The sequence below is a fragment of the Rhineura floridana genome, chromosome 15 (assembly GCF_030035675.1).
Source record: "Rhineura floridana isolate rRhiFlo1 chromosome 15, rRhiFlo1.hap2, whole genome shotgun sequence".
NCBI classification, from domain to species: Eukaryota; Metazoa; Chordata; class Lepidosauria; order Squamata; family Rhineuridae; genus Rhineura; species Rhineura floridana.
In genome coordinates, this window is record NC_084494.1 from 29,905,189 (window position 1) to 30,047,725 (window position 142,537).

The 142,537-nt window shown below is 45.2% G+C and overlaps 5 protein-coding genes and 1 non-coding gene across 9 annotated transcripts; 3 read left to right on the top strand and 3 right to left on the bottom strand.

Annotated features, from left to right (window-relative positions):
- Positions 1-573: 573 nt before the first annotated feature.
- Positions 574-14,364, bottom strand: ETHE1 (ETHE1 persulfide dioxygenase). 2 transcript variants are annotated; one of them, XM_061597187.1, is made up of 7 exons: positions 14,137-14,364; positions 8,870-9,014; positions 7,969-8,117; positions 6,128-6,257; positions 3,317-3,406; positions 2,126-2,242; positions 574-1,119 (listed from the first exon to the last, which is right to left on the bottom strand). In XM_061597187.1, exons 1-7 carry the CDS (start codon positions 14,284-14,286, stop codon positions 1,067-1,069), a joined length of 834 nt encoding a protein of 277 aa, XP_061453171.1. In that variant the 5' UTR covers positions 14,287-14,364; the 3' UTR covers positions 574-1,066. The 2 variants fall into 2 exon arrangements, with proteins under 2 accessions (XP_061453171.1, XP_061453172.1); XM_061597188.1 differs by lacking the exon at positions 8,870-9,014 and having other exon boundaries at positions 14,137-14,361.
- A 6,629-nt stretch (positions 14,365-20,993) lies between these two features.
- ZNF575 (zinc finger protein 575) lies at positions 20,994-31,943 on the top strand. Of its 3 annotated transcripts, none has more exons than XM_061597185.1 (3): positions 20,994-21,330; positions 28,575-28,688; positions 29,374-31,940. In XM_061597185.1, the coding sequence occupies exons 2-3, from the start codon at positions 28,607-28,609 to the stop codon at positions 30,069-30,071; spliced, it is 780 nt and encodes a 259-aa protein (XP_061453169.1). In that variant the 5' UTR covers positions 20,994-21,330; positions 28,575-28,606; the 3' UTR covers positions 30,072-31,940. The 3 variants fall into 3 exon arrangements, with proteins under 3 accessions (XP_061453169.1, XP_061453168.1, XP_061453170.1); XM_061597184.1 differs by lacking the exon at positions 20,994-21,330 and adding an exon at positions 23,423-23,600 and having other exon boundaries at positions 29,374-31,943; XM_061597186.1 differs by lacking the exon at positions 20,994-21,330 and adding an exon at positions 26,715-26,810.
- A 1,026-nt stretch (positions 31,944-32,969) lies between these two features.
- Positions 32,970-56,575, bottom strand: XRCC1 (X-ray repair cross complementing 1). Its single transcript, XM_061597155.1, has 17 exons — positions 56,323-56,575; positions 55,656-55,748; positions 54,369-54,476; positions 53,553-53,711; positions 52,360-52,440; positions 52,131-52,248; positions 50,148-50,269; positions 48,984-49,107; positions 47,405-47,630; positions 46,113-46,229; positions 45,792-45,888; positions 43,313-43,505; positions 41,686-41,740; positions 40,768-40,928; positions 38,955-39,045; positions 38,120-38,195; positions 32,970-35,719 (listed from the first exon to the last, which is right to left on the bottom strand). Exons 1-17 carry the CDS (start codon positions 56,371-56,373, stop codon positions 35,606-35,608), a joined length of 1,986 nt encoding a protein of 661 aa, XP_061453139.1. The 5' UTR covers positions 56,374-56,575; the 3' UTR covers positions 32,970-35,605.
- Positions 56,576-64,499: 7,924 nt separating this feature from the next.
- On the top strand, positions 64,500-72,021 carry PINLYP (phospholipase A2 inhibitor and LY6/PLAUR domain containing). Its single transcript, XM_061597195.1, has 5 exons — positions 64,500-64,578; positions 67,237-67,353; positions 68,266-68,418; positions 70,565-70,708; positions 71,758-72,021. Exons 1-5 carry the CDS (start codon positions 64,527-64,529, stop codon positions 71,904-71,906), a joined length of 615 nt encoding a protein of 204 aa, XP_061453179.1. The 5' UTR covers positions 64,500-64,526; the 3' UTR covers positions 71,907-72,021.
- A 5,189-nt stretch (positions 72,022-77,210) lies between these two features.
- Positions 77,211-89,035, top strand: LOC133370621 (phospholipase A2 inhibitor and Ly6/PLAUR domain-containing protein-like). The gene is made up of 6 exons (XM_061597196.1): positions 77,211-77,245; positions 77,369-77,489; positions 79,699-79,806; positions 81,254-81,406; positions 82,480-82,623; positions 88,690-89,035. The coding sequence occupies exons 2-6, from the start codon at positions 77,444-77,446 to the stop codon at positions 88,839-88,841; spliced, it is 603 nt and encodes a 200-aa protein (XP_061453180.1). The 5' UTR covers positions 77,211-77,245; positions 77,369-77,443; the 3' UTR covers positions 88,842-89,035.
- A 7,291-nt stretch (positions 89,036-96,326) lies between these two features.
- LOC133371027 (5S ribosomal RNA) lies at positions 96,327-96,445 on the bottom strand. The gene has a single exon (XR_009759236.1). It is a non-coding gene; the product is annotated as a 5S ribosomal RNA (ribosomal RNA).
- Between the last annotated feature and the right edge of the window lie 46,092 nt (positions 96,446-142,537).

Consider the following 142,537-nt stretch of genomic DNA (forward strand, 5'->3'; position numbering starts at 1 on the left):
CTACCAGCCATGATGGTTGTGTTCTGCATCTATTGTCAAATGCAGTATGCCTTTGAATGCCAGTTGCTGCAAATCACAAGTCAGGAGTGCGCTGCTTGCGGGCTTCTTAGAGAGATGAGGTTGGCCACTGTGGGAATAGGATGCCGGACTAGATGAGCTCATGTTCTTGGACTACAACTCCCATCAGCAGGGATGATGGGAATTGTATAGTGTGGATGGTGACCTACATTTAAAACACACTGCTTCCCCCCAAAGAACCCTGGGAACTAAAGCTTACCCCGTCACAGAGGTAAGTTCCCAGCATCTTAAACTACAGTTCCCAGGATTCTTTGGAGGCAGTTGTGTGGCTTAGTCAGCAACTGGATCTTTTAGGGGGATGTAACTACAATTCCCAGCACTTTAATAAACTACAGTTCCTAAGATTTGGGGGGAGAAGCCATGTACTTCAAATGTACGGCGTGGATACAACTTCTGGAAGGCCACAGGTTTCCCACCCCTTCAGCTCTAGAGCGTACTTTGCTTTCCCATTAATCCTGCCCTGATCAGAGAGTCACAGCCCAAACCAGCCAGGTAGCCAGCTAACAGCAGCATTTTATTTAATCAGCAACAAGAGTTTTCATGCCCACTCATCCCCCTCCCACCTACCCTGAGTTTCAAAACATTCCCAGTGCAAGGGGCTCCCTCTGCCTTCTGATTCAGGGAAGGAGTCTCAAGGCCCGAGAGAAATCTCAACACAGTGCAAATTTGAAAGGGCATCAGGGGGATCCAGGTTGGGCTGGAAATGTCCAGCCAGTGCAAACTGATAAAGAAAACAGGGTCAACGAGGGTGCAGAGTTGGGAGTCAGAGGTTGATGCTTCTTCATAACATCTACCAGGGCAGGAAGGGCAGGAACTGAAGTGAGTTTACGGTGATCAAGTACTCCCGCATCTTTCCAAGGAACCGACTGCCACTTTCTTTCAGAGAGTTGTAAGAGGGGTTGTTTGTACACCATGGAGCAATCACATTGCTGCAGGGGACCCCTCAGAGACTCTGTAAGTACGATCTTGGTGTGGAGAGAGGGCGTACCTAGGCAGCTACATCTTGGACCCCACACTTGAGATTAGCAGGAACTGCAAAATCTGCAGCAGATGAGAGTGAGAGAAAGAGAGGATATATTATATCTGGAGTCTTATAGGAATCGCCTTCCCTCTGTGCCTGAACACAGAACGCAAGAAGTCAAGGCTACCCACCCTTCAGACCAGCCAGCCACCTAGAACTGCAAACCTATGCTGGCTTACTCAGAAGCCAGAGTGGAGGACCTTAGCCCCTCCAGATGTTGCTGAACTACATTAGCCCTAGCAAGCATAGCCAATGACCACGGATGGGAGCTGTAGTTCAGCAACATCTGGAGGGCCAAAGGTTCCCTACCCCTGCTCTGATACCAGTCCTAACTGAATTTGCTTGCAAGTGAAAGTGTCAAAGAATTTGGGCAGGGGTGGGGAACCTGTAGCCCTTCAGTGTTTGATGGACTCCAACCCACATCCGACCTAGCCAGCATGGTTCATGTTCATGGATGATGGGAGTTGTAGCCTAGCAACATCTAGAGGGCCATGGGTTCCCCAACCTGGATTACAGCCTTGGGGTATAGCCAATCATAGGCATTGCTTAATCAGAAGTAAACTGCTTACTCCCTAGTACGTGTGTTTGGGATTGCAGACTGAGTAGTTTAAAAGTCCAGCACAGGAATAGCCAACCCCCTGGGTATTCCCTTAAGGGAATGGTGGTACCTCAGTGACAGAGCACCTACTTTGTATACAGAAGACTCCAGGTTCAATCCCTGGCATCTCCAGATAGGGCTGAGAGAGACTCCAGCATGTAAAATGGCAGAGCTGCTGCTAGTCAGGGTAGACAACACTGAGCTATGATCTGACTCAAAGGTATAGCTGCTTACCACGTCCCTTGCCCCAACAAGGGTTAGTGCTATGACGGCAGCTAGGAAATCAGAGAATTTCCAGAACCCTCTCTCCAAACTACAATTCCCAGGATCCTTTGGAGGAAGCCATGACCATCACACAGATATCAGCTCGTAGTTGAGAGGGGATCTCCGACTCTACCCTTCTCCCCTGAACCAGAAGCCAGCCTCACCGATCTGTTTGGGCTTGGGCAGATTCAGATTGTTCATCAGTTCAACAAAGGCCTCCCTGGACAAGGTGAGACGAGGGTTCAGAGTCCTTTCCTCCTCCACCGTGGACACAGTCTGGCCTGCAAGGAAGACAAGGGGTGAAGAGGCATCAGAGAACGAGCACAGCAACAGAGTCTTGCGCCACCATAAAATGGGGTGGGGAAACTGGATCCGGCTGGTGGGCCAAATTCTTATCTCCTGCACTCCCCCCCTGCAGGCCCAGTTTCACAGGTGGGGGGGCACCTGTCAATCACCTGACATCATAATGAGATCACATTTGACACTCGCCAATGCTCAAAGCAGATTGCTGTAACCACCAATCAGTGGTCATAGCAACCTCTTTTGAAGACACGCTTTCAGAGCTAGGCAGTTGATCGACACTGGGACGTTCCCTGCAACCACCAATCAGCTGACTCAGTTAAAGGGATCCCTCTGAAATCTCTGCAGAGGGGAAAATGCCTCCAAACTGCTTCCTCTGGAAAGGGGGGGGGGAAAGCTCCTTTATAAATAAGCACTTTTTCTTTCCACAGAAAGCAGTTTGTATTCAAAGCACTTCTCAGCTATGGCTTTACTTGCCTGACACCTGTTATCGTATATGATGTTAGGTGTGGGCAGAGCTTGGAAAAGTTACTTTTTTGAACTACAGCTCCCATCAGCCTAATCCAGTGGCCATGTTGCCTAGGGCTGATGGGAGTTGTAGTTCAAAAAAGTAACTTTTCCAAGCTCTGGTGTGGGGCAGGTTGGCTTGACTTGGCCAAAATGGCCTGGTGTGCCTAATTAGACTCACCGGTGAAGGTTCCTCATCCCTGCGGTAAAGAGTCACAGATTTATCGTGGTGAAGCTCTCGTGGACCAGAGATGCAGAATTTGTCTTCCTCCATCAGGAGGCAGACATTCTGAACTTAACATATAAGTGTCACAGACTTCAGTCCTGTTCAGGTGTTCTGCTATGCCTGAACAGAGAATTAGCAAATCATCTACATACAAAACTCACTCCCATGCATTCCCACCAACCATGTAGATAACACAGCTAATCGCAAACCAACCATTTATTACAAATCAAGCATCTGGCCAACTGTTTTAAGGAAAATGAAGCATGTCCTTTTTCATCCACCATCAGCTGTGCTCCAGCATTGCACGAGGACCCCAACTTACCAGTATAGTCATGGGCAGGGTAGACTAGGCAGTGGCCAGGGAGCGTGAAGATCTTCTCATGGACTGACCGATATAGGGCCTCTGGGTTGCCTAGGATGACAGATGGAGCCCGGCTGAGCTAAATTCCTGCAACCTCTATTCTGTTTGCAAACTGGCTCTCTAGGGCCACATCTGCATCATACATTTAAAGCACTATCATGCCATTTTAACAGTAATGGCTTCCCCCAAAGAATCCCGGAAACTACCGTTTGTTAAGAATCCCGGGAACTGCAGTTTGTCTGTTACAGAGGTACAATTCACAGAGTTCCCTGGGAAGAGGGACTGATAATAATAATAAATTTTATTTGTTGGTCGCCTATCTGTCCAGGTTAGTGGACACTCTAGGCGACTTACAATGATAAAAACAATACATAGTATACAGCATAATAAACCAATAACATAATCATAATCAATTTAAAACAATTCCAGTTAAAACCACATAAAAATCAATCCTCCCCCATTCCATAGGCCCGCCTGAATAGCCAGGTCTTTAAGCCTTTGCGAAAACCTGTCAGGGAGGGAGCATGTCGGAGATCGAGAGGAAGGGAATTCCAGAGGGTGGGGGCCACGATCGAAAAGGCCCTCTCTCTGGTCCGCACCAGTTTAGCTGTTTTAACTGGTGGGACCGAGAGAAGGTCTTGCGAGGCTGATCTTGTCAGGCGGCATAATTGGTGATTCTGGAGGCGCTCCTTCAGATAGACTGGGCCGAAACCGTAGAGGGCTTTAAAGGTCAACACCAACACCTTGAATTGGGCCCGGTAAACAACTGGTAACCAGTGAAGGTCTATTAATACTGGCGTGACATGGTCACAACGACGACCATGCTTAATCAAGCGCGCCGCCGCATTTTGTACCAGCTGTAATTTCCGGACCATTTTCAAGGGTAACCCCACGTAGAGCGCATTACAGTAGTCTAGGTGAGAGGAGACAAGGACATATATCACCTGTGGGAGAAGATGAACAGGGAGGTAGGGTTGCAGCCTCCATATCAGATGTAATTGATACCAGGCTGCCCGACTCACCGCCGAGACCTGAGCCTCCATGGACAGCCTGGAGTCCAAAATGACCCCGAGGCTGCGGACCTGGTCCTGCAGCGGCAGTCTCACCCCATTAAGCATCAGGTCCGTAATGCCCAACCTCCCTCTGTCTCCCACAAGCAACACCTCGGTCTTATCAGGATTCAGCTTCAGCCTGTTCTCTCTCATCCATCCACTTACGGCCTCCAGGCACTTGGACATGGTATTCACAGCCAACTCTGGTGAGGACTTAAATGAGAGATAGAGCTGAGTGTCATCCACATATTGGTGACACTTCAGCCCAAAACTCCTGATGATAGCCCCCAGCGGTTTCACATAGATGTTAAACAGCATGGGAGAGAGGATGGAACCCTGTGGCACCCCACAATTAAGAGGCCAAGGGTCCAAAACCTCATCTCCCAAAGCCACCCGCTGGTGTCTACCTGAGAGATAGGAATGGAACCACTGTAAAACAGTGCCCCCCATTCCCAATTCCCCCAGGCGGTCCAACAGGATACCGTGGTCAACGGTGTCAAAAGCCGCTGAGAGATCTAGGAGGACGAAGAAGGTATATTCTCCCCTATCCAACGCCCTCCTCATATCATCCACCAGAGTGACCAAGGCTGTTTCAGTTTCATGCCCAGTCCTAAAGCCCGATTGGAATGGATCTAAATAATCCGTTTCCTCCAAATGTGTCTGTAACTGTTTGGCCACCACTCGCTCAATCACCTTGCCCAAGAATGGTAAGTTAGAGACTGGGCGGAAGTTATTCAACTCTTGGGGATCCAAGGAGGGTTTTTTCAAGATGGGCTTTATCACCGCCTCCTTGAGGGCTGATGGCATAGCACCCTCTTTCAAGGATGCATTTACCACTGCCTTGATCCCTTCGCTCAGTCTCTCTTTGCAACTTATAATAAGCCACGAAGGGCAAGGATCAAGCAGGCAGGTGGTTGGCTTCACAGTACTGAGCACCTTGTTCACTTCCTCAGAGGGAAGAGGCCGGAACTGATCCCACCGGACCGGAATGCAACTGGCCGACCCTGGCCCACTTCCTGTATCCACGGCGAACGGAATCGTGTTCAGGCGCTCGATTTTATCAGCAAAGTGTTTAGCAAAAATGTCACAGGAGATTTTGGATTGCTCCATGGGTTCCTGCGCAACTGGACCGACCAGGCTTCGGACCACTTGGAACAATCTCCTGGGACAACACTCTGCTGACGCAATAGAGGCAGCAAAGAACTCCCTCTTGGTTGCCTTTGTTGCCACTTGGTAGGCTGCTATTGCTGCTCTAACCAGTGTCCGGTCGTCTTCAGTGCGAGATTTCCGCCACCGGCGCTCAAGTCGTCTCACCTCCTGTCTCAGACCCTGCAACCGTGGTGTGTACCAGGGTGCTGTCTGAGTTCTATTCAGGGGGAGACGATGTTTCGGAGCCACCCGATCCAAAGCTCCAGTAATCTCCCTGTTCCACTCCGTCACCAGAGCTTCGACCGGGCGTCCTTCAGCAGGCTCCAAATCACCCAGCGCATTCAGGAAACCCTGCGGTTCCATCAGGCATCTGGGGCGGACCATCCTAATAGGTCCTTGTCCCCTGCGGAGGGTGTGTGGTAAACCACTCTGGAAATTGTAGATCTGTGGAGGGAACAGGGGTCTGGCCCAAATTCCATGGATCCCCCCAACAGATCAGAGCCCACACAAGAAATCCCACCCTGCATCACCAGTCTCCCGGGCACTGCAGAGGTCCACAACCAGTCCATACCTTGCTGGAAGTCTGTCCGGCCACAGCCCCGGATCAGCAAGGCATCACCAGTGAAAGCCATGCCCTTGTCATTCAGCACATAAGTCAGGCAGCCATCTGTGTGCCCAGGGGTGGCGCGAGCTTCCAGGGCCTACAGCAACAGCAAGATGGCATGCCATGAGACTTAAAGCCTTGGAACCGACAGTGTGGTACAGGCATACCCCACTTAACGTTGCTTCACTTAACGTCGCCTCGCTATAATGTACATGCTCCATACGTCCCCATACCCCGCTTAACGTTCGCGCGCTTCACAACGTACACTTTATAGGCATGACGCCACTGCCATCTAGTGGTGATTGCATGCAGTACAAGTGAAGACAATTGCTTCACTTAAAGTTTATTTTCGCTTAAAGTATACTCTCCGGTCCCATTGCGAACATTAAAGCAGGGTATGCCTGTATAGTGGCTAGAGTGCTGGACCTGGGAGGCCAGGGTTCAAATCCCCACTCAGCCATAAAGCTCACTTGGGCCAGTCACTGTCTCTCTTCCCCTAACCTATCACAGGGTTGTTGTGAAGATAAAATTGGGGGAGGGGGAAATGTATGCCATCATGAGCTCCATTTGCTCATTCAGTCACGCATTCATTCCTTCAAATTCATTTTTTCATTCATTTACCTCGAGCTCCTTGGAAGAAGGGCGGGATATAAATGAACTAAATAAACCAACCAACCAAATGGGCCATGCATCTGCATCAAAATTGTGCTTAACCAATGTGCTTACCGCCCTGCGCTCCTTCAGAAGGAAGGGTGGGATATAAATATATCATCATCATCCACCTAGCATTGAAAAGTAGGCTTCCCCGCTACAGAAGAAAGCCTGCTTAAATAAAGCATCCGCAGTAATTGCCACCTGTTTCTACTAGAAGGCATATTCCCAGCTGCAACTCCACTCCTGACCAACCACAGCCCTGCAAGACAGATCACCCACTGTACCGACAAGAACTGCAGAGGTGACTTGCATGCAGCTGCACACTGAACACGTGGCCAACAGGAGCCTCGAGTCCAAGCCCCAGAAAGTTTTCTGCTGAGTTGCACTGGCTCTCGCAGAGACACAACTGATGCAGTGGGGGAATGCAGAGAGGTGGGCAGGCAAGAGAACTCTTCGCCTCCCTTAATAGCAAACTCAGGAGGTAGGTGCCCAACAGGATTGCAGCCAAAACAAGAAGCAAGAGGGAGGTATCGGCATGCATTTCAGAACACATGGAGTGGGGGAGCCCAGTGAGGGCTGAGCATGCTCAGTAGCCCTGGGCACGTTAACTATCTCTTGCAAAAGAAAATGGAAGTGTGTGGGGAGGGAATAAATGCCCTGCTTTGGAGGGAAAGGCTGGCGGGACCCCTGAACAAGAGTGTTCCTGTTAGGTGGGAGGCAAAGGGCCATAACTCAACGGAAGAGCATCTGCTATGCACGGAGAAGGCCCCGGGTTCGAGCCCTGGCATCCCCAAGTAGGGCTGGGAATGCCCTCTGTCTGAAATGCTAGAGAGCTGCTGCCAGTCAGTGTAGACAATACTGAGGTAGATGGACTAATGGTCTGTCTTGGTATAAGGCAGCTTCCTGTGTCCCTGTCCTTTCGTCGCCGGCATCCTTGTCAGCAGACTCTGAAGAATCCAAGCTGGGGGCACAGCTCAGTGGTAGAGCACCTGCTCTACACGCCAAAGGTCCCCAGTTCAATCCCCAGCACCTCCAGGTAGGGCTGGGAAGGTCCCACGTCCTATGGTACGGTGCTACGTTTCGTTCCAGGTCCCCCTTGTACTGTTAGCTGTCTGTTATCCCAGATTCCCCGGTGCACTGAATATGTCACTTACAAAAGCGCCAAATTTGAGGGCATGTCCTTCCTGGATGAGGATATCAGCAGAGGCACCACTGTCCTTGGAGATGACACTCCGACAGCCTGGCAGCAGCTTCTTCAGAAGTCCAGTGCCTGTGATGTGATCGGCATGGCAGTGGGTGTTGACTGAGAAGGAGGAAAAGATCACGAGGGTTATCGCAAGACACCCAGGCAAGAGCCTATGACCCAAGGGTGGGGAGCCTGTGGCCCTCCCAGTGCTGTTGGACTACAACTCATCAGCCCCAGCCAGTATCACCGATGGTCAAGGATGAAAGGAATTGCCCCCTAGATGCGTCTAGCCTACAGCAGGTTCCCCTCCATTGATCTAACCCCAAGGCCAGCCCAAGGCATTTTGGTGAAGGACAAGATGGCACTCTCTCCCAGTTCCACCAGCCAGCCTTACTTCAACATTATCAACTAGATAGCATCCTCTGCCACATCTGCAGATACCAGGCTAGTTTAGGGGGTGCAGGATAGATCATGTATGGCACACAGACTGTGTCTTCCAACAGCTCGCCACCACTCTCCCCACCACACAGCATCTGCCTCATTCTGCCTAGTGGTAGGGCTGGCCCTGTCTAACCCAGCCTCTCTCTTCTTTTCAACCAGGAAGCCTTCGCTCTCACCGTCCCGTGTTTAGACTTGAACAGGGCTGAGGAACCTGTCGCCCTCCTGATGTTGTTGGACTTCAGCTCCCATCATCCCCAGACAGCATGGCCAATGGGCAGAGATGATGGGAGTTGTTGTCAAGCAACAGCTGGAGGGCCACACTCCCCAGCCCTGGATGAAAAATAGGCTCGGGAATTATCGCCTTGGGAGCATTTCATGTTACTCCAACTACCTAGATCTATCCAGGGCTAAACAGAACCCTGTCTCACCTGCATATAGCAAATTAAGACCTAGTTGCTTCACCAGCGTTGAATCTCGCTTGGCAGTCTCCAGAACTGGGTCTATCAGAACCGCCTCCTTGGTCTTCATATCTGCCAGCAAGTAGGTGTACGTGAAGCTTTCAGATTCAAAGAGCTTGTAGGAGGGAAAAGATCTCTGGTTAGCCCATGAAAGGGATAGGTGGGAAGGTCAAATGACCCCCTATCCCCAAAATAGGCCCTTCCTCCCGTGCCAATTAGACTTTGAGGGAAAATGCTCATTTACACAAATGGAATATTTCCCCCCCGTAGTAACAGCACCTGTATATGTATGCGTGCGCACGCAGGCTCACACAGAGAAGGTGGCAGACCAGATATAAAGGCCCCATGCGCTGCATCACAGATTGCTGCAGGCCAGAGATTCCCTGCTCCTGATCTAGCAGTTACTGTCAGAACTGAAGTTCTCATCCCTGGCCCCAGGGCACCTTTTGATTAAAGGACTTCAGAAACGTCACAAATATACTTCCAGTATAGAAAAAATATCTTATGTGCATCAATATGTAAGGAGTCCATATTCTAGTCTAGTAGCACCCGTCCTCTGGAATCCCCTGCCTATTAACATCCTCGCTCTGTTGTTTTAGGGACCTGCTAAAAGCTTTCTGTTTGTTTTGGCAAGCCTACCTAGATCTGTGATTTTTATTATGCACCCTTGTTTTTAACTCTGTTGATTTCATCTGTAATATTAGTAATTTAATAACGTATATTTGCTTTTAAATTTCAACTGTGTAAAATACTCATAAAGACTTTTATGTAAACTGCTTAGATTTAAAAAAAATTAAGCTGTTTATAAAACGTGTTAGCTAACTAAAACAATCCAAATTATATTTGGAATTTTCTGCTACGGGGGTTCCCAAACAGTCTTCATTCAGGTCATCTGCGGTATGTCTGTTAAGAACAATTTGAATTCTGTAGAATTCTATGGAAAAGAAGCAGTAGAGATACAGTTAAAAATCATACAGCACCACTGCATTACAATTGCTACAACATTCAGGGAGGAAAAAAAAACGTTTAAATGATCCACCAAGACTCTCAGCAACGTTTAAGTGATCCATGGAGAAAAAAGGTTTGGGAACCGCTACTCTATTGTCAGAGCTTGGAAAAGTTACTTTTTTGAACTACAACTCCCATCAGCCCAATCCAGTGGCCATGCTGGCTGGGGCTGATGGGAGTTGTAGTTCAAAAAAGTAACTTTTCCAAGCTCTGTTATTGTATGGAAAGTTGTTTGCCTGTTCTCCATGCATTTGGGCACCTCTTAATAGATCATCACCAAATTGTGCGTGACAGTTCCTGTGATGGAGGAGCTGGTTTTTGTCAACGCTTGGATACAACTGGACGCCATCTTGAATCACGATGGCAGTCTGAACCTTTCAAAACTGCACTGACTTTCAAGTTCCTGAGAATTCCAGAGCAACACTTGCTACGAGGCTGCTGGTACAAAATAAAGAGATAGCTGTGATCTTTGAAATGGGTCCAGTTACTCCCTGTGTCTCTCAGGGGTACATAACTGGTCACTTTTGCCAATTTGGCAAGTCTCCAGATCTTCGTAAGGGATTCTTTATCTTAGTCCTGCTTGGTCCCTATCACTAATTCTGCTGTAGCTCATAAATCCCAGATCAACTGATAGGACTCACTTCACAGCATTCCATATATCCAAGCAAGATGGTGCATGAGTTAAGAAGCTGCAGTTAATCATCAAACTGATTATAGCCTCAAAAATCTAGCCGCTGTGTAATGGTGACAATAATCGCCCAAGGTAATTCCTCCAAGCAGGGGCAGAAAAGGGAACCGTGAACTTAAACAGGCTTCAACAGTACCAGAGATCAACAACACACTCTCCTGTTATGTTTAATCTGGAATAGGTTCACTTGTTTTATAATAGCAGCAATTTTTATAATTGTATATTATATTGTTATAACCCGTGGTGTAGTGGTTAAGGTGCTGGACTATGACCTGGGAGACCAGAGGTCAAATCCCCACATAGCCATGAAGCTCACTGGGTGACCTTGGGCCAGTCACTGCCTCTCAGCCTCATGAAAACCCTATCCATAGGGTTGCTATAAGTCGGAATCGACTTGAAGGCAGTACATAACCCGCCCTGGGACCTCATGGTGAACGGTGGGTAAGAAATCTTACAATAAATAAATATTTATGTCACACACTTGTAAACTAACTTTATTTATTTTAAAATCAAGATGGGCCACGATACAAGTGAAACAATTATACAACTAGCTAAAACATGAAAATTGCAACCTTCAAAAAGAGTGTGCAGTCCAATTTAAAAGAACACCACACAACAGCAGCCTAACATGGTATTAAGAAGCGGCACCATCTGGGAAAGACGCCTTTTTAACTGCCTGCCAAAAAGGTAAGTAGGAATGTGGTCAGTGCACTTCCCTTGGAAAAGCATTCTGCAGACTTGGCACCACAGCAGAAAAGGCCCTGCTGACAATTTCCTATACTTCTGATGGTGGTGGCTGGGGGAGGTGGAGGCAAGGAACAGGGACTTGGAAGTCAGCCTTGCTGTTGGGGCAAGCTTATTTCATTTATTTTATCATTTATCCTTGCAATTTTTAAGTTGATTTTCAGCAAAGTCTGCAACGCAACATTCACTAAATTACCATTAAGAACACAAGAAGAGACTGGCTGCTGGATCAGGCCAAAGGCCCATCTGGGTCAGCATCCTGTTCTCACAGTGGCCTCACGCAGAACCGCACTCTCTCCACTTGCAATTCCCAGGAACTTTACAGCAGGGATGGCCCTGCAATTCCCATCATCCCTGACCACTGACCATGCTGGCTGGGGCTGATGGGAGCTATAGTCCAACCTCATCTGAAGGACTGCAGCTTTCCCATCCCTGCTTAATAGTTAATAGCAACAGCAACAACAAACAATAACAACAAATTCCTACCACTAATAGCAAATATTTATTTATTTAGAAAATGTCTTAATTGCTTTTTGTCCAGAGAATCTCAAAGCAACCTAGGCTCCTACTGGATCTACTACATATATATCCCGCCCTTCCTCCCAGTAGCAGCCCAGGGCGCTTTGAGATCCTCTGGACAGAAAGCAATTAAGACATTTTCTAAATAAATAAATATTTGCTATTATTAATAACATTATTATATATATATAAAGTGATGTACATGGAGAGCCTATAACCTTACTGGATGTGGCTGGACTATGTATATCCCAGCATTCCGGATCAGCTTCCTTGAGCCATCTCTGGGGCAGTGACATCAGGCGTGCCAGGCTTCGAGGAAAGGAACAGTTTCCCCACTAGAGCACAAACTGCTAAGGCCAGATCCTCATCTTGAACCTACTACCCTCAACCCCACATCCTGAGGCAGAGTTCATAGAATCATAGAATAGTAGAGTTGGAAGGGGCCTATAAGGCCATCAAGTCCAACCCCCTGCTCAATGCAAGAATTGGTCACTGCCGCCATTATTCAGGCATTAGGAAGATCTGAAGAAGTGAAAGTGACCACGCCTAGGGCTGGCCCAGGATACTTTGCTACCTGGGGCAAAGGCACCCTCCACATACTGCGTACAAAAGTTGACTAGGCCGGCAATTGACTCTTACTTCAACCTGGCGACCAGACAGAATCCTCCACTGTCCCTGCGGCAGTAGGCAGTCTTAGGGGATGGAGGCTACATGGCACACACACCTCTGTCATCCAAGACCTCACCATTGCTCCCCAGCTTCCACATCTGACACACTCCCCTCTCACACTATCTAATGTAAGGACCGGCTCTGGCTACATAAAGGTAGCCATCAAGCACCCATGTGCTTACTCAGGGTGCGTTAGAGGGAAAAAAGAGGAATTTAGGATGCAACTCCATGGGCAGTTACTTCTTCAGCTTGTTAATTCAGGAACTTCCACCCCACTTTTCAAAGCAAACGAAAGCCTTCCTGAAACGGCTACTTGGAATTTACTTGGAAAGAAGGTGCCCCATGGAAGTTAGCAGGCTGGACTTTCAAGCAGATGCACAAAAGCAGGCAACTAGACGGAAGATTTAGACATCCAGGAAATGGGAACGAAAGAGTCCCAAATGCCCCAAGTTAATCTGCTAAACTATCAAGGGGGGGGGGGAGAGAGAGAAAAGCCATTTGTTTTTGCCTTTAAGAAGCAAAAACAAACACTGGAAACAGAATCAAAACAAAACCCACACTATAACCAGGAGTGCTTCCAGACAGGGGCTTAGAATTGCAAAGTGGTCATTCAGCTATCACAAACGTGTGGGTGACAAGAATGTTGACTCCGTTGGTGAACCACTTCCGATAGTGTCGCAAGGTGATTTCACAATAAAAACAGCCACAGTAAAATCAGTTAAATACCATTCCATTGGTAAAAACAATTAAGAACAATTGCATATGTAAATGCAATTTTTTATAAAAAAAACTTCCGGTTTGCTCCTCCCTCCAAAGGGATTCAATTGGCAGGGGGGAGAATATGGACTGGCATTTTCAAGCCAATGGCACCATGTGGACAGGACACTGGGAAAACCTTGCATGCATGTAGAGCACTGATCCCACAATAAAAAACCTCCACCTTGAAGCATGTAGGAGTTGCGTACACACCATACATTTAAAAGCACTTTACTTCCCCCAGAGAATCTTAGGAACTATAGTTCACCCTTTACAGAGCTGCAATTGCCAGCTCTCTTGCAAAATACAGTGCCCAGTATTCGGGAAGGGGGAGGCTTGAATGTGCTCGAGAATTACCTGTGGTTCCCAGTCATCTTGAACAGCGAGCAACCAAACCCAGTCCTCTCTCACACTGCCTAATGTAAGGGCCGACTCTGGCTACATCAAGACAGCAATCAAGCACACATGTACTTGCACAGGATGCGTTAGCGGAAAGAAAAAGGAATTTGGGATCCAAATGCAAAGCCTTTTCCCATCGTGGCATGTAAGTGCAAGGACAGAAGCGCCTTACACCAGTTCAAATTCTGCTCGCCGTGCAGCCGTTAAAAAAAGAGAGGCAGAGGAGCCCTAGCAGTAGGGAAACGTTGGCAACCCACGCCGAGGGCCGAACGAGGGTCAAAACGAATCAAAACCAGAATTTAAAGAAGGAAGGAGAGGAGTGACCACAGGAGTGCTTCCTTGAACTTTTACCAACCCGGGCTTCTAAACCGCCGCTCCCTCTTAAAAGCAAGGGTGTGGGGTGTAATCTTGCACACCCCGGGCCACCCTGGGGTTGGAGACAGGGGCGTCTCACCTGTCGGAAGAGCAGCCCCCGGAGCTGGGCGGCGCGGACACAGTAGCATCGCCGCGGGAGGCTGGCCCGGCTGACGGCGCCGCGCTGCCAGCCCAGGAGCCGCAGAGCCGCGGCAGCAGCAGCAGGAGGGCATCTGCAGGGCAGCGACATGCGGCGTGTCAGACTTCGAGGAAAAGAAAACAGCGGAGCGACGCCCTTTAAGAGTTCTCTGGCTGGAACGAGCGGGCGGGGACTGGGCGCTGGGCCTCCTTAAAAGGGCAGGCACAGAGAGCTAGGAAAAGGATAGAGGGGCAGAGCCGCTCTCGTTAGTTGCTGCAGGAACTAGGCTTGCAGGACCCGTAAAGGCGGATGATTGTGGCATCGTTTTGTTTCTTTATGAAGAGAGTTGCTGTGCCGCCCTTTGCACAAGCCACAGGGCGGCAAGGCAAAGTTAGATAAGATCATTATTGTTTTATTGTTGTTTATTGGATTCATATCCAAGGGTGTAGTCGGCCAGAGTCTCTTAAAGTCCATACTTTTTGGGTAGCAGGGTCGGTCCCTACGTCTCCAGGATCCTATCAGCATGAAACGGGAATTTTTTATCCTCTGAAAAGAGTCTTCTGACATGCTTCCTTGTCCTTTCCTGCTGATTGGAGCCAGTCAGAGCGAAAGGAGGTGAGTCAGCCACTGAGAAGACACTTCTCAGTAGCCGCCCCTTTCATGCTTATTGGCTCCTAGGGATGTCTGTTGTTGTGGGAGAAGATATTAACAAGGATCTCATTCTCAAACCAGCAGGGAAAAAAATGGAGGGGGGCTGTGATTATGACTATCAAGAAGGGAGTCCCTACAGTCCCAGATTCAATCTCTGTGCTTATCCATACAGGAGCATTACTTTGTAATGAAGATGCTGTTTTTACCTCTGTTTTCTATTTGCACCGTTAGGCTGGTGCCAGAGGGCAACCCAGCCCAGAGGGCCCCTCTCAGCCCAGAGGGCCCCTCTCAGGGTGGGAGGGTGGCACTCCTGTTCCATGAACCGTGGCAGCATCAGGTCCTGCAACCTGACCCTGCTGCGGATTGTGGAGAGGGAGCTCCCAGCCTCCCCAATACAGACAGCACAGGCTTCAATAAGCCCAAATGCACTCCCTACCTAACTGTCCTGTCAGTGTGAATGCCGTGCATGCTGTGTGTGTATGCCTGCCATCACCTGATGGTGGTGGGGGCTTCCCTAAGGGGTTGATGCCCCTGCTGCCATCTTGGTTGATGGCAGCCATGTGCGCTATGCATGCACATCATTCACATGGCATGAGAGGTAGGTGGGGCAAGTGGGCAGGCTTATTAGCCCTATGCTGCCTGTATGGGGTGTGTGTGTTGGGCTATTGCATTGCAGGCCCATGGCAGGCTGGTGTCCAAGGGCCAAACATGCCTGGTGCCAGCCCTGTACATCGTTCACAGTAAGAACTCAATGCCAGCTGCAAACATATCATTTTCTATTCACACTGAGGGGATCAATCATGCAGTTTCCTAAAGACCACACCCTCTAATTTAACATTTCCACTCCCTCTAATACAAATCTTTCTTTGAGCAGTGTTACGCTTTTGCATACAAGTTAGGGGGAAAAGAAAACTTAACGGCACCATTTGCAGCACCGTAAAAAAGGTCAGCAGAACAAATGAGAGCAGCTGGAAGTTGCTTGATAGCCCACAGGAAATGAAATGCAAGAAGGGAGGAGGAGGGAGTGGGCGTGGAGAGGGGAGCAAGTAACGCACTACCTAAAACCATCAGAGCAAAGCGTCTGCAAGCACTAGAAATACTTGGTGAAGACATTTTTTCTTCCCTTTTTGTATGATCAGTGGATTGCGGTAGTACGGATTTACAGGGGGGAAAATACATGATAGCTTCTTTTTGCCAAGTAACATCATGTGAACCATGCAAATTAAAAGGAGATTTAAGTAGCACCAAACACACAGTAAACCACCATGTAGAGGAGCCCTTTGACATTTCAAGTTAAAAAGGAATCAGGTAGCAGCTGAGGGAGAAAAGCCCTTCTGCCTGGCTGTCCTGCATAGTCACTGTTGGCCAGGCTAGATGATACATCTCTGTATAACACATCTTGAGATATTCATATATATGCCTAACTGTTCTTACACACAGCTAACAACCAACTTCAGCCTCATGCTGAATCTGTTGCAGCAAAAACATTAAAGAATCCTATGATCTTAAAACAGATCTATTATGGCAGAAGCTTTTGTGGACAAGAGCCCACTTTTTCTGATATACAAAGGGAATGGTAACGAGTTGCGTTCCTGAAAATCAGAAATGTTTCAGAGGTACATAAAGTGGCCAGATTGAGGGCTACTGCACCTTTAATGATAGCATGTGGCAACCTTTTCGATGCAGCTACTAAAGGTGCAGGAACCCTGTTCTCTTTTCCACCTGTCCCCACTAAATGTATTGCCCCCCAAGCAGAGAACCATTTTTATGAATGCAAGGCTTGGCACTGTGCCAGGGAGCCCTGTTTAATTCTGCTGTAACCATAAAGTTTACCAACAACAAGCTGTAACCTTGGCTTTGGTCCCAAGGACAAACCATCAGCCATAAAGTCCTTGCCATGAGTCACGTAAATGGCGAGAGAACTACATTGTCTGGGTAAACATATTCTAGATATGGGATTTCTGATGCACACAGATTGAAACCACCACATGGTTGACTGGACAGTGAAGTTCCCAAATATGTAATTGGCTGAGTGTAGCTCCTTCAGTGCTAGGGATCGAAAGATCTGTCTGTTTAGCTTATTTCCATTTCTCATTTTTTCAATCTGAAATTCAGTTCTCCGCATTTCTGCAGCAATTTCAAAGTTTTTTTAAAAACCCTCGTGCAAATTCTCCCGCATTTTGGTGCAAATTTCTCCAAATAAACACATTTTTGTATGTAATTTTGACTAATGTACACATTTTTGCAAGCAGTTTCTCCTAATATAATGTAAATTTGTGTTATTTTACAAAATATATTAATTTATATTAACAGTATATATTATATTATAAATATATTAATTTATATTATATTAATAATATATATTAACAGTTTCCCCCTAATAAATGTGAATTTGATAGTTTTGGTTTTAAATGCAAACAAAATTGAATTTCTCCCTCACCCCTATAATCAGCACACACAGAGTCATGCATACCATGAACACATTCATACATATGAGTGAGAATCAAGAACCTTCTGTGACGTGCTTTGCAGGATGATATGTCTTGCTGCTAGCTATGATTTATTCAGTCTCCTTCCTGCCTGATAGCAACATCTTTGGAATCTTGACCAGCCTATCCAGCTGCAGGTGAATTTGTTCCAGTGTTATGATGGTGCTGATCTGTTGGAAGGGGTCACCTTGCTTTTCCCCCTGCCTTCTGTCCCCACTGATCAGTACTGTCTCAGGGACAGGGGCATTGCTGGTTATTAAATGACTCAGGGCACAGGGCCAAGACACAATGTTGTATTATAATTGCATATGCTAATTTATATATATAGATGCATATTTAGGCCTCTGAGCAAATCAAGTTGTTGGCTGGCTGAGGTTCCACCAGCACCGTGCTTTGCTGCATGCCTAGTCATTCTGTAATCAAATTAAATTAAATTTTATTTAAAAAAAAAAAAAACATGCGGGAAGGGAGGAAGAGCCAGAGCCAGCGATTTGGGGCTCCAGCCTCTGGGTCACCACATTAAAATGTAGCTGTCCCAGGATAAATATAGTTAAGCCTGTATATTCTTCCACTCATGAAGTAGGCTACTCTAACCCGCTTTCACAATATGGGCACATCACAATAACACTTTAAAAATATATATACATAGTCAAGGACACTTGGCTAGTTCAAAGGAGAGTTGATCCAACAGGCTTTAAATTCCGTGTGCAAAGATGTTCCCGTAAATAAGAAGCTTATGGGCAGGAAATGTGAGTTACTGCTGCATGTTATAGTGAACCTTTGTACAAAGAGCAACTTTGTGTTTCTGTTTTACAAGGCAAAAAACAAGTGTGTACTTCATCTAGGTAGATGTTATTGAAGTTTTCCTTGTGGCTCAGGGACACTGTGCGAGCACCAGAGGGTAGGGCTGGTGTTTGTGAAAGGTGAGGCCCTGGGACAGGTTGGTGCAATGGCTAATCATAGCCTGAGCACATATTTATCATTATAGTGGGGAGCTGCAAATCTGTAACTACAGAAATTGCACCAATTGCATTTTTATGTGTAAGGCTGTTGTTTTCTACAACCCTGAGAACTAAAAGACATTTTTTTTAAAAAATGTGCTTTTCTTGCATTATTTGGATGGATGCTTTTAATGGAGGAAGAGAGTGTGATTGCACATTAGACCACACATAGGTCTTACACTCAGTACAACAGACGGTCACAGTAGAAAAAGTGATTTAGGAAGCAATCTAAACCCAAGATCCGCTACTAGGATGAGCAAGTTAGGATCTGGCAGATCTCTGGCTCAGCTGGATGAAGTAAGACCCCAATTCTGGATCAGCCGGAGATATGGCAGTGTAAGTCCCTCATACTTCCTGGCTGAAGTTCAGCCAAGGCCCAAGACCCAGCAGATGCTTGCATAAGTCCCCCTCAAAAGGGGTGGGACCGGAAAGGGGGTACTTAAACTGGATCTTAACTCCATTCAGCTCAGTCATATGACCTGGCGACGCAGCAGAAGTTACACTTGCAAAACTCTATTTTAAAGGCTTGTTTCCTCTCTGGCTGGCTTGGGCCAGCACTACTGGCAGTAGCCTCACTCCTGAACAGGGTTTGGATCTGGTGTATTTTACACCTGCTTAATTTAATCCGGGATAAATTATGCTGCTTTTCCTTATTTAGGATTGTTCCCTGAGGCTGCAATCCTATACACACTTTACCTGGTAATCATTGAACTCAATTGGGCTTACATCTGAGTAGACATACAGAGCTTGGAAAAGTTACTTTTTTGAACTACAACTCCCATCAGCCCAATCCAGTGGCCATGCTGGCTGGGGCTGATGGGAGTTGTAGTTTAAAGAAGTAACTTTTCCAAGCTCTGGACATATATAGGAATATACTTAGCCTTTTTATTTTTGCATGTAGCACCCCCTGTTTTTATTTCCAAACAAGAAATGGATTGATTCCATAAAGGAAGCCACTGACCTGAATTTACAAGATCTTAATAGGGTGGTTCAGGACAGATGCTATTGGTCACTGATTCATAGGGTTGCTGTAAGTTGTAATTGACTTGAAGGCACACAACAACAACAACAATTTTTATGTAATTAATTAAAAATAAGGCAATCAGAAATTCCCTATTTTATTCAGGGAAATGTCTGCATGTGAGGCAGAACAGGATCTGGCCAATGTCAGCACGTAGTTTAAAATGCCTAGCTGTCATCCCTGCTAAAAATTGGCTTCACTTATTGGTTTGAGAGATGCAAAGGACTGGAAAAAATATTTTGGGGGGAGACCTGTTTTTCCCCTTCTCCTCAAAGCTTTTTCCCCCTGAAATTTTTGAAAAAATGAAAAATTTTGGACTATGTCATATGAAAGTGCATAGAAGCTTGTTTCAATCTGGGCAAGCCTTAAATGTTTAATCCATGATATGATGACAAATATGAAGAAGCAGAAACTGATAGTGATAGCTCAGAAAATGAAACTAATTAAATTTCCTGTAGTATTCAATGGGTCTTGTTGGTGGCTTGTCCTGTTATTGTTTTTTGCCTGCTCCTCATAAACTGGCAAAACAAAAGAGATGCTAAGTTCTGTACAGTTCAGCAGCCTGTAGCTCAGTGTGTAACTTTAAAAAAAAATCAAATTTGTAATTATTGTTTGAATAAACTGTACTTTTAATATACCAAACATAACAACTGAAAGGAAAAACCAAGTTATACATAATGTTCCTAAAATAACAAAGTGACTTTTGGCCAGTAAAAAGTGCTAAAAATGTATTGCATATTTTCTAAAATTTGTTTTTTTCCTGAAACACCCCCCCCCTGAATTTTTTACCCCATGACTTCAAAATTTCTGGAAATTTTATATCTCTAGTTTGAAACTGTTCTGAAGCATGAAGACAATACTTTGATTTCCCAGAGCTGATCTTTATGGTACATGGGATGCATCCAGTACTGCATCAGTGAATGGCTGCCACCTCCAGGTAGAGCTGGTAGAGATAGAAGTCTGAAATCCTGGAGAGCCGTTGCCAGTCAGTGTTGACAATACTGAGCTAAATGCTCCACTGGTTTGACTCAGTATAAGGCAGCTTTCTATGCCAGGGAAAAGCTTCACTTCCTACATTTCGGTTTGTCAGATGGCTGTTAAAGCACACGGGGGGCTGTGGTGATACAGAAAGCATGCACAAGGCAAAGCAAATCCCAACGAAAAACTCAAAACCCGAGCTCGTGGGCAAAAAAAAAAAAGCGATTAATTTTGTCCTTCACTAGCCACCGTTACAACGTCGTTCTTTTATACCCTCTTCATTGGACGAAACCATACTGCGGAGAGGAGCGGGTGGAATCGTCCCTGAATGTGGTTCTGACTGGGCGTGCTCATTTTGTCGGCAAGGCTTGCTCAGTTGATTCTGCAGCAGGTAGTTTCACTCGTTCGATGGATTGCTTCTCTGTGTGGTTTTCCTTTTCCCCTGCGCTGCCTTACCCCGCTTGTGATTTTTTTTTTGTTTGCATTTTCCTTTGTATGTGTTTTTCGTTGTAGACAGGGTAGGCTGTTGCATTTGGATGTTACTTTCACATAACCAGACCAAACTGAATAGTTGCGCTTTTCCCCTTCGTGGTCTGTGCGGTCTTAACGGGATTCGCGCGGTGCGTTCCGTGAACAGCGCAAATCGTTTTGCATTGAAAGCAAAAGAGGGAGGACGAGGGAGGGGGAAGAATTGGTATTTTGAGCCGTGTTGATACCTTAGCTATATAGTTCTTGTGAAGTCTTCTGTAGACATAGATTCAAAAACCATGACAAGAAACACTATGAAAACTAAACTCTTTCCTTTTGGCAATTTGATGTCGAATCTTGCCCTACTTCTGAGCCTCTCAGAAAATCTGGCCTGCTGACCTCTGCAGTGCCTCCTTCGAATTATCCCAGGGCACGGCCCGAAGAGATTTTGTTCCAACAGCCTTGCAGGGCCGGGCCTGGTCAGTGGCAAGGGGAGGAACGCTTAGGAACGTCATACCCCCTTCCCCTTAATTTCCATGGAAGAAAGGTAGGGTATAAGCATCATAAATTTCCTTCCCTTAACACCCGCCGCCGCCGGAGAATGCCTTTCAGTCCCATGGGTGGGGTAACCTCTGGCCCGCGGTGGCCTAATTTGGCCCGCGAGGCACAAGGCCACGCCTATCGCCTCCGCAATACATCCCATACCACATTTTGACTGTAAACCGCGAAGCACAGGAAGAACTTTTTAAAGCGTTTGTTTGCACTTAAAAATAGCCACGTAAACTGCTAAGAAATACAGTACAGCGCAGTCCTCTAGATGGGTGCTCAATAGCATGGCTGCCTTCATAATAGTGAAATAAGGTGTGTGGGGGGGAGATGCAGTGCTTAATTGGAGTCATGGTTTATTGGGGTTTGGGTTCTTCCCTCCCCCCCATTCCATATTTGCGATATTAGGGCTCATCCCATAGAACATATGTAGAGAAAGAGTGCATCTGAGCGCTTACAGAGTGCACTGCCCCCAAACTCAACAGGGCTGGCGTACCACTTTTTGAAGGGAGTGAAGTCATACAGATTACCGTCTAAAGGAGCTGTGTGTGAGACAGTTAAATCCATATTCTAAAATTACCTGACTGCACCATGATTTAACCGCTATGTAAACCTTTACTAAGTTTACTTGGGAGTAGACCCATTGAAAATAACGGACCAAGCTTTTTCATGCAAATTGAGAGAGGCGGGTGTTTGCGTTCAAGGATGAGATGAGCGCACTCTGTAGAGACTCAGATGCATTTTTGGTGGGTCTCCTCTGAGTTGGACTCACATTGGCTACAACCCCTGGTTCGGATAAGGCCTTGCACTGAGGGGAGGCAACGTAGCTTTATCTAGGGCTGCAATCCTATGGATGTGTACTTGGCAGTATGGCCTAGTATTCTTTCTAAATGAGCATGCAAATACACCCTGGGCTGCAATTGGGTAATATAGCGTTTTAGGAGTAAGAGCCATTGAATTCAGATGGCCTTACTTCCAATTACCCTTGTATTGGCTTGGGCTGATAGGCTGCAATTGTGTACTTGGGTGGAAGAGGGTTTAATTCAGTGGGGCTTACTAACCAGTAACCATGCATGCACAAGATCTGGCAGTTAGGCTACAGTCATAGATTCATAGTATTGTAGAGTTGGAAAGGGCCTATAAGGCCATCAAGTCCAACCCCCTGCTCAATGCAGGAATCCAAGTGAAGACATACTCTGGTCCTAAGCATGCTGCTTCGGAAGAGTTTCATTTCAAATAAACTTTGTTAATAGGAGATGGGTTTTCTCCACCCGCGTCAGTAGTGTGGTGAGGTGATTAAGAGTGTTGTACTATGACCTGGGAGACCAGGGTACAAATCCCCACTCAGCCAAGAAGCTCACTGGGTGACCTTGGTTGGGTCAGTCACTCCCTCTCAGCCTAACCTACCTCATAGGGTTGTTGTAAGGAGAAAAGGAAGAAGGGAAGAACCATATATGTCTCCTTAGAGGTAGGCTAGAAATGCAAATAATAAATAAAAATTATGAGTTGTAGCCAAAACTAGCCCTACTCATTGTTGACCCATTGGGTGCTATTCAGCTAAGTCCTACTTGGAGTAGACCCACGGAAATGAATGAACCTAAATTCCAGTGCAATCCCATGCATGTCTGCTTAGAAGTAAGCTCCATAGGATTCAATGGGATTTCCTCCCCGGTAGGTGTGTATTGGATTGCAGCCTTTGTCATGTCCATTCACTTCATTGGGACGTCTCTGAGTAGGACTAGGATTTTTATTTTATTCATTTATACTCTGCCTTTCCTCCCGAACTGGGACTCGAGGCAGCTGACAAAAATGAAAACAAATGCAGTGGGTTGAATAGCACCCACTGAGATGAATGGACATGACTGATTTAGGTCCATTCATTGCAATGGCTCTGCTATTGAGTTTAAACCTCCTTGCATACAATCTCACGCCTGCGTATTGGGAAGGGGGTCTGCAATTGAGGAGCCCCACCGACGTCGTTTCCGTCATGGCGCACACATCATTCTCTCCCCCCCCCCGGTTAATCCCCCCCCAAAAAACCTGGAAATGCGCCGATTGGCTGAGCGAGCTGCGAGCAAGTAAGACCCTCCTTCGCCTTCCAGCCAGCCCGGCTGCTGCTGTTACGCCCGCTTCTCGCTGGGGACTGGCTTGGGAAGGGATGCGGTGGGGCGCCCCACCTGGCCCCCCGCGGGGACAGCATGACCCGGCGCGATCGGCTCATGAAGGGGAAACCCCAGAGGCAGCCTGAGGCCGGGGGAGGCTCCCGGGTCGGTGAGTGGTGCCTGGGCGGCGGGAGGAGGAGGAAGGCCCGGCACAGCTGGATAAATCGATGGGGTCCAAACGGGAGGGATGCCCAATGGGGGGGGGAGGAGGAGAATTGAGCTGCATTCGGATTGGAGCGCACCACCGTGGTGCTTTGCATTTCCTCTTGGCCTGGTACAGGCCGAGGGGGGCGGGTGATTAAGGGGCATATTTTTTTCTGACCCCCCCCCCCGATGTTTGCAAACCGATTTAGGCATGCTCGTTGCCTGCGCATGGGATGCCGCTGTATTGAGCTTGACTGCTGGGATGGCCCTGATGGGATGCCAGTGATTTATCATGGGCACACATTAACTACCAGAATCAAGTTTTCTGATGTCCTAGCTACCATCAAGGAGCATGCTTTTGTAACCTCTGAATTATTCTGCATTTTGAGAGCTATGTTACATACTGTACTCCTTTTCTAATCTTGCCAAGGGTGTAAGACCTATGCAGGACAGTGAAACTCTGCCTCCAACTAATGGAAGTCTTACTCTACAACTCCTTTGGCATGGAAAATCTCGATTCAGATGTTTCAGCAGGTGTTGCTAGTGCCCTTTCAGCTATTTTTTTCATAACTACAAGGACTATGAACTTTAACTTTAAAAAAAAATTAAGCTGAGATTTCAAGGAGCTGAATTCACTCATTCTGCTCTGTGCTCCCATAGAGTTGCTGAATATACACAGCCTTGATCATATACAGAAATGAGTGTCTCCTGAATTACCATACAATCTTTGTTTTTACTGCTTTGTTCTGTTTTTTTTTGTATTTTGTTTTGCTGACTGTTACGTTATGATGCGGGAATCACCTTATTTTATAGTTAGTTACTGCAAATGTTATTTGTTATTTAATTTTGAGAACTGTATTATTTTATTGATGTATTATGTTTTATTGATGTATTATGTTCGTGTTTTTTTGTAAGCCGCCTTGAGGGCCTTTGGGCCATAAGGCGGGGTATAAATTTAATAAATAAATAATAAATAATAATGAGACACACACCAATATGGTGTAAACCGGGGGCACTGCACCAAATCCAGATTTCCCTCGATGGTATATAAATAACCTCTCTCTCTCATGCACACACACACAATTTCAATCTAGACTATTACCTGGTATGGAGATGGTGGAGAAAGTCAAGTCTTGATTTCCTTTGGAGGGGGAAGGGGGGAATGACCAGCGGCAAGGGAAGAGGGGCTCTGCAGGTACAGACCAGTCCTCTGACTGTTTACTCTGAAGTAAGTGCCACTCTGCTCCATGGGGTTTACTCCCAGGTAAGTGTGCATAGGATGGCTGCTGTAGCAATTTTAAAAAATGCTTTACTGAAAACCGTGTGGGTCAGGCTCCCTAGCTGGTGCAAACTGTAGGCACACACCCCCTTCCTGATAAACTAGGTCATGCGGTTTGTGTTCAGATGGGTTGGGGCCAAACACTCCACCCATCATACTTCACACACAAACACAAAAAACAACACCTTGCCAGAATATATCACCAAACCCATCAATTCCACCACAATCCTATGCATGTTTATTCAGAAGTCCCACTGTTTTCAGTGATGCTTACATATGAGTAAGTGTGCCTAGGATTGCAGACTAAGCCTGCAACCCAATATATGTCTGCTCAGAAGTAAACTCCATTGGGTTCAGTGGGGACTTACTCTCACTGGTTTGAAAATGTGTCCTGGATCACAGCCTAAGAAACCAAACTTCCTTGCATTTTTGACAACTTAATGTATACTGTTTTGTAATTGTTGTGTATGCAAACATTTGCTTTGCTAGGTCCTGAGGCATGACTGCTCTCTCCCCCTGAAAGCCAGTTATTGAAAGAGACGCCTGTCCAAGGCACTGGGTATATTCAATGCAAAATTATGCGGTGCTGGGGGTTACTGTTGGCCTCATATTTAACAGGCATGTACTAGATCTTCTCTTCAGTGGAGTAAGACAGCCACTTTCCATTACCCCGGTGATGGGCAACATCTGTGTCCTTCCAAGATCTATTATTATTAAAATGTATATTCTGCCCTTCCTCCCAAACGGAGCCCAGGGTGGCAAACAGATGATAAAGCACTAAAATGGACTGCCTTCAAGTAGATTCTGACTTATGGCAACCCTGTGAATATGGTTTTCATGGTAAGCAGTATTCAGAGGTGGTTGACCATTGCCTTCCTCTGAGGCTGAGAGGTAGGGCCTGGCCCATGGTCACCCAGTGAGCATCATGGCTCTGTGGGGATTCGAACCCTGGTCTCCCAGGTCATAGTCCAACAACACTAACCACTACTCCACACTGGCACTAAACACATCTTAAAAACAAAACATCTTAAAAACATTAAAAAAAAATCAAGATGTTGGCCTCCAAATTCCATCAGCACCAGCCAGCATGGCCAGCAGTCAGAGATGATTGGAGTTGTTTCCAGCAGTATCTCAAGGGCCACAGGTTCCTCGCCTTAGCAGTCTCTGACAATGAAGGATATTGGGCATCGAGTCTCTTTGCAGATGCCCATCTGATCTGAAAACCTTTCTGTGGAATCTTGGATGTGGGAAGGCTGTAATTTTGAGGGGCTCTTTCATCTGTTCTCACATGATGGCATTTCAGGTTCTAGAAGTGGCCCTGAATATTGATATTGAAGCCGAAACCTAGCATAAGTAATTCCTGTTCTCTTCAAGGTTATCATTGGCTACTAGCCATGATGGCTGTGCTCTGCCACCATAGTCAGAGGCAGCGTGCTTCTGAAAACCAGCTACTGGAAGCCACAGGAGGGGAGAGTACTCTTGCGCTCAGGTCCTGCTTGCAGGCTTCCCATGGGCATCTGGTTGGCCACTGTGAGAACAGGATGCTGGACTAGATGGGCTACTGGCCTGATCCAGCAGTGCTTTCTTACGTTCTTAAGGTTTTTGACCCTGAGTCATCTTTTTGATGACTACTGGCCCTTGTTTATGAGGCTTCGAGCTCCTCTGTTCTTTGGACCAGCACACAACCCTGTGCTTAATTCATATGGCATCCCTCTCTCTTTTCCTTGCTGTCTATCCACCAACTCTTCCTCTCTGGCCTGTATTCCGAGCAAGTTGCCATAGCAACTCCACACTTACGCCAAGTTGAGCAAGAGCAGAATCGAGCGGTAATTGGATCCTAGGGGCTTGCGGGAGAGGAGAAGCCACGAGGGAACTGTGCTGTTGAAGTAGCATTAGGTAATCCCGGTCTAATCTGTATGTTGCCTGCCTGACCCGTGCCAGTGAGTCCAAACCAGCAAATGAGGGCGCAAAAATGACTAGCCCACTTCTTCACACATCCCTATAATGGTTATGTGAAGTCTAGAAAGGAAGAAAGACACAATTGGCCTCCCTAGTCACCTGGAGCCACTTCTCACTCACCATAGGCGACCAGACAAGGGACTGTTTACAAGACTGTCTCAGGGTTGAAATGTGATGTAAGGGATTGGATTTCTCTATTTTATTTTTTAAATTAACAGTGGCTGTGAGGGAAAGGGATGCTGTGTGTGTGTGTGTGTATTTTCCCATTGCTATATTTTCCATATCAATATATCTATTCCATTAAGATTAATTAGCAACATAACGATTGGAATACCAGTACAATATCAGTTGAATTGGGCAGCTTCAAAAACATACAATAAACATGCTGAAATGAGTTTAACAGATTTTCAGTACCTTCATCTTTTAAAGGGAAGTGTGTGCAATTGAATTGCCATATTTTAAAATACATGTATCTCAACAAAATAATTTCCAAGTAACTCTGAATTGGTTTAATGGTAACATTTCCCTATATTAAGTATGTATTGTGTTTTCCCCCTAAATCAAACATTTTAGCTCAAATACTATGTTTTGGCTATTAGAAAAACATTTGAGGTATGTGTACAGCATGCAAAATGAACATGGCATGTATACTTTTTTGGGGGGGGTGTTATAGACTAAATATAATGTGCCAAGTCAGATCCCAATTGCTTTAGGGTATCAGGACAGTTTCCAGTTCCCAAATTCCCAGAAGAGCCACGCCCCTGGAAGGAAGTCAGCCTCCAGTTTGTATCGGAGTCACAGTACCAGGGATAGGGAGTGTTTAAACCTTTATTCCCTGCTGTCTTTCCCAGTCAAAACCATTGCTACTGTTGGTATTCCGCTAGCTCACCCCTTTCAAGCAGGGCCAATCTTAATGGGTGGTGGTGGAAGGGAAATGTTCAACACACCCTGTATCAGCACTGCTGCTCCATTCAAAACTGCTTTTTAAGATTGTTTTTGTTTACTTAAGGAGACCTATCAATTCCTGTTTGGCGCAGACATGCTTTCCCTGCTGGCCCACACCTAGAGTCCTACCGAAGCAGCAGACCTGCATGAAATCTGTTCAGAGTTTATCAGAGGCTGCTGGCAGAGAAATAAATAAAAACTGTTTCCTTTTTTTAAAAAACACCAAGTTCCTAGTTCCTTAGGCCTAGGTAAATAGGCTTAAAAGTGCGTAAGAAACCTCACATGCCAGAGAGGAGCTCTGTAGCATTTCTAGCAGCCAGAGAGCAAGGTTTCAGGCCCTCTTTGCCCCCACAAGCAACATGCACCGAGTTTCTTAACTTCCAGGGAAATGCATACAAGCCACAAAGTGAATTTACCTTTTCTCAGTGCAAGTATTTTGGACAATTACACACAGCTTGTGGGGAAGGGATGAAGCTCAACAGTAGAGGATCTGCATGCAGAAGGTCCCGGGTTCAGTCCCCTGTATTTGTAGGCAGGGCTGGGAGAGACCAGACTGAAACCCTGGAGAGCTGCTGCCTATCAGTGTCGACAATACTGAGCTAAAAAGTCCAATGGTCAGGCTGGCTATAAGGCAGCTTCCTATGTTCTTATCTCTTAAAAGCATACTGAATCCTCCCTCTCCTGTCTTACCATCATCATCGATTGCCGTGTATGGTGAAGAAATCATTCTATTCTCCCACCCCTCCATTTGTGCAGGTTACATTCTTGCCCGCCCGAGCCTGGTCCTGATGCTGGAAAGGGGGGAACAGCCCTGCATGAGCAACAGCAAGAACGGCGTGGCCAGCAACCCTCTGAACAGCAGCATTGGGGGTAAGGGATGTCAGGAAACCCATCTAGGAGCATCTTGACTGATCTGCCCTTGGGCTAGGTGGTGTCCTGCCAGCCATGTGTTCTAGCACAAGCCTGTTTTTTTCTGCCCTCAGGGCATGGGCTGGATGTGGTTCACTGTGGGCCATGGCAGCGGATCATAGGGCTGAGCGACGCAGGCAGGCATCTTCCGCGTACGAAGCAGCCTTCTCTTGCGTCAAGCTGATGGTCCATCTAGTTCAGTACTGTCTGCACCCAGGATGGGGAGCCTGCGGCCCTCCAGATGTTGCTGGGCTACAGCGCCTTTGATCGCTGACCATTGGCCATGCTTGCTGGGGATGATGGAGTTGGGAGTCCAGAAACATCTGGAAGGTCAAAGGCTCCCCACGACTGCTCTTGTCCTCCAGGTGTTTTGGACTACAATGGGAGTTACAGTCGAAAACCTCTGGAGGATACCTGTTTGGATCCTACACAGCTGGGTGCTCTGTTTGGGAAGACTTCCCATAGGGTAAGAGGTGTAGAATTGGAGGGGGGCCCATTTAGTGCACATGTAGGTGAAATGACAGGGTTTAGAGAAGTAGGACAAATAAATTGCTGGGACGTGAGGGAATGATCTTCAGGTTGACAAAGGAAGAGAATAGGATGTGCAGTGGTTGGTGTGAGCTTCTGATTTCCTCTTCTCTTCCAGAACCGCAGGCCCTGAAAGTGAACGCCAAGTCTCCTTCGCCCACGGCCCTGTCTTCCCCGCCCACCACGGAGTCCCCCAAGCCAGCTCGTCCCCGCCGCCCACGGCCTCCAGCTGTGTTGCCCTCTGAGCGCCCCTATCAGTGCAAAGACTGTGGCAAGCGCTTTGTGTACCGCTCCAAGCTGGCCACACACCAATGGACCCACTGCGCCGAGCGCCCATACAAATGCCCCGATTGCCCCAAGAGCTTCAGTTACCCGTCCAAACTGGCCGCCCACCGCCGCACGCACACCGGCGAGCGCCCTTACCCCTGCACTCTCTGCCCCAAGCGCTTTGGACACCGCTCCAAGCTGGCTGCCCACCAATGGATCCACACGCCGGAGCGCCCCTACAAATGCGCCGATTGCCCCAAGAGCTTCTGCTACCCTTCCAAGTTGGCAGCCCACCGCCGCACGCACACAGGGCAACGTCCGTACCCCTGCAACCGCTGCGGGAAGAGCTTTTGTTATCCATCCAAGTTGGCTGCCCATCAGCAGATCCACGTGGCAGCTGCGGCGGGGCGCCCCTACCCGTGCATGCGCTGCAGCAAGAGCTTCCGCCAGCTCCGCAACCTGACACTTCACCAGCGGGTGCACGAGGATGGGGAAGTGGGGGATGACTTATCCCAAAACAAGGGCCACAGCAATGGAGAGAGGCCCTAAGGCTGAGCTCACAAGAGTCCGGACAACATGGGGGCAAAGGGAGGAAATTAGCTAATTTGGATACTTGGTGAGTGCAGTGGAATCATTGTAAATAATAAGGGAGGGATGTTTGGATTACACAAAGATGCCCTTTGATGACCCATGGTTTCACAGCACTTGTGCTTAGGGTCTTGCCACGGCTTTCCGCTCTGCCAAGTTGATCACCACCACCCCATAGCCCAAGCTGTTTATACCATGCTAAAAAAAAAAAAAAGCCAAAATGTGTGGTAAGAGAAGCCCAGTTCCACACTAAGCAATGGCATATTCTGCAACCCTAACAAGTTCTGCAAAGTTGTGCATCGGTGAGCCGTGAACCTAGAGTGCCATGGTCTGCTGCCTCACCACTGCACAGATACCACAAACAAACAAACCACCCAAGCAAACCAAACCTCTGATTGCCAGTTTCAAAAGAAGCTCACATAACATCATGGAAAGTGAATGGATATGCACAAATCTTTCGTAGCCTCACGGAAAGCAGAAGTTTGCATTTTCTTTGTATGGAGGGGAAAAACCCCAACCATTGCCAAGGCTGTATGTTTTCTGTGCTCAGCTGATGCATGCTTGCATTGAAATGTAGAAATCATCATCCCTACAACTGAAGGCTCCACTTAAATTAGAATCTGCAAATCTGCTGTTTCTGGGATGTACACTGGTTGTATACTGTGGCCTAGCAAACCCTGTTTTTGCATCCAAGCTGTGGCTTAAAAGAAAGGGGGGGGGAGGTTTCTCACACACACTGGCATACCACAGTCTCAAGCTGGCATCATGGGTGCAGTTTAAGAAAACACGTTTCTAGGCCTTATGAAGCCAGAGATAAGTCTGAAACCATGGTTGCAATTCCTGTGAAATAGTCAAAAGGGGGCAGCTTAAGTTGGAAGAATCAGCAAGTTGGGGGAAGGGTTGTGCACTCTGTACAGTTGTGGGCCCTCCCACTGAGAAGCAGTAGAATAATTTTGCAAATGTGTGCTTTGTATTCAGGCTGCCAATTGTTTTACTGCCTTTTTTTTGTTTTGTTTTTTTTGCTTTTCTTGGCCTAGAATCTGACCCGAGCCAGCTACTGTTGCGGGCAGCTAGTCGCACATAAAAATTGGTGGGACCGGAAAATTGTTCCTAATTGCATCAAGAGATGGCCCTGGCCACTTTGACAGAGGAGCCTGCCTGTGGCTGAAAGCTGCTTATGCACACAGGTTTCTGTTTCTGGATGAGGATGTACTAATTTTGTTTTTCATCATGTGGTATACACAACTTTTTACAGCCTGATTCCTTTGCTTCTGCTGTGTGGCCATTTCACCACATATGCCTAGAGAGGCAGAACCACCCTCCTGTCCTGTCCTATCTCCTCACCCCAGTCTTCTGGGGTTACTATCTTGGTTGAAATGTTGGATTTCTCTTGACACACACCAGTCCTGTCTCCATTTTCTAGACACAAGTCTACCTTCTACCTATATTTTTGGATGAATTCTGTACAAACGCTTCCTTCCTTGTGACATTTGCCAAAGTACCTTTTACCTCCCCCCCCCTAAACAAAATTGATTCCCCACTCTTTGGGGTAAGCATTTGTTCAGATTGTTGCGGGGGGGGGGTTGATTGATCCATGGTCTGTTTGTAGTCGATACTAAAAATAGAACTCTGCTGGGAGCCTGGAGGGTTTTTTTGTCTTATTTTTCTTGAAAAAAATTAATAAAACATATGAAAGCTAACAGATTTGAGGTTCAGCTGAACTTGGAATATAGGATAAATGTAGTCTTTAGACAAAACCTGCAGAGGATGGGTCTAGCACCAGTTTGCAACTGCTATGGTTGGAGGCAGCCTACTTCTGTGTATCAGATGATGGGAATAGGGGAAGGTACATATTTCTGTAAGTTTCCAAAGCATTTGGCTGCTGGAAACAGGCGGCTAGATGAATTGGACGTCAGCAGATCCAAAAAGGCAGTTCTTAACAATCATTGCTGGTGTGTATCAAAGTACTTGTGCCTAAATATTCCAAATTCACTAAGTATTTTTTTTTAAAAAAAAAACCTTAGAGTCTAATAAGATCTCTATTCCTCATGGTGAATGAGACAGATAATTGACAAATCAGCTATCCCAGGGGTTCTAAACTGGGCCATGGAGCACTGGTCTGAGCTTTATTCAGGTGGTCTACGGCCTGTCTGCTTAAAGCAGGGGGTTGGACTCAATGGCCTTCAAGGCGTCTTCCAACTCTACTGTTCTATGATTCTATAAAATATCTTTTATTTCTTACTTTGCATTACAATTTATCACATTACAGCTTGCATGCCACTGGGCAGCATATAGTGCCCTCCATTACAATTGCTATAAGAGGCAGAAAAGACAAACCATTAAGCAGTCCAACAAGGCCATCAGCAATTTGCAAGTGGTCCAGGGGATGGGTGGGGGAGTTTGGGAATGACTGATCTAAACACTCGTTAGCCCTAGGAGTCCTTGCCTCTTACTTACTTTTAAATTGTTTGTGCAAATAGTTTGTAGGGTTTTTTTTAAAAAAAATCATGTCAGAAACAAAGGAAACATGGGGCTGTATGAGCAGGATGGGGAAGGGGGGGAGTGAACGACAGACGAGTTGCAAAGTCAAGGCAAAGGATCTAATAGTTTTACCATGGGCTGTTCAACTACTTCTGCCATCTCTTGTTGCCACATTTGAACAAAAACTGCCACCATGAGCACTAGAAACTTTTTGAAAAGCTTAAATACATGACTTTCTGTACAGACCTGTTGGAATCCTATTAGAGGTCATATATGAATACCCCAATTCCCATTTCCTCTTACTAAGATCATGGGAGATAGTTGCAATTGTTCTGTTCCATGACGTAGAAACAGAAGAGCAACCCAAGACTTAAAAGATTGCGTTTGGTTTTTTTATTTTTTAAAAACACAATAAACCAGATTTTTTTGGGGGGGGAGGAAAGACATAGGTACACCCTCAAAGAGATTTGTCACAATTTCTGGAACCTCATGCACACTGCAATGAATCATGGGTTTAATTTATATATTTTTTAAAAAAACCAGAAGCCCTTAATCTTCTTTCACATAAGCTGCATTACAAACTTGATCCAGTTTAACTGCCATGCTTTCCCTTCTAACAGCAATCCTGAATGTGGTAGTTTTGGGAAGTGGCATATGTGAATTCTCACTGCACTCACAAAGCTAGTTCCTTTGGTGACAAGCTAAGATAACTTACTTAAAGACACCATCGCCCTCCAGATCAGTTTCAACATCCCACCCTCCCACTAGGCTTCGGATGTGCAGGTACCTGAAAGTCATCACCAGCTCCCACAGAATCCCCACAACTGAGCAAACTCATTAAAAGGGTGCATTTCAAAGCTCCGAACAATGGCTAATGATATAAATGCTCCTCATCTGGAGGTTAATCCTTCCAAAGAAGCATCAGAGTAAACGCAGGAGTAGCTAATATGGTACCTCCAGATGTTGTTGGGATCACAGCTTTCATCATCACTGACTAGTGGTCATGCTGCCTGGGGATGATGGTGTTGGGAGTCCATCTAGGGGGCACCCTCACTGGCTAGGAGACAAAGCAGCTTCTCCTGGTGACTTCCCCCCCCATCCCTGTGATCTCAAGGATTCCAGGTGTGCCTCACAGCAGGACTGGGTAAAAAAGAGATGGTGGCTGATCTCCCACTTCAGCATCAAAGGGTTCAGGGGCCATCGCTGTGCTAGGGAGACATTATATGCACTGGGACTGAAAAGAAGCCTCCAGAGAGGTGGGATGCAGCTAATGGTTGCAGCCCCTTCCCAAAGCTGGAAAGGTCCCAACAAGCAATTTATTTTACTGTAGTTAATACATGAACATAAGGTGAGAGAGAAGAGCTGCTGGCTTGATCCCCAGTGCTGAGGGCAGCACCAATGAGGCAAGGGAAGAAATTGGCTGTAAAAACGAGGTAGATAATTCAAGGCCTCTCAGTCCAGTTCACAGCCAGTGAAAAGCAAGAAGGAGCGTACACTTTGGGGGCTGGGATGGTACCCTGAAAAGAGCTAATCGCTGAGCTGGAAAGTGGCCTGTTGTACTGTTTCCTTCTAGTGAAATCAAGAGTTCTTTGCCCAGACAGAAAAAATGTGTGAAACTGACAACACCCTGCTGAAGTTAATCTATAATACAATTAACTAGAGCTGTTCTTTCCTTTTCCTATAGAAGTCTACTTCACACTAGAAAACTCACTATTTTTGTGATTAGTCCCCCCCTTCCTCCCAAAAATTCAAGCTGTTGAGATTTGGGCCATAGGAGATGCAATATAAATTGAGTTTAACAGTCTTGGTTTCTCCCAATAGCAATCCTAAACACTTGAGAGCAGTTGTCTGCGAGAATTCTCGGTATTAAGAGAACTTGGCATCAGGGCCAATCACTCCAATTAGAATGTTTGGTCAGTGTACAGTGTCCATTCCAACTACTACATGCTTAAAATGGAGATGGGTAAAAGCTGCAGAACAAGTATACTTGGCTTAAAGAGGAATGTGAATGGAAAGAACTAAAGGTGTGAACAAAAAAATTCAGGGATTCAAGGACTAGATGTTAGCTATGGGCCTGGTTTGGACATCATTTTCCAGAGGGGACTGTAGAAATGGAGGGAGGCAGAATGTACAAACAGGTAATGCACACCTGTGACAAGTGAACTTCTGAATTCTAAAATGGGCCTGGATTTACCCTAATATGTCAGAACAGTATATTACTGCTTCTTCATATGCTCAAGTTTACCGATGTATATATAGATGAAGGAACAAATTCCATCTGCAAAAATGGTAATTTGTGATTGGGTGCCTAAAAATTAAAATGGATCAAGGGGCAGGGGGCTAGCATCTCTCCTATAAAACTGAGCAAGGCACAGCTTGTACAATGGGACAAGATCCCCTGCTCAAGGGCAACATTTGTTTCAAATATTCAAAAACAGATTTATACCTTGAAATGGCCATTCTCCTCATCATCATCCTCTTCCAAAAAAAGAAAGTATCAGCAAGTGAACTGATTAGAACACACACAGCCTCTTAGGAAATATCAAGGGCATGGAGAACAGAAATAAAAAAAGTGGCATGAGCGCAAGAGTTCAGAGAGGGTCCCAAAAATAAAAGTTGGGGTTTTGGGAGGGTGCATCTCCCTTTCTCAGTTCAGTCCTCGCCCCTTAGTCCAAGCCCTTGGAAACTGACACTGGCCCCAATCCAGAGCAGCCCACAAGGCTGTAGTGTGCCGTGGGGCTTTTAACACTGATTTCTTGAGAGCAGCAGTTATTTCCCAAACTGAATTTGTTTCTGATGTAAGCTGTGGTAGCTGCTGCTGGAATAGTAATAATAAAGACCCTCAAAAACTCTGCTACGCCTGCGTATGGGTGTGGAAAGGGGGCTGCTGGACCAGACCCTCAAGTAGCAAACTGGGACAGCATTGTGTCAAGTGGCCCCAAAAGGAAAGGAGGACAGTTGCTCCAGAGGGAGCACATAGGAGACACAGACAAAATGCCTGCACGAAGGACAGCCTACACTTGCGGCACCACAACGTATGGCTGGTGGGGGATCAGCTTCTGCCGCTCGTTGCAGTTGTAGATCCAGCGAGGGCGCACAAAGGACAGGTTGGCATTCTCGTTCAGAGCCTGCAACAGAAATGAGAAAAAAAGCCGGTGCTTTAATGGTCCCGAGAGCCAGTGTGGTGAAGTGGTTAAGGTGCTGTACTCCGACCTGGGAGACCAGGGTTCAAATCCCCACACAGTCATGAAGCTCCCTGGGTGACCTTGGGCCAGTCACTGCCTCTCAGCCTCAGAGGAAGGCAATGGTAAACCACCTCTGAATACTGCTTACCATGAAAACCTTATTCATAGGATTGCCATAAGTCAGAATCAAAGGCAATCCATTATTTATATTTTAATGGTCCCCTGGCCCCTCTCCAAAACGTGGAGCTAGTCCACCCAAATGTGATGCGTTTCTACTAGCACTAGCATTTAAATGAAGCTGCCCCAGTTAAAATTTAATCTTGGTTGCAAACTGACAGCCAGTGCGGTGTAGTGGATAGAGTCTCAGAACAGGACTGGAGAGAATTAGGTTCAACCCTGCCTCCCCCTGAAACATGATGCTTACTGGTGACTTTGGGCTAGCCACATCTGCCTTATTCGCTCATTCTCCCCTTGCACCATTACTATTGCACTAGGGGAAGAGTGGAGCCCACACCTGCAGGGCCCATCCCCTGCCCTCCACCCGCTGGAGAAGGTTGAAGAAGGGAGCCTGATCTCTATGTGCAGTCTTCCTGCATGATTTCCAGCCCTGATGGTGGAGGGCTCTAAACTCATGCGAGGTGTTTATGGAGAAGGGCTATGGCTCAGTGGTTAGAGGCATCTGTTTGGCATCCAAAAGGTCCCAGGTTGCATCCCCGAGTAGGGCTGAGGTCCCCTACCTGAAACCCTGGAGAGCTGCTGCCAGCTAGTGTAGCCAATACTGAGCTAGGTGGACCAATGTTATGACTTCATATAAGGCAGATTCCTATGTTTCACAGGAGCACGCAAACACACTCCAATGCATAGACAGCGGGAGGCAGGGCGGGCAGATGATCCCGTCAGGAGAGGAGTGAACAGCAGCCTCCCCCAGCCTGGTGCCTTCAAGATCCAACTCCTATCAACCCCAGGCAGCATGGGCCATAGCCAGAAATGTCAGGAGGGCATCTGGAGGGCACTAGGTTGGGGAAGGTTTGAATAGGCGATTATGTCTCAGCATAACCTACCTCACTGGGTTGTTGAGAAGATAGCTCAATCCAGACAAGACTGAGATGCTGTTGGTGGACGGGTTCTCTGATCGGATGGTGGATATATACCCTGTCCTGGACGGGGTTACACTCCCCCTAAAGGACCGGGTTCGTAGTCTGGGAGTCTTTTTAGACTCTTCCCTCTCACTTGAGGCTCAAGTAGCCTCGGTGGTTAGGAATACGTTTTACCAACTTCGGTTGGTAGCCCAGCTACGTCCCTATTTGAGTAAAGAGGACCTTACATCAGTGGTACATGCTCTGGTAACCTCACGTTTGGATTACTGTAATGCGCTTTACGTAGGGCTACCTTTGAAGACAATTCGGAAGCTACAACTAGTGCAAAATGCGGCGGCCAGATTGCTGACAAGGACCAAGCGGTCCGAGCATATAACACCTGTTCTGGCCAGCTTGCACTGGTTGCCAATATGTTTCCGGGCTAGATTCAAAGTGTTGGTATTAACCTATAAAGCCTTATACGGTGCGGGACCACGATACCTTGCGGAACGCCTCTTCCGATATGAACCGGCCCGTGCACTACGTTCTGCTACGAAGGCTCTCCTCCGGGTTCCAACTCACAGGGAGGCCCGGAGGGTGATGACAAGATCTAGGGCCTTCTCAGTGGTGGCCCCCGAACTATGGAACAGTCTCCCCGAGGAAGTACGCCTGGCGCCGACTCTGCTCTCCTTCCGGCGCCAGGTCAAAACCTTCCTATTCTCTGAAGCATTTTAAGTTACACTGATTTACTTTTAAAAATGTTTATTGTATTGGATTGATGATTGTATTTTAGTATTGTTTTGTTATTCATTGTATTTTTATGCTATTTTATGTTCACCGCCCAGAGAGCTATTGCTAGTCAGGCGGTATATAAATTTAATAAATAATAATAATAATAGTAACTTGAAGTAGAATATAGCAGTGTAATAAATACATAAATACAGACACATATAAGCTCAGCAAGGGACCTTAAGCAAGCCACTATTCCATTCATCCCAAGTCCACACTGCTACAGCAATGCAAAAATAAAAATGTGGGACTACCTTACTGGGTTTTTTTGTAACGATCATGAAAAGCTTTAGACACTGAGAAAGCATGCTAAGAATTATCACTCTGCCAATCTGTATTTACCACAGTTGCCTCTGAAACAGTCTTTCTGTACTTATCTTCGATAATGGTCTACGGGGCCACCTGAAAAGTGCACCACAGCTTACGAATGGCTGGGGTAGACCAATACAGTCTTACAAGGCTGGCAAGATGAGCTCACCTCCTCAAACGTGTCATCCCACTCTTGGGCTGTGATCACATAATTCACCCGTTCGTTCATATAGTCCTCCACTTCCCTGCAAACAGAACAGAAGCATTTCCTTATAATGTTTTGCAAAGACGGTTTTCTCTCCTCTAAGAACAGGGCTGATCTTAAAATACATCAAAGTGCAGAAAAACGGCCTACTAAGCCATACTTTGTGTGAGTGTGAGGGTTCCGAAAGAAGACCTTGCAGCCACTTTGCTCCTCCCTGGTCCTCTTCGCAGCCACACTAAGCTAAGCAAGGTTGGCTCAGCATGTCCTCCGAACCAGGACTCGGGGCTAAACTCTCCCTTGACCGGCCACAAGGTGTAGCCAAGGTTTGTTGTAAATGTGACATCTTATGGGCATCCTCTTAACATCATCAACAACAAAAAGAAGTGTTTTCGATATGTTTGTACATCATTCCCTTGTGCTAAATGTTGTATTATATTGTTTGAATCATACTTCTAAATTGCTTTATTTCAGCAGGCTCCCACGAAGTGAGTATGATATATCTGAAACATGTTAGGCATGAATGGAACTCCTGGTAGTTGCAGGAGTGGACACTCAGGGTTCTGCATACCTTCTGGATCTCTTTGTCTAGAGATAACGATAGAAAAATTGGGAAGTACACTGCAAAACTGGGGTGCTATCCTTGCCTTTCTGTGGCGCAAAATTTGGATTTTCCACCTTCTTTGGTCTTTCCTATAGACACCTTCTTCTTTTTTTGCCATCTCTAATGATAACACAATGCTATCAGCACTCCACTTGGGCCACAGCGGGCGCATTTTACAACACCATAACGAAAACTCACCCATTAAAGGCTGTGATGTAACGGTTCAAGAGGCGCCGCTCCTGAGAAGGGAATTCTCCATAAAGGAAGAAGTGTTTGCCCCCAAATAAGTCTGGCAAGGATAGTAGAGAAACTGAATGAAGACTCGGCACTTCAATCATGCTCCATAAATTAACCATGGGATCTCCAAGCATTAAGCTCATAAAGGCAGATCAAAACTAGAGGGTTGCATCCAAGGTTAGTCATCCTTGGAACACACCCAGTGAAACTAATGGATATGACTAACATAGGTCTATTGATTTCAATGGGTCTGCTCTGAATATAGCTAACAGTGGATGCAAACCAGAAGCTCTCAGGTTCCAGTCCAGTTCTGCCTTTACTAGCAAGAGACCATACAGTTGCATCCCATCTCCCAACCTCATTTTCCCAGCCGTGCCCTGCCTTAGAGCCCATGAGCCGGAAAGCTGGGGCTGCCCACCGCTAAATTATTCTTCAATGACTTATCATTAAGTCAGGTGTGGGGAACCTTTGGACTTCCAGATGTCGCTGAACTACAACTCCTATCAGCCCCAGGAAGCATGGCCAATGGCTACGGATAATGGGAGTTGTAGTTCAGCAACACCCGGAGGGCCCCATACCTGCATTAAATAATTTGCATTAAATAAGCCTCGATATATCTTTGAGATATATCACGCTGTTAGTGAGTGCCTTCTCTGCCCAGATGGTGGATGTTCACCCTGTTCTGGACGGGGTTACACTCCCCTTGAAAGAACAGGTTCGTAGCTTGGGAGTTCTTATCGACTCTTCCTTGTCTCTTGAGGCTCAGGTAGCCTCAGTGGCAAGGAATGCTTTCTACCATCTCCGATTGGTAGCCCAGCTACGTCCCTATCTGGACAGTGACGACCTCGCCTCAGTCGTTCATGCTCTGGTAACTTCTAGATTGGACTACTGCAATGCGCTCTACGTTGGGCTGCCCTTGAAGACAGTTCGGAAACTACAGTTAGTCCAGAATGCAGCGGCCAGATTGTTGACGCGGACAAGAAGGTCCGCTCATATTACACCCGTTCTGGCTCGTCTGCACTGGGTTCCTATTTGTTTCCAGGCTAAATTCAAAGTGCTGGTTTTGACCTATAAAGCCTTACACGGCATGGGACCGCAATACCTGGTGGAGCGCCTCTCCCAATATGAAACTACCCGTACACTGCGCTCAACATCTAAGGCCCTCCTCCGAGTACCATCCCATCGAGAAGCTCGGAGGGTGGTGACTAGAAATAGGGCCTTTTCGGTTGTGGCTCCCGAACTATGGAATGGTCTCCCCGATGAGGTGCGCCTGGCGCCGACGCTGCTATCTTTTCGGCACCAGGTGAAAACCTTTTTATATTCCCAGGCATTTTAATGCGTTTTATTATATGTATTGTTGTATTTTGCTGCTGTTTGATTATTTTTGTTTACCTTTGTTGGCTTGATTTTATTGTATTATTGTATTTATATATTCCTGACTGTTTTATTCTATGTACACCGCCCAGAGAGCCCTTGGGCTTAGGGCGGTATATAAATTAAATTAAATTAAATAAATAAATAAATAAATAAAAAAGAGCAAAGTTAACCTACAGCTCAACAAAAGCTACCACTCACTGTGAAAAACAAAAGGTCATCTTAAACATTTTCTTCTTCATTCCCTTTTACACTCAAGAACCAAAACAGCCAGACAAGTGTGCCTTTGATTCCCAGCCCCAGCGAGTAATATGCATTCCCATGGGTTAATCAACTAAGGCTCTAGCTGATTGATTAGAGCTACGCTTGTAGTCCTCATATCCCATCAGTCCTGACATACCTGGTAGCTCTGGGATCGGCTGATCTGGCTCCTCCTTTTCTGGCTCCCCCTTTTCCTCAACATCTGTGTTCTCATCTGTGGAACCTCCATATGGATCATCATCTGGCGCTGGGGCTGTCCTCCGTCCAGCTTGCTGCTTTTTCCGGTGCTCCTCTTCCACTCTAAAGACAAAGTGAAACAGAATCTGTTGACACAAGGGACCTGCTACCCCCTCACTACAAGCAGGCGGCGGCTCCTCCTCCTCCTAGAAGTTATTACCCACCCTTCACCCAGAGGTCCTAGGGCAGGTTACAACAACTTCACAACATAATTAAAACACTTAAAAACAACCTAAGCAACTTCACAGAAAATAGGGTGGATCCTAAAAATATACATCTCAGGTGTTGAAGGCTAGGGTGAAGAAGTCCATCTTCAGCATTCACTAAAAGTTGTACTGTGAAGTTGCCAGCCACGCTTTGGTGGGGAGGGAGTTCCACACCATTCCACAGTGAGACAAGAGCCTCAACAAGAGCACCAGCAGTGCCAGTAGGAAAATCCCCCAGAGCATTCAGGAATCCATCAGATTCCATAGGTCTGAGGGCAGACCATCTCAGTGCGGCCCCCACCCTTGCAGAGTAGAGCAGCTGCATTCTAGACCTCAGAAACTAACATGTGCATTGCCCATTTCTGCTGAAGGCTTAGAAACCATGAAACATCTATGTGAAGGACTTCCATTGAAGGGGTGGAGCTTCTCCTTTACACACAACAGCTTCCTTTCCCCCAATCCCTAACCACCTTCTCCTCGACTCGCTTACCTGCTGACCTTCATGGTACCCAGTCACTATTCCAACCCCTTTAGAATACAAAATCTTTCTTCCATCTCTGAGGGAAGTCACGGTTTACAAGTGAACCAACCACAACAACCTTCACTTGACCCACCTCCTCAGCTCGTCATCAGTGTCACCAGAGCCCTCGTCTCCATTGTCTCCAACACCTGAGATTGGGGGGGAGGAGGAGAGATGAAATTAGCACAAACAACTACTACTGTGTCATGACATTTGAATGGGGGGGGGGGCTTGCCCAGTCCAGGGCCTGCAACCCAGGAGCCACTGCCCGTTCCTTCCACTTGCTGTTCAGGGTAGATGCCAAGGATTTCTGTGTTACTTTCCAGTACCGTCCCCAAACCTGGCAGGTACAAATGGTGATACGAAAGGAAGACTCAGAGCCTCACGTGGCTTAGTGAGGGGATGCTCAGAAGGCCTGCTGGGGCCCAGAGACTATTCCGTCAAAAATGACTGGGAGAGTGAGTGGACATCAGGTGCTGCTTGCAAAGCTCATTACTAAACTATACGGAACAGAGGTAGGGAACCTGCAGCCCTCCAAATGATGTTCGGCTACATCATTCCTGATCATTGGGCCATGCTGGTTGGGGCCTATGGGAGCTGGGAGTCCCAACACCACCAGGAGGGTCACAGGTTCTCCATCCCTGATATTTATTGTATTTATTATTCGCTTGTCCTAAGTTGCCCTGCATCCTGAAGGATCTCAGGGCTGTACACAGAATACCATAAAAACAGAGCAACTCTTAAAAGAATCCAACTGTTAAAACACATCAGGTGCAGTTTATCCAGCCTATAGTCCTCACCTAAAAGCCAAGATGAAGACCTATCGTTGGTGAGTGGCATTGCTGCGCCTATAAAGCAGGAAGAGCCAATGTGGTGCCCTCTAGATGTTGTTGGATGACAACTCCAGTCAGCCAAGCCAGCATAGCCAATGGTCAGGGATGGGGGGGGGGGTTAGAGTCCAGCAACATCGGGGAGGCATCACGTTGGCAATCCTTGCTGTAACAGAAGGGAGCACCGCTAATCGGGGCACCACCACAGAGAAGCCACATCTTACATCACCACTGATTCCGTGACTGTGAGAAAGGGTCTCCTCTGCAGAGTGCTGGGCCCAGTTTTGGTACATATGGGCGGAGGAGGCCCTTCAAATATTTGAGAGCTCAAGTCATCACCTTGCATGAGGCCCGGTATACACAGATTTATAAAATTACCCTTTGTTTGTGTAGAGACACACACACACTTTTCTCCTTTTCTAATAATACTATAACTTGAGGTTTATGTCAATGGAATTGATCAGAGGAAGACTGAAGACGACTTCTTCATTCAATGCGTAATCACTTGACAGTTTTCACTACCTTAAGATGTAGCGATGGACAGTCACTTGCTCAGATGGCTTTTAAAGAAAAAAAAAGTTCCAACAATTTCATGGGGAATAGCTGTACCAATGGTTTTTGGCCAGAAAAACTAAATGGAACCTCCATGTACAGAGGTGCTATACCCCTCCCACAATATCAGATACTGGACAAAAAAAAGTGGGTGGGGGACAGTATTCATGCCCTATTTGGGAACTTTCCAAGAAGCATCTGGTGAAAATAGGATGCTCAACAAGACAAATCTTTAGTCTTGACAAGGCAGTTCTTATGGGAAGATGGAACAGAAGCGGGAGGCTAAAACAACAGCTCTCTCCCCAACATGCTAGTGGAACTAGGGCTTCACAGCCCTACCTCTGAGATCCTCATCATTGCTGGATGCTGCAGAGTCAGCGGCTGGGCCCCGTGAGTTGTTATGGATGCCACTGCTCCGAGAGGTGTTGGGGTCCTCCTCCTCTTCAGAGGATGCCCTCCTTGGTGCCATTTGTACAACTTTGGGGCTGGCAGGCATCTTGGGCTTATGGTTGGAGCTGGGCACATCAGTTCTCTGTCAAATAAAAGTAGGACTCAAGTTACAGCAGGGGTGGGGAACCATTATCGACTGAGGGCCATATTCTCGCATGGGCAACGTTCTGGGGGCCACACACCAGCAGCAGGCAGAGCCAGAGGCAGGAAGTGGGCACAGCAACCAATGGACTAACATTTGTACAGTGGGCCACATTTCAGCCAGAGGTTTACACAAATACGCCCCCTTCTCTCCATCCTGGCAAGCAGGAGGCTTTATTTATTTATTTATCACAGTTGAAGGACACAGTCCAGTCAAGCAAAGGCATTCAAGGAGGGTGCAGAGCAGGACTATCGAGGGATGTCGCCTGGGGAGTCCCATGGGTCACAGTTGGTCCCAGGGCCCAAGTTTTCCCACCCAAACGTTACAGAGAGGGCCTATTTGCCTTTGGATATTTGGAGGAAAGTTCCTCCTTTCTGCCCAAAGGAATCGTAAGAGGATTCTTTTTCCTGAACTGTTAACTGATACTTTTTTTATGCTGTACTTTTATATTTCTGTATTTTAACTATTTTGATGCTGTAGTGATCATTTTACTTGAATGGGTCTGTGACCGTATACTAATAAACAAACTTTGGATATTGCGCGGGGGGGAGGAGGCACGATCTAGCAAAAGTTAGGGGAGACGGGGTGGGGCTTATGGATTTTATAAAGCCCCTCCATAATTGAAGCACTGAATAAAAGGCACTGTGAATTAGGCTGTGTCTACACCTTTGCATAACCACTGACAGCAGAATAAGCTCTATCAAATATGCGAAACTGCACAAGTGACACAAGCTGAAAAATCCAGTTTTTCCCTTCACACAGGATCCGGCAGATGCGCAATTTCTTTTTAACAGGGCTGTCACCCAATTTTAAAAAGCCAATTAATCAAACCAAAGCTAGTCACATGTACACTAACTGAGCAATTAACACAATAGTTTTCTTGGGGGTTAACATGTGAGAGGTGCTGTCTGAACCCCTTTGATAACTGGCAGGAGGAAGTTCAGCTGATTCCACTGAAAAGATCTGATGAAAACCTTTTGTGGTGTTGTACCTGTGACCACAATGGCCCCTTCACATATGGAAGCCCTCACTGGATGTTGCAGTCCAGAGAGGGATGAACATCCTACAGGTGAAATTAGGTTTTGTAAGTCCCCTTGGGAGAGTTTCCCCTTGAAAGACGGCACAGAAATCCCTCAAACTGAATTCAGGAGGAGGAAGAGACACTGCCTTTGTTTTTAACAGGCACCATTTTTATTTTATTTTATTTATTTATTAAATTTATATCCCGCTCTTCTTCCCAAAAGGAGCCCAGGGAAGGAAGCAACAAGCAAAAAAACAATAGAAACGTCTTAAAAACAATTCCAGTTCAGATGCAGACTGGGATAAGGTCACTACTTAAAAGGCTAGTTGGAAGAGGAAAGTCTTCAGCAGGTACCGAAAAGACAACAGAGACGGGGCCCGTTTAATACTTAAGGGGAGGAAATTCCAAAGGATAGGTGCCACTACACTAAAGGCCTGATTCTTGCATCAGTATCTGCAGGAGGCCCTCAGGAGTGAGCGACAGGGTACATAAGGGGTGAGACAATTTTGGAAGAGGCATTCTCTCCTTCAATATCGCACAGGAGGGAATGCCTCTAAGATGGCACCTGTCATCTTATTTTTTAAATACTTGTATTAAAAACATTATATAGTGTGCAACATTTTAATATATTTTGAATACATTGCCCAGTTAACCAGAAGAAAGCTTTTTGCTTAAAAATCCTTTTGAACAACTGAAACAACTGACCAGCTTCAACTTGAACAAAGTAACTGGCATGACACTTTTTTGGGACATTGTATTCCCCAAAGCTGTGCCCTGGACCAGTTTTGTTTGAAAAACCACATGGGACATTTTTTTAAAAAAACTCAAATATGTTTACACCGGCTGGGACAAAAAAAAAAAAGCACTCCAATAGCAAAAGTGAATAGACGTCTAGAAATAGTTGTTGTCCCAGGTGCAAACCTATACATATGCATTGACTCAAATCTCAGGACATTGCTTACTACTATGCAGGTGACAGTATCTTACAAAGGCACCGTGTAAATTATGCAACGAGAAGTTATGCAGCTGGGGTTGATTTTACCCCATTTCATTGGAAGAACCTTGCAGCCCTACTTTTCAATCAGAGAGCGAATGTGCATGCACACAGAGAGAGAGGAAGGTCCGCTCTACCAGTTCCAGTGCAGCAATAGCAACTCTCCCCAAAACAAGGCAAGTCTCCACAGCAAACAGAGGTACTCCATTACCTGCAGATGAGCAAGGGGCTTGTGTCGGGCAGGGGTCTCTTTGTCGCTCTCTTCCTCCTGCTCGCTGCTGGAGGATTCTGGGCTTCCCATCAGGTAGCTGGGAAAGGGAATCCGCCAGTTTCAAACCCAGTTGTAGCCGAAACCAAACCTCCCATCCCAATACGACACGGGTGGGGAAAACTAGTGCCCTCCAGAGTCAGTGATAATGGGAGACTGGAGTGTTACAACACCTAGAGGGCTACAGGTTCCTTATCTCTATAATACAATAATCCTCGGCAGAGGAGCCCTTTTGGACTATTCTCTCCACGTCCCCCGACTCACCGCTTGCAGGAAAGGCGCCGCCGTGTGCGGTGACAGTCCAGTATCCACTCCTTGCGCACGATAGTGCCCCCAAGCCCTTTCACTTGGCTGTACTTAGGTGTGTTGGCAAAGGCACAGCTAGGAGGAGAGAGAGCAGAGCAAAGGGCACTCAGTGGAGGGCAGCACATCACCACCTACCAACCAGCGACAAGAGCAGAAGAGCCGACAGGAACCACAACCGTTAAAAACCAATCAGTTCAACAGGCAGATGGTTAAGGTGGCATGACTTGGGAACTGAACTCAGTTGTAATTTAGCTCTCGAGAAGACCTGCCCCACTGAACTCAGCCGCAACTTCACTCATGAGCGGACATGCAGAGGATCAGGCTGCACATCAACTCTAGTTTGTCGGACCAGCAGCCGTTTCCCACAGCTGTCCTGAAATGATGTACAGCAATCTGCGTCAACCTGGTGGCCTTCCGATATTTCGGACTGCAAGTCCCATCAGCTCCAGCCAGCAGGGCTCTGCTGCCTGATGTGGATTGTAGGCCAACACATCTAGAGGGCACCAGATCGGTGCAGGCTGGAGTATAGCTGCCCACTGCCTGTGTGTATTGCAGGGACAGGGTCCCAGGGTATGGCCTGGAGGCACATGAGGCCCCACTTTGCTGAAGCTAAGCAGGTCTGGGGGTCTAGTCAGTGCCTGGATGAGAGACCACTTGGCAACCACATGTATATTGCCTTGGGTTCCTTGATGAAAGTATGGCAGGATATGAATGTAAGAAAAATTAAAAGAATTAAAAAATTAGCAGCTAGAGTGATAGCTTTTTAATCTGCTGGGACTAATATTATTTTGCTACTTATTTTAACTGGATTGATCTGAAAATTGTTTTTGTACTGCCACTTTATAAATTGTCTTATTGCTGTTGCTTTTTCAGGCTATGCAAGCTGCCTTGTGTAGGCTATGCTCAAAAAGGCAGCAGCCTCTGAGAATATTAATAATAGGTAGATAGCAGGTGATAAAGGAACTCTCTCCTGACATCCCACCTCCCCAGACCTGGCAAAATCTGATGGGTTTTTGGGGGTGGGGTGGAGTAGAGAGACGGAAGTGGTGGAATGATTCCATTTAGTTTTGGGACCAAAGTTTTTGGAGTTATTTATGTTTCTGGTAAAACAGCCAGTCAACAAGATACAAACTAATGTCTTGGCTTGCCTGGGTGGACCCTCTGGGATTGTGCAGGCTTAAAATCTAGGGGTGGGGACAAACGGTGCTTTAGGAAGGATAGCAAGGTCCAGCGGTTTGCAGGGCACCTACATGAGGTGAGTGCTGTCAGGGGTCCAGTCTGGTCGGTACTTGGCCCCCATCTCTAGGGCCTTGTCCCGCAGCTCAGAGCGAAAAGGATTCTGGAAGCCACTCAACACAAACACAGTTCCCTGCAGGAGACGCTGGAAAGACCCATCTCCTGTCCCCTCCGAAGACTGCGTTGGTGGAAGCTTTTTGGAAGGCGGCATCTTTTGGGAAGGCGGCACTGGGGGAGAAGCTGTGAATAGGGAAACAAAAAGAACCAACAGAAATTATTTAGGATGAGGAGAGAAGGTACAGCTCATTAGCCATTCTTCCATCTGAACCAATCAAAAATGTGATGCAGAACAAGCTGCATTTAGAATCCCTGTATAAATAGTTGCTGGAACTTGGTAACATGCAAGGAAATCAGAAAGAGTCCATGCCCTGGGCTCCTTAATCCATACTTCTGACATCACATTGCATAAGATTTTAAACTACATGCACCATATGACATCCTGAGAATCTCAACTTTCATTTCTTTAAAGAACCAAGCTTCTAGCCCTTATGAATGCATACGTTTGAAAGCATCTGAACAGTGGCTGGTACTGCCAGAAGTCAGAAAAAGGTGGTAGCGGGGGAAGGAGAGAATGAGAAGGACTTCCAGGGGTTAAGCTCTGCAAACCTTTCCACAGCTTTGAGATCATGTGCAGAAGTCTAGCTCTATGTGCCCTCACTCTCAGAGATCAGGCGGTTGGCTATCAGGGACCAGGTGTTTTCTGTTATAATGACTTGATTGCAGAATGCCCACTCCCAAAACATGTTTGCCTGGCACCTATCTTGATTTCTTACAGATGACTGCTAAAAAATGTTTGCTCACTAAAGCCCTTGCCAGATTTTAAGTATGAACGGTACAGTACTGGATCTGGGACTTCAGTTCAATGTCTGAAAAGCATCTTAATTGCCATGGCCTACTCCAGCTTGGCATATAACTTTACAAAAGCTAATCTAATTTGCCTGTCCATGAATACTAAGTTAGTCATTACATTGTTATTCATTTTTGATTTATAACCCCCTTATAACCCCCTGTCCCTAAAGTGCACCCCGGGTAGCTAGCAATAAAACTACATAAAAACAATGCCTTAATATATTGATTTATATATTACAAACAGCAATTCATTCCAGCAGCGTCAAACCTTCATGGAACTATCTTTCAAAAGCCTGAACAACAACAAAAAGTCTTAACATTTCTCCAGAAGGCAGTTAAAGAGGGAGACCATCTAATTTTTCCCAAGAAGGAGTTCTACAGCTGGGGTGATGTCGCTAAGAATGCCCTGTTTCACAACCCTATTCTTCTTCATGCTACTTCTACTGATGGGACCGCAAGCATGGCCTCTCCTTGCCATCACAAATTAAAAAGTCAGGATGCAAGCCCACGCATACTTACTAAGAAGTAAGGTGGAAGGACTTAGGTGCTGAGTGAATGTGTTTAGATCCGCCCTACACAGTTACTTATCAATGCAAGCAACTTAACAGTAACTGGAACATCTCCCTGAATCAGGGAGATGACCCCAAAGTCCCATTTTCAAAATGTTCCCCTTTCCTCACACACCTTTGTGTTTCTTGGAGGGTGGTTGGGCAGGGCGGGGAGTTTCGGAATCAGGCTTCTTGGCCGCAGACGAGAGACCAGGATTTTCCTTGCTGAATTCAAACTTCCTCTTGACTGGCGTGGGCTCCTGCAAGCAGAAGGAAACGTGCAGTACAAGCCTGTGCAGGCGCAATGAGAAGGAGGACGTACTGATGTGGCATGGATTTAATCCCAGATGAAGTGTGGAGAACAACCTGTGGCTCTCCAGATGGTGTTGGGCTCCCAGCTCCTATCAGCCCCAGCCAACAACATCAGGACAGCGACAGCTTTCCTGCTCCTGGTGTATACGACTGCAACCTAAGTGCCCCTCTTAGCCAGGGCATAGCGATTTCCAGCAGTCGTACCACTACTTTCGATACGTGAGTGCCTTCAGTGTCATGCCTACCAAGGGGACAACTTTTAAAGATACAGAAGACCTCTTGGTTGCCAGGCCCAGCCTCCAAGTCTTCTGTATCTTTAAGAGTTGTGCAGGGGGAAGGGAGAATTCCACCTTGTGGTTTTTCCCATTACAGTGTTGCAAGAACACCTGCGCTTGGCTGACTTTCTTTTCTCCTAAAGATACAGGATCAGTCTCAGGCCATGAACCTGGCAACCCTACATCACAGTAAGGAATCTGTGTGAGCAGTCTGAAAAAAACATTTTTTAATTTTTTTTTAAAAAAAAACAGGGAAACGTTTTTGAGGGTCTTGAGAGCCCACAAACACCTCTTGGGGGCTAGCACCCCCCCCTTGTTCTAAGCCTTAGTGTCTCAACTGCAGTGTGAGGGATGATGATACCAACTTACCTTACAGGAAGTGTGCAGAGCTGTGCCCTCCATATGCTGTTGGAACTCCAACTCCTATCATCTCCAAGCACTGGGCCAAACTGGCTGAAGCGGATGGAAGTTGTAATCCAACAACATCTAGAGGGCCACGAGTTCCCCATCTCTGCCTCAAAGGGTTGCTGTCGGGATTACAACTAGAGAATGCATGTGAAGCACGCTGAACACTCAAAAGTGCTATAAACTGTTAAAGTAGTCAAAGTAGGGCCAGAGTTGGTTTGTTTTTAATCCCTAGCAGCTCTACTCAAGGCAAACACACATGGGTAAGGCTCAGCATCCAATCCATCCACATGGCAATGCGTTTTTACCTTAGGAGACGGTTTGGAGGTGGGTTTTTCTGCAGCTGATGGCGACGGTTCAGGGGAGCCCAACATGCTGGTTTGCAAGGAGGCAGCGGCATAACTGGGCGAGGGCTGGTCGTTCTGGGAGGCTGGAAGGACAATTAATGTAAGTACATAAGAAGAGCCTGCTGGATCAGGCCAGTGGCCCATCTAGGCCAGCATCCTGTTCTCACAGTGGCCAACCAGATGCTCATGGGAAGCCCACAAACAGAACCTGAGTACAAGAGCACTCTCCCCTCCTGCGACTTCCGGCAACTGGTTTTCAGAAACATACTGTTTCTGATTATTTATTTATTGCATTTGTATACAGCCCCATAGCCGAAGCTCTCTGAGTGGTTTACAACCATTAAAAACATTAAAAACAATTATACAAATTTAAAAACACATTTTTAAAAAGCAATTTAAAACACATTGGCTCCCATCCTTTTACCAGCTGCTCTAGAGCTGAGGGGTTTAAGGGTTTTCAGAAGGGGAAAAAGCCCGGATCTGGAGGGCAGCCTTTAGGTAAGGGGTCCCACCCTGATTAATATTCATGGGTTTTGCCTTTGCTCCATCGATTATGGTGGCAGAGCACAGCCATCATGGGTAGTAGCTACTGATAGCTTTATCTTCCATGAATTTGTCTAATCCTCCTTTGAATTTGTCTAATCCTCCAAGTTGGTGAGCCATCACTGCCTCTTGTGGGAGCGAATTCCGTGGCGATTCATTATTCTCAGCATGACAGATCTGCATTCAGAAACGCAGTGCTGACGCTACAGAACACACAGAAGTCTTTAAAAAAGGGGGGGTTTTAAGAGGGGGGTACATCCATTGAACACACACACAGGAGTTGATGCTTTGCATTTGAAGGTCTCCGGTTCAGCCCAAGGAAGCCAACAGATCCCACCACTGATGCCAACTCATTTCGACTCAGCTTAATAACAGCCATTAGTTACGATGGCTAAATAGAACCTCCATGCTCAGTGGCAGGATGGCATTCAGCATCAATTGCAGGAAGCTGTGGTGGGAAAAAGGAGGGGCATTCACGCCCTCCTTGCTGGCATCCTGGTGGCAGCTTGCTGGCCATGGAGGAGCAGCTCCATCAGGCCTCCTCTCCCTCAGCTGTCACCTGGCAGCAGCCAACCCCGCAGGGAGAGCTGGGAAGCAGGGCTCGCTCCATCCATCAGCTCTACTGAAAGACAAGCTCCAACGGGCACCTCCCTCCCCTGAGCTGTTTCTAGGCCAGCTGCTCATTATAAGAACTACAGTTTCAGAACTGGTGCCCGAGTTGGCTTTTTTCCCTCTTCCCTCCCTGTCCCTTTCCCCTTGAGCGCTGTGCGTTTTAGATGGTAAACCTGCGGGCAGGGACTGCCTTAAGAACATAAGAAGAGCCTGCTGGATCAGGCCAGTGGCACATCTAGCCCAGCATCCTGTTCTCACAGTGGCCAACCAGGTGCCTTCTTTTAACTGGTGGTAGGTAAGCCGCTCTTTGGCTGATAAGTGGGATACAAATGCTCTACAATCAATAAATAAAACAAAACAGAATACTGGACTGGAGGACCTTTGGCCTGATCCAATAAGGCTCTATGTAATCAGACAGCTGGAAGCACTACAACAGGAGTGGGGAACCTCCTGGCCCTCAAAACCCTCTCCTGGCCACCAACATGTCTCCCCAGGCCCTGCCCCTCACTGACCCTGCTTCACACCCTGAGAGTTTTTGCCCGGCTGGAATGTGTCCTTGACTTCTGATAACATCTCCTCCTTCATCTGGATGGAGGGTAGAGAGGGGTGGGTGAGCACGTGCAGGAACTAGCCGGCTGGACACAGTTAAAATTGACATACGTTGTTCTGTCCACTTTTGCCTCTTGCCCTGCCTGCCACTGGCCCCTGGCCCCCAGGAGGTTTCCAAGAAGGGAATGAGGTTCTTGAGTTGAAAAAGGTTCCCTGGCCCCGGAGCTAGACTATAGTTACCCTTAGGTGGGGAGACCAGGGGCTTGCTGGCCCGGCTGAAGAAGAGCGCGCCAGGCCTCAAGGAGCTGGAGTTGCTGTCGTCATCCTTCACCTTGAACTGGCCCAGCTTGGTGACCTTCTGTGGCATGCAGAGCAGGAAGAGAAGAGAATGGGAGTTTCAAATCAGCCAAGGAATGACAGGAAAGAAGAAGAAGAAAAAGGGAAACATCCAGGTCACAGGGAAACTCACCGGCGAAGCGGTTTTGGAATGAATCTCATCGTTTTCTGGAGGAGAGTGGAACCTCACAAAGGACAGGCCATACGCCAAGGACTGAGAAAAGAAGCCAGAAACCCAAGCGGAGGATTCAGGTTTATCAATCAGAGGCAGTCCCAAGCACTTGTCGGCCCCCTCCTCCCCCCAGGCTGCACCTTTCTTATCATCATCACACACTCCTTTCAAAGCTAGGGACCAAAGCCAGCTCAACTAACAGAACCCGCTTACACCCAAGACTGGGATGTTATTCATATATCAGGCTAACACCACCTGCTCAAACGGACCAGAAACTGTTCCCCTGATAAACAATCATCTTGATAAATAGTTGCTAATATGCTTCCTTTTCGGATCTAGACTACGTTAATCTCTGCGCTTGCATGCACTTTTGCTGGAAGTTAGCCCCATGAACGCTGCACCCTTCTACATGCTTACTTGGGAGCAACTCCCACAACTCAGTGGGACTTCTGCGTAAACCCAAGTAGGATTATGCTCAAAGTAGTATCATTTTACTAGAATTTAGTCATTTCAGGCAGCATCCCATATTTATGTTCACATCTCTGCCCTCGCCTCATCCCTGGATTGGGAACCCACATAGATGTGAGGCACTCCTTAAAGGAGTTATAAAGGTCCACGCGCTCTGTTCACCAGACAGAGCCATAATGAAGCCTTCCAAGCTAGAAGAGATGCTGTTCTTCAGTTTTCTTGCAGCATTATTATTATTATTATTATTATTATTATTATTGACATTTGTATGCCAGCCCAGGACATAAATGTGCTCTGGGCAGTTGACAATAAAGTGCTGTCATAACACATTCTGCTTCAGTATACACAATACTTTAACCTCAAGTTGCTCCTGAAATACAGGCCAGAAAGAAACCCATTTCACAGATGGGGTACAGAGAGAGATGGTAACTAACCCACCTGGCTAGCACAGCCTTCACCAACCTGGTACCATCCAGATACATTGGACTACAGCTTCCATCAACTCCAACATAGCTATGCTGGCTGGAACCAATTAGGGTTGCAGTCCAACACATCTGGAGGGGACCAGAATGAGAAAGATAGACCTAGCAAGTCTCGTAGTGAAGAGCGAAATCAATGCAGGAGTCCAGATTTGACAATGGTCAGCATCCCTTATATCCTGTCACTGTTTGCACTACCATACAAACCTTGGTGTAGGGCTGGGTACAGACGATTTTAACCCGGTCCCACTTCCTCTCAGCTGTGGCTTTCACCAGCTTATCTGGTCCAAACATACGGACCCTGTTCAGGTTGGTGCCACTCTTGCTCTCCGAGGGGGACATGAACGAGGATGTGACCAACAGCACCTGAAGTGGGAGAGAAAGGACTATGGTGGAGATCACCGTGTACCACAAGTTTAAAAAGATTACATCCTACCGTGACTTCAAGTTGCAGCTTCTAACTCAACAGATGCCAACCTAATGGGCTTGAAGGATGGGTTCAGTCATAGAGGTGCTGGTGGTAGCGGTGAAAAATCTAGAGAAGAACACTGAGATATATTTCTGGCTTCTGATGGAAACTATTAAATTCAAGGAAGAAGCACAATACACACACTGGGGGGGGCACTCTACCCACCAGTTCCTCTTGGATCTCTATAATTAGTCACATTCCACAAGGTTGCATTCAACTGACAGCTAGCTTATACTGCTGAGGTGCTGCTCATCTGTTCCCCACCCCCATTTCTATGGGTTCAAGCTTTCTTCAGTTGGGTTTAACTGCCACTTCCAGTTGGCTTTCTAAGCCTCTGTGAAATGGACCCACACCAGTAGCCTGTTTCCATAACACAGACTAACAAAACACAAAGGGATGTATTCTTTGCCAAAGAAACCGTCCTGGACAAATTACAAGACAGAGATAACTCTGATCCTGCAAAACCAAAAAACATCAGACTTTTCAGAAGAGCCTGCTTTCAAGTTAGGGGAGGAATGAGGCCTTGCAACATCCACCTACACATACAAACTCACCTCGTAGTTCTGCTCACTGGAGGAAGCAGAGCTGCCAGCCAGCACTTCGACAAATGCGGAGCCTTCATTGCCAATGTCGATGCTGTGAATCTGCTCCTCTTTCTCAAACTGTAGGGAGATAGAATAGCCTCAGCCAAAGATTAGCGAACACGCAGAAGGGCCGAACATCTGACAGGCCAAACTGAATGCAGTGCCCCAATCCTGTATGATGGTCTATCACTCATCTATGTATTGTGTGTTGTGGTGTGTGTTAGTATATTCTATATATAGGGAAGTCTGCCTTGTTACCAGAGTATTATTCACTCTGACTGGGAATGGCTCTCCCAAGGTCTCAGACAGATGTCTTTTTTCCCCAGCCCTGGTTCACAAGATCCTTCTAACTAGAGATGACAGTGATTGAACTTGGTATCTTCTGCACGCAAGCATGCGCTCTCCCAGTGAGCTATGGCTCTTTCACTGAAGGCCTATCCGACAGTCTATTTTTGCTGTGGAAAACACAGGGATTGTCGACCACCGGAAGGTCACAATGCACAGCTGCTGGGCTGCATTCAGCTTGGCGGATCACTTGCAGTTGAAGGTTTGTTACATCAAGACAACTTGCAAAGCCACTGTTTGGTTTGGAAGACGAAGATCCCGGCTCACAGGCAGCTGCTTGCATAACTTTCCAAAGCATAGTTTCTTTTTTACAAAGGGACAAGAGCAATGGGAAAAGCAGATGAATGGGGAATGTGGACATGAGCGCCCTGGCAACCCAGAGGCCACACCTAGGCCAACACGGTACCATTTTTGAAGTAGCATAACGACCTTAAGCCAGAATGCCAATAGGAAACCTGGCCAAACTTGCAAATCAAGTTATAACTATATATATGCATGTATACATGTGAGATGTTATTTGTCAATACTACAAAGATTGTCAGTTCACCCATTATGTTTTCCCCTCCACAGCCATGTATGTACCTGTAATCACATAGAGAAACGTTAGCACTAATCAGGCTGTACATACATACGACCACCACCAACCTCCATCATTGTACCAGTGTTCTATCCAGTTGTCACTGCCCACAAAATCAAGACAACCGTTGCCTTTGCCTACAGTTTTGGTTCAGTTTTGCTTCTTTCCAAGCAAGATGGGGCCATAGGCCTTCACATGCATGTAAAACTAACTGCACAGGCCAGTCCTAGGGAATATAGCCACAAAGGAAGCACATCACACCTCTCACCTCATTTACCCTCCCAACAAGCCTGTCGGGAGAACTGTGGCCAGTTTGAAGACTGTCAAAAACTCACCTGTAATATGACAGAGATGTGCTTCTCCCCAGCCTGGGCAGCCTTCCACTTGCGGTAGGTGTCGGCCTTGAGCAGGTTTTCAGCACAGTGAGTCTTGTGGGGTAGAGAAGGGAGGGGAGGTGAGAAGGGGGGAAAGAAGGGGTAGGGCAGAATCCCTCCAACTCAGAACAGCAATTACCCATCATGCTCTCCACAGCTTCCAATGCAGCATGCATTTAAAGCACACATATGCGTGCACACACACACACCCCAAAATCCTGGAAGCTAGTTTACCACACACAGAACTACAATTCTCAACATATTTAACAAACTACAGTTCCCAGGATTCTTTGGGGAAGGGATGCACTTTAAATGTATGGTGTGTACGCAGTTGGTCTCCCCATCACTCCTCCTCACCCCCTCATTTAAAGCCAGCTTATCTTCTCTGGTCTGATAGCCCTTCGTTACCACCGTTTTTTCTGCCCCCCACACACACATACACCGAATGAGCTCTTCCAGATTCCAACAATCAAAAATTAATCCCTCCCACCGCCCCGACTACGAATGGTTGCTTCCAACCGCGAAGAGGAAAGAATGGGATCTCCCTCCGTCCCTCCCTCGCCAGCCAGCCAGGGAACAGCCTCCCCAGAAAGCCGCCGCGGACTCGTTTCCACACGCTCGTCCGCACCGTGTCGGAGCTGCTCGCAGAGACCACATGTCGAATTACGATCTCCGGCATCTCCCCGCCACTTTCTGTCACCACCGTGACCCGGTAGCAAAACTCCACAAGCCACCAGGAAGTAATAGGCCACCTTGGCCGCTCATGTCTATGGTTTCCCCCTGCCCCCGCTTGACGGTCCTTCCGGAGCTTCTGCGCAGGCGTTTACGGAAACGTCGCCCGGCGCAGAAGTCACACTCGAGTCTTCCAAATGCGGGGCACGAGCGCCCCCTTGAGCCGTTTCTCTGCAAGCGCCAACAGCGGGAGTTCCTTCTCCCTCCGCCCGCTCCCGACGTTTTGGTTTTTTTTTAAATGAGCGCATGCGTTCTGTTTCACTCGCTCTCGGAGAGAAAAAGTGAAATTGAACTGTATTGGGGAGATGCAGGATTTCATTAAAGGTGAAAATAGCAAAGTACAGTCCTGGAATAAAATAAAATAAAATAAATACGACAATTTATAGCTATGAATCAATGTATTTCATATTCATTTATTGAAATCTATTAATTATGAATGCATTTATTTAAATAGCATATTAAATAATCATTAATTTTATGTAATTATTCATTTTATATATAAATAAAAAACCATTGTCTTTAAAAATATGACAGAAAACAGCTTTATGATTCATTAAAGCAAGCCACTGCTGTATAGCAGCACTATCTTCAACCTTTAAAATCTGGTACAAAGCCCTATGAGGAGAGACTGAAAGAACTGGGCACGTTTAGCATCGAGGGGAGAAGACTGAGGGGAGATGTGATGGCACTACTCAAGTACTTGAAAGGTTATCACACAGAGGAGGACCAGGATCTCTTCTCAATCATCCCAGAGTGGAGGACACAGAATAATGGGCTCAAGTTACAGGAAGCCAGATTTTGGCTGAACATCAGGATGCGCTACCTAGTTGTTCAAGCGGTACGACAATGGAACCAATGACCTAGAGCCAATTGGTGGGCACTCCAACACTGGAGGCGTTCAAGAGGCAGGTTGCCAGCCACCTGTTGGATATGCTTTAAGTTGGATTCCTGCATTGAGCAAGGAGTTGGACTCAGGCCCCTTCAAACTCTGTGCTTCTATGATTCTATGAGCCACCATTAGCATGTACATTTAGGGACTTTCTTTCTTTCTTTCTTTCTTTCTTTCTTTCTTTCTTTCTTTCTTTCTTTCTTTCTTTCTTTCTTTCTTAACCATATTTGTTGGGAGCACAACCACTGATAAGGCTTTGTCATTGATCCCATCCTAGTCCAGATCTGCAGTTGGCAGCAACTGGAGAACAGGGCCTCCAATGCAGATGGGCAACTTGATATGGGAGTAAGCGGTCCAATAACACGAAAGCTTTTTTTGATAGCAGCTACATTGCGCATGTACCAGATGGATCAGAGCTAACAAACCCCCTCTTTGTCTTCTGTCCCAAAATGCATGTGCACATTCTCTACCCAACCCACAACCCGGTTAAGTGCTCCTGGCTCATCTGCTTCTACTGTTACCTGATTCCTTTTGGAACGAGCTTCAGCTCAATTACTCCCTCAGAGTCTCTGCCCAAGCACTCAACCCCTTTCAGTGTATGGTTTCAGGTTTGTCCCCTGGAAATAGCATCCCAGTGTTTGTCTCTTTTGGCCATTACCTCCCTTATTGAAGAATGAAAATGGTAACCCAACTTTCTCCAACCTGTTGCCCTCCAGACGTTTTGGGCTAGAAGTCCCATCAGCCCCAGCCATGGAGGCCACCAGTTTGGGGAATGCTGTTATAAGCACTCATGGTAGCTTGCATTCAAGGAATTTCATGAAAGAAAGCGTCACTTCCAAAGACGTTGCTCAGATGCAAAGAAGGTCAGGGCCTCTGTTCCTTGAATAGGTTTGCAGAAGAGGGAATTTCATGAAAAGCAAGGAGGAAGGTCAGTTTGGCAGGTGCAACCTAATCATGTACAGCAGAGAAAAACTGCATCTGCCAAAATCTGTGCTCTCCATCTGACCATCCTGCCTCACATCAGAATCTGGAATCAACTTATTAATTTGAAATTTGGAACAGATGTCCTAGCTCTCCCATCATGACAAAGGACAGGGCCTTTGGGGTTGTGGCTCCCCATTTGGGGAATGCTCTCCCCAGCGAGGTCCACCTGGCACCTTCATTGACATCTTTTCAGTGCCAGGTAAAAATTTACCTTTCCCCCCAGCTTTTGATGGACAGTGATGATGTATGCTTTTAGTTATGCTGCCAAAGCTTTCTCCTGCTGTCGTGTGTGTGTGTATTACTTTGTGCATTGTTTTTAGATGAATAGCATATCTTTGTGTGTGGAAGTGTTTTATGGTAGCTTTTTTATGTAATAATATACATCTGTTTTAAAATACGTTGCAAGTCGCTTGGAGACCTCTTTGTGTAACAAGTGACTAACAAGTTTAATAAATCACCGTCATCATTTGAATGATTGTTAATTCAAAATGATTATTTTGTATTGTTTTTATGGCATTTTATGGCTTACCATTTATGATACGAAAAAGGAAAATGGACAAGAAGGAAAGAGGATAATCAGCAGATGCAGGTGCTGTGGCCAGTTGGTCCCAGCCAGACCAAAGGAGGGGACATAGCTCCTTCACCTCTCCCTCTGATGCCACTCTCCAGCTCCTTCTAGAACAGTAGTTCCCCACATGCTGTCCTCTAGCACAAATTTCTTACCTGTATCCTTCACTCCTTATCAAATAGACACCCTCCCCCCCACTTACACATACACTGGATCAAATATGCAGAGTCCTTATAGGCAATGACCTATTTACCACTATCCAGGTAGCAAAATTTGCTCTGGCTGTAAAAAAAAAAAAAAGTCAGGCACAAAAAACAACAACCCAAAACCAGCAGGGTGAGTGGGACGTGGTTTTGTCCCATCCTATTTGTAGCATCCATGTAATTTGTGTGGAGGGTCAGTGTGTGCGTTGGCTTTTGGAGGGGAAGTGTTGTTTTTTACTCCTTTTTTGTATGTGTGTGTGTTTGCTGTTAAAATGACTTGTATTCCTATCCGCACTGAATTGTGGCGGCCTGTGGCCGAACAATAGGGCAACTGTGAGGGAACTAGAAAAGGTCCTCAAATGCAAAGATGTATCACTGAACACCAAAGTCAGGATCATTCAGTCCATGGTATTCCCCATCTCTATGTAAGGATGTGAACGTTGGACAGTGAAAAAAGCGGATAAGAGAAAAATCAACGCATTTGAAATGTGGTGTTAGAGGAGAGCTTTGTGCATACCATGGACCACGAAAAAGACAAATAATTGGGTGTTAGAACAAATCAAACCAGAACTATCACTAGAAGCTAAAATGATGAAACTGAGGTTATCATACTTTGGACACATCATGAGAAGGCCTGATTCACTAGAAAAGACAATAATGCTGGGAAGAACAGAAGGGAGTAGAAAAAGAGGAAGGCCAAAGAAGAGATGGATTGATTCCATAAAGGAAGCCACAGACCTGAACTTTCAGGATCTGAACAGGGTGGTTTGTAACAGATGCTCTTGGAGGTCACTGATTCATAGGGTCGTTGTAAATCAAAATCGACTTGAAGACACATAACAACAACAAAGCACAACTAAACAGATAAAATTTCCAAGTTCAATTGAAAACTATATCAATTAAAAGTCATTCATGACCCTAATTTTGATGCCAGGAGATGTGACTCCAGTGGCAGAGAATCTGCCTTGCATGCAGAAGGTCCCAGGTTCAATTTTCAATGGCATCTCCTGTCAGTGCTGGTTGGGAGAGGCTTCCTGCCTGAAAGCCTGGAGAGTGGCTGGCAGGCAGTGTAGATACTGTAATACTGAACTAGATTGGACCAGTGGTCCAACTAAGGCAACTTCCTATGTACCATTCTGCCACAGTTGTGAACAGGTGCCAGGATTCCAATGATTGGAACAATGCACCTTATGAAAGGAATCTCATGAGAAGCTCCTCCATGTGACCCACTTTCTGCTTTTTGTCCAACCACAAGGCACATTAAATCAGATCATATTAGATCATCCTTTCTTTTAGGAGAGCCAAAGAACTGAACAAGCTTACAAAGGACAAACATTGTGGTATGGCCTGTTCCTTCACCCTCTCAAAGTCTCTTCCTGGTAGTCACTTGAGAGAGAATTGGATGTTGTTTTCAGGACCATTTCATCCTGTTCCACCACCTAAAGTGGCCTGCTAGGAAGTTTTCTTGCTAGAGATGCCCACAAGTAGCTTCTTAAATAATATTGGGATCAATAAACTCTTCCTGCACACACACACACACACCACCACCACCATCACAATCATGCGTAGGCTGTACATCAGCAACTACAATGACCTGCCACAAAGTTCTCTTGCTGAAGAAGCCATTTTTTCACTCACTTTCCTTCCTAGGCCTGAACACACGGCATACATTTAAAGTACATGACTTCCCCCAGAGAATCCTGGGAAATGTGGTTTACCCCTTCACAGAGCTACAGTTCCCAGCACCCTTAACAAAACACAATTCCCAGGGTTCTTTGGTCATGTGCCTTAGTTGGCAATTGGAACCTCTTAAGTTGCTGATCCCACTGCAGGTTCAGATCAGTTTTTTAGGGCCCCTTGCCCAGCAAAACTATTTTTGGTGGGGCCCCTCCTAATTCATGCCTGTCTTGGTGGGTTTAAGTTGCTGGTAGCAATGGACAACAGCTCAGCATTTGAGGCAGGCAGCTACAAGCCAACCATCATTTTAATGATCTGTAATGCTTCTGCTGTAGCATTGCCCCAGGGCATTGTGGGTGATTAAAATGCTTATAGAGCTGACTGGAGTCAGTGGTGGGCCCAGTTGCAGAGGCGTTCTGGTAGCTCTCCAAGGATATCCAGTGCTGATGCCAATGTTACCCCCCTGTAAAATTTATGATTTTTTTCAGGTGTTTGGGGTCTCCTTCATCATCAGGTTCAAATTAATGCTCAGCTAACATTCATATTTGAAAAGATCCAGTTTGGTTTGAAAGAACTCCCCTTCTTCTCTTGGGGACGGCCTGCACTGATGGGTCATCGCTATCATTGTTCTTAAAACAAGCAACACTGGTCCATTGAACCACTCAAATTGCAAGTAAGCCACTGGAATCTCTCCAGCTTCAATGACTGCCTAACAATTGGGTCTGTGTTCTTTTACTTGAGTGCACACATTTGCTGCTCCTGGGCCATCTCAAGGTCAATCAACATGCCAAGATTTTACATCAGAGATGGGAAACGTGTGGTCTTCCAGATGTTGCTGGATAGCAACTCCTTTCATGTCTGACCATGGCTATTCTGATCAGGACTGATGGGTGTCAGAGTCCAGCAATATCTGGAGGGTCGCAGGTGCCCCCATTCCTTTTTTAAATCAGTGGTGGGCAACCTGTGCTTATGGTAGGAAAGTATCACCCAGAGAGCATTATTCATTGCAGAGACGCAGAAAGAAAAATCTCTTTATTTTACAGCCTCATAGTATTTATTTATTTAATTGATATCCCACTCTTCATCTCAGAAAAAAACCCAGGGCGGCAAACAAAAACATTAAAAGCACTTGAAAACATCTGAAAAACAAAATACTTTAAATATATTTTTAAAAAGCATCTTTAAAAGTCTTTTTAAAAGCGTAACTTTAAAAACATCTTAAAAAGCAATTTCAGCACAGACACAGATGGGGTTAAGGTTCTCTACCTATAAGGCTTGTTGAAAGTGAAAGATCTTCAGTAGGCACCAAAAAGGTAACAGAGATGGCACCAGTATAATATTTAAGGGAAGGGAATTCCAAAGGGCTGGTGCCACGACACTAAAGGTCTGTTTCCTATATTGTGCGGAACGGATCTCCTGATAAGATGGTATCTGCAGGAGGCCCTCACTGCAGGAGGTGCAGTGATCGACTGGGTATATAAGGGGTAAGACAGTCTTTCAGGTATCCTGGTCACAAGCTTCATAGGGCTTTGTAGACCAAAACCAGCAGCTTGAACTTGGCCCCATACCTACTTTTCTTGAAACTCTTTTTAGTTTGGGTTTACAGAACAAGGTTTTTTGAGGTCTGAGAAATCTGAAAACATTTACAACTCCCGATGAAGGAGTTTTAACTCTGAAATGAGTAGAGCAAAATAAACATCTTATTCTAGGAAGCATCAGAGACCGCCTCCTCTACATTCTACTTATCGTGGTGCTTTCCCTTTAGTTCCTGTGTGCTTTGGCCGCTGCAAGAACAAGTTATTAGACTAGATAGGCCTTTGGTCTGCTCAAGCACGGCTCATATTCTATAATCTGACCTGAAGCTGTGGGATAGGGATACCGTGGGATGTGAATTAAAAAATAAATTACAGAGTTGACTTTCCCTCGTGATTTTTAGTAGGATAAAGCTGTCTTGTGAATGCAACAGGGCATTTTATTTATTTATTTATTTGTTAGATTTATATCCTGCCTTTCCTCCAAGGCTCAAGGTGGTGAACATCTTTCTTCTCATTTCATCCGCACAACAACCTAGTGAGGTAGCTTAGAGTGAGAGATAGTGACTGGCCCAAGGTCACCCAATGGGCTTCATGCCCAAGTGAGGATTTGAATTCTGGTCTTCCAGGTCCAAATCCAACACTCTAACCACTGCGCCACACTGGCTTCCCTAACTCATGAAACCATAACTCATCTTAGATATGAAACCACAGCTCATTATTCAAGAAAGAAAGAAAGAAAGGAAGAAAGAAAGAAAGAAAGAAAGAAAGAAAGAAAGAAAGAAAGAAAGAAAGAAAGAAAGAAAGAAAGAAAGAAAGAAAGAAAGAAAGAAAGACAGACAGACAGACGTCAAGTTAGTATGGAGTGAATTGCCAAGCTGAGCCAAAATTTCTCAGAAGTGATGTTTCTGAGGGAAGAATTTTCTTTTTCTCAACCCTCCTAGAAAAAGAGGGCTGTTTTGCCAAATATTCTTCATAATGTGTGTGTGTGAGACGGTGGTGGTGACCGCCATTTCCCAACCTCCACACGATACCCCAGAACGAGGCTAGGTCCAGGGCATTGTGGAGGATGTGAAATGGTGATCATACTACCATCACGGTTGCTGCGCTTACATCAGCAGCAAAACATAAAAATGAACCCTCTGAAAAAAAAGAAAGCCTTAGGGAATGGCTGTATAGCTCAGTGGTAGAGCATGTGCCTTGAATGCAGAAGGTCCAAGGTTCAATCCCCAGCATCTCCAGGTAGGAATGGGAATGTCCCTTCCTGAAAGCCTGGAGAGGTGCTGCCCTTCAAATGTAGACTACAGGGACCAGGGGCCTGACTCGGTATAAGGCAGCTAGCTATGTTTCTACGTTCCCAAAAGAAAGAGGTCGCTCTGCTTCCACAGGTAATGTTGAACTCCATCTCTGAGAAACTGCTGGCAACCCTCCTTGGAGAATATTTGGAGAAAATGAACCCCCTCCCATTTCATTGTCTGGGAACAGGGAGGACATTTTCAGTTCCACCCAGCTCTTTCTGCATCCATAAGCAATTCCTTGTGGGGAAAAGCTGCAACTCGGTGGTAAAGCATCTGATTTGCACTCAGAAGGTCCCAAGTTCAATCCAGGTATCTCAGTAAGGCTAAGACAGACCCCATGCCTGGAAAACCCCTGCCGGTGAATGTAGACAATCAAATATACATCAGATACAATAGCCTGACTCTATTAGGCGCCCCCTATGTTCCATATCAAAAGGCTGCTTCACCATCCCATGGTTGGGATGAAAGATCAAAGCACTGGGACTTGATTCTATGGAAAATGGCAGCAAGCATTAGAAGACCCATCCATATATCTACATATATTGCAAGATGGCCTTTCGATAGGGAAGCATTCCTTTCTCCCTTGATTAACTTTGTATTGCACAAGTTGAAACTCAAAGCTCCTTGCTTCATTGCCAGGAGCAGAAGAGGTTGGGGGGAGGAATGAAGGTACCTGTGTGCTCCGTCGGCTGTGGGAGAGCGAGCGAGACCCAGCTGGTGCACAAAAGAACTCCTTGAAGCAGTCAATAGACAAAGAGAATCAGCTGTCACAGGAGCTCAGGGGCTCCCAGGAGTTTGAAGGGCCTCTCATCTGAAGCCACAAGCCTGACGCCAAGCTCATATTTACTCACAAGCCCTTATGTAACTGGTCCAGCTTATATACCCCCACCTGGCCTGTTTGCTGCCTGAGAGGCAACGGCTCTGCGGACAGATCTTGCCTCCCATTACCATGAAGACTCTGGTCCGTCTTGGCCTCCTCCTGGCTGCGCTCCTGGATGGAAGTGAGTCCACCCTGAGCATTTACCGGTCAACCTTTTTAGGGAAGGGCCATAACTCAGCAACAGAGCATTTGCCTTGCCTGCAGAAGGTCCCAGGTTCAATCCCCAGCATCTCTAGGTAGGACTAGGAGAGAATCCTGTCTGAAATCCTGGAGAGCAGCAGCTAGTCATTGTAGGCAATAATGAGCTAGATGGACGAATGGTCTGACTCAGTAGAAGGCAGCTTCGTAATGCTGTTTCCCCTCTTACCTTCTTTGTAAGAGATGCTAGAGTTAAGTAGGTTGTAGCTTGGATTCAAAGGCCGGTCCTTGGTGCCATCTTGATCTCTCTGTAGGCATCAGGCAAAGACCTTCCTGTTTACCCAGGCATTTGGCTCTCAGTGTGTGACATCCCAGCTATTCCGGCTTCTGTTACTGGGGCAGGACCAGCAGATGTCTCCATCAGACTTCTGTTTGTATTTGATGTGTTTTAAAGGTTTGTATCAATTGATTGTGTGTGCTTTTAAGGTACAGATGTGTTCTGAGGTCTTCTTGAATATGTTTGTTCTTTATCTGGTTTTAATGTCTCTTTGGGTCATTCCAGGAAGAAAAGCAATTAACAAATATAATAAAAAACAATACTTGTGTATTTGGAGGGGGGTGTGTTGGGCAGGGTCCATTGATGCAAAGGAAAGAAGCTGCTTTTGGTCCATCTACTCCGTGTTGCCTACACTGACTGGCAGCAGCTCTGCAGGGTTTCAGGCATGGGACATTCCCAGCTCTACCGAGCGATACTGGGGATTGAACCTGGGGGCTGGTGCTTGCAAAACAGATGTTCTGCCACAGAGCTACAGCCCTTCCCCAACATCTACTTTGTTACAGATACCAGAGGTTGTTTCAGAGGCTATTGACTCAGGGTTATTGCCCTGCATCAGTAACCCTCTCGTACAGGGACAAGGAACTGGTTTGGCCAGCTGCATCTTTTTGTTCTAGTGTAATCTTCTCCAACTATCTGGATGTTTCGGATGACAATCCTCCATTGGCCATGATGGTTGAAAATGTACTGCCTTCAACTCGATTCCAACTTATGATGACCCTATGAATAGGGTTTTCATGAGGCTGAGAGGCAGTGACTGGCCCAAGATCACCCAGTGAGCTTCATGACTATGTGGGGATTCGAACCCTGGTCTCCCAGGCCGTAGTCCAACACCGTAACCACTTAGGGATGATGATGATGATGATGATTTGTGGTTAAGGTGCTGGACTACAACTTGGGAGACCAGGGTTCAAATCCCCACACAGCCATGAAGCTCACTGGGTGACCTTGGGCCAGTCATACCTCTCAACCTCAGAGGAAGGCAATGGTAAACCCCCTCTGAATACCGCTTACTATGAAAACCCTATTCATAGGGTTGCCATAAGTCGAAATCGACTTGAAGGCAGTGCATTGCCATTTTTCATTATTATTATTATTAGAATTAGAATTAGAATTAGAATTAGAATTTATTACCCACCCTTCACCCAGAAGTCCCAGGGTGGGTCACAACCATTTTAATTAAAACAGATAATTAAAACAGTTAAAAAAACCTAAACAACATCACAGAAAATAAGGTGGGTCCTAAAAATATACATCTGAGGCGTGGAAGGCCAGGGTTAAGAGGTATGTCTCCAGCATTCATCAAAAGTTGTACAATGAAGTTGCCAGAATCACCTCGGTGGGGAGGGAGTTCCACAGCTTAGCAGCTGCTACAGGAAAGGCCCTCTCCCGGGCCACCTCCCGAACCTCCAAGGGTGATGGAACTACCAAAAGAGCTCCCTCTGCTGATCTCATGCAAGTTGTAGTTCAAAACAAGCGGAGGGCACCAGGTTGGGGAAAGGGTGCACTAAAACATAACACTGTCAGAATGACAATATACACAAATGTAATCCAAAGCAAAAGCATCTAACACTCTATGAAAACAGCAAGAAGGAGAAAATCAATGGGTCAGATGCAGATGGACAGTGCAATCCTATGCATGTCTACCCAGGAAGTCCCATTAAGTTCAGTGGTACTTAATCCCGGAAAAGTGGGTATAGGAGTGCTGGATTCAGCATGCCACAGTGGCTACAGAAGAAGGTCAGAGGATCCCCCAAATCTCAAGCTGGGCTTGCACCGACAGGGTGAAAGGTGTGTGGGAGGCAGCATTTCTCTGTTTCCCCTTCTTTTTTTTCCAGTTTTTGTCTTTTGGATTTTCCTGTTGGTCCCCAGAGGAAGTAAAATCAGCAGGCCAGGTCCAGGGGATCGAAAGTCTCCCCTAATCTGCTCCCCAAACGCCCTTAGAATGCCTCCTTTTTGCCCTCTCTGCCATCAGAGCACCATGGTCAGGAGAAGCTCTGTGGCTGTAACGAAGAGCCCCCCATGGGTGGACCTCCTGCTCTACCTTCAGTGAAGGAGATCTGCAAAATCCTACAGCCCCTAGGACAGCCTCCCAAGGACCTTACAATTGTGTCAAAGTTAACCCCCACTGATTTCACTGGGAACTATTTCTTGATTAACATCGCCCTTTGATTTCAACGACCTTTGTCTGGATCTAATCCAGTGCATTGGATGCAAATGTCAATATCCTGTTAATGTCCTCTTCATATAAGGTTGCCTCATTCATATGAGCTTGTCTTCTTCTGTTCTCTCTGCTGCTTTCCCCAGGTTCCTGCCTGATCTGTGAGACCTGCATCAGCCCTGGTGAAAGCTGCACAGGTCTGGCTCATCCCTGCAGAATGAATGAAGACACCTGCCTAACCATCATTGGAATGAACTCTTTGGGTGAGTGATGCAAAGATGAACGCGCAAATCCCGTCTTTCTTGGCCCAGTAGAGTGAGGAAGGGATTCCCATAGATCTTAGGCTTTAACGCAGATTGATTGTTGTTTTTTCTTTGCACATAGAAAATATAAAATACTTCTGCAGTGTGTCTTCCCTTAAGGTTACAAACTTGCAAATATATTGCCTTTTCCAAGCACTGTGCCTAATTAGATGTTCACTGAAAACAGGCAGCTTATATATTTAGTCTTTGTCTTAACTAATTACAGGGACAGGGAAGCTTGTTTCTCACTGTGAAGTAGGGATGGGTGAGAATTTTGATTCATTTTTTGCATTTCAAGCCAAATCCATCAAACGTGCACTTTCCGAAACAATATGAGAACCGAAACATAGCTATCCTTCACAATTTGCACTTATTCAAATGTTGCAATGCAGTTCGCCAGCTAATATTCAGTGGCACAGTACTCCTGGAGGCAATATAGAACCTGGTAGTCATGGATAGCTCCCACCAAGGTCCTCTGAGGAAGACAGTAGGGCTGAGCAACTGGAACTCACACCCCCTGAGATGGGAGCAATCTTCTCTTGTTGGCAGTTTGGGAAACGTTTTCAAATTCCTGTTTACCCCGGCATTTGATGGCTGAAGGGGACTGTTCTTGGCAACAATCACTGATGAAAGAATGTTTTAGAATACATCTAAGTGTATTTTAGAATGTAATTGTGTCTTGGAATGTTTTAACTGTTTTTAATAGGCTTTTTCTTTTCCTTGTTAAATTGTTTTGTTTATGTTTGCCGCCCAGGGCTCAGGACGGGATATTTATTCTAATACAACAACAACAATTTTCAGCCTTGCACTGGGTGTACCTCTTTAAATCGACCGTGAACCACCTCTGTTAATGATTTTTTTCTTCTTCTTGAGGTGGTGGAGATACCACAGAGACCCTCAAGACCTGCATTGCTGCTGACAACTGCTATGCTGGTTCCATCAGCGTCACCACCAACGCTGGGCTCCACCTACAGAGCATCTCCAGCTGCTGCCAGGATGACCTCTGCAACCGTTGGGAACTGAGCTGTATGGAACTACCTCTTTCTTTCCCTTGAGCCATTCATTGATAGGGATGGGGGAGATATTTGACTCCGTTTGTATTTAAAGGGCAACCCACCTAATTCACATTTTCCAAAACAATATGCGCCCTGAGATAAGGCCATCGTTTGAAATTCGCTCTTCTCCGAATTGTTCAGGGCAGTTCTCCAGCTAAGCAAGGTGTACAAAAATACATGGGGTGTAAAACTGCATAATTAGTAAATATAACGTACAAAATGCATTATATTAGGGAAAAATGGCTTTGTAAAAACCTGCAATGTTAGGCAAAATTATGTACAAAAGCACTGACCAGTTTTCATGAGAACTTTAACAACAACAAAAAGCAAACATGGAAATGCGGAGAACTGAATAAGACTGGGAAAATAAGAAATTGAGATAAATTGTCAGATTTGCCCTTCCCTATTCATTCACTCACTCACTCACCACCTGCTTCTCTTCCCTGAGGCATTCATTCATTCATTCACCACTGATTGTCCCAGAAGGTTTTACACCCCACTCTTCACTTCCTCACATTTCTCACTCTCCACCTAACTTTGCATATCCAATTTGGGACAGCAGATGGGGCCCAACATTGTCCAGACTTTGAGTAGCATACATTTTCCTTCTGGAAACTCTAAAATCTGACCCAGTCCTAATAGAACAGTGTGCCTGTAGAGCAGCATTCACTAACCTGGTGCCCTCCAGATGTTGTGGACTACAATTCCCATCAGCCCCAGCAAGCTGTATGGACCAGTTCACACCGGCATGCTCATCACTTGTTGGATGCAACATGTGGTAACCTGCACGCGCAAATGGGATATCGCAGATCTCACCCGCCACATGTCACCTCAAATGCAAAGATTTTGAGTGAAGTCAGTCCATGCAGTTAGGGGCCGGTTATCAAATGTGCATGTATGTATCTGCAGCAATCCATGGTAAAAGAAGTGAAGGGATCTGTGTACATGTGTGAACTACCTTAGATTCATAATGCTGATAACTTGGCTAGCAACACTCCTAGAAACGTTCTGGGAGAAAGTACAAGTCTAGGAATTATGCCACTCTCAACATCCTCATTTGAACTACAACAAGCCACCTCCCTAGTTCCTCTTTCTGGCTCCCCATCAAACATCAATATGTCATAATGCTGAATATTTAGCTCCCAGTCTGCCCATCCTGTGGCCTATAAAAGTCAAATTGTTACTTGTGAGGTCTTGACACCCTTCCCTCTTTTTATGGTCCCAGACAAGCAGCAAAAACAGGCGGTTTATCAAGCCCCTAGCAGGCTTGTTTGGTTGTAATTAATTTGGTAGGTCCTAAACTCTTTGTTTCGAGTGATACCTTTGATTAGAGCTCCTCCTGCAGGTGACGACGAGAACGTGCCTTTCTTGCTATCAGGCTATGCTAATGAACAGTGTTTCCCTAATACTTGATAATTAAAGAGACACTGTTCTGATTCCGTCAGTGGGTGATTTGATTTATATATAGTGGCACAGAGTTTAGGAGTAACCAGACTAGGGATAGAAGGATCTGTTAATTTTGGTTCTCTCAGTTTCTCATTTTCCCAGTCGTAAATTTAGTTCTCCAAATTTCTGCAGCAAAGATCCTCATGAAAATTCTTCATAATTTTAGTGTGAATTTATCCTAATAAACAAATTTTGCAAGCAATTTTTCCTAATATAATGCATTTTTAATGTTATTTTTCACCAATATATTTATTTCTATGCACGCTTTCCTCTACACATATAAAAAATTTCTGGTGCACTTTGTGTACAAAATTTAAAATATATTAATGTATTTTAAACTATGAATAAAAATAAACTATAGAAAACTATTACTTACCCTATACAAATGGGTTTCTTCTCATTTTCAAAATATAATTTCATAATATTTGAGGCACACCTAGCCACCTCTTAGGGCGCACCAGTGTGCCTGGGCGCACCATTTGAGAATCACTGCTCTAATGTATGTATTTTTGTAAGCACTAGTTGGAGAACCAAATCACAAAATTCGGACAAGTGCGAATTTCAAAGGATGGCTATGTTTTCATTCTCATGCTGTTTAAATGCAGATTGAATCAGATTTCTCCCCCATCCCTAGAATGAACAAAGGGCTTTGCATGGATTTCTCTCCACAGTGCCGCCAATGAACCTCACCTTCAATGGACTGCAGTGCCCAGTTTGTTCCATGTTTGGTTCCAATCACTGCAAGGGAACTGAGATGCTGAATTGCACAGGAATGGACAATCACTGCATCATAGTATCTGGGACACTGAATGCTGGTACGGTTCACCCTTAGTTATGAGGAAAAAATATTTTACACTGTCCTTTATCAATTGATTTCAGGTTGGTCACAATCACATAAAGTACAATACCAAAGAGCCACTAAAATGACAATTTCCAGAGGACAAGCCATGTTTGTTTTTTACAGTGATAAAACAGCATAGGGCAGAATCAGGCAATATAGCTAAAAAGCATGGATGAACAGAAAGGTCTTAGCCATGTACCTAAATGATTCGTTCCATGGAGGCTGGTGCCCATTGGGACTGGTCGGGAGGAAGGCAAAGAGGGCCAGCAGGTGGTGAAGCTAGAGCCAACGAAAGACGGAGCCAACTCATTCTGGTTTTGTCCTTGCCTTCCTCCCTGCTGAACCCCACAAAGGCAACAGAGAGAATACGGAGCAGGAGTCAGTGCCATTCTACGGGCTGGATGCAAGTAAGTAGGCAGGCAGGTGAGGGCACATTGAGCTTGGTGGAATAGTGCCCCGCGCGCCCTGATGCAACACCGTCCACTGGATTACTTGCTCTCTGCTGCTCCAGAGGGCAGGACTAGAGCCAATGGGTGGAAAGTGCAAGGGAATTGCTCAACAGTAGGGTAAACGTCCTAATGATAAGTGACTGTGGAACAGAGGTGGTGGATTCTCCTTTACTGGAGGTATTTAAGCAGAGCAGCCTTCACCAACCTGGTGCCTCCCAGATCATCTGGACTACAACTCCCATCAGCCCCAGCCAGCACAGCTGATGAAGGCTGAGGCAGAGGATGGACATAGCCGTCTGCCAGGGAGGCCACAGTCACATTCTGCCTTGTAGTTCCTGCATTGGGTAGGGGATTGGAGTAGACGATCCCCATGGGTCCTTCTGGTCCTGCAGTGTCAGGTCCCAGATGTTCATGATCAGTTCTATTGCTATTTATATATTACATTTATCCTCCCCATCCTTCAAAGCTGGAGATTGACACTTGGACCTTCTGCATGCAAAGCAGTTGCTTTGTCACTAGGCTATGGCCCTTTCCCTAGACTTATGTGCTAACCGACTTCATCTTCTCCCTGCAGGTGGTCTTCCCTCCATATTCACGGCAAGAGGCTGCAGCACAGAGACGGCCTGCTCTTTGCCCCTGGGGACGGCTCTTTACTCTGCGGGAGCGGTCTTCAACCTCGACAGGGTTGCGTGCAACCCAGCACCGAAAGCCAGCAGTGACTAAGAGAGAAGGCGGCTGGGGGGACAAGGAACCCTCTTGCAGCCCTCTCCTTTCACTGCTCTGCCAGCTTTGCCGAACGTCAGCTTCTCTTTCTGTGGTGCCGTTTGGCCAGGATTCTTTTTCTTAACCTTCAGTGTTTTCCTTGAATAAACTGGCAGGAAAAACCAGCAAAAGTCATGCACATCATTCTCGCCTCTGCCTCTCGAGGCCTGACTGGGGACTTGGGAGACCGGGTTTCAACCTAGTCCAGGAAGCTGCCGTTTGGAACCTGACATGTAGCAGCCTGTTAGGTTGTCTTCTGCTGAGCAGAGAAAAGCACTCCAGTAGAAAGGAACACAGGGATGCTGCCTTATGCCAGGTCAGACCATTGCCTCATCTAGGTCAGGTCTGGGGAACAGGGTACCTTGAATACCAGCTGCTGGGGATCACAGTGTTGCTGGGCTCGTGTTCTTTCAAGCAGGGATCTTTCTTTGCAGCCCGGCTTGAGTTCAAACCAGGCTGCAAAAGCAGAAAGGAGTGTACTCCCAATTCTTTCCTTTGAAGTTGGGCCTGAGAACTGAAACACAGCCACCCTTGTCATTCACACTTCTCTGAATTTTGCCGCTCATTTCTCCAGCCAAATAAGGTGAACAAAAACGCATTGTGGTAGGGGGAATTGCTTTGCAATGACGTGTCTGTTTGCAGACTGGTGTGGGAAAGTGAAGAACTGAATTTCAGATTGGGGGGGAAATGAGTAACTGAGAGAAATCGTAACGGATCGTCCGTAATCCTACCCAACAAAATTCACTCTCAGTAAAGCTAAACAGTCAGTGGTTTAGTAGTAGCTGTGGGGAAAAGAATACCCAGTTTGGAAGCGTCTGCAATATACAAAACGAACAAGTGACATGAAAAGATACAAAGCTTGCTCTTGGGGCACAGTCTCTGGCCAGGAAGAACCACAAAGCTCCTTCCTCCTCAACCGTCCCACTTCCTTTGCCCTTTTAAATATGGCCCTCCCAACAATGGCCATTTCCTGTTTTCCTCACCTTGCTCACAATCAGCCTATTTATAAGAAGGCTCCTCTCACGCTCAAGGGAGCCAACTGAGGAGGGGAAATGGGTGCTTCTTCTCAAGCGTGGCTCCCTCTCTGCTCACCTTTCTGCCTTTTTACCCCTCCCCACTCAGTCACAGATCTGTCATCACAAAGTTGTGATGCCTCCATACTCCCACAGTTGTTTTGCTGTGAGGAAAGATCTAGGCCAGGGATAAGGAACTTGTGGACCTCCAGATATACATCTCATCAACCCTTGACCATAGGCCATACTAGCTGGGGCTGATGGGAGTTGGAGTCCAACAACATCTGGTGAGGTACCAGGTCCCCTACTGCTGATCTAGGCCACAGACGGAAGATAAATCTAGGCTGACGTGTTAGGTGTTTTGACAAAACATTCTTGGGGCCACCTCAGAGAGTTGATTTGGGTGTCATGAAAGGGCAACAAATTGTTAGTGAGGAGACCTCATGGGCTTCCCATGGGCATCTGGTTGGCCCCTGTGAGAACAGGATCCTGGCCTTAATGGGCCATTGGCCTGATCTATCAGGGATCTTTTTATATTCTTATGATACTGATGCAAAGTTGCCTGATGGAGAGGCAGGGCTATTGGTCAGTCTGGCCCAAAAAGAGGTCTTCTAGCATCTGCTGCTTCACCCTTTCAAGTAGAGATATACTGAACCAGGGACATTCAGCATGCAAAGTACATGTCCTACCACACAGCAAAGGCTCTCACTTCAAGCAACCCACCCCTGTTTTGTCAAAGAAAGGCCACAAGGCAAAAAGAACATCAAAGAACAACATGTATTTTTGACTCATAATCTCCTTGCAATCACCCTGGAAAGCTGAACAACAAACAAATAGCAGAATAGAGCCATTGTCCAGCCAAATGTACATGTGGCTCTTTTATTTGATAACAATACCTCCTTGGGAAACTCCCAGAGTCTGTTTCCCCTTCCCTGACACCTCGTGAGTCTGAAGTGCAAAGGAGAAAGACTGGAGACAGACCTGCAAGGTCCAAGATTTGAGTAGGATGGATATGCGCCAAAAGAGAGTAAACACATCACAGAAAAGAGGACACAGAAATGCATAATGTTTGCAGGTGCTAATGGACATATCTAGATGCAAATTTAAAATGAATAATAAACAGAAATATAATAGATCCCACCATGGTGGGGAGGACTGTGACCAGGTGATTTGTGTATCAGTGGGCAGAGCAATCCAACTTTCCAGATGCCAGTGCGAAATGTGTAGTCATCCAGGGTTTTGGGGGGTCTTAGACCTCTTACTTTTTTGGGGAGCAGGGTCCCAGCAGGGTCCCTCTGTCTCCTGCATCATGTGAGCCAACCAGGATGAAAAGAAGACTGAGAAGTCTTCTAACATGCTTCCTTACCCTTTCCTGCTATTTGGAGCCAATCAGAGTGAAAGGAGGTGAGTCAGACATTATTCTCAGTAGCGAATACTCTCCCTTTAAAAGCTCCTAGGCATGTCTGTTGTTGCAAGAGAAGGCATTAACAAGGATCTCCTTCTCAACCCAGCAGCGAAAAAAGGTGTGGGATGGATGTGACCATCATGAAGGGACCCTGAACTTCTGCATTTGCCGCTACACCACTGGCCAGCAAAAGCAAAGCCAGCGGTGGTAGAGCTGGCAGAAGGGGGCACCACATTCAGCTGCCGCTTGGAGGCCTCGTGGAGGGGAGGACACTGGCTGTGCCAGCAGAGCACAGCACAAGGAAACAAAATACATGTTTCCTTCTGCCGCCCCTTTTCCTGGTGTAGCAGCTCCTGCGATGGCCACAAGGAGCCAAACGGGACCTGGAGATCAGGTAAGTTCCCCCTGTGGTCCCTCCTCCAACACACCCCTGGATCGCCCCTTCTGCAGGCCTTCCACTGGCTTCCTTTACACTGAGCTGCGTTTCTCCAGCAGACCACCATCTGAGTCGGGATGAGAGACTTATGCTGGCATAGCCTGGCTGAGCTGGGACCCAGCCAGCTCAGCCAGAGGCCCTCCATATCCAACTTTCCTCAGCCCGGCATAGATGCAAGTTGGATTGTGCCCTTAATCTCCTAACTTGTTTATGGCAACTGCCTTCCTATCACAGGGTTCTTTATCTTTAAACTGGACTTGGAACGGACAATCCATCAAATATAAAGTGCCTTCAAATACAGAACAGGCTTTATAGAATGCTCTCCCCAAAGAAGGCCCACTTGGCACCAACCTTGTCATTGTTTTGGTGCCAGGCAAAGGCATTTTTGTTTTCCTGGACATCTGGGTAACACCGATGATACGATACTGCACTGTTAAATCTGTTTTAATCATGCCCATGTGATTTTTGTTAGATTTCTTAAAACCTTTCCAGGAAGGGAGATCCTTATTAACCATAGAGAGGCTGACAAGACACTGGCAGACTTCTGTTAGATATTATTATTATTATTGTTATTATTGTTGTTATTATTGTTGTTGTTATTATTATTATTATTATTATTATTATTATTATTATTATTATTATTAAATTTGTATCCCACCCTTCCTCCCAGCAGGAGCCCAGGGCAGCAAATAAAGCGCTAAAAACACTTTAAAACATAATAAAAACAGATCTTAAAATACATTAAACAAAACAGCTTTAAAAACATTTTTAAAAAACAACTTTAAAAAAGGGTTAAAAACATTATTTAAAAGCATATTAAGCAATTCTAACAAAGACACAGACTGGGATAGGTCTCAACTTAAAAGGCTTGTTGAAAGGGGAAGGTCCTCAGTAGGCACCAAAAAGATAACAGAGATGGCACCAGTATAATATTTAAGGGTAGGGAATTCCAAAGGGGAGGTGCCACCACACTAAAGGTCCATTTCCTATGTTGTGCAGAACGGACCTCCTGATAAGATGGTATCTGCAGGAGGCCCTCACGTGCAGAGCGCAGTGCTCGACTGGGTATATAAGGAGTAAGATGATCTTTCAGGTATCCTGGTTACAAGCTGTATAGGGCTTTGTACACCAAAACTAGAACCTTGAACTTGGCCCAGTTGTTGTTATGTGCATTCAAGTCGATTACGACTTATGCCGCCCCTATGAATCAGCAACCTCCAGTAGCATCTGTTATAAACCACCCTGTTCAGATTCTTGGATGTCGGTACAGGAACTGAACAGGACCCTGAGAGGGTAGCACACGTGACCAGGCAGACACACAGGAACTGAAATGAACTAAATAACTTTATTACAATACAAGATGTTAAATAGTACAGTATATCGATGTATGGTCCCTACCTATCCCTCTCTAACTAATCCTTAATCCACCCTTTTCCACCCAGCTCACTCCCACAACACAGCCACTCCACATCCCAACAGCAACAAAAACTCCTGACTGTCAAAACCAACTGTCTTTTTATTCAAACCTCCTTTAAGACTCTCACTCACACACCCCCTTCCACCTGGTATTATTTCAATTTTTATTGTGTGCTGCCCTAGGACCTTTGAATAAAGAGCAGGTTGCAAGTGCCTGAACGAAAATAAATTTAACTATGTATTTTAGCTCGGTGTAAACAGGCGATACAGAACCATATGCATACTGGACCCAGAAAAAACACCTTCTCTCTCACAGAACCCGCTGTAGAGATGGGCAAATCTGGCAGTTTCGGTTTCTTAGTTTCTCATTTTTCCAATATAAAGTTCAGTTTTTTACTTTTCCACATCAGTTTCTGATTTAAAAAGTCCTCCTGAAAATTCACCAGCATTTTAGTGCAGTTTTTTCCTAACATAAACGTTGTATGCAATTTTGCCTCATATACTCATTTTTGCAAAGCAATTTCCCCTACAATAATGCATTGCAGTATGCCATTTTCTCTGAGGTATACATTTTTATGTACATTTTAGTCCAGTATGTGTATTTTTGTATGAACACTTGGCTGGACAACCGAACGGCAAAACTCGGGAAAATGCGACTGTCAAAGGATGATTGTGTTTTGGTTTGCATGTTGTTTCCAAAAGTGTGAATTATGTAAGTTCGCATTTAAATGTGAAACAAATTGAATCCACCCCGCCCCCAGCCCTACCCTCGTAAAGGCAGACAAGACTGAGAAGGGAACAACTCATTCCTGGCATGGACCTGCTGCAGCCTGTGCTGCTTCTGCATCCATAAATTATTGTTAGGAAAATGTCAAAGAGCCAAAGAATCCTTTGAAGTTTCCTGTACATGCCAAACAGCCAGCCCATATTCCAGATTAAATTTTAAACAGCTGGGTAAATGCAGATCCTCAGTGTACTCAGTGCACACAATTCCACAGGATCCCAGCTGCAAAGGATGGGGACTCCAGGGGTATAAGAACGAATTTTCTCCAGTCTCACTTGCTGTATTTTTTAAAGTCTGTTGTGCTTCTCTGCCAGGTTGATTTTCTCTTGCTGGTTTAATTTATCCCTTCATCCCTTCCCCTCATTTCAGTCCTGAGACTGCAGAAACCACCTAGCAGAGGCATTTGGCCATCGTTCAAGCCAATGTTTTTTGGTTCTCAGAGTCATGAAGCTGCTTCTGCACTACTTTTTTGCTGCTCTAGTCGCTACAGGTGAGTCCAGCAGAACAGCTAAGTATGAGATGGTCCCAGGGCATGCTGTGAAGGCAAATGAAGCCACCGCTTTGCTGAAGCTAGGCAGGTCTGAGTCTGGTCAGTGCCTGGATGGATGACCAGCAGAGTTGGCAAAAGAAAGGCAAGATATCAATGTGAGGATATAGAAATTAAATAAAAATGATGGCTGGATGGTATAAAACTAGGGATGGATAGATCAGTTTATTTCCGGTCTGTGTCAATTTCACCTGTCTGTTTCACCTGTCTGTTCTGTTTCCACTTTGATCTGAGGGTTTCAGAAAAATCTGCACAAACACACAGAAATGATATTTGAACATTCGTATTTACTTTTATGGCGCTGCTTGGTTTACTTTGTTTTAAATGTTTATTGTTAAGTGTTATTTTAATATTACTTTGTGCTGACCTGGGACATTTGAGTGAAGGGCCGGTTGCAAGTGCCTCATATAAACATTTAATCACAAAACACATATTTAAACATGGGGTGGTATTCAGTACTAATCCTATTCAGAGTAGACCCATTGAAATTAATAGACATGGGCAGTGCTTTATTTGTGACAGTGCTCACTGGTACAGAGTACCGGTACCTCTTTTTTTTTGCTGCCCATGGCAACCATTGTGTGCTAGCACTCACAACATGTTTTATCTAGATATGAGTATGGCACTTCATTTTTTACCAAACAAGCACTGGATGCAACTAACTTAGGTTCATAATTTCAGTGGGTCTACTATGAATTGGACTTAGCTGAATACAATACATGCATTTTATCTCAGTGTAAACCAGCAGTGATGTCTGGTGTGGGGCAGGCAAATATACAGCTGGGCCAAAATGGAGTCTGTAGGCATCACTGATCAGCTGATCTCCAGTACTTGCAAAGCACTGTTCCTTTGGACATGCAACTTGATTTCAGATCATGGGAGCAAAATCTGATCACCTGTTGAAAAACACAGAATATACATGCTACTACAGAAAAAGACGAGTCCAGCAGCATTTGGAGGGCCGCAGGTTCATCACCCTTGTGCTAGATGTTGGGGGAAAGGCTGAACCCCTTCCCATCATAACAAAATGGGAAGCAAAAATGTGTGAATAATATGCAGTTGTAGCAAAGCTTTTGAGCTATTTAAGGGCAAAAGAAGGATGGCACAAGCTTAATATGCTCAAGCAGAATTGGAACACGCTTACTGGATATTGGCACGTTCTTCATAGGATCCAAAGAATTGTATCCGTTGCTAGTCCTTCTTAGTGTAGACCCATTGAAATGAATGAACATTACTCCATTTGATCCATTCGTTTCAGTGGGTCTACTCTGAGTACAACTTGGTTGCAACCCAAGATGTTTGTCTGAGATGATATAATGTAGAAGTGAGCAACCTTTTTTTTTGTCTAGGGCCACATTCCTTGTGGGCAATCTGTCAAGGGCCACATACCAGCAGTGGGACAGGACTGGAGCCATAGCTTTTCTCTCTCTTTCTGCAGTCCCCTTTCTCCCTCTCTTCTACTCCTCTCTCTCTCTCTTTCTTTCTGCCACCCCCTCCATTTTTCCCTCTCCTTTTCACTCACTTGAAATTAGGTGCAGGTGATTTTATTGTTGTTATTATTATTATATCTCACCCTTCCTCCCAGTAGGAGCCCAGGGCAGCAAGTCATAAAGCTGAAGGTTGCATACTTCTGATATAATATCATCTGAAATTATGACTGGAATATTTCTGATTTTTCTGTTTCTCTTTAAACATTTACATTTGTTTTATAATCATGAATAAATATATACATGCATGCACATAAAATAGCTAAGCATGGTGCAATAGAAGCACTTGCCTTAGCTACAGTGTAGATGGGGGAATAAACCTATTATGTATTGACAAAAATGAGATGTAGGGTGGTGTGGCAGATAGTGGGTTGTATCCAGTGCTCACCCAACTCACAGTAGACACATTGAAGTTAATACACGTGGCTAACTTAGGTTCATTCATTTCAGTGGGTCTATTCTCAGTAGAACTTAGTTGGATACCACCCAGAGTGCCTAGGATTGGCGAGGTTTGTGAGGAGAACATGAGCAGGGAGGGAATCCACATACTCTACCCAGAAATTCTCTTTGGCCAACTCTGTTTAAAAAAAAAACACTTTTAAACAAATGAAATAAAATAATGAAACAATTTTGATTCCTTCCCCACTCCTTTCTTTACCTTTTAGGAGACTCCCTGATTTGTAACTGTACTCTAAGTCCAGGCTGCAATGCTGATGGTATCTGTTCAGTTCCGACAGGTGTCTGCGTGGCTTTGGCCCAAGAGGATAATATGGGTTGGTAAACGTGATTTTCTTCAGAGATAATTTTGTGGCAGCTGTAAGTGCTCTTGCAGTCCCTGTAGCCTGGCTCACACCTGGGCTGCATCCACAGGAGAAACTTACTAGACCAGAGAGATCCCAGGAAACCTGAACTTGCAGGCCTGGCCCTATCATTGGGTAGATGGGCCTGTGCTGAGGCTTTCAAAGGAGGCTCTCTGTCTCACTTCCCTGCCTCCTGAAGTCAGGCAGGCTCCCATAAAGAATGGGCCTTCTCAATAGGGATGGGCAAATCAGCCTGTTTCCAATAGTACACATTAAATTACATGAAAGGTTGTCACATAGAGGAGGGCCAGGATCACTTCTCGATCATCTCAGAGTGCAGGGCACGGAATAATGGGCTCAAGGTGCAGGAAGCCAGATTTCAGCTGGACATCAGAAAAAACCTCCTAACTGTTAGAGCCATATGACAATGGAATCAATTATCTGGAGAGGTAGTGGGGTCTCCAACACTAGAGGCATTCAACAGGCAGCTGGACAGCCATCTGTTGGGAATGCTTTGATTTGGATTCCTGCAGTGAGCAGGGAGTTGATGGCTTTATAGGCCCCTTCCAACTCTACTATTCTATGAAATTCATAGTGTTCACCCATTAATCTGTTCTGTGCCATTTCTTCCTTATCCTGTTAATTATTTTCTTGAATACGCATAAAAATGTGTGAATGTATGAATTTTTCTCTCTCAAAATACACATTTTGAGTGGAATGCTAGTGGTTGTTTTTTTAATATTGCTGTAACCCACCCACCCCGGGAACTTATTATGAAGGGCTGGTAAGAAATCCTATTATAACTATTACCATCACCATTATTATTTCAGCTTATATCTTGTCCTTCCTCCCGAAGGAGCCTAGAACAGCAATAATAATGATGATAATACAGACTTAGCAGTGGAGGACAGAGCTCTGTGTGTGCCACACAACCAGCCCTGTCCCCCTAAGCTAGCTTGCTGCCAGCCACGATGGTGCAGGATTGTGTCCAGACCTTGGAAAAGTTACTTTTTTGAACTACAACTCCCATCATCCCAATCCAGTGGCCATGCTGGCTGGGGCTGATGGGAGTTGTAGTTCAAAAAAGTAACTTTTCCAAGCTCTGATTGTGTCCTGTTGCCAGTATTGATGTAAAAATGAAGTGCCAGTCTGTTTGGCTTCAGCATGGGGGTGGGGGCATATTGCCTCCTTTCCCTCAGGCATGACCACATCTTGGGCTGGCCTTGTAAACAGGTTCCATAACTCCTTTGTGATTTCCCTCCTTTTTGAGTGTGTGATTTCCTTCATCCCCCCCCCCTCCAGTTTACTTCAGTATGGGGATAGGGACATCTTGTCCTTTTACTCAGGCAGGACTTCCCCGTAGAGATGTTTCCTAAATCCTTTGTGATTTCTCTCTCTCTATTTTTTTTAAAAAAAACAGGAGGGGTTGAAATCTCAGAAGTGTACAAAGCCTGCCAGGATGACTCTCAATTTTGCAATGCAGTGAACTCTGTGAGTGCGACTAAAGGCATTTATTCAAGGACCAATATGTTATGCTGCAACAAAGACATGTGCAATGCTGCTCCCATTGCTGGTATGTGGAGTGAGGTCCAGACCTGGTTAAGATTTTTTTTTTTTTTAGGGTGGAGGAAGAGGGGCCCTCACAAAGAAGGCGAGGGGCTCCTTTGTCCAAAGGTCCCCCAAAACCTGGAACCAGCCCTGGTGTATCTGCATTTAGCGTGATTCAATAACCCAGTGGGGACTCAGTTCAGGCACAGGGCAGTATTACCCAACAGCAACATAAACAACAAAGAGTGATTGTGGGATCTTAAAGGCTCAGAAATTTATTGTAGCAGAAGCATTTGTAGACTAGAGTCTACTTCATCAGATACATGAAAATCACATCCACCATGACACCATTTACACACCTACACCACTTAGTGTACCCCTCACAGAGCTACAATTCCCTTAAAAAAACTGCAGGTCTTTGGGGGAAATCGTGTGCTTTATGTTTGGGGTCAAATGGCAATTAAATGCAAGAAGCAGCGGCTATGGACATTTAGTTAAAGCTCAAATGTGTGCAAAACAAGCACAGGGACAATTTGCAATAGACGTAATTGGTGGTAGCACAATCATCCTACACTTACTAACAGTGCAAGCCCATGCATGCCTACTCAGAAGTAAGCTCCACTGAGTTCAGTGGGACTTACTGCCAGCTGTTCATAGGATTTCACACCTGTAAAGAGATAGGCAATCATTGTTTTGATTCATGCCCAAGGTGGCATACAAACATGGTTCTTCCCCTTTTTATTTTATCCTCACAACATCCCTGTGAGATAGGTTAGGCTGAGAGATAGTGACTAGCCCAAAGTCATTCAGTAAGCTTCATGACTAAGTGGGAATTTGAAACCTGGTGGTCTCCCAGGTTCCAGCAGGACACTCTAACCACTACACTTCACCGGCTCTCCATGTCTTGATGCCTTCTAATCAAAGTCTTGATGCATTTGAATCCTGCGGTGTCTGAGAGCAGAGGTCGATTAATTGCACAGAGGATACTTTGGGCTCATAAGAACTTTGGATTATTTTATTATTTACTGTCAGTAGCACACACTTTGGCAATTACTGGTTTTATGTGATTATCTTTCTCTCTACTCTGCTGGCCCCCAGTACCACCTAAGAACCTCACCGAGAACGGAGTGAGTTGCCCCGCCTGTTTTGCAATTGGCTCTGATAGCTGTGAGCAGAGTGAGACTCTGCGTTGCACAGGAGATGACAATCACTGCATCACTGTGGCTGGGAGTCTGAGTAGAGGTAAGACTCATTCACTAACCATCGTTGGGTGCCCCCGTTGTATAGTATTGCAAAAGAGAGTTGTCTTACCTGTTCTTTACTGGAAGCTCCAAGCACTAAGTCTCAAAATTTCCTTCACCTGTTCTGTCACTCAGAATAATCGAGGGGCCAGCCTTTCCAAAAGGCTGTTGCAAGGAAGTCCACCCCTTCTTGGTTTGGCCTGTTTGTATATAATAATAATAATAATAATAATAAAAGCCACAAGAGTATAGTATAGCCAACATGGATTTTTCACATTCTCCCATGTTAAATTGAAAATACCTCCATGCCATTCTGCTGCTTTCCATAAGCTCATGTCAAAACAAACATCTTACAAAACGTAAAGTCCTAAACTCAGAAACGCTTCCTTAACCAACCCTCTAAGTTTTTATGGCAATACACAAAACACTCTGAGAGAATTCAGAGTTCAAAGTCTAAAACAAGGGTAAACAAAAATCAGACCCCTGTTGGACTTTTTTCTGTAAGTGGTCTCATAATTTCTGTAATTAAAAATCAGCCATGTTCATAGAGTACATGTAATCCTATTACTGACCTTTCCCCATACTCTGACCTTCATCTTTTGCAGTTGAAAAGTTTAAAAAATGCTTTGCTGATTTTTTATTAATTTAAGAAATTTAACATTGAAGTCTATGATAGTGCAGGGCATGCTCAGTTAGAACTGTCAGTGTTCTAAGAACCAGACTCACAGCTGTTTGGTATGGCTAATCAGAAGGCCACACCCACATCAGACATTTATTCCACTTTAAACAGTCATGGCTTCCCACAAAGAATCCTGGGAAGTGTAGTTTGTGAAGGGTGCTGAGAGGAAACTCCTATTTCCCTGACAGAGCTCCAGTGGCCAAAGTGGTTTAATAGTCAGCCCCTCTGACTGAAGCTCTGTGAGAAGAATAGGGTGTCTCCTAGCAACTGTCATGGCAATGTGCTATCAGATTCACTAATAGGCAAAAAACCCTTGCAGTTTAAGCAGGGCCAGCTCCAGGAATGCCGGGGCCTTTGGGCATCAGCTTGCCCTGGCCCCCGGTGTGTGCATGCACGTGCCCTCCACCCCCACCTACCTGTTTGCTGTCTTTTCCCATTGCCCTTAATGAAGATGGAGGCCGTGGTTTCCCTAAGGGGATGATGCCTCCGCTGCCACCTTTGTTGATGGCACACGTGCGTGCTACACATGCGCATCTCTGCCATCAACTAAGATGGCAGCAGGGGCTTCAGTACCTTAAGGAAACCACGGCCACCATCTTCGTTAAGGGCAATGGTAAAAGACAGCAGTCAGGTAGGTGGGGGGGGCGTGCGGGGGTGCGGATCACAGAAGGGGAGTGGAGGGGCGGCTGAGAGGCCCGTGTAGCTCCAGGGGCCATCGGGCCAGTGCCCCACCTGGCCACCCTTTAGAACCGGCCCTGAGTTTAAGAACATACTTTTAGCCAAACTTTAAAAAGCAGGGAAATTTGGGCAGCTATAGCAAACGCACCAGGGGAGCAGGAGGCCTGACCTTCTCTCTGAGATACTCTACTGCCCTACAAATTTGTAAAAATGCAAAACACAATGTGGGTTGGTCTTCACAGTCCAATCCACTTCCTGTGTAGCTTGGAAGAATTTGGTAACATGTGCCTCTCATATGGTGGTGAGCGGTGGCAATACCTGCAGTCATCCCAAATATCAGAAAGAAGACGTGCTGTGTTGATCTTGTTTTAGCAGGGAGGAATTAACAATATTACAAGAGTTGATATTGTTCAGATATTCATTTTAAATATGTTTAATTTCCTTTGCAATTTTAATGACGCTTCCTATGGTAAATTGTTTTCTGTTGCTTTTGTCTTTGTGGATATGTGAAGTACAGCACTTTGCATAATTTACATTTAAAAAATTGAAAAACAATTGTGGAATGATGGCACTGACTCTTCTGCAGAATAGTCTCCAGTGGACATAAGGAATGTCTCAGCTTGCACAAGATAAAACAGTGGGAGGTGCAAGAAATTCTAGCAAATTTCTAGGTGTCCTCTAAGTTTTTAATTGACCGTGCCCACCCTTCCTTATGTGGAGTGGTTTAAGCATATCAGGCTGAACACATCCATCTTGGGTAGGCCAAGTTTGTTTTTTCCAACAGCTAGATTCATTACTTAAGTAGCAACATATTGTAATCAGTCTAATTTTACATCAAACTACAGTTTCAGATTCAACTGTTAATGCACCCAAAAGAGAAATAGAATATAATCTCCAGTTTGAAACACAAAAGGCTGTCTTCACTATCATGACACTGACCGATAAAAAGGCTTTGAAATTAATAAAATTAATTTGGCACAGATTTCTAGGATGGATAATGAATGAAATATACTTTCGCAGATTAGATTCTCTGTAGAAACAATAATAAGACAGAAAAGAACACCACAAACATACAAAAAATGTAATTCTCCATCTTTGGAGATGCAGTCTTGATTGCAGGTGTTGCCATCACTCACCATATGCTCAGAGGCATATGTTACAAAATTCTTCCATGCCATGCAGGAAGTGGATTGGACTGTGAAAGACCAACCCAAATTGTGTTTGCATGTTGACAAATTTATAGGGCAGTACAATATCTCAGAGGAGGTCAGGTCTCCTGCTCCCCAGGTGCATTCCCTATAGCTGCCCAATTTCCCTGCTTTTTAAAGTTTGTTAAAAATATCTGTTGACTATAGGTACATTCTTAAAACGCAAGGATTTTTTGCCTATTGGTGAATAATAACTACTGCTACTAATACTGCCAGTACTAGTGGAATTTACAACAAAATGTCGCGCAAGAAGTGCTCATGTTCAGGTAGCCAGCCAGCAGCCATGCTCTTTCCCAAGATATTCCATTCCACTCCCCCCTACCCGAAAGTCATTTATTTATTTATTTATTTATTTTATTTATTTATTTTATTCAGCTTATATCCCGCCCGACTAGCAAACAGCTGTCTGGGCGGCAAACATAGAAACATATACAATAATAAAATTACAAGATCAATATAACAAATATAAAAGTACATCATCTAAAATACCAATTACAACATTTACATAAATAACTTAGATTAAAATGCCTCAGAGAAGAGAAAGGTTTTAACCTGGCGCCGAAAAGATAATAGTGTCGGCGCCAGGCGTACCTCCTCGGGGAGACTATTCCACAATTCGGGGGCCACCACTGAGAAGGCCCTAGATCTTGTTACTACCCTCCGGGCCTCCCTATGGGTCCGGACCCGGAGGAGGGCCTTTGTAGTAGACCGTAGTGTACGAGCTGGTTCATAACGGGAGAGGCGTTCCTGCAGGTATCGTGGTCCCGCGCCGTATAAGGCTTTATAGGTTAATACCAACACTTTGAATCTGGCCCGGTAGCATATTGGAAGCCAGTGCAGGCGAGCCAGAACAGGTGTTATATACTCAGACCGCTTAGTTCTTGTTAGCAGTCTGGCCGCCGTATTTTGCACTAGCTGTAGCTTCCGAACCGTCTTCAGAGGTAGCCCTACATAGAGCGCGTTGCAGTAGTCCAAACGTGAGGTTACCAGAGCATGAACCACTGATGTAAGGTCCTCCTTACTCAGATAGGGACGTAGCTGGGCTACCAACCGAAGTTGGTAAAACGGATTCCGTGCCACCGAGGCTACATGGGCCTCGAGTGATAGGGAAGAGTCTAAAACGACTCCCAAACTACGAACCTGATCCTTTAGGGGGAGTGTAATCCCGTCCAGGACAGGGTATGTATCCACCATCTGACCAGAGAAACCATCCACCAGCAGCATCTCAGTCTTATCCGGATTGAGTCTCAGTTTGTTAGTTCTCATCCAGTCCATTGTCGCGTCCAGACAACGGTTCAGCACATCGACCGCCTCACCTGAAGAAGATGAAAAGGAGAAGTAGAGCTGCGTATCATCAGCGTACTGATGACAATGCACTCCAAAACTCCGGATGACTGCACCCAACGGCTTCATATAGATATTAAAGAGCATGGGAGACAAGACCGAACCCTGCGGGACCCCATATTGGAGAACCCATGGGGTCAAGCAATGTTCCCCAAGTATTATCTTCTGGAGACAGCCCGCCAAGTAGGAGCGGAACCACTGCCAAGCAGTGCCTCCAACACCCAACTCCGCAATTCTCTCCAGAAGGATACCATGGTCGATGGTATCAAAAGCCGCTGAGAGATCAAGGAGAATCAACAGAGTTACACTCCCTCTGTCTCTCTCCCGATATAGGTCATCACACAGGGCGACCAAGGCCGTCTCAGTGCCAAAACCAGGTCTGAAACCCGACTGAAATGGATCTAGATAATCGGTTTCATCCAATAGCGCCTGGAGCTGGTCAGCAACCACTCGTTCCAAGACCTTGCCCAAGAATGGAACATTTGCCACTGGTCTATAGTTGTTAAAGTCCTCTGGGTCCAAGGAAGGTTTTTTCAGGAGTGGTCTCACCGCCGCTTCTTTCAGACAGCCAGGGACCACTCCCTCTCGTAAAGAGGCATTTATCACTTCCTTGGCCCAGCCAGCTGTTCCATCCTTGCTAGTTTTTATAAGCCAAGAGGGGCAAGGATCAAGTACCGAAGTGGTTGCACGTACCTGTCCAAGCACCTTGTCTACGTCCTTGAACTGAACCGACTGAAACTCATCCAACAAAACATGACTAGACTGTGTTCCAGACACCTCATTAGGACTAACTGTCATAAAATGGGAATCTAGGTCCCGACGAATGCATAAGATCTTATGCTGGAAGTGCTTAGCAAACTCATTACAGCGGGCTACCAATGTATCTACCATGTCCTGTGGGCCAGGGTGGAGTAGCCCTCGGACAACTCTAAAAAGCTCCGCTGGGTGGGAGAGAGATGACTTAATAGTGGCGGCGAAATGTTGTTTCTTCGCCGCCCTCACCGCACCTACATACCGCTTGGTAGAAGCACAAACCAGCGCATAATTGCATTCGTCGGGAGTTCATCTCCAACTCTGCTCAAGCCGTCTCCTATCTTGCTTCATCGCTCTTAGCTCCGGAGTATACCAAGGAGCTGTATGAGCTCTACAAAGGAGAGGGCGCGCAGGAGCGATCGTGTCCACTGCCCGGGTCATCTCTGCATTCCACAGATTAGCCAGGGCTTCGACAGGAGCGCCAGTCCTATCAGCCGGAAAATCCCCCAGAGCCCTTTGAAAAGCATCAGCATTCATTAGTCTCCGGGGGCGGACCATTTTAATAGGTCCCCCACCCTTGCAGAGGGAAAAGGCCACTGAAAGTCTAAACTTCAGCAAGCAGTGATCTGACCATGACAAAGGGAGAGATGTAAGACTCCCCACATCCAGATTACTATCCCCATGTCCAGTAGTAAAAACAAGGTCGAGAGTATGCCCCGATGTATGTGTTGGGCCACTAACACGTTGAGACAGCCCCATGGTTGTCATGGCGTCCATGAAGTCCTGAGCCGCCCCAGACAAAGAAGCCTCGGCATGGATGTTGACATCCCCCAGTACTAATAGTCTGGGGGATCTCAACAATACCTCCGAGACCACTTCTGTCAGCTCAGTTAGGGAAGCCATTGGGCAGCAAGGTGGGCGATACACCAAAAGAATTCCCAGTCTGTCCCTCTGGCCCAACACAAGGTGCAAACACTCCAGACCCGTAACTGCATGGACATGGTGCTTGGTGAGTGAGATGGAACTCAATTTAACATTGGCTGCATCCAATCTCCAGCATCTCCAGGTTAGCCTGGGAGAGACCCATGACTAAAATCCTGGAGAGCTGCTGTCAGTCAGTGTAGATGCAAATGAGTTAGATGGATCAAAGGTCTGACTAAATATAAAGCAGCTTCCTAAGTTCCTTTGTAGGTTCCTCATCCTTGGTGTACACTGACTGGCAGCAGCTCCCCAGAGTTTCAGGCAGGGGTCTCTCCCAGCCCTACCTGGAGAGGCTGGTGACTGAACCTGGGACCTTCTGTGCCCAGAGGAGATGCTCTACCAATGAACCGCTACAGCCCTTTTTGCACACAACAGCATTCTCCTGCTGTGACATCTACTAACCAGTATCATTCTCTGCCTGCAGGAGGTGCCCCTTCCTCCACCTTTGCAATATCAGGCTGCAGTTCGACCAGTGTCTGCTCTATGACTGTGGATATGGAATTTTCCATGGGAGACTCGACCTTCATCCTCAAGAGCAACACGTGCAACCCAGCTCCAAACCCCAGCAGTGGCTGATGGAGCCAGTGGAAGCAATTTCCTTCTTTTTGCAGGTTTAGGGTGATTTTTTTGGTCATGTCCTGCTGTCAGTCCTTTAAATAACGTAGAATGAAAAAAACACACACCCCATATACACACACACACACTTTATGCTCTTTAAAGTTAGGCAGGCCCAATGCAGATTTTATATTGTACCATCTCATCTGTTACTAAAGGCTATTCCATAATGACATATTTTGTCTTTTTATTTCCTTCAGTAATACAAATAGTTTTTACTCTTTATGATTAAGAACATGGTTAGGCAAACACTGAGTTCTCATCACAATAAATGGTTGATTCTGCTGCATCTTTTACCTAGTGTGTTGCAAATCCTGGGAGGTACTTGTGGGTTTAGGTATCACTTGCAATCTAATTTATCTCCGTTTTCTGGACCCTTGTTTTTTTCCCCACTTGTAATTATAAGCATTGCTTTCGAAGAAGAAAAAGAAACCAAAAAGTTGCTGTATATTTGCTAAATATTTTCTGCAGCTGATGTTTGTTTTGTTTATGAGTCTGTTTATGGGTTAGAACACTTTTGTGTTGTTGATCGTCCTACTTTGGAACACGGAAGCCACCAGATACTGGGTTAGACCCTGGGTCCATCTAGCTCAGTACTGTCTACATTGACTGGCAGCTAGTCTTCAGGGTTTCAGGCAGGGAGTCTTTCCTAGCCCTAATGGGGATTGAATCGGGGACTATGCGCATGCAAGGCAGACGCTATACCACTGTGCTGTGGTCCTTCCCCATGATGGTAATGCACTCTCTGTTACGCCATTGGCTTTTTGTTTTGCAGAAGATGCTTAGAAACGTGTTTGTAGTGAGAGACATCATATGTCAAAGAAATAAATAAATGATCATAGGTGTACACCAGGGCGTGGGGAACCTTTTTTTATTCTATGGGGGAGATCCTTATCAGGATCTGCCTCACGGGCCAAATGATGTTGGCATGGCTTTCCCCAAATGGCCTTGCAGGCCAAATGAGGAAGCGTGATGAGCCAAGTTTGGCTTACGGGCTGGAGTTTCTCCACCCATGATGTATGCCACAGCACCAGTGTTATTATTTAAAAAAAAAAACATTTATATACCACTTATGTCCAAAATCTCTAAGCGGTATACAGTCCTAGACAAACAAGCAATATCTCATTAAAACAAAAACAAAACCTCAAAACAATAAAGCAGCAGTATAAACACACATAATAGCTTATAAAAGCAATGAGAATGGAAACCCCAGAGGATTCAAACATGTAAAACAAGCACGCTCCAATCTTATGGGTCAGGGAAAGCCAGGGCAAAAAGGCAAGTCTTCAGAAGATGTCCGAAGCAAGTGATGGGTGCTGCTTCAGCTACGGCAGAGGGAAGGGTGTTCCACTTAACAGGGGCGATGGCAGAAAGTGCCCATTTTGGGGTCATTGCCATGTGATATTCTGTAGGGTATGGTACCATGAGTAGAATTTCCCCAGATGACCTAAGTGATCAAGTCTATATGGGGCCAGGTGGTCTTTCAAGTAACCTGGTCCTGAGTTGTTCAGGGCTTTATATATTAACAACAAGAAAGGGTTGAAGGCCCTGTTGACTATGTCTTAAAGGAAGACCAAGGGAGTCCCTTGGACTTACAGCAAGGACGGGGAGCCTGTGGCCCTCCAGATGTTGCTAGACTCCAGTTCCCACCAAACCAGCATGGGCAATGGTCAGGAATGATAGGAGCTGTAGTCCAGGAACATGTGGAGAGCCATAGGTTCCCTATACCAGGCTTAGAGGGGAGTGGCTATGGGGAACACTAAAAGTTCAGATGAAATCCTGGATTATCAGTTTTCTGTCTCTATCTGAGGATATTAAGGATTTTTTTTTATGAGCAGGTTTCCTAGGAGGATATAGCAAGTCAGCTCTGTGTTCCCTTGGTAATAAATATGCATTTTCCTCCACAAGCCTGTCTCTTTTCCCCTTGGACTTTGGACTTGTACAGAACTCGAGGAAGCTGGACTAGGAAAAGGGTGTTGTTTACCCAAATGACGCAAAAGAGGATATTTGTTTACTGAAGGAAAAAGCCACATCGGTTAGAATGTTAGGGTGGCCAGATGCAAAAGATAGAGCAGGGCTTGTGCACCTTTAGTAGTTGTGTTAAAGAGAGAAATTATCTCCTCTGGAAATGGACTGCCTCCAAGTCGATTCCGACTTATGGTGACCCGATGAATAGGGTTTTCATAGTAAGCAGTATTCAGAGAGGGTTTACCATTCCCTTCCTCTGAGGCTGAGAGGGAGTAACTGGCCCAAGGTCACCCAGTGACCTTGATGGCTGTGTGGGGATTCAAACCTGGTTTCCCAGGTCTTAGTCCAACACTCTAACCACTGCACCACACTGGCTCTCTATGCTACAAACTATGCTGCAGAAACATTAAATATATCAAAACATGCATAACAAAGCTAAATTAAAAGGAAACTCCTGTTAATGAAACAACCCCTCAAAAAATTATGTAAGAAAAAGGAAACACTAAAGAGATACAAAATGTGCTAGGTAATTTTCCAGAAATATCATGATCTCCAACATGAAAATAAACATAAAAAAATAAACATTTTTTTAAATTTAATCTGTGTATCGCCATAGGCTGTTACAAGGAAGTACAGTCATATATACATTGAAACAAAGGTACAATTCTTGATTAAAATGTAAAAATTAAAACATTATTTGCAACCACTATTCTTAATAAAACTGGCTCTGAGTATCTTTGCGGCCAAGGCAAAATTTGCAGTCGAAGTTATTACATGGGGTTGGACTGAGGATAGTAAAAAGATTACTTTTTGGGGTCTATTTAATTCATTAATCGTATTCAAATTTGGAAGTAAAAATTTTGCTCTTGGGTAAGAAAACATTGGGCAGTCTAACATATAATGTAATAGATCATCTGGCACCTTACACACAGCTATACATAGCCTTTGGTCATACGGGATACCAAGATATCTGCCTTGTAAACAGGACGAGGGCATCACCTGGAAGCGAAGTTTGGTATATGCTCTTCGAAGTGGAGCCCTTGTTAAAATATCTAAGTAGTTAGGCCAAGTGGAATTAGGGTTGATAAGCATGAACCATTTAGAGAAGTGTGAGTTAGCAATCGCTACTCTGTCTTGTTGAGTATCATGATCATAAATCTGATTGCGGAGAGTATTTGAATTAAGGTTACTAAGCAGGGGGGGTTAGAAGGTATTGTACCCCTAAGAGTGGAAAGTTTTTTGCCCAGCCCACATTTACCAGTTGCTCCTCCCAGCACAATTTAGCCAGAGAAGGCGGGTCAGTAACCAAAAGTTTTTTCCAATAACGTAAAAACGTTAGATCAGCTCTGGCCATTAAGGAAGGGGAATTGAGTTCAATTCTCAAATAAGCTGCCGGAGTGCCTTTAGGAAGACCTAGGATGTGCTTGTAAAAGATGTTTTGAATTGGCTCTAGGATTAGGCGCAAAGAAGGGCCCCAAATCTCACTTCCATACAAAATTGTCGGGAGAATTTTTGATGCATAGAGTTTGACCATAGGTCTCATTAATTGGCCACCCTTGGTGTAGAAAAATTTCTTCAACAAACCAAGGGCCCTTAACGCTTGAAGCTTAATATGGGCCAATTGTTGGGACCAAGACAATTTGTTATTGATATATATTCCCAAATATTTGAAGGTGTGTACCTGTTCCAAGGTGTGGCCGTTTAGAAGCCAGGTGGTATTGGCTTGGCTATGTTTTTCGCAAACCATTATTTTAGATTTTGTATAATTGATTTTGAGAGATTGTGAATTGCAATAATCTTGAAGGTGTAAAAGCATTCGTTTAAAACCCACCCTATTTTGCGAAAGGAGAAGTAAATCATCGGCGTAAAGTAAAACAGGGATTTTCCTTTGTTTGATCGTAGGGGGAAAAATGCAGGGGAATCCATGGCTGAAACAATATCATTAATAAAAAAATTAAATAAGAAAGGGGCCAATATACAACCCTGCTTAACACCCTTTCTCATTGGAATTTTTTGGGATAGGACGCCGTTGAAACCAAGTCTAATTCTTAAATTAGTGTCATAGTGTAAAATTTGGAGTAGCCAGAGTAGTCTTTTATCGATGCCAGCCTTATCTAATTTCCTCCAAAGCAGGAGTTGATCAACTGAGTCGAATGCTGCTGCAAAATCGATAAACGCTAAATAGAGAGAATTTAAAGATCTCATTTTTACTTTCGTGATGAAATGGTGAAGAATATACAATTGATCGATTGTGGAAGCCCCTTCCCTAAAACCTGCCTGAACATCTGATATAACAGTGTGATCCCTATCCCAGTCAAGTAGTTTATTTAAAAGATATCGCCCGTAAAGCTTAGCCGCCACATCTAAGAGGCTAATAGGGCGATAGTTGGAGGGGTTGGTGGGATCGCCTTTTTTAAATATAGGGATTACTATGCTCGTTTTCCAACCAAGGGGAGTACATCCAGTTTCATTAATTTTTGTAAATAGAATTGCCAAGATAGGGCACCACCAAGTAGGAAAAGCTTGATATAGATCCGGTGGAATCATGTCTTGGCCTGGAGCTTTCCCCAAGCGGAGTGAGGAGATTAAACTGTCAATTTCAGCTTCAGTTACCGGAAGCCATCTTGGGGAATCTGAAGGGAGAGAGGGTGGAACGTGGGAATGTGGAGATAAATCTCCAAAGACCTTATAAAAATGTAGGGTCCACGTTCCTGGTAAGATCGGGGGAATTGTAATAGATGGTTTATCAAATAAGGAACCATGAACTAGACTCCAAAACTCCCTCTGATTGCCCTGGAGCGCTGCCAGGCCAAGGCGTTGCCAAAGTGTAAAAGTATAAGCTGTACGTTTGTGTTTCAGTAAGTTATTGTAATCTTTTTTAAGTTTTAAAAGTTTGGCTGTAGCCGTTTCCGAATAGTGATGTCTGGTAAAGCGTATTTGGTGGGAAAGTTTTTTCTTTTGGGCAAGGCAATACTTGTCAAACCACGGTTTACTGCCGGGATATGGATTAGCAAGGTAAGCATTGGATGTAGTGACTGTCGAGTGGAGATGGTTAAGGATTCGTTCAAAGATCTCCCTGATATCATATGCTGGCATAGATGCTTTTGTACACAGCTCCATCATGGTGGAGGATGATAAAATTGTTTTGACCTGTTCAACTAATATTGGGGACCACCTTCGACGTTTTGGTCCCTGGAATGCCTCTGGATCAGGTAGCGACTGAGGGAGCGTCAAATAACCAATTGAAAAGGAAAGTTTTAACAATAGGGGGAGGTGATCACTATCTGATCTGTCCTCGATGGCAAGTTTTTTACATAATCTATCAAACGAGAAGAGATCAAAATATAATCTACCACGCTGGCTCCTCTTTTAGACAGAAAGGTAAAAAATCCCTTGGACTAGTTGAATTTTGACCCATTGAGACATAAAAGGTGGGCACTAAGTAATAGCCTAAATAAGGCGTAGCCGTTGGTATTAATCACCTTATCACGCGAAGAGCGGGGCAATACTACCAAATCCCCCGGACAGAGGTCAGGGGGAACCGGGGATTTTGGGAAACTGGGGCCCATCCCAGCGTTGAAATCTCCACCAATTATTAGATTGTGTGAAGGTTACTTTTGGTGAATTAATTCAATAAAATCAGAAAAATCATACCACACTTGGGACCGAGAGGATGGGCCGTGGGGGGAAAGTAAACATTTATAACTATAAAATGAGAATGGGGGGATTTCGATAGGGTGGGACGAGGGATAGGGGATATTATTAAGGCCTGACAATAGTCATGGGACGGGCATAATATCTCAATAACTGTAACATTTAGCTCAGTCGAGATTAGAAACGCTAGGCCTCCGCTAGGGCGGCCTTTCTGGGCCAAACGATTGGCAGGCTTGGTCCAGCATTTAAATCCTTTGACATAAAGAACATGATCTTCTGTTAACCAAGTCTCTTGGAGACCTAGGATATCAAAGGAACGGAAAAAGGATAGACGCTCGGGGTCAGAAGCTATATTATTCCAGCCTGCTATGTTCCAAAATAATAAATTGGTGTCTGTAAGAGGAAATGGGGCAGAAAGGTCTGGCGGGGTATTCTGGGGTTCAGTGACAACAGGAGATAACAAAGGATTTCAATGAATTGAATCATCAAAAGGTTGAATTTGATCTAATTCGGGTCTTATTACACTGACATTTGAGATAGGGAAATTTCCCCCCCGGGAAAGGAGCCTCGGGGGTTGAGTGGGCTGGAGTGTTATTTCAATCTCGTTCGCAGTCAAATAACGCTTTTCTTTGAAGGGTATTTGGGAAGGGAGTGTGACTCCTGTTAATGGTATAGGGGAAGCCATAGGGGAATTTTCTTTAAAGGGAGAAGGGACAGAAAAGGCAAGCTTTTGCTGAGAACGCAGATCTGCCTTTAAACGATCAAGTCTGTAGATTATTTTTGTTTGCTCATCTTGGGAAAGCTCAGGGAAGACTTCAATACGTTGCAGATCTTCCAACTCTCTCGATTCATTTTGTAAATCCTTTATAGGGCAATGTGGTTCCAAGTCAGACACATAAACAGGGGGAGGAACAGCGGATTTACTTACAGGGTTACTTTGTCGAAAAGGTCTGGACACCAAAGGAAAAGGGGGAGCTACATTTTTGAAACAGTGGACAATGAATAGGCCATGATCAGCCAGATATGTTTTTAAAGAAAAAAAATTGTTTGAGACCTGCTTGCTTATGAAAGTTATTACCGCTCTAGTCGTGGGTTGATTGCTATACAAAAAGAGGATTCTACTTATATCTGAAGGGGCAATTTGAATCGGGACACGAGAAGTTAGGTACTCACAGAACTGGTATTTGTCGGGATAGGGTCCATGTTTCCTCAAAAAGTTGGGAAAATTGAGGAGGACCACTTTGTTTTGCTCTATAACTAGGTTCATATGAGCAGAGGACAGCTTGTTTTCTGTTATCTTTTGAGGTAAAGGTTTCTCAATTGAAATAGGTACAGACACATTTTTAGCAACACTGCTGCCATAACTAAGAATACTGTAGTATCTTCTATTAACTGAGAATATTGAAAACTGAACAATTTATAACTGGGACCAATTACCACTATAAGGAGCTATCAATGAGGCAGAATTCTGAAGAGAAAATAACTGATCAAATGAAGTGAAAATAGGATGTTTAAAACTTCTTGTTGTCATACAGATTTCTAAAGACATACAGCAGGAATGGTCCCTCGAGATGTTTTTGGACTATAACTCTCATTATTCCTGACCACTGGCTATTCTGAATGGGGGGGGCTGATGGAAGTTGTAGTTCAACCACATCTGGAGGACCACGGAGTCCTCATCCCTGCTATACAGATACGTTTTGCTGTTGTTATAGGCCTTCAAGTCGATCACAACTTATAGCGACCCTATGAATCTTTGGGATGTATTCATAGGGTTTTCATGGTAAGAGGTATTCAGTGGTGGTTTACCATTGCCTTCCTCTAAGCCTACGGCACCTGGTATTCCCAGGCAGTCTCCCATCCAAGTACTAGCCAGGCCTGACCGTGCTTAGCTTCTGAGATCAGACGAGATCAGGCGTGTTCAGGGTAGTATGGCCATACATACAGATAAGTAGTAGACTGGAAAACCTGAAGGCCAATCAAAAAAACCAAACCAGCAAACCTAGCAAAATGGAAAAAAGAAGCAACGAAAGAAAGAGTTCTTGCACATGGGTGCCATCCCTCATTAAGACCTTTAGGAATTAGCCAATGCAATGGAAGGATCCAGGGCAGCTCCCTACTTAATGACAGTTTGACACCATGCAGATGCATCCTTTCAATTGCCCCCAAAAGACAAATCACAAATGGTATCCTGACACTGTGAAATGTCCCACCAAGGGAGCACCTGATCTGCAAGTGTGGATGTTGCTAATATGTTCTCTGCTGTGACTTTACAGAGGCAAGAGGGGAGCACCCCAGGAAACCTAGCCTTTATTTTTTGACCTTCTCGTCCTGTGGTCCTCACTGCTGTCACCAAGTGAACATCTTTTACTTCCTGGCTGCCTCTGCTAAAACAGCTCTTGAGGACTGCAGTCAACCTAAACAGCAGTAGAGTTTCGCTAAGTTTCTGTTTCCCATAACAAAGTTCCCCTCCCTTAAGTTTCAGTTTCCTGAGCTGACCAGTTGAACCTCCTGACAAGAACAGCCGGTAGTCTAACAGAATACTGTACTTATTTTATAGCTGAAAACAAAATGGCTGAACAGTTTCATTCATTCACCAGGAGATTAGACAAAGTCATACAAGATAAGTCTATAATGGCTATCTATCTGAGACTTCCCAGGAGGATCCCTCCGCCTGTGCTGCCTCTGAGACGGGCTCCCGTCTTGGATGAAACATATCCAGTTTTAAATTCAGTCAGAAGGGTTTTTTCTGACTGGGGATGATTTCTTCCGGATAAGGAAGAAGCGTGAGATCTGCCACATAGTTTTGTTTCGATTGTTGGAGCCTGGAATTCGTCAGAATTGTCTGTCTTCCAGCAGTTCAGACAGAGCGAGAATTTTATGCTAGCTCAGCTGGATAAGTGACCCGTTTTTTTTTAACGGACTAGCAGGCAAACCTCCTGTCTACATTTATCATTTTCTTATCTATATAGCTAAAGAGATTTGTCAAAGTAACAGCAATTAAGATAACCTAGATGAGGTAAGACTTTCCTTCTTTATTTACGGAACTAAGGGGGAAGAAAATATAAATAGCTTATCTTTTTTTTTATTGCAAAAAGCTGACATGGAAAATTGCGTTTTAAAGATTACAACGGATGAGAGCTTTCTGATTGGGAGAGATAAGAAATCTTTTTGATTTACAAGATTTTTGTGTAATATATATAAGGGACTATTTTTTCTGATCTACTTTTTTTGTTGTTGTTGTTGACGAATCTGCTCATTCTCTCTGCTACTAGTTATTTGAACGCTGTGAACTAAAAGCTGTTTTTGCACTTCTGGACATTTAAGAGATAAGGACTGTCTAGCGTGTGACGTTAGTTGGTTGGAAAGATTAACTCCTTTGTAACTGGATAAAGAAATAAACTGCTCTTTGCTTGGGACATTGAAAATTGAAGGAGTTTTGTTCTTTTGGTTTTAAGAATGGCAATTAAGAAGATCATGGATGTACAAGAAGGGACTTTATTTCTAGACATGCTTCAGAAAATAATGGATGGGATTAACTCAATAAAACAAGAACTGAGAAATAATAGACAAGCGTGGAGAACTGAATTTCATGAAATGAGACAGGAGCTGAAAGAAACTCAGGATTCTATGAGAAAGGAGAATAAAGATAGATCTGGAAAACAAAAAAAGGATGAAAGAGAAATTAAAGGCAAGGTTCAATCTATGGAGATTGGCTTAAATATGGACATGAAAAAAGATTTGGATTTCCTGGTTGTGACGGATCCTGGAGATAAATATTACAGTTTGGAATACAGCGCTGTCTCTGAAGGAATTGAAGAGATTGGAGATAAAGATATTATCGGTTCAAAAAAATTCCTGGACTGGAAGGATTTGATGGAACTTGAAATGGAGAAAGTTAATAGAATTAATCCCTGTTTTGTGTCAATGGAAAAACCTTCAAGAAATGTACTAGTGTATCATGTGGAAAAGAGGAGCAGAGATGCGGCTTTGAAACAATACTTCAGTGTTACGTTTGGATTTGATGGTAAGAAAATATCTGTGATGGAGGAAATTCCTATCAGACTTTTATTATATGACTATGACAGCAAGATTTTTGGGTGCGTAAAGATGGAAGATGGACCCAATATGGATAATGACAGAAGAGCGATTTGAAACTACTGGACTCAGTAGATTTGATGAGTTGGATTAATTGACATGTTTATTTAGAAAAAAAATTGATTGACATATATCTCAAGGATTGGAAACTTCTCTTTGACTTTTTGTGGAAGATTAAAATGGTATGTTGTTAATGAGATTTGAAACCAACTAAGATAACTGCTGGAGGAAGGTGATTTTATAATCTATTAAGAGATAGGTCTGTTATATATTATAGATTTATAGTTGAATTATAGTGTTTTGAAATTACTGGATTTAGTAGATTTGATGAGCTGGATTAATTGGCATGTTTATTTAGAAAAAAAATTGATTGATATATATCTCAAGGATTGGAAACTTCTCTTTGACTTTTTGTGGAATATTAAAATGATATGATGTTAATGAGATTTGAAACCAACTAAGATAACCGCTGGAGGAAGGTGATTTTATAATCTATTAAGAGATAGGTTTGTTATATATTATAGATTTATAGCTGAACTATGACAAATCGGAAGTCAATATTTTTATATATATGTATTTTTTTTGTATTGTATTAGTTATTGATTTGTGTTGTTTTCTTTTTGTATTATTTTGGTTTTGAAAATTAGAATAAAAATTAATTGAAAAAAAAATATAATGGCTATCTATCTATCTATCTATCTATCTATCTATCTATCTATCTATCTATCTATCTATCTATCTATCTATCTATCTATCTATCTATCTATCTATCTATCTATCTGTCTGTCTGTCTGTCTGTCTGTCTGTCTGTCTGTCTGTCTACCTGGGTATACCTCTGAATACCTGGGGAACACTAGCAGGAAAGCTGTATTACTTACATTATTCACTTACAGCATTTAAACTGTGGGCTTCTGTAGGAAATAGGAAGCTGAACTAGATAGCTTAGGTGAAGGAACCTTTGTCCCTCCAGATGTTGCATCATCATCATCATCATCATAACCCACCCTTCACCAGTATGTCCCAGGGTGGGTCACGACAGTAGAAAATACATTATTAAAAACAATCAAAACAAATTACATTCACAACTAGAGAGGGTCCTAAAAATATATCTCTGGAGTGTCAAAAGCCAGGGTGAAGAGGTGTCAGCATACGATGAAAACTGTACAATGAAGGTGCCAGATGCACAACGTAGGGGCTGCCACAGAGAAGGCCCTTCCCCAGGGAAACCCCTTGAGTTTCTGAAGGTGGTGGAACTACCAAGAGAGCCCCTTCTGCCAACATCAATGCCTGAGACTCCGGGGTCTATAGGGAAGGAGGCAGTCTTTCAGTTATTTGGGGCCTAACTCCCATTAGCCCCAGCAAGCATGGCCAATGGCCAGGGAGAATGGGACTTATAGTTCAGCAACATCTGGAGGGCCAGAAGTTCCTCATGTCTGAGATAGGCTTTTGGTGTGATCCAGAAGGGCTCTCAATATTTCTTTATTTATTACATTTCTGTCCTGCTTGTGGGCTTCCCATGGTCATCTGAACTGGCCACTGTGATGAGTATAAGGAAGCTGCCCTATATGGAGTCATATAGGTCCATCTAGCTCAAGACTGTCTACACCAGCCTTTCCCAACTAGTGGGCCACCAGATGTTGTTGGACCACAACTCCCATCAGCCTCAGCCAGCATTGCCAAAGGTCAGGAAAGATGGAAATTGTGGTCCAACAACATCTGGTGGCCCACTAGTTGGGAAAGGCTGGTCTACACTGACAGGCAGTGGCTCTCTAGGGTTTCAGACAGGGGCTCCCTGACCCCTACCTGGGAATGCCAGGGATTGAACCTGTGGCCTTTTGCATGCAAAATATCACTACAACTGAGCTACACCCTTTCCCCCTGAGGAACAAGTTGCAGGACTAGTTGGGCCCTTCACCTAACCCTGTGGGCTGTTCTTATGCCCTTAAGAGCTTCTGATTGTCCTGAATACTCCTGTCAATCAGTTTCATTGGGTAACCCTGACTGGCAGGAGATTCAGGGCCGACAAAAGGAAGGAGTTGCCCTGGTGGAAGTTCAAGGAAATGAGTTGCACTTTGCCATTCCACACATGGAAGGCTGGCACTGTAATTTCATAAAAGCCAGAAAAAAGTCACCACACACCAGGTCTTTAAAAAGATGGGAGAACAACAGGGAGAATATTTGTGAAAATAACTGGATTTTTCTTTGAGATAAAACTGCTTTGTAAAAATGAGTACATGGAGCAAAATTGCATACAGGAATGTGTACATTGGGAGAAATTTGCACCGAAATCCTGATACATATTCATAAGGACTTTAAAAAAAAATGGAAACTGATGTGGAGAACTGAACTGAAGAGTGGAAAAATGAGACTCCGAGAGAAACCAGAACTGACAGATTCATCCATCCCTAGTTGCTCCAGAGCAGCCTTTCCCAACCAGTGTGCCTCCAGATGTTGTTGGACCACAATTCCCATCTTTCCTGACCATTGGCAATGCTGGCTGAGGCTGATGGGAGTTGTGGTCCAACAACAGCTGGAGGCACACTGGTTGGGAAAGGCTGCTCCAGAGGTTAGCACTGAAAGTAACAGGAAGGAAGACAGGAACATCAGCAGCTGCCTTATAGAGTCCATTGGCCCATCTAGCTTTAGTACTGTCTACACTGACTGGCAGTGACTCTGCAGGATTTAAGACAGAGACTCTTTTCCAGCCCTACCTGGAGATGTTGCTGGGGATTGAACCTGGGACCTTCTGCGTGCAAGGCAGATCCTCTACCACTGAGCTATGGCCCTTCCCAGATGTTGGAATTGGAACCAGATGGGTTCTAATTACAAAAAAAAAATAAAGGATTTTGATGAAACTGTAGGAAGAACTCCCTGGCAGCATGAGCTGTCTGACAGTGGAGCAGACTGCTTCAGAAGGTTGTGGACTCTGTGCGATTCATTCTTTTTAAGATGAGGCTGGATGGCCACTTATCAGGAATGCTGCGGTTGTGGAATTTCTGCATCAGGAGGAGACTGGATTAGATGACCTTTGAGGTAACTTCCAACCCTATGATTCAGTTTGGCGTAAGGAGTGATGGGCTAGGGTCAGGTAGGAAGAGACAAGGGCCTTCAGCTTATTCTTTTTTAAAAATTTGACCTTGCAGGTATGGCTTGATGAACTCAATATGAAGAGACTTCTTTGGCGGGAAGGGCTGTTTCCAACCCTGCCCCACTCAGGCTGGTCTCCAGCTACACTCATGTTGCAGGTTCAACTCTGTCCTGGAAACCTCTTGCACACACCTTTAGAAACTCTTCCAGTCAGGGCAGTCACTCACTTCCTTCTGGGAACTGGAGGAAAAGAGCCCTAAAAAAAACACCAGGGGCTCTTCTCAATGACAGAATTGGATCCAAGGATTTCCCCTTTTATAATAAGGCTCCCCTAAATATCTTGGCCTTATTCCCTTTATTATCACACCTCGCAATGAATCACAACTTCATCTGTCTGCTCCACCTTAAAATACCCTCCCCAGAGTGGCCCTTTTCACCCAGATCTCCTCCCTCCCCACTGATAGCGGGCACTTGCACACCTTTCCCTAGAGAGTATATATATATATCAGGCACCACCAGCCTAATGTCACTCAGCTGGTCTCTTTGCATAAAGATAGTGCATCAACAAAGGAGAGGGAGCAAGAAACAAAAAGCAGGTAAGAGAGGAATGCTTTCCTATGCATTTTAGTTAACCTTCCAGTCAGAACTTGCTGGGGTATGGGAAGGGATGCTTGCTTTATGACCTGAATAGCAAAGGCAAGATATTTGGGGAGGTCATCATTAAGCCCTTGTAGCAAAACACCACCAGCAGCTGAGGTGTGTGTGTGTGAATTAGGGATGGAAGGAACTGCCCATTTCGGTTGTTTCAGTTTCTCATTTTTCCAGTCTTAACTTCAGTTTCTCCACATTTCTGCAGCAATTAGAGATCTTTTTTTAAAAAAAAATCCTCTTCAAAATTCTCCACCATTTTAGTGTGAATTTTTCCTACTAAACACATTTTTGTATGTCATTTTGACGAATGTACACATTTTTGCAAGAAGTATCTCCTGATAGAATGCATTTTCATATTTTGTTATTTTTACCAATATAGTCTTTTTTACGCACACTTCCCCCCCCCCCCATATATTCATTTTTGTAAGCATCGTTTGGTTGGAGAGCTGCATCGCAACATTCGGATCAGTGCGAATTTCAAAGGACGGCTGTGTTTTGGTTCTCATGTTGTTTTGGAAAGTGCACATTTGGGGAAAAAATCAACTTTAAATGTGAACTGAACTGAATTTAGCCCCCACCCCAAGTGTGAATCCTGGTTGAAGGAGCACATTTTACCCTGGATATGATTACAATGAGACTATGGGTTTCAGAAAACAGGAAAACTGATTGTGGGAAACACATGCTTCACAGAAAAGAGCCTAGTTCTAGCTAACTAAAAGTGGAGATGCAAAGAGGGCATGCTTGCTCTTTCACCTCTGCAGGTGAGAGAGACAAAGGAAAGATGTCTCCTCTCCCAAGGTGCAATGATGAAGAAAAGAGGAGCAGGAAATGAGGTCAGCAACCCTTAGAGTATCAGTCTAGCACCTGAAGGAAGGTCAGCACAGAAATCAAAGGACAGTAAGATAGTTTAGAAGCTTGGAGGTTCCACTCTCTATCTACGTTTTCCCCATGCTGAGCTGTATTCCAACAATTCCAACGGATGCTTGAACGACTGCAACACAAAATTCAGAGAAGTGCACGTTTTAAAGGATGGCTGTTTTTTTTGGTGTGCATATTGTTTTGGGAAGTGCCAACTGGGTAGTTTTTGCATTAAAATTCAAAGTGAAGCAAATTTCTCACACATCTCTAATACAGTAGGGCCCCGCTGATACAGTGGGTTACGTTCCGGACCCCCGCTGTAAAGCGAAAACCGCTGTAAAGTGGATCCCATTGACATACATTGACCAAAATGGCTCCCGGCGGCAAAAAACTGCCATAAAAGCGGAACAAGCACCGTAAAGTGGGGCCTTTCTACAATTCACAACCGCTGTATTAGCGGAATGCTGTAAAGCGAAGCACTGTAAAGCAGGGCCTTACTGTAAAGAGGAGCGTTGGTAAGAAACTTTTGAATTGACTGGACTTGGATTTGAAATCTGGGTTCAAATTGCAGCTAGACCAGTGAATAGGGTTGCCATACTGGCATGTCAGTACAGGTCAAGCTTTCCCTGAACATAGGAAGCTGCCTTATACGAAGTCAGATCATTGGTCCATCTTGCTCAGTAATGTCTACTCTGACTGGCAGTGGCTCTCCAGGGTTTCAGAGAGGAGACATTCCTAATCCTACATGGAGGCGTTGGAGATTAAACCTGGGATCTTTAACATGCAAAGCAGATTTTCTACCACTGAGCTACAGTCCTTTCACTTGACATGACTGTAGAGTGAGGGGAAAGCCATTGCTTCTTTGCATCTGGCTGCCATTAAAAGCAGAGCATCAAGGACTTGAAAAAGGTGGCAACCCACTGAGTGAATTGCTTGGTGTGCCTTCCGTAAGTCACTCTCCCCATGTATTTGTAAGAAAAGAAAAGACAGACAGACAGTGGCCTACCTAAAATTGTTGTTAAGAATAAAGGAGAAGGTTTGTAAGAATGTGCTGAAGAAATGAGTTAAGACAGATCTGTCATGTGGACTAGTCTCTTAAGGACAAACTAGAAGTGTGCAACCCCAAAATCGATTTATGAATTCAAATCAATGTATAGTTTAGCCCTCCAACTGGTTCTTGGTCCTCTCTGCCCCTATTGGGTTGCATTAAAAATGCACTCTTTTTAGGTTGGACAGGAGAGAGGGTCTGTTCACAGGTAACAATGCTGCAGTGACAGTAGAAGCCACTACTGTCTAAATTCATCCATCAGGTAGGTATGGAAGGATCCGTCAATTTTGGTTATCCCAGTTTCTCATTTTTCCAATCTCAAATTCAGTTATCCAAATTTCTGCAAAAATGTGCAATTATTTTTAAAAAAATTCTCATGAAATTTTATTAACATGTTAGTGCAAATTTCTCCTAATAAACACATTTTTGTACATAGTTTTGACAAATGTACACATTTTTCCAGCAATTTCTTCTAATATAATTTTGGTATGTTATTTTACCAACGTCCTGATTTATAAGCACATTTTCCCTTGATATATTCATTTTTATAAACACTGGTTGGAAAAATGCGTTACAAAATTCAGATAAGTGCAAGTTTTGAAGGATGGCTGCCTTTCAATTCTCATATTGTTTCAGAAAGTGTGAATTTGATATATTCAGCTTTAAACGTGAACTGGATCAAATTTCTCCCCCATCCCTACCATCAGGGTCTAAACTTGGGCCAACCATTGATGCCTGCCCTCCCCGCCCCCTTCAGAACATTTCCTGGCCCAGTGTTCCATCACATGGCTGGACCTAGGAGCCATTTTAATTTCGCACTCCGCCCAACATAGAAACTAGGGCATTATGGAAAATTAGCCAGAGCATTGTGGGAAATTTACATTAGATGTCCCAGACATCTCAAGCTGGCTGGACAACTGTTGCTGCCTTGTACCATGGCCCACCAACATTGGATGGGGCCCACAAGAGGACACTTTATCCTGTGCCCTGTCAAACCCGGAGCTGCCCATGGGCATGGTTCTTTCAATGGAAACTAAGTCCACATCAGTGCTGACACCTCTAACACCCTTAATGATGTCACTGCCTGAACCCAATCCCAAGACTCACTGGGGCGGGTTCTCCCCTCCCTCTTGTATGCTGCTGTCATAGTTTACTGTGCTGTAGGTTGCTCTGCAATCATTTAAAGCAAGGGAGCTGTTTGTTCTGTTAAGATACAGTAGAACAAACATACAGCTATCGATTGTGTTATCAGCAGTAGCTTGGCAGCCATTCGGCATGAAAAGAGCCGAGTGCGCACTGCATGGTACCTTGGTATCCATCCACGTGCATTTGGAGGCAAGTGCATTGGGGTCTAGAATACAGTCCCAGTTCTGGGTGCCACCTTAAATGTCCATCTTGAAGGAGGACATAGAGAATCTCTAGAGGAGGGCGGCCAGGATGGTGGGGTGTCTAGAAACCAAGGATTGTCTCCAGTTAAGTTCTACTCAGAGCGGACCCACTGAAATCAATCGGACTAAGTTAGTTATGTCCATTAATTTCAGTGGGTCTACTAACATTGGATACAACCCCAAGTCCTACAAGGAAGAGTTGGGTACATTTAGCCTGGAGAAGAGTCTTGAAATATCTGAAGGACAGTCAAGAATTTTGCTAGATCAGACCAACGGCTCATCTCATCCTATGGGATTCCCTATGGGAATCCCATACAAATAGGTGCAACAGTGCTCTACAGTTCATGTTCCTCAGCAACTGGTACTGAGCATACTGCCGCAGATACTGGAGATAATATAGCCATCATGACTAGTAGCCATTGATAGCCATCCACAATTGATTTATCTAATCTCCCTTTAAAGCTGGTGGCCTCCCCTGATGCCCCCAGTGTACACTCCCTGCTGAACTTAGGCTTGAAAGAAGCATCCTATTATCTACTGTATCATTGACGGCTGGTGGCTCCATGTCAGTGGGGCAGTGAAATCCTGAACGTTTAAGTCTGAAGTTTCAAGGAGCTGTCCAAGGTGTGTTTGGCATGTTTCCACTAGCCACCACTGTACTATATATTTTGGAAAGTTGCTTGTTTGCTGTGCATTTGGACACCTCTTAAGATATCGTAACCGAATTTTGCATAGTTCCTAAGATCAAGGATCAGGTTTTCATCTGTGTTTGGATGCAACTGGAGACCATTTTGAATCGAGAAGGTGGACTGAACCTTTCAAAAACTTGCACTGATTTTAACCACCAATTTCAAAACTGCACCGACTTTTTGGTTTCTTAGAATTCCCCAGCAACAGCACTCATGAGGCTGCTAGTAGTCAATAGAATAGGTTGCGGTGTGTGCATGGTGCACACAGCAGTTTCTCTGATTTGCAAATGTGCCCACAGGCCCCCAAAGGCTGGCAATTCCCACTAATAGCAACCTGGTGAGGACTGATGACTATGTAGCCCAAAATGGGTCCATGGAGAAACAAGATGGAGGTACCAGCACACTCAGGGGAACCACAAGAATTGCAGAAGTACAACACCCTTCCTTTTTCAAAAAAAAGAAACCTAAGGTGGCAACCTCCATAAAAAAACAAAAGCCCAATTAGGATTCTCAGTAGCTATGGAGTGCTGAGGGTCAGTTGGAGGGAAAGGAACAGGAGGACAATCAGGGCTGGCCCTTGGGCACCAGCTTGCCCTGGGCCCTGGCACGTATGTGCGCATGCCCAGGGCCAGCCCCAGACACGCTGGAGCCCTTGGGCAAAAGCCTGCCCCAGGCCCCAGCGCTCCCCTTCTGCGATCCGCACACGGCGAGAGCTCCGGGACTCCGCCATTCCCTTGCTTAATTTACCTTGTTCTGCGGCTGTGCATGCAGTGGTGCCCTTAAGAAAGATGGCGGCTGCGGTTTCCCTAAGGCAGCCTTTCCCAACCAGTGTGCCTCCAGATGTTGTTGGACCACAATTCCCATCTTCCCTGACCATTGGCAATGCTGGCTGAGGCTGATGGGAGTTGTAGTCCAACAACATCTGGAGGCACACTGGTTGGGAAAGGCTACCCTAAGGAGCTGAAGCCGCTGCCGCCATCTTGGTTCATGGCAGGGATGCGAGCGCGCAGCACACATGCGTGCCATCAGCCAAGATTGTGGCAGAGGCTTCAGCCCCTTAGGAAAACATCAGCCACCATCTTTCTTAAGGGCACTGCTGCATGCGCAACCGCAGAACAAGGTAAGTTAAGCAAGGGAATGGCGGAGCCCAGAAGCTCTCGACGTGCGAATCGCAGAAGGGGAGCAGAGGGGCTCCTCAGGGGCTCCTGTAGCCTCAGGGGCCCTCGGGCCAGTGCCCCACCTGCCACCCCTTGAAACCCGCCCTGAGGACAATGCAGTATTCTGGAAGAGGGCATGGGGGGCTGGAAGGGCTGTAGCTCAGTAGCTGAGCATCTGCTTTGCATGCAGAAGATCCCAGGTTCAATCCCTAGTATCTCCAGACTAGATAGGATTGGGCATGACTGGGCCTGAAACCTTGGAAGCTGCTGCCAGCCAGTGTAGACAACACTGAGCCAGATAGACTAACGTTCTGACACGATATAAGACAGCTTCCTATGTAGCCATAAAGATGATCATTCAGCAAGGTGATGAGCTATATTTAGGTGTGGGGAACCTTTGGCCCTCCTGATATTGCTGAACTCCAATTCCCATCAGGCCCAGCAAGCATGCCCACTTGCCACAGATGATGGGAGTTGTAGTTCAGCAACAAAGGTTCCTCACACCTGCTATACTGAGTGCCAGCGTGGTGTGGTGTAGTGGTTAGAGTGTTGGACTGTGACCTGGGAGACAAGGGTTCAAAACCTCACTTGGTCATGAAGCTCACTGGGTGACCTTGGGCCAGGCATCAACTCTTAGCCAAACCTAACTCACAGGGCCGTGGTGAGGATAAAATCTGGAGAGGGAGAACCATGTTTGGATGCCACCTTGAGCTCTTTGGTGGGATATAAATGAAACAAATAAATAAATAAAATATATACTGCAACTGATTGTTGCAGGCCTCACTTTCCTTTTAAAATATAGAACATCTGACAGATGCAAGTATTGTGGTGCCTGCAGGCAGTTACAGGTGCTTGTTTACCAGTTCTTGGGAGAACTCAGTGATGGAGTACAAAACAGTGTCATGGGCTTGTGGTTAACATTGGTCCTCAGAGGGGTGCAGAAACACCCCCTATGGGTCTGAGAATCCCTCTGTTTGGACAGCCTCCTCTTCTTGTTGACGTTTCTTTATCTGGGGCCCAACCCAAAACACAACCAGCCAGCCTTCCTTGAAAGGGAGTTCCAGGTCCTTTTATCAGCATGGCAGACACGTCAGTCCCGATACAGGCTCAAATGCCAATGTCGCAGTACCAATCACTGCCTCACCCCATTCTATGGCTTCCTACAGCTTTACCACTGCCTCTCAGTTCCAATAGCCATCATGTCCAGCTACTGCAGCGTTGAATACATTCCTTTCACCTTGACCCTCTGTCTGCATCCATCTCCCCTTCATGGATTTCAGATGAAATTGTCTCTCCCCCAGAGGCCCACTCCTTTAGGTGGATTTATTTGCTATGAGGGTGTGAGGCTGTGTGTTTTTTCAAGGCACTTTCCTTTCTCACTGTGGCCTGCCCCAAATTGTTTAGAGAAGAGGGCAGGGCAGTCATTTGTCTTCTGGCCTTGCCCAGATATTCCGTCAGGTGGGTCCAAATGGGATTTATATCCAGAATATCGTCATGCAAACCTCAGGGAGGAGCTAACTAGGCATGGGAAAATCTGTCCATTTTGGTTTGTCATTTTTCCATTCCTAAATTCAGTTCTGCACATTTTCACACTAGTGTGCGTGTTGTTTTTTTAAAAAAGGTCCTTTTCATCAGTGCTTTATGTGAAAGTCTCCTAATGTACATATTTGTATGCAATGTTGCCTGGTATACATAGTTTTCCAAAGCAATTTCCCCTAATATAATTCATTCCTGTATGCTATCTTCACTAATGCACTTTGCTTTTGTATTATTATATGCCATTTTAATATATGCATTTTTACACATGCCTTGGCTGGAAAACTGCATTGTAAAATTTGGAGAAGTGCAAATGTCAAAGGATGGCTAGACAAGGCCAACACCAGGCATGAGTGGGCCGTTGGGCACCAGACTTCAGCCCCCCGACACCTCCCCATGTAGCAGGCACAGGCTTAAATAGGCCCGACTGTCCCACCTCCTATGTTGCCACACCAGCATGCTAGACAGTTGCACACCCACCGCTGTACACATGTTGATATGGCAATGTGGGAGGCGGGGCAGCCAGGCTGATTTAAGCCAACACCGGCTGCATCGGGATGTGTGTGTGTGTGCGTTGCTGTCTGGGATTAGGAGGGCAAAGCTCCGTCTCCATGATCTGTGTCAGCGTCAGGTCATGGGGTGTGACTTGTGGCCTGGGGTAAGGGGAAGATGGCTCCGCTGCCCTCTTGGGGGTATCAACCCCTTACCCCAGGCTGCAAAACATGCCATGCAACCTGATCTTGGCATGGATTGCGGAGCTCCACCCTCCCAGCCCCAGCCTATAGATTTAGGCAGGGGCCCTTCTGAGCTGCAGGGGTCCTTGGTGTCGAGTGAATTGGGTAGGTTCGCCTTGAAATATATATATCACACTTAGAATCACCAGCTGATTGCCTTTGAGCCATGCTTAGGTAGGATTTTCACCTCTGGTTTTCCTCTTCTCACACTCCTTTGTTCTACCAGCCAAACAGGATGTTTGTTTAAACATCCAGCACAATGACATTGTTCATTTGATTAATATCTCCCTCTTGATGCTTATCAATTAAGGTGTGGGTGCAGAAGGCTGAAGCAACAGCTTAGGGTTTGCAGGAAGCCAGGAGAAGCCCATGTAGGAAAGGTTCTGATTTCCATGTCCCAGTAAAGCATCAATGTGGGGAGATCAAGGGGTAAAAAATCAGCAAATGCCTGCAAAATATTACATTTTGCCAGATTGTTTGCTGGAAGTAGGGACGGGCACCCTGTGGCCCTCCAGATGTTGTTGGATTCATCAGCTCAAGCCAGCCTGGCCATCAGTCAGGGGTGATGGGAGTTGCAGTCCAGCCTGGGAGTCTAGGGTTCAAATCCCCACTCATCTATGAAGCTGGGTGGTTTTGAACCAGTCACTGTCTCTCAGCCTAACCTACCTCACAGGGTTGTTTTGAGAATGAAACAGGGAGGGGAGGAGAACAATGTATGTTAATTAGAGCATCCTTGGGGGAAAGGTGGGATATACATGTAATAATAAATAAGATAAAATAAACATCTGGAGGACCACAGGTCCTCATCATCCTGAGTTCACTGGAGGAAGGTTGAGATTAGAATGTAAAAAATAAAAATAAAGAAAAGAGATAATGAACAATGTTGCTGCTATCATCATCATCATCATCGCTTCAGGCACCAAAATGTTTTGGACCAGCTCTGCTGACAGAAGCTTCAGACGTACAAAAATAAGACCTTTGGAACTTATTGCCACATGACACACAAGAACTCCACTTGCCTGGCTGAAAACCACAGGAGGGGAAAGTGCTGTTGCCCTCAGTTCCTGTTTGTGGGTTTCCAATGGGTATCTGGATGGCCACTGTGAGAACAGGATGTTGGACTAGATGGGCCACTGGCCTAACTCAGCAAATTCTTCTCATGTTCTTATGGCTGTACCTATGGCATCTGTTGTGTTTGTTTGCCGTGAGGTTGATTCTGGCTTGCCCTTTTAATTTCCTGTCATTTCAGTCTTGCAGTCACAGAAGCTGCCTCATTGGATCATTTGTCCTCCGTTCAAACTAGACCGCCTCAGAGCCCAGAATCATGAAGCTGCTCCTTCTGTATCTTTTTGTTCCTCTGATAGCTGCAGGTGAGTTGAGTCATATAACTAGGGGTCCAGTAATAGGGCCACCTCCCCTGAACACAATCTGGACTGGGGTGCCTTGAGAGCCGGAGCAGGGTAGCAGAGACAGTGGCTAGAGCCCACAAGTCCCTGATTTAAATGGAGCAAATAAACAATATCATAATGAAATCATTGCCCTTCTGCTTCTTCCATCTGGCTCTTCCATCTGCATTTCTCTTCATCTTCCATCTTCTTTCAGCCACCGAAAATCCAAGCTGTTTTGAAGGGGGAAATGAATGGACCTGTACTACAGGCTCCCCAAGTGCAACTGGCTTTTGAGCTACACTTGGGGGAAGTAGTTGCTGAGTCAACAACTTATTGCCACCAAGTTATGCCTAGCTAGACCTAGAGAGATGCGAAGTTCTGCGTAAGCTGTAGATAGTTTCATGAAACGCTCTGAATTGAAACTGTCTCTTACTACAATACAAGAAGACACCACAGCTGGGTCTGAGTCTGAGTTCTTCGAGTTCGGGCAGGACACAGCCTGTGGTGTCCTGCTGCCGCGGTGACCTTTTCTCGTTGTGCCCAGGCTTTGGTGACGGCTTTCACAGCCTGCCTTTGGACCTTCTGTGTTTTGGTGGGTTTGCGGCTTTGGTCCCTTCCAGGCTAGTCCATGGTGCAGGTTTCTGTGTAGGCCTCAGATGCTGTTGTTTGGCACGAGACCTGACGCTCTGCCTGGGCGGGTTATGTGGCAGCTGCACCCCACTGCTGAGCCTTCTGTGCCCCCTGATTTCTCTCCACTTGCAAGCTGGGTGTGTGCATGGGGTCACAGAATAGTATTGGTCTGCGCCCTGTGGTGCAGCCAGCTTTGGTTGTGTATCTCAATAGTGGCAGTGGCATTTAAGGCCAGTTTGGTCTATTTGCATCACTACGCCAGCTTTCAGTGCCACCTAAGAAAGGGGAGCGTGGGCCCAAAGGCAAGGGTAAGGCCCCTAAACCCCCTCCCCCTAAGCACCCTCCTCCTCTGCTAGTTTCCTCTGATGAGTAGCCTCCTTGGAATGCTCTCCTAGCCCCATCGCAGCTCTTAAGAGGGCAGCTCCTGGGGTGCAAGAGCCTCCCACTAACCCTGCCTTCACGCCTCTGGCTAAGTGGGCCAAGGCTCCCAAGGGCAATGTTACCAAAGAAGTTAACTAGCGTGCTGTTGATTTGATTTTAGCTCTCTTGGCTACCACGGACGGTGAGTCTACCACACGTCACACAACCACAACATCCGGTAAGACAATGGCGACTTCAGAGTCGCATAAGATAAAGTCTCTGACAGATACATGTTCTGTGGAGTCTCTTCTCTCAGCAGAGCAACTGAATTGGTCACGGTGGAATATGTCACAATGGAGTTTCCCCTTTTGGGGTTCTGGGCAGGTTTGGTCTTTCTCCACTCCCTACAGGTCTGAGGTGGGCCCTCCCTCTGGGCCTTTGCCATGTGGCTATTGCACACCTCACAGTCAACAGCCACCTCTGCTCGCAGCCTGTGTCCAACATTGGCAGTCCAACACTGGCAGCCCAGCACTCCAGAACCTTCGGGCAGGAAAGCTGCACCTTCTTCTTCTGTCCCTAAGCAGGCATTGGGAGCAGTCAAGGAGGATGCCCTTCTTTTTGACTGGAAAAAAAATAAGAGAGAAAAGGGGAGGCTAAAGATCAGAATACGCCCAAACATCAGAAAGTAGATAAAACATGGGCCAATTGGCTTCAGGCCTTTTTGACATATATGGTTTTTTCCCCTGCAGAATCAGCCGCTAAGCGAGCCCATCCTTGTTAAATATTGAGATAATTACTGTGGTTATGCAGAATTAGCAGGCTTACCATGGCATTTGTACAGTGAGGTGTTTTGTATGAAAGCCCCCTTCACTATCGCTTTGTCCTGGGACAGAAAGGAAGATGTACAGCAGGGATGGAGAACGTGTGCCCCTACTGACAGTATCGGACTCCGACTCCCATCAGCCCCAGCCAGCATTATTAATGGTCAAGGATCATGAGAGATGTCAGGCACATCCACACTATACTTTTAAAGCACATCCAGCACACATTTAAAGACCTTGACTTCCCTCTAGGGATGGGATGCGTGCCGGTTTGAAAGCATTCCAGCTACCTAACAGGCTGCTATTGATTTAAGTTCGTTCTTTGTCTGCAAGCCACTGCTTTTACCGATCAGTTTTTTCCCCTCGGAAAAAATAAGAAAGGGGAGCGTGGGCCCAAAGGCAAGGGTAAGGCCCCTAAACCCCCTCCCCCTAAGCACCCTCCTCCTCTGCTAGTTTCCTCTGATGAGGAGCCTCCTTGGAATGCTCTCCTAGCCCCATCGCAGCTCTTAAGAGGGCAGCTCCTGGGGTGCAAGAGCCTCCCACTAACCCTGCCTTCACGCCTCTGGCTAAGTGGGCCAAGGCTCCCAAGGGCAATGTTACCAAAGAAGTTAACTAGCGTGCTGTTGATTTGATTTTAGCTCTCTTGGCTACCACGGACGGTGAGTCTACCACACGTCACACAACCACAACATCCGGTAAGACAATGGCGACTTCAGAGTCGCATAAGATAAAGTCTCTGACAGATACATGTTCTGTGGAGTCTCTTCTCTCAGCAGAGCAACTGAATTGGTCACGGTGGAATATGTCACAATGGAGTTTCCCCTTTTGGGGTTCTGGGCAGGTTTGGTCTTTCTCCACTCCCTACAGGTCTGAGGTGGGCCCTCCCTCTGGGCCTTTGCCATGTGGCTATTGCACACCTCACAGTCAACAGCCACCTCTGCTCGCAGCCTGTGTCCAACATTGGCAGTCCAACACTGGCAGCCCAGCACTCCAGAACCTTCGGGCAGGAAAGCTGCACCTTCTTCTTCTGTCCCTAAGCAGGCATTGGGAGCAGTCAAGGAGGATGCCCTTCTTTTTGACTGGAAAAAAAATAAGAGAGAAAAGGGGAGGCTAAAGATCAGAATACGCCCAAACATCAGAAAGTAGATAAAACATGGGCCAATTGGCTTCAGGCCTTTTTGACATATATGTTTTTTTCCCCTGCAGAATCAGCCGCTAAGCGAGCCCATCCTTGTTAAATATTGAGATAATTACTGTGGTTATGCAGAATTAGCAGGCTTACCATGGCATTTGTACAGTGAGGTGTTTTGTATGAAAGCCCCCTTCACTATCGCTTTGTCCTGGGACAGAAAGGAAGATGTACAGCAGGGATGGAGAACGTGTGCCCCTACTGACAGTATCGGACTCCGACTCCCATCAGCCCCAGCCAGCATTATTAATGGTCAAGGATCATGAGAGATGTCAGGCACATCCACACTATACTTTTAAAGCACATCCAGCACACATTTAAAGACCGTGACTTCCCTCTAGGGATGGGATGCGTGCCGGTTTGAAAGCATTCCAGCTACCTAACAGGCTGCTATTGATTTAAGTTCGTTCTTTGTCTGCAAGCCACTGCTTTTACCGATCAGTTTTTTCCCCTCGGAAAAAATAAGAAAGGGGAGCGTGGGCCCAAAGGCAAGGGTAAGGCCCCTAAACCCCCTCCCCCTAAGCACCCTCCTCCTCTGCTAGTTTCCTCTGATGAGGAGCCTCCTTGGAATGCTCTCCTAGCCCCATCGCAGCTCTTAAGAGGGCAGCTCCTGGGGTGCAAGAGCCTCCCACTAACCCTGCCTTCACGCCTCTGGCTAAGTGGGCCAAGGCTCCCAAGGGCAATGTTACCAAAGAAGTTAACTAGCGTGCTGTTGATTTGATTTTAGCTCTCTTGGCTACCACGGACGGTGAGTCTACCACACGTCACACAACCACAACATCCGGTAAGACAATGGCGACTTCAGAGTCGCATAAGATAAAGTCTCTGACAGATACATGTTCTGTGGAGTCTCTTCTCTCAGCAGAGCAACTGAATTGGTCATGGTGGAATATGTCACGATGGAGTTTCCCCTTTTGGGGTTCTGGGCAGGTTTGGTCTTTCTCCACTCCCTACAGGTCTGAGGTGGGCCCTCCCTCTGGGCCTTTGCCATGTGGCTATTGCACACCTCACAGTCAACAGCCACCTCTGCTCGCAGCCTGTGTCCAACATTGGCAGTCCAACACTGGCAGCCCAGCACTCCAGAACCTTCGGGCAGGAAAGCTGCACCTTCTTCTTCTGTCCCTAAGCAGGCATTGGGAGCAGTCAAGGAGGATGCCCTTCTTTTTGACTGGAAAAAAAATAAGAGAGAAAAGGGGAGGCTAAAGATCAGAATACGCCCAAACATCAGAAAGTAGATAAAACATGGGCCAATTGGCTTCAGGCCTTTTTGACATATATGTTTTTTTCCCCTGCAGAATCAGCCGCTAAGCGAGCCCATCCTTGTTAAATATTGAGATAATTACTGTGGTTATGCAGAATTAGCAGGCTTACCATGGCATTTGTACAGTGAGGTGTTTTGTATGAAAGCCCCCTTCACTATCGCTTTGTCCTGGGACAGAAAGGAAGATGTACAGCAGGGATGGAGAACGTGTGCCCCTCCTGACAGTATCGGACTCCGACTCCCATCAGCCCCAGCCAGCATTATTAATGGTCAAGGATCATGAGAGATGTCAGGCACATCCACACTATACTTTTAAAGCACATCCAGCACACATTTAAAGACCTTGACTTCCCTCTAGGGATGGGATGCGTGCCGGTTTGAAAGCATTCCAGCTACCTAACAGGCTGCTATTGATTTAAGTTCGTTCTTTGTCTGCAAGCCACTGCTTTTACCGATCAGTTTTTTCCCCTCGGAAAAAATATTGACATTAATATCAATATTTTGAAAGGAAATATTGATATTTTGGAAGGAAATATTGATAAATTGAAGGAAATAACAAAAATATTGATATCAATGTCAAAATAGCAGCAGAGAATCACTACATAAAAATCAGATCCACAATGCCATACACAAATTAATGGGCGGAATTCTAGAACATCCCTACTTCCCCCACAGAATGCTGGGAACTGTGGTTTCCTCTTCACACAGCTATAGATTCTAAACAAACTACAGTTCCCATGATTCTTTGGGGAAGTAGTGTGCTTTCAAATGTGAGTTGGATATATGTTGGTAGTCCAGCAACATCTGGAGAGCCACAGGTCTCTTATCCCTGATGTGCATCATCCTGAATTCCTTGGAGGAAGGGTGAGATTAGAAAGTAAAAAAAAAATAGAATAAACAATATTGCTGCTTTCATCATCATCACCACCATCATCACTGCTGTCAAATTTATTATTATTATTATTATTATTATTATTATTATTATTATTATTATTATTATTCCCTAAGCTCAACCCCTGAATTGCATGTGTACTGAGGATGCACAAGACTGCAAAGACAACCAGTGCACCCCTGGCGATGGAGGAGTCTGCTTTGCAGTGGGAGGAGACTACACATTAGGTAGGTCAATGGGTCTCTGGGGGCCTTTCCAGATAACCCTAACTGAACCCTTGCTAAAAACTTAGTTCAAAGAGGTGGGTGGGGGCATACAGATACAATTTTCATGAAACGGAATCGTGTGTCCAATATCAAACCCTCCATTTGAATAGTGCAGACTGACCAGTGTCACGAAGATGAAAAGGGAAACCTTATGGTGAACATGCCTGTCCTCAAGCTAAGCATCACCGCAGACCAGAAGGGTGAACACACTAATGCTTGGCCGCAGGTGCCGACACAGTACACTTTAATGCCGGGTGGGGAACCTCAGGTCAAACGCTGCCCTCCAGGCGTCTCTAGCTAGCCCTTGGGACTCTCCTCAGGCCGCAACCCTTCTTCCCCAGGCCACATCCCTCCAAGGTTGAGCTCCATGCCCTCCTTTGTGTGATTTTGCCTAGCTCGGAAGTGTCCTTGAGCTGCGACAATGTCTGTCGCTTACTTTTGGATGCAGAGAGCTGTGTATAGAAGCCTCTAGCTTGTGCATGGCTGGAATGTAGTCTAGTGTACAAAGGTAAGAGCCACATCCGTTGCTGCACCCATTTGTGTCTCTGGTCCTGGCCACCACTGGCATGTGCCCCCAGAACTTGCCCATGAGGCAAATGTGGCCCTCAGGCTGAAAAGGTCCGTCGTCCCTCCATTAATGAATGTGGGGGTATTGTTTGACCATTGTTTTTTAACAGATCCTGGTATTTTATTTCCCTTTCTGATTTTTCCTTTCTTTTCTTTTTTTTGGAAACAGATGGTAGCAGCGTAAAATCGGCTGAATACAAAGGCTGCAAGCTGAAAAAAGACCATTTTGATGCATGCAATGTGACCATGTTCATCACAGCAGGGAAAAACTTCTCTTTGAACACTATAGCCATGTGCTGCAACAACGCTAGCTACTGCAATCGTCCTAACATCACAGGTATGTGGGGTCCAGACCCAGTTATATCTGAGTGGGAATCCCAGAACCTGAGTTAAGGTCATGATTGTTTCTCTCCATTTCATTTAAAAACAAATGTATTCATTTATTGCATTTATTTTCATGTAAGATACACTGGGAATTCTTACGGAAGGGAAGTGTGAAAATATTTTACACTGCATAATAAATAATGAAGTTAAGGATGCAGTGCCCATAAGGAATTTTGAAGAGCTTTGTTGTTTTGATTATTGTGAGTAGACCTATTGCCTTGGCTTTGTATAGCTTGGCACCTGACAGCAGATAAAAGGGCGTAGTGTTCTTTAATGGCTGGAAGCCTCTCTCCAGCCTCTGAAATGCCACATTGTTCAGGAGGTGTAAGAGACAGGGGTAAAGTCTGTTGCCATTTTAAGCGGGTCAGAGAGTGTGGAGTTTAGCTGGAATTATCTGTGATGCACCTGGCTGGAGAGGGCTGGAACTCGCACTTTAGGGATCTGGTGCAACTAGGTTTGCTGACTGCTGAGTTGGCCACTATAGCTGTTCTTTTTGAAGCAGTTTTATCTGCAAGAATAAGTAGGTGAACATGGGTTGGCTCTAACATGAAAAGCTTCACCTGATGATTCAGTACCTCAGATCAGAGAGAGAGAGAGAGAGAAGGCAAGAGCACAGTGTCCCGCCTGCTATCACTCGGCCTGGGAAAGACTGTGACGTCCTTCCCTGGCGCCACCTGTGTCGCTCTCACTCGTGGCTACCAGCAGTCAGGAACGTCGTGTTTATTTTTACCTCTCTCCGCTCTAGCACAGATCTCAAAAGATCCCCCTGCTAGGCCACACTACCCAACACTCTGTGTATCCAATATAAGCTCTAGACAGTGCCTTAGTCTCTTCCTGGTTATTATGATACCTTGTATCTGTGTTTATAGGTAATTCCCAACCCCCCTGAAGCCTCTTGCCTAAGAAGCTCACAGCTCTGGGTTGCTCTGTGGTATTGGATGTTGATACAATATTTCTTCCTTCACCGCTGCCACCATTCGATACTATTTCTTCTTCAGCCTTGGTTACTCTGCCTCCCCCCTGGTCTGTGCACCCCAGCTGAGGAATCAGGCTTTAAGTAAACCAAGAAAATATTTATTGATAACACTAAGAATAACAAGATTACTTATAGATTTCATTGACAAGCATATGGTTTCATATATGTTTCTCTTATGTTCCTAATTTTATTTTTATTTATTTCATTTCTAAACCACCCATAGCTAATAGCTCTCTGGGCGGTGTACAAAACAAGATTAAAATACAATATTAGGATAAAATCAATGGTGGGGGAACAGCAACCCAAGAGATTGCCCTGTGGATAAGAAGCTTATACTGTCAAGCAAAAAACTCTGATGCGAGACAAAGTCTGTTACCCTGTCAAGATGACACGATCGGTCCAAGGTCTCGCGTCTCTGCCAAATCGGGCACTTCAGGACCAAGAGCAGAAACTCACGGTGGTCCTCAGCAGCACCACTTTGCAGCCTCTCAGCGAAGTCCTTTTGCATGTCGCTTTCACCCGCCACTCAGGCATTCCTACTATTTGCCTCAGAACTCCCAATCCAATCTCTCAACAGCCACCTCTTACTCTCCACATCAACCTCCCTGTCCACAACCACCCTGTCCAACCCCCACCATTTAACACCCACCCCGACTCAACTGTCATCCTCTCATTTATACCTTCAGCCATTCAAACACACAGCCAATCATCATCCAGCATTCTACAGCCCATGTACTCCCCCTTCTCACTCACTCCACTTACCATATTTCCTATAATAAACCTGCACTTACCATATTTACATTACATTCACATACAGGAACATCACAGAGACTTCTGCCAGAACGCATGGACAGCTGCTGCCAGTCAGTGTAGACAATACTGAGCTAGATGGTCCGATACTCTGACTCAGTATAAGGCAGTTTCCCATGTTCCTAATTGCCGAGTGCTTCTGTTCGAAATCAACTTCCATTCCATCTCAGCTCCCCCTGCCTACCTTTATTTCTCTTCTCTAGACCTCTTGGTGATCTCACTGGTGCTTTCACTGGAGCCTTCTTGGTGGTTTGATTGGGCTGCTTTGGAAATGGCTCTTGCATCAGACTGTTTCCCCACTTCTCACTTGATGCTCCACTGCTCTCGGAGGCTGGGGACAGGGGATAGCTCTTTTTCAGGAGTGACTGGATAAAGCAGTTGCGGGGGAACCGTTGACCCTCCAGATGATGCAGAACTACAGCTCCCATCCTCCCCGGCCATTGGACCATGCTTGCTGGGGCTGATGGAATTGTAGTTCAGCAACATCTGCAGGGCCACATTGCTTGTGGTCTGTGTCGCTACACTAGGTTTGAGAAATCTGTGGTCCTTCAGGGTGTTGTTGGACTACAACTCCCATCAGCCCCAGCCAGCATGGGCAATGATCAAGGATGATGGGAGCTGGAGTCCAACAACACCCTGCAGGATCACAGAAATTCACCTTTCCTGGCCTAGATCTTTCCTCAAAACAAAGTGACTGAGAAGGTTTGGAGGGCATCATAACCTTGTCTCAGCCCCCTCACCCTAAATTAGCTACTACTTCGAATGCTTATTTGAAATGTTTGGGGTTGCTTGAGGCTCCCCACTACTTTTTAAAAATCAAAGTCAGCTCTGGAGGCCCTGGATGGAGCACAGCACAGGGGAAGATTCTTTTTTTTAACCCTTCCACCACGCGCCATTTCCCTGCTGAGAAATCCAACCGGCATACAGCATCTTTGGGGCAAACAGCACTTTGGGGAGGGGATTTTCATTAGGAAAACTGCATGGGGGGAAGTTCAACTCCCCTCTCCTGATCTCATTTGCTCCCTCTCTTCATAGCTAGTTTTTTAGCTAGGTGAAAAATATCTATATATGTGGAAAATCCCAAGCACTAGATTCATAGAATCATTTAGGCTGTAGCCATTTGTACCCGGGCATGAATCTCACTGAACTCATTGGGACTTATTCCGAGTGTGCTGTTAAATAAGGGTAGAAACACGCTCACTGTTCTGCCAGCTCTAGTGCATCTCCACCTCTTTTTTCTGAAAATGGAGGGGGGCACACAACACTAGTCAACCCCTGCCCCTTTTTATTGTAAAACCTGGTGAGAGTGGTTTGAGTGCATTTTTCAAAAGCATCAGCTTCAAAGAGATTTCACAACTGACTGGCAGATCAACCTGTTTGCCCCTCCAGGTGTGGCTAATGCAGTTGTGCAGAGTTCCTTCTTGTCAGTCACAGCCATGTCCCCTCCCCCTTTCTTGCTGTTGAGATCCTTGAGAATGAGATCCTTGTTAATGCCTTGTCCCACCACAGAGCCAATAAGAATGAAAGGGGAGAGCATTAGCTACTGAGAAGAGTCTTCTCAATGGCTGACTCACCTCCTTTCACTCTGGCCCCAATCAGCGGGAAAGGTCAAGGGAGAATGTTAGAAGACTCTTCTCAGTGGCTTACACACTCCCCTTTCATGCTGATTGGCTCATAGGATGCTGGAGACCCCCCAAGACCCTGGACAACTACACCCCTGGGCTAATGGGAACGCTTTGATCTGGCGGCTAGGGTGTTTACAGCCTGCATCCTAGGCCAACATCCCAGCCATCAATCTGAATCGGCAGATTCCTGCAAAGCCAGCAGAGGGAGCATATGCAAAGGCATCATGTCTGAGGTCTAAATAACATCACATGCTAAAATACAAGACATTTCCATCTGTATTTGCAGTGTATGTCAAATTGCCCTCACCAGAGAACTCATATGTGGCGAAAGGGAAGAAACGCTGAGACATATTGGCACAGTTTTATTCTTTACATGAATGGGAGTAAGAATAGGGACAGGAGTGAGTGCTTTTTCAAACGTAGGGATTTATCAGATTTTGGTTGCGTCTTATCTTACAGTCTCCTCAGAATTTCAACAGAATATTGATTAAGTAATAAGGATGGAGAAGAAATTTGATGCAGTTTGCATTTAAAGGCAAACTTACCTAATATAAATTTCCAAAACAAACTGTGAACCAAAATAGATCCATTCTCTGAAATTGGCACTTGTCTGAAATTTGCAGTGCAGCTCTTCAGCCAAACAATGTGTACAAAGATGCATATGCCAGTGTAAAGTGTGCACATCGATGCATATATCATTGAAAATGACATACAAAAATGAGAAGGTTGCTTGCAAAAATGTGTATACAAGTCAAAACTGCATACAAAAATGTGTTTATCCGGAGAAATTTGCACTAAACTGCTGAAGAATTTTCATGAGGGTTAAAAAAATAAAACTGCTGCAGAAATGTGGAGAACTGCATTTAAGACTGGAAAACTAAGAAGTTGAGGGAAACTGAAATAGCCAGATTTTCCTATCCCTATTAAGTGACATTATGTATAACGGTGCACAATCTCTTCTCTTCTGTATTCAGCAGTGCTGTACCTTTGTTTTTGGAATAAATTTTGAAAATAATAATACTAATTTGATAGCTATTTATACAGGCATTCCCTTAATCTCTTGACCTGAGCTTTCTGTTTCAATTGCTGTTTTATTTTTAATGGGATTGGGGTCTTTTTGCACATTTTAATTATGGATGTTTATATTTTAATGCTTTAATGAGATCATTTTATTGCATATTTTGAGGAGGGGATATTTCTATTTTAAATTTGTATAACTGGTGTTCTTACTCTGAATGGTGCTTAGAAGCCTGTTATGGCATCAAGCAGTATATAAATAAAAAACGTCAACAACCACAAGAGGAACCACAAAGGAAGCATGCTGGGGTAGGTTGCATCACGATGGCTGTCTCTGTTTCCACACCCTGTTTGGGGAGAGAAAGCACTTTGGGGACAAATTCTAGGACTTAAAAATAAACGAAATGTAAACAGATCACTACCCCTTGAAACATTTCACCTATTTCCCCTGACCTGGTCCACATCTGCTCTATACATTTAAAGCACTCTTATATCACTTTAAACAGTCATGGCTTCCCCCAAAGAATCCTGGGAACTGTGGTCTGTTAAGGGTGCAGAGAGTTGTTAGGAGACCCCTATTCCACCCATAGAGCTACAATTCCCCGAGTCCCAGGGGAAAAGGGATTGATTGTTAAACCTCTTCACATTTTGGTATTAGTTTGAAACTTAAAATTATCAGCATTTTAGTGTGAATTTCTCCTGCATTTTTGAATGCAGTTTTGTCTAATATATACATTTTTTGCAAAGCAATTTCCTCTGACAATACCTTTCCTGTATGATTTTCACTAGAATATACATTTTTATGCACTCTTTACCCTAATATATGCATCTTGTGCACATTACTTGGCTAAGGAAGTGCATTGCAAAATCCAGAGAAGGCCGCCTTTCAAAGGGTGCCTGTGTTTTGGTTCACATATTGTTTCTGAAAGAGCAAATTAGGGAGGTTCACTTTTAAATGCAGAGTGGATCAAATTTCTTCCCCATCACTATGGGGAGGTGATTTCTTTTTGAAGGGGCTGGGATTTCAGTTCAGCAGTATGTTTACTCATTCATTTCATTACTCTTGCAGCACCAAAGGAAAAAAACCCTTTCAGCAGACGGGTCTGTCCTTCATGCTTTGCTCTTAAATCTGAATCCTGCGGCAACGCCACGATGAAGTGTGCCGAATCCCAGGATCTATGCTTCACCATAAATGGGAATTTAATGAGAGGTAAATCAGAATGCAGCACTCTGATTGAAGATTATCATTATTCATATTTATCCCACTATTCCTCCAAGAAGTTTAGGTTACCCTCCATCTCACAACAATCTTATGAGATAGGCTAGGCTGAGAGACAATAATTGGCCCAAGTCATCGCCTGGATAAGTGGAATTTAATTCCATATCCTAGGCTTTCCAGTGGATGTGTCTAGGCTTATCCTTAGATGAACTCTGTGCCAAAAACTGATTCCAATTCTGCATCAAAGAACGCCCCCTCCCCCAGCTTAGGGATGGATGAACTGGTGAATTTCAGTTTCTCTCATTTCTTAATTTTTCCAATCTTAAGTTCAGTTTGCCCCATTCTGCAGCAGTTATTTTTTTAAATCCTCATGAAAATCCTTCTGCGCTTTAGTGAATATTTCTCCCCATACAAACATTTTGGTTTGCAATGTTGCCTGTTATCCTAATTTTTGCAAGCAATTTACCCCTCACATAATGCATTTTTCATTGCTACTTTCATGGATAGATGCATTTTTAGGCAAAGTTCTGCTTAATATACACATTTCTGTAGATATTTTTCGGTTGGAGAACTGCGTCGCAAAATTCAGAGAAGTGCAAAATTCAGAGCATAGCTGCATTTGATTTGCTAATTGTTTCAGGAAATGCAGATTAAATAGATATGAATTAAAATGCAGACAAAATTTCTCCTCCCTCAATCTTTCTACTGGCCCAGAGAAGGTCCACAGGACTGGCTTGGCAGGAACTCATTGTCAGCCAGGGTCTTGAGGTGTTGCTTGGGTCTTTATGCAGTGGGCTCCAGATTTTCTGCCCTTTCCCCTACCTTGAAAAAAAATTATTTGCTTATAGAGCAAGGATGGGGAGCCTAGAGGCTGAACGTGGCCCTCCAGGCCTCTCTGTTTGGCCCTCAGAACTCCCGTCAAGCCACGCCCCATCTCCTCAGGTCACGCCCCTCACTGACCCTCCTTTGCATCCTGAATGTTTTTACCTGGCTGGAATGTGCCCTTGAATACTGACAGTGCCTCTTGCTTTTTCTGGACAGAGGATAGAAATGGGTGTGGGAATGTGTGTGTGTAGAAACGAGCCTCCTTTTGTCTCTGGCCCCAGCCAGTACTGGCATGCAGCCCTCATACGGTTGCCCTGAAGTGAATGCGGCCCTCCGGCTGAGGAAGGTTCCCCACCTCTGTTATAGAGGATTGTATCCACTGTTAATTCTGTTCAAAGAAAACCCATTGAAACGGATGGACATGACTAACTTAGGTCCATTCATTTCACCGGGTCTGCTCTGAGTAGGACTGAGTGGATGACAACCCTTTCCTTATAGAGTGGTTGGGGGAAATCAACAGTGCAATGTTGGTAAGATGCCAAGCAACCACCACTTCCCAGAAGCATCTATGCATATAAATTAGCACATGCAGATTTCTGCCCCGAGCCCATGCCCCGAGTCCTTTAAGTTCAGTATGGGTTCCTAGGAAACTAAATAGGTATTAAGGGGCTCAGGGTGGAAGGAAATAGGGAAGCTATTGTTCGGCACAGCTGAGTTAAACCTAGCAGAAGGGCTTTAAAAGAAGATTAGACAAATTCCTGGAGGATATGGCTACTTGCCATGATGGCTATGCTCTGCCTCCATTGTCAAAGACAGTATGCTTCTGAATACCAGTTTCTGGAAACTGCAAGAGGGGAGAGCACACTTGCACTCAGATCCTGCTTGTGGGCTTCCCATAGGGACCCACTTATTTATATATTTAGGCTATTTCTATACCACTTAATATATAAAATATCTCCAAGTGGTGTACAGCAAACAGCAAATGTTATAGAAATATACAATAAAACCATGATCCAAATCAGGCAAACAAAACACACAATACAAATTACTAGTACTACTACTACTAAAAAAAATACAATCCCCACTCCGAGCCTCCTTGCTCTCACGCAGGACTGGCCACTGAGGTTGACCACTGTGAGAACCAGATGCTGGACTAGATGGGCCATTGGCCTGATCCAGCAAAGCTCTTCTTATGTTCTGAAGGGAACTTTGTTCACTGGGATGAAACCATTTCTTTTCCGTCATTGTCATTCTGCAGATGGTGGGTCTCCTGAGGATTTCCTTGGGAAAGGATGTGCTACCTCTTCAGCACGCATCCTTACCAACAACAGCAAAGAGACCTTTGGCGGGGTCTCTTTCTCTATTTCCACCATTCACTTTGAGAAGGCGAAAGACGGGGCCATCCGAGTTCCTGGGAGCATCACTTGTGCCATTCTCCTGCCCTCTCTCCTTGGGCTCCTGCTGGACAAGTTCCTTTACTGATCTCAGTCTTCTCATTTGGCTGAAAACATCTTCTTTGCCCAAGCATCCCCAAAGCACAAGACAACAAAAGAAGGCATCCATCCCAGTAGTTCAGGTTTTAGCATCTGCCAATGTCTATCTGTGTGCTTGCATGTAGTTCCAAAGGGCAAATTAGCTAAATAAAAGGGGGATCCTAATGCATCTGTCTTTGGGTGCATGTGAGAGTGTGTATTTCTCATGTAAAATTGGTATTAGGGATGGAGAATGGCCCTCTAAATGTTGCTAGATTCCAACTCCCATCACCTCCAGCCAGCATGGCCAATGGTAATGAATGATGAGAGGTGGTGTCTAACAACAACTGGAAGGCCGCAGGTGCCCTGTCCCTGGATTAAAGAAATCTTACAGTGCAATTCCTATGCCTGTGTAATCACACCACATCCACATCATACAATATAAGCACATTCAACACATTTTTAAAGTGCATGGCTTCCCCCAAAGAATCCTAGGAACTGTAGTTTGTTAAGGGTGTTGGGAATTGCTGCTCTGTGAGGGATAAAGCCATTTGTGTTGAATATATTTTTAAAATGTATGGGGCAGATGTGTTGTCCCATTGAGTTGACTGGGATTTGTCCTAGGTAAGTGTGCATAGCAGCGTTAGTCAACTAAGCAACTGAGTTTTTTAAATTAAGGGATCAATTTTAAAGCTGTGTATGGCTAGAACAACAGTTTTAAAGGAGGGAAGTATCTTTTCTTGTGTTTTAGATGGCATGCATTGGGGTCACCAACATGGTGCCCTCGGGTGCCCACGTGTTCACAGAGGCCTTCTCTGGCACACACAGAGTCCCCTCCTTCTGCTGAAATTAGGCTTGAAAGAAGGATCCTATTGTAGCCAAGAGAATAGGTTGCAGAATGTGCTTGATTGCTGTGTGTGTATGTGTGTGTGTGGGTTGCATGACAGTTTCACTAGTGTACAAATGTGCCTATGGTAACAAAATGATGGCAACTCCTAATGTGTGTATGTATGTACACACACACACACACACACACACACACACACACAAATTCAGCAGGTATTATCTTAGGTATCATCTCCTGTACAAAGCAAAGGGAAGATGCTTCATCTAAGATCATGCCTGCCAGCTGCAGTTTTTATCATCACTTCTATTGAAAATAATTGTTTTTAATAAATAAATGCATCACCCTGCTAACTGGGTATGCTTTTATAGCAATTAAAATGGGATTTTAATCAGTTAATCTGTGGTTCTTAACCTATTTTTGGGTCATGGACCCCTTTGAGTATCTGATGGAAGCTATGGACCTCCGTAAATAAAGAAATACAATTTATTTTATTGCATTGGAAATTGATTTATTTTTTTGCACCTGGTTCATGAAGCCCGTGAAACTCATCCATGGACTCTCTCAGGTTAAGAGCCTCTGACCTAACAGATTAGTCAATGCAAGGTTGGAGCCTTAATTTGTATTCTGAAGGTGTGTTGATTTCTCATGTAAGGAAAAGTGAGCTCAGTAGCAGAGGACATGCCACCCTGGGCTCCTGCTGGGAGGAAGGGCAGGATATAAATCAAATACTAAATAAATAAATAAACAAAAGATATATGGAAGGTCCCATGTTCCATCTCTAGCTAACAGATCCTGAGTACCAGGACTGGGAATGAGTCTTTGCCTGAGACCTCGGAGAGGTCCTGCCAGTCAAAGATGACAGCGCTAAGAAGGACTAATGATCTGACTCGTCATATATGGTAGTTTTGCGTGTATTTTTTTTTAGTTAAACAAATCTCACTTGAATGTTTTCCTTTTTTTAAAAAAAAAAACCTACTTACTTTGAGATTGTCAAACTTTACAGGCTATGGGAAACTGTTCCGCCACACGTACTTCCATGCGTCTGCACCTGATGCCAAGTAAACTCTTTATTATTTGGCAGGATGATCCCAGTGGTCAAGCTACTCTGGGATGAAAGACAATGTTTAGAAGACCCACAAAGGTTTTAAGTGAAATAAGCAGGAGGTTATACTTTACAAGGTAAAGAAAAAGAGGGAACACATGAGAACCTGCAGCAGAATGTTGCTGTGCGGAGGGCTCCTGTCCAGGGTTCCTGCCAGCCAGCCATGTCCTCTTCCAAAGTACCCCATTCCACCCCCAGTTTTCACCCCTCTAAGAGAGACTCCGCCTTTTGAGACCAGTGAGCATGCTCTGGGGAAGGGCTGTAGATCAGTGTTAGAATGTCTGCCTTGCATGCAGAAGATCCCAGCTTCAATCCCCAGCATCTCCAGGTAGGGCTAGGAAAGAACCCAGTCTGGAGCCCTGGAGAACTGCTGCCAGTCAGTGTAGACAATACTGAGCTAGATGGACCAATGGATCTGACTCAGTAGAAGGCCGCTTCCTATGTTTCTAATGAAGCTCTTTTACTGGGACGGAGGTTGCCCCTGAGATTTCTCCTAAAGTTTTCGTACTTCTGCAAATGTTCCCCGGAGCGTGCTGATGCCCAGCAGCCCCATTTTGGCTATAATTCTCTGGGCATCATCTGAGCTCTCCATTAGAGGAAGAGATGCCCTAGGGCCCTCCAGACTGGTGTTTTATTTCAGGTGTATCCTGCAACATGTTCTTGACCCAAGAGGACGGCAACACCAGAAGAGCCTGGCTGGATCAGGCCAATGGCCCAGCTAGTCCATCCTGTTCTCACAGTGACCAACCACATCCAGAGCTTGGAAGTTACTTTTTTGAACTACAACTCCCATCAGCCCAATCCAGTGGCCATGCTGGCTGGGGCTGATGGGAGTTGTAGTTCAAAAAAGTAACTTTTCCAAGCTCTGCACATGCCCAGGGGAAGCCCACAAGCAGGAACGCAAGCACAAGAGCATGTTCCCCTCCTGCAGTTTCCAGCAACGGATGGTGTGTTTATTCTGCTTTATTCGTTTGTTCTGCAGTGCCTTCCCCCAAGGCATCCACATTATTGTCCGGAGGGGCTATCGTGCTACAAAAGTGGGACAAAGATAGATCAGATGATGCATACACTGAAAAAAGAAATTAAGAATTGTGGAATTCATCCAAAGAAGCCTATCTCCAAGGAGACACGCAGGGACCAGAGACACTAGATAGCTTGGCAGGGACATCGCATTATGTACAAATGTCCTCTCTTTCAGATTGGTTCTATACAGGTTTTCCAACTTTAAATAGGAGGCATCCGGCATAACTGCATCTCATTTCATAATTGAATCCCAGTATAACATCTGTTTTCTGGGAAACAGTCTTAATTTGTTGTCACTTTCCATACCCTAATTATGTGGGCCCATTTTCATCACCCCAGAGAAGAACTTGTTCTCAGATGTTGCCTTGAAGCTTCTGTCCTTGGCCTATAAATTCCTCCAAGTCAGTCGCTTCCTGCATCAGTCGCCTTGGTTTGTCCAACTATGAGCTGAGATCTGCCTGGCTCTTGGCTTTTCTAGCATTATGAAGGCACTCTTGGACATCTGCCTCCTCTCGGCCTTGCTATTGCCAGGTCAGTAGGAGTCAGTTCTAAGGAAGGGAATATTGCAGTTGGCTAAAAGAAGGAGTCTAAGAACCTTTAGAGCTCTTCAAGAGGAAAGTGTTTGGGAGTAAAGCTCCAACACATGTTACAAATGACATGAACCAGTGGGGGGGGAGACAGAAAGGCAATCAATTCTTCCCTCTGCTGATTTCTCCTCTAAAGTGTTTGTTGCTTTTGCAGTCTTTGCCCCTCCCCTTCCTCCCTTGTCTTCCTGTCTTTGTTCTCTGTTAGTAATGGCTCCCTGAGAAAAAGCCACATGGTTACTTCAGCATGTATGTCTCTACCTCTTTGTAGTAATAAGCCTTAAGCTTCTTTATGCTTTCAGCTTAACAGACCAGTTATTTCTGCACTCCACTGCAATATCTATCTACCAAAAACTCTAGCAGAAAGGTGGATCAGGGAGCCAGGAGAATGAGAGCCTTATTCCCAGTGTAAAGTGGAATGGGGAAGAGCATGAAGTTAGGGAGCCAAGAATACTATGGTTTTACTGAGGACGTAGAGTCAAGGGTAGTGGGGTAGAGATGGAGGTAGGAGAAAGACCCTGAAGAAAGAGGGGAGGACTAGAGATTAGTAAAAGAGAGCCAGAATTGATGGGTTACTTAAAGACAGTAGGGAGAGCAAACTCATTCATTTTCAACTCAGCTTCAGTGCTAGCTTGTTGTTACCAACCCAAATCAAAGAGACATTTGTTACCTTCTTTGATAAATTATACAGGGATAGGCAAGTCGACCTCTCAGATATTGAAACTTATGTAAAGGATCTGAGGCTTGATACCCTAATGGAAGAAGAAGAGGGACATTGACTAATAACATTGAAAGGAAATGGACTGCCTTCAAGTCGATTACAACTTATGGCAACCCTATGAATGGGGTTTTCATGGTAAGCGGTATTCAGAGGTGGTTTTACCATTGCCTTCCTGTGAGGCTGAGAGGCAGTGACTGGCCCAAGGTCACCCAGTGAGCATCATGGCTGTGTGGGGATTCAAACCCTGGTTTCCCAGGTCGTAGTCCAATACCTTAACCACTACACCACCATGGAAGAAATTAAAGCTGTGATTAGCTCCCTCAAATTTAATAAATCACCAGGGCCAGATGGGTTCACTAATGAATTCTATAAATGTTTTAAAGGTATTTTGCACAGTGGGGAGGAAAGCCTGGCTGGGAGCCCAGAGTCTATGAGTTCAAATGCCCGCTTGTGTCTCCTGGGTGTCAAGGGTCAGCTAAAGATCACCCTCACTCACAGTGGCTCAGGGGTTACATGCCCTGCCACCTGTGCAGCCGTGGGTCAGCTGCATAGTCCCAAGGAGCCCAGTTGCCCCCCAGCTGGCAGTTGCAGATAAGGAAGAGGCTGGCTTGTGCAGCTGTGGCACGCTGAGCAGGCCCTAGCCAGCTGGGGAGGACTAGCCTCAGAGGGAGGCTATGGTAAACTCCTTCTGAATACTGCTTACCATGAAATCCCTATTCATGGGGTCTCCATAAGTCGGTATCGACTTGAAGGCAGTCCATTTCCATTTCGCTTCCTAAATTATTCAACTTATTTAATAGTATATTTAATGGAGACCCATTCCTTCATATGTGGGTATCATCCAGAATTGCAATCATCCCTAACCCTTTCCAGAATCCTCTGTTAGTAGATTCTTGTAGACCTATAGCATTATTAGATACTGATTATAAGATATTAACTGTGATTATAGCCAATAGAGTGAAACCTCATATCATGAAATTAATTCATCCCAATCAATCAGGTTTTGTGCCCTGTAGACAAATTGCTGACCCAATAAGAACTTTGAATTAAATTAATCACTGCACAATTAATCAACTTCTTTTAGCCTTTTTGTCTCTGGACGTTTTTAAAGCTTCAAATTATGTACACTGGCCCTTTTTAATTACTGTAGCTTGTGCAATGAATGTTGGTGATGATTTTTTAACACTTGTAAATAAAATACATTTGTCAACTGTAGCCACTATCAAGATTAACATGATGGATTCACTTCAAATTAATATTCTCAGGGACACTAGGCAAGGATGTCCACTCTCTCCTCTTTTATTTCTGTTGGTTATGGAACCTTTGGTGCAACACCTGCAGAGATATAAAAGGGATCAAACTCGGCAATGAAACCCACTTATATGCGGATGATACAGCCTTACTTATCACGAACCCATTGGAAGATATCCTGCATATTAAAAATGATTTTGCCAAAGTCTGCACATGAACATGGGGAAATCAGAGGTTCTCTGCTTCAACATGCCACCTGCAGCTCAGAAACAATTCTTCTCTACCTTGGGTATTTGTCTATGCCCAAGGCAATTAAAATATTTGGGGATCCAACTTCATAGAAATTTAAATAAATTATTTTTGACCAATTACAGGTCACTATGATACACAATTAGAGCAGATGGGAAAAAGCTGACGCTATTACTGTCAACTGGAATAGCTGCAGTGAAAATGAATGCATTACCAAAACTTACCTTTCTTTTTCATGCATCACCAATATACATTTCAGATAAACAACTTAAAATATGGCAGTGGGAGTTAGAACAGGTCATTTTTAGTAAAAAAAAAACCCAAAACCCAGAACCCTCCTTGGATAGCAGAATTAAACAGTGGACACTGCTGGAACCATCCCAATCAGGGCATCCCAATCAAGGTGTCGTTCTTTAGACCAAGTGCGAAAGAAATTTTGCAACAACCTGAGCAGAACACTTTCACAGCGGTACTCATAAAGAGCTGGAAGCAATGGGGACGCCACTTATTATCTAATCATTCTTCCTTAACCCCTTCATTTTTTCACCAAGACTTCACCAGAAACAGATACTTCTCCTGGCAACCATGAAGGGAACAGGGTTTTTTTATAGCCTCCATGATTTCTATCTGAACAAGACTCTGATATCTGAAAGATATTTCATTTGTGCCGTGGGTCAACAGAGAGCCCAGTGGTTACACTAGAGACAAATATGTGATTTTCTCACCCATACTAAGATTAAAACTCAAGCTACCTCAAATCTGACTGCCTTTGAGAATGTAACTCTTGCAGCCCATGACAGGGAAAGAGGGATTGTTTCAGTTACATTCCATGCTCCTGGATTTCAAGGGGGAACATTTGATGGGATTTAAATACCAATGGGAGGGAGACTGGTCTAGTGAGATTGATGGGGGGACTGGACACAATTGTGGAACAAACCATGGGTGCTCACTTCCTCTCATTAGGTTCAACAAACCATGTTGAACATTGCCCACTGTTGGTATGTTACCCCAGTACACATATCACAGATCAACCACACCCTCTCCCTAAATGTTGGAGGGGTTGCAGCACACTCTGCATGTACCTGGCACATGGTGGTCCTGTGCACATGTCCAAACTTTCTGGACTTTAATTTTTGAAGAAATCCATTTAATTACTACCAAAAAAAGCCTTGATAAGACACAGCAGTTGGCTATTTTAAACTTCTTCACCATCTCTAACAAAGATCTAGAACATAAAACACAAATTGGACATCTGCCCATGGTAGCAAGAGTGACAAATGAAAAACACTGGAGAAATTTATGTGGGGCTACCCTCTCACAATGGTACCAGAAAGTGTGGTTCACAGCTTTCATGGAGAAGCTTGCCATAGCTCAGAATGGCACAGGGCCTTTCTAAGGAAGACAAATTGACCAAGACCTGGTACCCCTTTATAGTTTACATAAACCAAAAAGAACGTGGTTGGGACCTGCCAGCTCATGATAGTAATACGTGGAACACTTGATGCAAAGCAGTTCTAATCTTCAGGGTGCTGCAGCTGCTATTGACATTAACACACCTTTTTCTTGGCCACTCCTCTCTGTCCCCCAATAAATGTTTGTTGCTGGTGTTTAAGCACATGCCACTTCCTTCTTTTTATGTTTCATGGTATTAAAGTATGACTGCTCTACGAAGTCTTTTTTTAACATACGCCGTTGCAAAAGGAGGGGAGTTTAGGACAGGGGGGTTGTGTTTTGGTTTCCTTTCTTTAGGATAACCCACATATGGTTTTGTATACGGGTATAATTTGTTTTTCCTTTTTGCTACTGTAATGAGATGTTCTCTGTTATCTCGTATATATATGAGTCTGCCTGCACGTTGTACCAATGGTTCTGTAATTTTTGAAAAGATTCAATAAAAACTAATTTAAAAGAAGCAGCACGAGGGGGGGTGGCGGGCTGGGAGAGGGCATTTTCTGTTGCAGTCCCTAAATTGTGGAACATCTTCACCAAAGGGGTGTGTCTGGTAACGTCACTGTGCAGTTTCTGATGGATGCTGAAGATGCACATCTTTAATCTGGCCTTTTTTTTTAACCACCCTATTTTTTTTTTTTATGTTGTGATTCTATGCTGTTCTTAACAATGGGCTTAAAAGTGTTACAACCTGCCCTGGGACCTCAGGCCGAAGGGTGGGTAATACATTAAACAATAATGACACGGAACACGGAATAATGGGCTCAAGTTGCAGGAAGCCAGATTTCAACTGGAGATCAGGAAAAAGCTTCCTAACTGTTAGAGCCATACGACAATGGAATCAATTACCTAGAGAGGTAATGGGCTCTCTGACACTGGAGGCATTCAAGAGGCAGCTGGACAGCCATCTGTCGGGAATGCTTTGATTTGGATTCCTGCACTGAGCAGGGGGTTGAACTTGATGGCCTTATAGACCCCTTCCAACTCTACTACAGACAAAGATGTGTATATTAGAGTTCCCAGGAATGAGGACTTGATTATTAAACCACTCTGGCAGTTGCTGCTCTGTGAAGGGATTAGGGGTCTTGTAACAACTCGCAGAGCTCTTCACAAACTACCCTTCCAAGGTAGTGAGGCCAGGAAGAGAGGGAAAGAGGAGGAGACGAGGCCCACAAGAACCTTTTTGGGAGGGCAGCAGTGGCAGCAGGACTGACAGGCAGCCAGACAATTTAAAGGGGAACCTAGGCAATGGCAGTTCATTCCCTCTGTGCCCAACATCTCAGACAATTGTGGCAAGAGGCAGGTTAATTTTGGAGTTTAAGAGGGCACAGAGTGGACTAAAGAGGACAATGAAAATGGCTTCATACTCTCTCCCCTTCCCTCTGTTAAGCCAGAGAATGTCTTGAGCCCTGGTGCTGTCAAAGGTTTATGAAGTTAGAGGCACCCTCCCCCAAAATTACACCAGTTCTTAAGCTGAAGGCATGATAGAGAGGAACAGTTCGAGACTGAGCTGAAAACCGTCAACAGTCCCCAAACTAAACCTGGGTAAAGTAGTCAGCTTTTAACATTGGTGATTTCAGGGATAGGGCAAAAGGGTAGCTAAATCGTATTATTTTTAGGGAAGGAAGAGGAATACATCTATTAATTCTCAGGGGCAGGAAGAGGGCTGACTAATATGACTGATTTTGGCAGAAGGTACCAATAACTTTTTTTAAAAAATTGGAAAAATAAAATAAATGTTTTCCTGACATTTCAAGTGTCAGGAGAGGTGCACCCAGTGTAGGTAGAGTAATTCCCCCTAGGATTGTCTGGAGGAAGACATTGCCACATTACTGGGCTGCTCATAGCATGTTACACTTTGGTCACCTTCAATCTACATTAATGATTACCAAGGATGGGGAGGATGCAGTTTCATTCCACATCTCAGAGCAAACATACCTATTTCTGCTTCCCTTGGAGCCATACATGGGCCATAAAATAGATCTGTATATGAAGCTGCAGAATCAATGAGCCAATCTGTGCATGGCTCCATCCTGTACTTACAAGGTGGCCTGAAGTCTGCCTCTGTCTTTCATTAACATTTTTACAGCTGTTTAGAGCCCCTAGTGACAATACGTCCTCTGTGGCCACTCATTTAATAAGCTTTAAATGGTCCCTGGAAGACATTATTCATCATAATGTGTAGTCTCTTCCTTGGGAATTGTATGGAGGAAATGATGGCTGCCGCTATGTTTCTTGTGGGGGCAGCCATCTTTCACCTCCTCTCCTCAGTATCCCTGGGACGTTTCTCTCTGTACAATTCCCCAGGTAGAGACGTCATACTATGGCTTAGAGTTGCTTCCCAGCAGCACTTAAAAACAGTTTCTTCCCATGTGTGGCCATAAAGGAGGTATTTGCTGGTCTGAGCAGCTGTAAAATGGCAAAGAAAGAAACAGGCATAGCCTAAAAAAATTCAGCCCACAGACGGGACAACCCAGAACCAGTTTTGTGAGCACACAAAACTGGCAGAGGACAGAAACAGGTTGGCCTGTCTACCCCTACTGATTGCCCTCTGATTAGTCATTACCCTTTTGATCCTGATCACCCTCTGTGGGACCCTGTTGCAACGGTAAGCCTCTTGCTCCTAGAAATGTATGCATTTTTATTGTAAGCCGCTTCACAATCTTTGGATAGTAAGTGGTCTATAAATTGAATGAATAAATAAATAATAAATTCAGAAATTTCACCTTCTCTCAAAATGGCCCCATGCAAGTGGGTTTGGGAGTTGTGGGACGGGGCTCAGCCCAGTGCTATAAAAACATTTGTGCAGACAAACTTTTGACTTCTCTCTATGACGATGGCTTTATACTGGTGGTGTTAATCCTTTCTCTTTAATTGTGTCATTAGTGTTTCCTGAAATTTTAGGTTGCTTGTTCATGATGTATGTTTTATATGACTATTTTTACAACTGGATATCGTGAAAGCCTGATGGCAGTTGGATAAAACAGAGTCAAAGCTAGTTTCATTGTTGTTCCCTCTCCCCAAGGAACCCTGGGAGCAGAAGGTCTGCATTGATCAAAAGCACCAGCCCAAGATGTTTAGCTGCTTGGAGCCAGTGGCACAACTGTCAATAACTGACAAGGCCCAAGTACAGCGGCCTAACACAACCTCTGCTGCTTTGCCTATTGCCATCACTGCTGCTAACCTCCTGGCTTGCTGCCACTGATTGAGTTTCTTTGCCCCGAGCCAAAACAGAAGCTGCTGCATAGAGGAGCTAGAGCAGTAACTCTGTCCCAAATTGGATGTGTTCTTCCTTGACTGGCCAGTCACAATCAGCGGCAACTCCAAAGCTCAGGCCTCCCTGGGGTGTTAATCTGCTCTCTCCCTATTGATCTCTTTCGGGAGGGGAAGAAAGAGAAGGATCAGCAGATAATGAGGCCGCACCTTTTTTTACAAGGGGTGTGGATGCATAACATCCATTACAGTGGTATTGGTGCTGGGAATGATGGGAAGAGGAGTCCAGCTACATTTTATGGCATTGTAGAAACAGACTTAATTTCAATACTCATTTGATGAGAACAGTAGATAAACGCAGCCTCTGTTTGCATCCCTTCCCGTGCCCCACCAAACCAGGTGTACCCAGGTGTTCCCCTCAGGCTCCTGAGATGGACTGGAAAAGCTCTCTGGCAAAATATAACCAAGTTTCAATAAGTAAACTCCTGTTCAGTACTAATTTTACCCCATTTTAACAATCTGGTTCTGTGCGTGGAGCCAGTCAGGCTCAACTTCTGCACATGCACCCAAGGAGTCATATGCTATCAGCGACTGGCCAGTTGCAAAAGACACTCCCCCCATCCAACAGCTGAACTGAGGGCAGGAAAGGGGGATGGCATTTCCTGTTGTCTTGGAAAATATGTTTTTCTTTGCTTCCCACAATCCAACAAACCAGTTTTTTTCCCCAGTTGTTGCCCTCAGGCCTCTTTCTCCATCCTTTAAATTCCTATGAAATAGCGCCATTCTTCATCAGTCACCTTTGTTGGTCCAGCACCTCTCCATGTCCTCCCTGGCTCTTCATCTCTCCAGCACTATGAAGGCACTCCTGAACACCTGCCTCCTCTTGGCCATACAGGTGACCAGAAGCCCTGGGTTCATTTTATCACCTCTAGAAAATAAATGTGCAGTGGATTAGAACAAGGAGGCAGAGAACCTCAGACGATCTTCAACAGACAAGGAATAGAGTGCACTTTGGGAGCATTATTGTCCTCCTTTCACATCCATGCAGTGCTCTGAAACCTCCCTCCACCTCCTTTAAAGTCCTTCGGAGCTTTCCAGTGTGAGCAGCTGTGGGGGCTCTCTTGATGAAATTTAGTCAAGGTAAAAGAAATAATTCAATCCCATTTTAACATTGAGCTTTGAATTCAGTGTGTCTGAAGTCTGTTGATTTTTTTTAGTGCACCCCTTTTTTGTGCATTTAAATACGGCCATTTTTACCAAAGAATGTATTTTCGCTCCTCCTCCTTCTGTAATCGCTGCACTTGGCCAGGGGTCTCCATGCCCTGCTCATGCTCATGCTCCCTAAAAAACTTTTTAACCCATGCAGGATGAAGGGGACAGAGGACATTTTGCAGGAACAGAGAACATTAAATGAAGAGCTGCTCCTCTTTGTGCATCTTTATTTGTGTTGGAGCTCCTGTAGCCATGCAATTCCTTGCTTGATAGCCAAAGATGCTTCTCAAGTTTCCACCTCAAGTTTCAAAGGAAGGAAGGATTGGAGAGGGAAGGGAAACTTTCTTACCCTCTTATGCACTGGTTGTGGAAGTTATACCCATTCATTTCAAAGGGACTTAGCATGCCATCCTATGCCTTTCTATTCAGCAGTAAGTGCTATTATTTCAATGCAACTTGAAATGTGTATATAATATTCCATCCTGACTTCTGCATAAGAGGACCGGAGTGTTATTTTTTTCTATCAGCTATGTCTATCTCCCTTCCCCATACAAATTAGGGGTGTGTATTGACCCAGTGTGTATCCCAAGTTATGAGCTAAACTGGGGTGATTTGGGAAAGGTTCTCACATTTCCAAGTCAGAATGTGCCATTACGGAGGTAGCCTAAGGTGGAACAGGGGCTGTTTGAGCTTCCAAGTTGCCCCTATGGCTGTGGGTCTTCTAATAAGAATCAAAGGAAGTACTTCTTTACTCAGTGCATAGTTAAACTATGGAATTTGCTCCCACAAGATGCAGTAATGGCCACCAGCTTGGATGGCTTTAAAAGAAGATTAGACAAATTCATGGAGGACAGGGCTATCAATGGCTACTAGCCATGATGGCTGTGCTCTGCCACCCTAGTCAGAGGCAGTATGTTTCTGAAAACCAGTTGCCGGAAGCCTCAGGAGGGGAGAGTGTTCTTGCACTCAGGTCCTGCTTGCGGGCTTCCCCCAGGCACCTGGTTGGCCACTGTGAGAACAGGATGCTAGACTAGATGGGCCACTGGCCTGATCCAGCAGGCTCTTCTTATGTTCTTATGTTCTAACAGCTTTCCACCCACTCCTGAGTAACACAAACAAGCTGCCTGGGGGAAATTTCCAGAGCATGAGGGTGGGTGCCCACCATTAGTCCCTCCATCTTGTCAGGTTTTGGCTTCTGGTTTTTGTCCCTTATCCAACCTTAGTCCAAGGCCAACGCAGCTTCATCTGGTTTGGAGAGGTAGAGCTTTGTGTCAACCACTATTAGTGACATAAAGCTCCAAAGCCCCTGATGATCTCTCCCAGCTGGAAAGTGCTTTGTGCAGTGCTTCTGTAGCACCCAAGGGACAGCTAATGGTCAGGCATATAGAAAGCGCTGCAGAAGGGTCTTTGCAGACCCTGCCAGTTGGTGGTGCCTGCAAAGCCCCTCTATTATTTATTATTTATTTATTAAATGTATATCCCACCCTTCCTCCCAGAAGGAGCCCAGGGTGGCAAACAAAAGTATGCTCTCAAGCATCTTAAAAACAGAAGACTTTAAAACATATTAAAACAAAACATCTTTAAAAGCATATTAAAACAAAACATCTTTTAAAAAACCAGCTTTAAGTGAAGTCCTGCCTTTGGCTGCAATATATGACATTAGGTAGTGCAGGTTGGCATAGATTGCCCCAGAATGGCCTAGCAGGCCAAATGGGGAGGCCTGATGGGCCAAATTAGGCCTGCAGGCCAGAGGTTCCCCACCTTTGCTGTAGGTTAGATGCCCTGAGAGGTAATGATTTCCAGAGGTATGGAGTTTCCTCTCAACATACTTTTTCAAGCATCATTTTTTTTTAGCATTATAAATATACATTATTGGTTGGATGGAGCTTAGATTACTTCATATTAGTTACAACTGTAATCAACAGGGCCTACTACTATGACTAACCTGACCCATGGATTTCATTGGGACATAAGTTCTACTAACCTAGTCTTGCAACCTTATGTATATAACTGGGTTTGAAGTCTTGAAATGGCACAATTTCCCCAGAAATGTTTGGGAACTGTAGCTGCAGGATGGCGCAGAATGTTGTGGAAGAGAGTTCCTTTTTCCCTGGTGCATTGATTGGAATCCAGTGGTACTAACTGAAATTCCCTGGTACTTTTAAATATGTTTTTAGATGTTTTTAAGATTTTTTTTTAGAATTTTTTAAGATGTTTTATTTTAAGATGCTTTGTTTTTGAGATATTTTTAAGACGTTTTTAGTGTTTTGTCCCTTGTTTGCCACCCTGGACTACTTCTGGGAGGAAGAGCAGGTTAGAAATTTAATTAATAGTAGTAGTAGTAGTAGTGCTAACAACAACAACCCATTTCTTTGGAATTCAATGGGGGGAGGGGGCATGCAGCTTAGGAGAACTGGACCCTCAAACCAGACATGGCTGACCTCATTGTCTCGCATCTTGGAGATTGTTCCCTAAACCAAGATCACTTTCAGGATCAGAGCCCAGCAATGGGGGGAAAGTTGTTTAAGTGAGACATTGAGTTGGAGGGAAAGTTGGGAAGGGGAAGGGGTTCACCACTAGTTTTTTTTAATTCATACCTCCATCTTTCAAGAAGATGTAAACCTTCTGTTTCCCACTGGTTTGGCCAATGTTGAACAAGTCCAGGATGATGGAGAGTCTCTCTTATTTCATTTCATTTTTATTTTATTCAAGGTGCTTATAAAATTCCATCCTTGTAAATTAAAACACATTTGACATGCTTGTATGTGATGTTTCATATTTCATAAAGAGTTACAGTCCTCTACCACTCAGTGTGTCCTTAAGCACAGCACCTGCACCAAAACATCTGCAACTAACCTCTCCCCCTCTTTGCAGTGGCCTCTTTGGTGGTTGTTGTTTTTTTTTTGTCAAAACAAAACTGGAACATCATGTCTATTCCCTACAATAGAGACCTGTGAGCACTTTCAAGATGTTTGTATCAGTTCCGCTCTACATACCAATACAAATGAGTTTAATCTGGGTAGCCATCATATGTTCTTCATCAAACCAACAGATTGTTGCATATATAAATAGGGCATCTTCAGAGAAATCTGATCACAATCAAGGACTGGATTGGGATGCCTCACCCCAGGTTCATAAACCATGGCTTATCAAGACAGAGATAACAGTCATTTTCACATGAGATTCTCTTTCCTCTCTTCTCCCCACAGCACAAGTTTCAGCAAATGGATCCTAGATTGCATTAACCAGAGATCCCCATAACCAAAAAACTCTGGTTTAAGCTGGTTAGCGAACAAAAAATAAGCTAAGGGGACTTTAGTATTTGACAATTGTAAAAAAAGAAGAAAGACATTCTTTACAATGCTTCCTTTCATGCTTTCATGAAATGTTTATCAAATTTTGAGCACTCAAGGGATGTAATTTGAAGGCTTCCCGTGCTTTTATGGCTCCTTCCTAGGGTTGCCAGGTTCAGGGCCTGAGACTGATCCTGTATCTTTAGGAGAAGAGAAAGTCAGCCAAGTGCAGGTGTGCTTGCAACTCTGTAATGGGAAAAACCACAAGGTGGAATTCTCCCTTCCCCCTGTCCAACTTTTAAAGATACAGAAGACCTCTTGGAGGCTGGGCCTGGCAACCAAGAGCTCTTCTGTATCTTTAAAAGTTGGGCAGGGAGAAGGGAGAATTCCACCTTGTGGTTTTTCCCATTACAGAGTTGCAAGCACACCTGCGCTTGGCTGACTTTCTCTTCTCCTAAAGATACAGGATCAGTCTCAGGCCCTGAACCTGGCAACCCTGTCCTTTCCCACCTCACATAATTTTGAAACAATGCTCTGCAGCTTGGTGGATAACACACAAAAAGGCATAAAGGGATGGAAAATGGCTTGCAAAAATGTGTCCCTTTGTCAAAACTGCCTACAAAAAGGTGTTGATTTGGAGAAATTTTCATGAGGATTTAAAAAAAAAAATCACAGATTGCTGTAGAAATGTAAAGAACTGAATTTAACACTGGAAAAATGAGAAACTGAGAGAACCAAAACAGACAGTTCTTTCCATCCCTAGCAGGACAGGCAGGCTACCTTGTTCACATATCCAACAGGCATCATGCATGCACGTGCATTGATCTATTTACATGGTGCATGCATGTGCTGTTGCTGCTGCACTAAAGTGTTTGTTTGATCAGGCAGCAAATAGCCACCAAGCAGAGTAGTGAGCAAGTGACACTCAGGTGTAGTGGAGGACAGTGTTTTGTAACAAGGGCAGAGAAATCATTTGCAGCAGGTTGAAACTGGGCAGAAAAAATGAGACACTTTGAGAGGGCGCGAGCCCTCCCAGGTGCATGGACGGGGGTGGCTGGCCTTGTGTGTGTGTGCGTGTGTGCACACACACACGCACGCACTCACCACGTGCTCCAGGCTGATGGTGGAAGGCCCGTCCCAGCTTCACCGCCAGCGAGGGGGTGCCTGCTTTCGGTCTCACCTGCCCGCCTCTGAGGAGGAGTTGGCTGCGCTGACCCAGAGCGCTTCTCGGCTCCTTTGCCGGGCAACGGCGCGGGGCGGGATGGCTCTGGGTGTCACCCCCCTCATGGTGTCACCCGGGTGCGGTCCGCACCCTCCGCACCCTGGTAGTGACGCCCCTGTGTACTTGCTCACTTTGGCAAACTCATGCAGGAGTTGCAATGATCCTTCTGCTTCTATATTTGTAACTATAGACACCATCAATCTCAAATGCTCTCTCATTCTTAGAAACTCATTGCTGTGCTGTCATGCTGTGGGACTGCCTAGGTGAAAGGAAGCACTCTTCTATCTGTTGCAATCATAGGTCTTTATAAGTGGATGTTGTTGCTTTAAACAGCAAAATGCTGCCTCACCCAGCCTAAATGGTAGGAAAAGACGGAGATCTGCCAGCATTAACAGGGATCAATAATGGTTGGACTTCTTGAAAAAAATGAGTAATTGAGTTTTTCTTTGACTGTGCCTACTTTTAAAAGGAAAGGACCGTTGCTCAGTGGTAGAGCATCTGTTTGGTGTGCAGAAGGTCCCAGGTGAAATCCCCTCACGGGTTTTATTTATTTATTTATTGTTTAATTTGTATCCCACCCTTCCTCGCAGCAGGAGCCCAGGGCAGCAAACAAAGCACTAAAAACACTTTAAAACATCATAAAAACAGATCTTAAAACACATTAAAACAAAACAACGTTAAAAACGTTTTTAAAAAAAAAAAAAAAAAAAGGAGAAGCACTCGTTTTCAAACCTGTGGTTGGCCCTTAAAAGACTCACTTTCTTCAGGCAAAGTGGGAGGAGATGAAGAGAGGTACCTTAGATGCAGGTAGCCATACAGCCTATGCTACAGCCTATTTTGCTCATTCGGAGTATCCATGGTCCTGCAACTACTGGCCTGCTCTGCACCTCAGAACGCCAAGAAGCAAGCATCACACTGCCA

Excerpts from the sequence above, each read along its gene's own strand:
- ETHE1 (XM_061597187.1), bottom strand. The coding sequence starts at position 14,286 with ATGTCGCTGCCCTGCAGATGCCCTCCTGCTGCTGCTGCCGCGGCTCTG. Across the intron at positions 9,015-14,136 it reads GGGGGCTGCTCTTCCGACAG|CTCTTTGAATCTGAAAGCTT; the intron begins GTGAGACGCCCC and ends CCCTCCTACAAG. Across the intron at positions 3,407-6,127 it reads CCGGACAGACTTCCAGCAAG|GCAACCCAGAGGCCCTATAT; the intron begins GTATGGACTGGT and ends CTGTCATCCTAG.
- ZNF575 (XM_061597184.1), top strand. The coding sequence starts at position 23,528 with ATGACCCGGCGCGATCGGCTCATGAAGGGGAAACCCCAGAGGCAGCCT. Across the intron at positions 23,601-28,574 it reads CGGGGGAGGCTCCCGGGTCG|GTTACATTCTTGCCCGCCCG; the intron begins GTGAGTGGTGCC and ends CCATTTGTGCAG. Across the intron at positions 28,689-29,373 it reads TCTGAACAGCAGCATTGGGG|AACCGCAGGCCCTGAAAGTG; the intron begins GTAAGGGATGTC and ends CTTCTCTTCCAG.
- XRCC1 (XM_061597155.1), bottom strand. The coding sequence starts at position 56,373 with ATGCCGGAGATCGTAATTCGACATGTGGTCTCTGCGAGCAGCTCCGAC. Across the intron at positions 54,477-55,655 it reads ACATCTCTGTCATATTACAG|TTTGAGAAAGAGGAGCAGAT; the intron begins GTGAGTTTTTGA and ends ATCTCCCTACAG. Across the intron at positions 40,929-41,685 it reads ACTGATGACGAGCTGAGGAG|AGTGGAAGAGGAGCACCGGA; the intron begins GTGGGTCAAGTG and ends CTTTGTCTTTAG.
- PINLYP (XM_061597195.1), top strand. The coding sequence starts at position 64,527 with ATGAAGACTCTGGTCCGTCTTGGCCTCCTCCTGGCTGCGCTCCTGGAT. Across the intron at positions 67,354-68,265 it reads CATTGGAATGAACTCTTTGG|GTGGTGGAGATACCACAGAG; the intron begins GTGAGTGATGCA and ends CTTCTTCTTGAG. Across the intron at positions 70,709-71,757 it reads ATCTGGGACACTGAATGCTG|GTGGTCTTCCCTCCATATTC; the intron begins GTACGGTTCACC and ends TTCTCCCTGCAG.
- LOC133370621 (XM_061597196.1), top strand. The coding sequence starts at position 77,444 with ATGAAGCTGCTTCTGCACTACTTTTTTGCTGCTCTAGTCGCTACAG. Across the intron at positions 77,490-79,698 it reads TGCTGCTCTAGTCGCTACAG|GAGACTCCCTGATTTGTAAC; the intron begins GTGAGTCCAGCA and ends TTTACCTTTTAG. Across the intron at positions 82,624-88,689 it reads GGCTGGGAGTCTGAGTAGAG|GAGGTGCCCCTTCCTCCACC; the intron begins GTAAGACTCATT and ends CTCTGCCTGCAG.